We start from the raw sequence: 135,606 nt of genomic DNA, 5'->3' as shown, positions 1-135,606 counted from the left end.
GTCAACTTAATCCACCACTCTGGGAGGGGGTCAACTTAATCCACCACTCTGGGAGGGGGTCAACTTAATCCACCACTCTGGGAGGGGGTCAACTTAATCCACTCTGGGAGGGGGTCAATTTAATCCACCACTCTGGGAGGGGGTCAACTTAATCCACCACTCTGGGAGGGGGTCAACTTAATCCACCACTCTGGGAGGGGGTCAACTTAATCCACCACTCTGGGAGGGGGTCAACTTAATCCACCACTCTGGGAGGGGGTCAACTTAATCCACCACTCTGGGAGGGGGTCAACTTAATCCACCACTCTGGGAGGGGGTCAACTTAATCCACCACTCTGGGAGGGGGTCAACTTAATCCACCACTCTGGGAGGGGGTCAACTTAATCCACCACTCTGGGAGGGGGTCAACTTAATCCACCACTCTGGGAGGGGGTCAACTTAATCCACCACTCTGGGAGGGGGTCAATTTAATCCACCACTCTGGGAGGGGGTCAACTTAATCCACCACTCTGGGAGGGGGTCAACTTAATCCACCACTCTGGGAGGGGGTCAACTTAATCCACCACTCTGGGAGGGGGTCAACTTAATCCACCACTCTGGGAGGGGGTCAACTTAATCCACCACTCTGGGAGGGGGTCAACTTAATCCACCACTCTGGGAGGGGGTCAACTTAATCCACCACTCTGGGAGGGGGTCAACTTAATCCACTGAGTATTTCCTCCTGCTCTGTATATTATTTACTGCTTTCCTTTTTATGATGCGTTTCAAATGCACCCTATTCCCTATTTAGTGCACTACTTTTGACCAGAGCTTTATGGGCACTCATCAAAAGCAGCGCACTAAATAGGGAATAGCGTGCTCTTTGGTGTTCGGACTTTGTGTTTTATTTACTTGTACTGTTTTGTTGTGGTTTTATGTTTTACACTTAGCCTAGCATTTAGCCTTAGCCTAGCATTTAGCCTTAGCCTAGCATTTAGCCTTAGCCTAGCATTTAGCCTTAGCCTAGCATTTAGCCTTAGCCTAGTGTTTTTTTTATTAACGTTTACCTTTGTCTTATCTCAGTCAATGACATCTGTTGATAAAATGTGACTGTATTGTAAAACTGAAAACTCTCATTCAGAATATCTGGATGGAGAACATATCTGACAAAGCCAGTTACTGGCGGATTGACAATTCAATGCCCAATCTCTTCTCATAGCGCAGACCGACCAAACCAACCTTACCTTCAGCCATGTACAGTAGATCACCTGCTGGGCGTTGACAAAGGTGACGATTCAACATGTAGAATCGTCTGGAAAATGAAATGGCGGCCGTCGATCATTGTGGTGTGTTTCCTCTGATCATCCCCTATCACCAGTCATCGTGTCTTCAGATCTAAGTGGCACTAAAGTAGTATACTATATACCAACCCCTTTGGGTCCTGGTCTAAAGTAGTATACTATATACCAACCCCTATGGGTCCTGGTCTAAAGTAGTATACTATATACCAACCCCTATGGGCCCTGGTCTAAAGTAGTATACTATATACCAACCCCTATGGGCACTGGTCTAAAGTAGTATACTATATACCAACCCCTATGGGCCCTGGTCTAAAGTAGTATACTATATACCAACCCCTATGGGCCCTGGTCTATAGTAGTATACTATATACCAACCCCTATGGGCCCTGGTCTATAGTAGTATACTATATACCAACCCCTATGGGTCCTGTTCTATAGTATACTATATACCAACCCCTATGGGTCCTGTTCTATAGTATACTATATACCAACCCCTATGGGCCCTGGTCTAAAGTAGTATACTATATACCAACCCCTATGAGCCCTGGGGTACAGTAGTATACTATATATCAGGGGTGCACAGTTAGAATTCAGAGGTCCAGTGACTGTCCCCCCCCAAAGGTCCAAACCATTAAAATGTCTATCGTGCGCCATGATTTGGGGTCATATGTAGTTCTTCTATATGTATAGCTAATAAACAAAGTACTACATTACAATGACATTTCAACAATATTTATTGCACATTTTCAATGCAGACTCATTAAACATACATATGCAGCCGAATCATAAGTAAAAGTGGACCTGTCACAAATGTTCTCATTCCAAGCAGAACAAGACTGCATCGTCACAAATGTTCTCATTCCAAGCACAACAAGACTGCATCGTCACACAACAAGACTGCATCATCACACAACAAGACTGCATCGTCACAAATGTTCTCATTCCAAGCACAACAAGACTGCATCGTCACACAACAAGACTGCATCGTCACACAACAAGACTGCATCGTCACACAACAAGACTGCATCGTCACACAACAAGACTGCATCGTCACAAAACAAGACTGCATCGTCACAAAGAAAAATAACAAAAGTTGCCTGTTTCTGAAGAAAGTGCTTTGATTTTTGAAACAAATAAGAAACCACATTTAATGTTTATCTTTCCTACTCTCCCCCACTTCACTTCTCTATCTCTCTTCTTTAGTGAGAGAAAGGGGCTGTTTCTCACCCTGCCAGTCATTTGAACCTTGGCTGGAGTCAGTGTTATTCTCATACACATGTGTAGGTGCTCATTGGTGAGTGGAGAACGGTACTTATCTGTTAATGATGTTCATAGTGGAGATAGAAGACAAACATGGTCAAGGTGTGTACTGCTACTTTGATTAGACCAGGGAACACAGTCTCAGACACAGCTGTATGTGGAGACAAACATGGTCAAGGTGTGTACTGCTACTTTGATTAGACCAGGGAACACAGTCTCAGACACAGCCTGATCAGTCAGCTGGTTAGACCAGGAGAACACAGTCTGACACAGCCTGATAGGGTCATGATCAGTCAGCTGGTTAGACCAGGAGAACACAGTCTCAGACACAGCCTGATAGGGTCATGAACAGTCAGCTGGTTAGACCAGGGAACACAGTCTCAGACACAGCCTGATAGGGCCATGATCAGTCAGCTGGTTAGACCAGGAGAACACAGTCTCAGACACGTGAAGGTCTGTGTCACCTTTGAAAATCCTCTGACATCTGTGATGAAGTTTAGATTCTCAAATTAGAAGAAGGCGCTGCTGTCCAAGGCTGAAGCTGTCAAAGCGATTTTCTGACGTTTCCAATCAGCTCATCTATCAAGTCAACATGAGGAGAAACATCTCTCTCACCCTGAATCTGTTCCTTCTGGGACGTGTGCTCCGTCTCCTTGAACACTTCCAGTTTCCTCTGGAAGGAGTCGGACATCAAATCACAAGCTGAGTCGTTCTTGCCCTGTAGTTTCACGTTGAGCTCATTAAGGTGTGATGTGACGTCTACCAAAAAAGTAAAATTGAAGGTGTGATTTCGACCCCCCAAAAAATATCAATTTTGCTCTCGTCTTTCATTTCAATTGTTATAAAAAAAATTCTAAGTGAAAACTGTGTTCCCTTCTGACTCTTGAGCTGTACAAGGAAAGCTGTTAATTCCTTTCGAATGGACCAAAAGCGTTCCAACACCCTGCCTGTACTGAGCCACATCTCACGTTGTTGTACAGCAGTAGGCCATTTGCCTCAACTTCTTTCAGGAATTCTCTCAGCAGGACGATGTCGATGAGGACGCCCGGAGGAAGTGGATGAGTTTCATCATTGTATCACTTCAACATAGTCTTCTGACAGATTGGTGCACGGGACGGACTGATGAATGACGCAGTGGTAAGCTGTGAGATCAGGGACGTCCTCTTTCAGCCCGTGCCACAGATCCTCTCTCTCTCTTCATGTCCTGTCGAGGCAGTGAGGTGATAGAGACCACTTGTTTTAGGTCTATTCCCCTCTTTCTCGGCATATCCTTTATGGCTTTGTGTATAGGTCCTTTTCCTCTTGTATGTGTCTCGAGTTGTGTTACACCTAACAAGTCTAAACAGAATCCCTTCTTCTCTGTGGGGTCAAATCTAACACCAGAAGCTGGGCGTTATCACGCACATCAGTAGATTCATCAAAAGCATAATGCTATCTATGCATGGTGCACTCCGTAGAGCTTCATCAAACTTAGTATTTCACTCTTTCTTGCTGTTGTTGTACTTGACATTGGGATTTGCTTAATCTTTTCACACAGCTCGTATTTTTGTTTTACCAGTCAAGTACAGTTTCAGCAACAGCATTCATGCACTCCCACCGTCAGTAAAAATGGCTTTTGGCGTTGACCCAAAAATCCAAGCTATTTTTAATGAACATTCGTTTGCATGTTGCTAGGCAGTGAATACATGGGAGAGGACTCTGGTGGATCGATCATACTGGGCTTTGAGTTAGTTTATATTGCGTGTCCTCACCTCAGACTGCTGTGGATATGTTTGCTTAAAAGATCTGTGCTTTGTCTCGTAGTGGCGCTTCACGTTGGCACTTTTTATTAGAGCCATGGTCTCTGGACATATCAGGCAGAGTGGTTTGACACTCGCTGCTGGAAGGATAAATGCGTATTTGTCTACCCTACTCCTCTTTTAAAGCTCGCCATTCTTTTTGGGCACGCCATTCTATAATTTCTCCTCTCGCTTTAGCTTCTCTCGCTGTCTCTCTCTCTCTCCGACATCCATCTCCTAACATGCATTGTAAACATTCGCCTTGATTGGCTGATTTTCGTGAAATGATTTAAATACCGCACGTGATTGGACAACGCACAATAGTATGGGCCGCTGTCTGGGACCTTCCCAGCTGCTCTGAGCCAGTGTGAGTACATTGAAAAAGGGTTGCTTCATCAGTATTTAATTTAACGATTATTAATGAGAAATGTGTCGAGGTTCTACTACTGCCCAGTCTCTGTCCCCTTATGATGATGTCATTCTGAACTGCACTGTACAGCTGTCGCGTTATTAAATAACATATACTTTAACATACATGGCTTTGGCTATTACGAATGTGATCCTCTACACTTTGTCAATATCGAGGTTCTAACCAACAGGGGGATTGAGTGGCCTGTACAGTAGCTCCCTGGTGGTCTTCTCATTCACAGTGAGGCAGTGTGATTCTTCCACAGGGGGATTTAAATCTTACACGGCCCCTAGGAGATCCGGACTACTGCTGCTTTTCAGTCCCTGGTTTTATTAAAGGAAATAAATAAAAAGCTATTGACCTGGCTTGGAGGTCCTGATTATAATGTTATGTCAGTAGTGTTTAGCTGACTGACATCAGAGTATGTAGGATTAGAAGTTTCAGAGGACAGGAGACTGGCATGGGGACAGGAGACTGGCATGGGGACAGAGGACAGGAGTCTGACATGGGGACAGGAGTCTGACATGGGGACAGGAGACTGGCATGGGGACAGGAGACTGGCATGGGGACAGAGGACAGGAGACTGGCATGGGGACAGGAGACTGGCATGGGGACAGAGGACAGGAGACTGGCATGGGGAGAGGAGACTGGCATGGGGACAGAGGACAGGAGACTGGCATGGGGACAGAGGACAGGAGACTGGCATGGGGACAGAGGACAGGAGACTGGCATGGGGACAGGACAGGAGACTGGCATGGGGACAGAGGACAGGAGACTGACATGGGGACAGAGGACAGGAGACTGGCATGGGGAGAGGAGACTGGCATGGGGACAGAGGACAGGAGACTGGCATGGGGACAGAGGACAGGAGACTGGCATGGGGACAGAGGACAGGAGACTGACATGGGGACAGAGGACAGGAGACTGGCATGGGGACAGAGGACAGGAGACTGACATGGGGACAGAGGACAGGAGACTGGCATGGGGACAGGAGACTGGCATGGGGACAGGAGACTGGCATGGGGACAGAGGACAGGAGACTGGCATGGGGACAGGAGACTGGCATGGGGACAGAGGACAGGAGACTGGCATGGGGACAGAGGACAGGAGACTGGCATGGGGACAGAGGACAGGAGACTGGCATGGGGACAACTTGAACATCTTACACTAGTTTGGTGTATTAACATAAACAAGACAAGTGAAAGACAAACCACTTTAAAAAGGTATGCAGATGAGGTTGGAAACCCAAGAGTATATAAAACATGTTTTACCACACCCCAAAAAATACAACTATAAACTGAGTGTACAAAACATTAAGAACACCTGCTCTTTCCATGACAGACTGACCAGGTGAATCCAGGTGAAAGCTATGATCTCTTATTGACTTCACTTGTTAAATCCACAGTGGAGACAATTGAATGTTAATTTTTCGACCATAAAGTTGTCTTTACGTCTAACCGGCCACACAACCGCAGACCACGTGTATGGCGTCATGTGGGCGAGCGGTTTGCTGATGTCAACGTGGTGAACAGAGTGCCCCGTGGTGACAGTGGGGTTATGGTTTGGGCAGGCATAAGTTCCTGATAACAAACATAATTGCGTTTTATCTATGGCAATTTGATTGCACAAAAATACAATGACGAGGCCCTTTTAAAAAATCTTTTAAAATAATTACGATCTGTGACCAACAGATGCATATCTGTATTCCCAGTCATGTGAAATCCATAGATTAGGACCTAATGAATTGATTTAAATTGACTGAATTCCTCATATGAACTGTAACTCAGTAAAATCAATGAAATTATTGTGTTTCTATCTTTGTTCAGTATACATATGGGCAGTACCAAAACAACTGATAATAATGATTTTGTTACTGGGATGGTTGTATCCTCCCCCCATATACATAACATTCTATTGGTTGCAAGAATTTTGTATAATTTAAATATAATTCTTTTTTTTTTGAATCAGGTGTTTTGTGTTTCAGTTCTTCAACCATGTGGGGAAGCTGTCTTTTTTTATTTGTTATTCCTAAATGTTCAAAAGTTTGAGGTCACTTAGAAATGTTCCTTGTTTTTGAAAGAAAAGTCCATTTTTAAATTAACACCATATTGATCAGAAATACAGTGTAGACATGCTGTTACGGTTTTCTTCCGTCGAAGGAGAGTCAGACCATCGATACATGTTTAATGAAAGCGAAAACACGAACAATACAAAAACAACAAACGGAAATGTGAAAACCTATATAGCCTGTCTGGTGAAAAACAAAACACAGAGACAGGAACAATCACCCACAAACACACAGTGAAACGCAGGCTACCTAAGTATGGTTCCCAATCAGAGACAACGAGAATCACCTGACTCTGATTGAGAACCTCAGGCAGCCATAGACTATGCTAGACACCCCTACTCAGCCACAATCCCAATACCTACTAAAACCCCCAATACCACAACACAACACAAAATAACCCCATGTCACACCCTGGCCTGACCAAATAAATATATAAACACAAAATACTAAGACCAGGGCATGACACATTGTTAGTGTTGTAAATGACTATTGTAGCTGGAAACTGCAAAAAAAAATTATGGAATATCTACAAAGGCGTACAGAGGCCCATTATCAGCAACCATCACTCCTGTGTTCCAATGGCACGTTGTGTTAGCTAATCCAAGTTTATCATTTTAAAAGGCTAATTGATCATTAGAAAAACCTTTTGCAATTATGTTAGCACAGCTGAAAACTGTTGTTCTGATTAAAGAAGCAATAAAACTGGCCTTCGGGAGTGATGGTTGCTGACCCCTTGACTTTGAAGAAAATTGATGAAGAAAAAAAACAATTGAATCAATTTTTGATTTGTGGAATAAGTCGAGGGTCTGAATACTTTCTAAATGCTCTGTAAAAGGCCTGTTTATTAATCTGGTCTGGTTTGCCATTCCAGAATAAAGTGGAATATTTTTTTTGTAAATTTGTAAATACAAGTTATTAGGTGTAGTTACGGTCATTAGTCTATTTACTTAAAGAGTTCATCGGGGTGACTTTTCCACAATTAGACAGGTGTTGTCCTTTCCATGGTAGCAAGATCATCTGTTTTTGTTTAACTTTCTATTCAAATGTATTGTAGTGAGAATTTCTTTCAGGATGTGAGTACAGAGCATTTTATTGTTAAACTACACGGTAATGTAGAAGTTTTATTTGTTTTGCGGCCCAATACGTAGTAATATGTCACATATCATAAGTTAGTTATAACCCAGAGAGGGTTTTTTTTTTTTAAATGACCTACATCCTCTGAGGATGTGGAAGGATCCAGATTGCAGATTTCAAAGAAAACATGAATGATCAGCGTACAATGATACCTTTTTATTTTATGCTTTTAAATCCCCTGGATCCAAGTTGTGGGAAGCGTTCGAGTCAACACGGTTGTTAATGTTTACCCAGTGTAATAGGGAATATGCTGCCACTCTGATACTCAAGTTCACGTTATATTCCAAGTCTTTACAAGGACCAAACATTTTGAACATTTTTGATTTCTGAATAATATTATATTTGCCCATGGTTTCAATTCACTGACCAACGGTCTGTCTAACGAGGACCTCCTGTATGCTTCCTTGATGAATAGACTCGTTTGCTCTACGGTATAATGTTGACACTATATTCTGTTGCAGTAGCCTGCTGTACGTTGCTGTCTGGTATGGAGCTGATGAAGCATCGACTGTGAATGGATATCTGATCCAGAGGGTTTATATAACCGCAGTATCCTCTGACTGGCTGTCTAGCCGTCCGATCTATGAATGTGAATTTCTCCAGTCCCAACCCTCAGTTAGCCGTTTACTACAGCAAAGACCGCTAGGTTGTTTTCAAATCCCAGATTTTACTATTCACAATCTCCTTCCTCCCCATGGCAACGACACCTCACAGCCAGTCAGTCAGCGCCTCACAGCCAGTCAGTCAGTCAGTCAGCGCCTCAGTCAGTCAGTCAGTCAGCGCCTCAGTCAGTCAGTCAGTCAGCGCCTCAGTCAGTCAGTCAGCGCCTCAGTCAGTCAGTCAGCGCCTCAGTCAGTCAGTCAGCGCCTCAGTCAGTCAGTCAGCACCTCAGTCAGTCAGTCAGCGCCTCAGTCAGTCAGTCAGCGCTTCACAGCCAGTCAGTCAGTCAGCGCCTCACAGCCTGTCAGTCAGCGTCTCACAGCCAGTCAGTCAGCGTCTCACAGCCAGTCAGTCAGCACCTCACAGCCAGTCAGTCAGCGCCTCACAGCCAGTCAGTCAGTCAGCGCATCACAGCCAGTCAGTCAGTCAGCGTCTCATAGCCAGTCAGTCAGTCAGCGTCTCACAGCCAGTCAGTCAGCGTCTCACAGCCAGTCAGTTAGCGTCTCACAGCCAGTCAGTTAGCGTCTCACAGCCAGTCAGTCAGCACCTCACAGCCAGTCAGTCAGCACCTCACAGCCAGTCAGTCAGCACCTCACAGCCAGTCAGTCAGTCAGCACCTCACAGCCAGTCAGTCAGTCAGCACCTCACAGTCAGTCAGTCAGCGCCTCACAGCGTTAGTCGGTGTCTCACAACCAGTCAGTCAGTCAGTCAGCGTCTCACAACCAGTCAGTCAGTCAGCGCCTCACAGCCAGTCAGTCAGTCAGCGCCTCACAGCGTTAGTCAGTGTCTCACAACCAGTCAGTCCAAACAGGGTCAGTGGGTGTGTTCGAGGGGTAAGCCTAACGAATCCAACTGTAGTCCACAGTGAAGTCAGGGGAGGTGCATTTGCAACAGCCAAAAGACACTGGGGGTTTTCCCAACAGCAAGGCTCAAATCAACATGGCAGTGTCTATATAGCTGCTGTTGCTATAAACGGTTTTCTATACCCCTCCCCCATATCACACACTCACAAACTGAAAATGTAGCGTGTGTACAATGAATTGGTTAGAGAGAATCTCTAGCGACTTAAATTGTATCACCTGTAGCTTTGGAATCGATGAAAAGTCGCTTCCTGTTTCAGTCACTTCTTTGGCCACGTTTGCGTGGGTCAAACAAAAACACCCTATCGATTGGTTGATACATAGTTCCTCCCACAATGCAACAGAGGACGGCATGGTACAGTGGGTGAGAATCTACTGCAGAGAGACCTGAAGGAGACTTCATCAACACCTGCATGGCCTTTTGATCACTTTATTATTTTTGAAAGTTCATGCAATCGACAAGTAGTCGCAAGTCTGACAATTTCTATACCCATAATGCAACACTCTGTGAAAGGCGGTGACCAACGTTAGTCAAAGTCTTCAAAAAAGTAATCTCAAATGCGCCCAGTCAGCCACTGACTCCCGGCCAAGTGACTTTCTCTCCAGAGATCTGTGTGATGTCTTCATTCCATCTCTGTTGATCTAAGGTCTTGTTTCTGCTCCGATGAGCTCACACAACGCCTCTGCTCAACCGTGAACAGCCCAGCAGAAACACAAGTCATTCGTAACATGCCACGTTTGCCAGCCCAGCATACCCCAGCATACCTCATCATAACATAACATGTATGTATTCTCAGGTTATACTGGGTGTACAGGACAAAAGAAACCTGTCAAGGGCAGCACATGGAGAGAAATAGGAGAGGAGAGAGGGCCCCTGGTAGTGGAGTACAGGGGTGAGTAACTCTGTAGCCCCCTGGTAGAGGGGAGAGAGGAGTTAGTAACTCTGTAGCCCCCTGGTAGTGGAGTACAGGGGTGAGTAACTCTGTAGCCCCCTGGTAGAGGGGAGAGAGGAGTTAGTAACTCTGTAGCCCCCTGGTAGAGGGGAGAGAGGAGTTAGTAACTCTGTGGACCCCTGGTAGTGGAGTACAGGGGTGAGTAACTCTATGGCCCCCTGGTAGAGAAGGGGAGAGGGGAGTTAGTAACTCTGTGGCCCCCTGGTAGAGGAGGGGAGTTAGTAACTCTGTGGACCCCTGGTAGAGGAGGGGAGAGGAGTTAGTAACTCTGTGGCCCCCTGGTAGAGGGGAGAGGAGTTAGTAACTCTGTGGCCCCCTCGTAGAGGGGAGAGAAGAGTTAGTAACTCTGTGGACCCCTGGTCGAGGAGGGGAGTTAGTAACTCTGTGGCCCCCTGGTAGAGGAGGGTAGAGGGGAGTTAGTAACTCTGTGGCGCCCTGGTAGAGGGTAGAGAGGAGTTAGTAACTCTGTGGCCCCCTGGTGGGAGAGGGGAGTTAGTAACTCTGTGGCCCCCTGGTGGGAGAGGGGAGTTAGTAACTCTGTGGCCCCCTGGTGGGAGAGGGGAGTTAGTAACTCTGTGGCCCCCTGGTAGAGGGTAGAGGGGAGTTAGTAACTCTGTGGCCCCCTGGTAGAGGAGGGGAGTTAGTAACTCTGTGGACCCCTGGTCGAGGAGGGGAGTTAGTAACTCTGTGGCCCCCTGGTAGAGAAGGGGAGAGGGGAGTTAGTAACTCTGTGGCCCCCTGGTAGAGGAGGGGAGTTAGTAACTCTGTGGACCCCTGGTAGAGGAGGGGAGAGGAGTTAGTAACTCTGTGGCCCCCTGGTAGAGGGGAGAGGGGAGTTAGTAACTCTGTGGCCCCCTGGTAGAGGGGAGAGGGGAGTTAGTTACTCTGTGGCCCCCTGGTAGAGGAGGGGAGTTAGTAACTCTGTGGACCCCTGGTAGAGGAGGGGAGTTAGTAACTCTGTGGACCCCTGGTAGAGGAGGGGAGTTAGTAACTCTGTGGCCCCCTGGTAGAGGAGGGGAGTTAGTAACTCTGTGGCCCCCTGGTAGAGGGGAGAGAGGAGTTAGTTACTCTGTGGCCCCCTGGTAGAGGGGAGAGAGGAGTTAGTAACTCTGTAGCCCCCTGGTAGAGGGGAGAGGAGAGTTAGTAACTCTGTGGCCCCCTGGTCGAGGAGGGGAGTTAGTAACTCTGTGGCCCCCTAGTAGAGGAGGGGAGAGGAGAGTTAGTAACTCTGTGGCCCCCTGGTAGAGGAGGGGAGTTAGTAACTCTGTGGACCCCTGGTAGAAGAGGGGAGTTAGTAACTCTGTGGCCCCCTGGTAGAGGAGGGGAGTTAGTAACTCTGTGGCCCCCTGGTAGAGGGGAGAGAGGAGTTAGTTACTCTGTGGCCCCCTGGTAGAGGGGAGAGAGGAGTTAGTAACTCTGTAGCCCCCTGGTAGAGGGGAGAGGAGAGTTAGTAACTCTGTGGACCCCTGGTCGAGGAGGGGAGTTAGTAACTCTGTGGCCCCCTGGTCGCGGAGAGGAGTTAGTAACTCCGTGGCCCCCTGGTCGCGGAGGGGAGTTAGTAACTCTGTGGCCCCCTGGTCGCGGAGAGGAGTTAGTAACTCTGGCCCCAATACCCTGCCATCACAAGGAGATTAAATAGGATCTAGACCAAACTGACAGGCTGCAGTGTTGATGCTAAAGCAGAGAGCAACCGAACGTCAGTAACTTAGTCCAAAATGGCACCCTAATCCATATGTAGTGCACCAACTTTTGTCCAGAACTGGCCTCTGGTCAAAATCGCATCCTATTCCATATATAGTGCTCTACTTTTGGCAAGAGCTGTGCATTGGTTAGAAGTAGGGATTAGGGTGCCATTTGGGACAAAGTCAGACACGCAGATACAGTGGGGAGAAAGATAAAATGCAAATTAATTACTTAAAAATCATACAATGTGATTTTCTGGATTTTTGTTTTAGATTCCGTCTCTCACAGTTGAAGTGTACCTATGATAAAAAATTACAGACCTCTACATGCTTTGTAAGTAGGAAACACTGCCGATTTTGCAGGTTATCAAATACTTGTTCTCCCCACTGTAGATAGCCAGACAGGCGAGGCTGAACATAGTCTACCTTCCTCCCTTGTCTCTGTGGTGTCTGGGACTGGAGGTGAACTGTCTTTGGGAGTGTTGTTGGTATGACGGACTGTTGTTGTGAACAAATTAGACAATAAAATGGAGGAGGACTGACGGACAGAATGGTCCTTTGTTGTGTATTCCAAGGCTCCAGGACATAGTCACGATATACTGTACACTTTCTTAAAAATACCCCCATGTTGAATGTTGTTGTGAGGTATGTGTCCGTACATATACAGAGCATTCGAAAAATGTTCAGACCCCTTCACTTTTTCCACATTTGTTTCGTTTCAGCCTAAATCTAAAATATATATATTTTTTTTCACTGATTAATCTACACACACAATACACCACAATGACAAAGCAAAAACAGGTTTTTAGAATTTATATAAAAAAAAATGAAATATCACATTTATCACAGCTATTTTCAGGTCTCTCCAGAGATGTTCAATTGGGTTCAAGTCCGGGCTCTGGTTGGCCACTCAAGGACATTCAGAGACTTGTCCCAAAGCCACTCCTGCATTTAGGGTCGTTGTCCTGTTGAAAGGTGAACCTTCACCACAGTCTGAGGTCTTAAGCACCTGGAGCAGGTTTTCATCAAGGATCTCTCTGTACTTTACTCCGCTCATCTTTCCCTCGATCCGGACTAGTCTCCAAGTCTCTGCCACTGAAAAACCCCACAGCATGATGCTGCCACCACCATGCTTCACCGTAGGGATGATGCCAGGTTTCCTCCAGAGGTGATGCTTGCCATTCAGGCCAAAAAGTTCAATCTTGGTTTCATCAACTCCAAGCGGGCAGTCATGTGCCTTTTACTGAGGAGTGGCTTCCGTCTGGCCACTCTATCATAAAGGCCTGATTGGTGGAGTGCTGCTAAGATGGTTGGCCTTCTGGAAGGTTCTCCCATCTCCACAGTGGAACTCTTCAGCTCTGTCAGGGTGACCATCGGGTTTCTTTGTCACCTCCTTGACCAAGGACCTTCTCCCCCCATTGCTCAGTTTGGCCGGGCGGCCAGCTCTTGGAAAAGTCTTGGTGGTTCCAAATGTCTTCCATTTAAGAATGAGCACCTGAGCTCAATTTCAAATCTCATAGCAAAGGGTCTGAATACTAAATATGTAAATAAGATATTTCTGTTTTTTACATGTTTCTAAAAACCTGTTTTCGCTTTGTCATTATGTGGTATTGTGTGTAGATTGATGATGATTTATTTAATTAATCAATTTGAGAGTAAGGCTGTATCGTAACAAAAGTCAAGGGGTCTGAATACTTTCCAAATGCACTGGTAAAGTACACCTGGTTGTGTGTGAGGTGATTGCACATCATTGAAATCATATCTGGTTGACTACCACTTAGAATAATGCTGGGATACTGCTCCCAATGGCAACCTATTCCCTATATAGGGCCCTGGTCTAAAGTAGTGCACTAGGTAGGGAATAGGGTGGTTATGGGCCCTGGTCTAAAGTAGTGCACTAGGTAGGGAATATGGTGGTTATGGGCCCTGATCTAAAGTAGTGCACTAGGTAGGGAATAGGGTGGTTATGGGCCCTGATCTAAAGTAGTGCACTAGGTAGGGAATAGGGTGGTTATGAGTCCTGGTCTAAAGTAAATCAAATAAAATGTTGATTTGATCAACAGTGCACAGATAGCTAGATAGAGTTGTTTGGTACTCATTAAGTTATACATGTAAAATTGGAACTGATTTGGTAAGTTAGATTCTGAGGAGCTTGTTACTAACTTGTTTCCTTCAAACTGACAGACAATATTATTTCAATGATTTCTGTCTAGATAAAAGTCCATGTTTGAAATATTCAAATGTCTCATAAGACCAACAGAATAAAATGACTGTTGAGTCATTCTTGGGGTAATATTTCAGTCGCTCTGATTTTTTATATTATATTCCACGTATTGGGTCACCAAAATGAAATGTGAAAATATTTTCTAGATAATTTGTAATGAATATATCATTCATTAAAGCTTTATTTAAACATATTTTTAACTGACACTAAGAATTGTGTGATGTCCCCAGGCGTTTCACAAATTCTTTACTTGGGAAATGAATATTCAAATGTGCCATTAATGCAAACATATTTATGTTATTTTGTTGAGTTATTTTTTTATCCAGTAAAATGCGTGATTATTGATTAAAAACACACAATTTAGCTCTGTCCCTCAGCCTACACTCAACCCCGACACTGCAACCAAACTCTGACAATAAAAATGGTCAGTCCACCCTTCTGTGCCATCATTAACAGGAAGTGACATCATTCAACCATTTTTAAACTGTATGGTACAGAAACAGGCATTCTTTTATATCAGATTATTTATTTATTTTTAAGTTACATTAAATAAAGATGGAAAACTAGTACTTATCAAAATTATACTTTCACCCGTCAAAATTATACTTTAACCCGTCAAAATTATACTTTAACCCGTCAAAATTATACTTTAACGCTTAACAATATACAATCTATTGATTTCATGCACACCATGTGTTCTCTTCACCACATGAGGAGCAGAGGACATTTTCAGCCAAAAAACTCAACCGTCACGTTTCATTGTAACATTGTTGTAAACTTGTGACGACGGAGTTGAGTTATTTTCTTTTATTTATGAATATTGTATCTAAACAAATAAATTATTCAATATATTACACATTATATATTGTTTATGTTCACTTATAAAACATGCTGTAATGTGTTCCATGTGAACAAAGAATATGTTTTAAGGTAGGTAGCTTAGTGGTAGGAGATTTGGGCAACGCTCTTCACTTCAGTTGTTCCTTTAAGTCGCTCTACATCCTAAATTACCCAAGGATTATAGTGTATACATTTATACAGTCTAATAATCTCAGATTTTACGTTATTCCATTGAAACATCTAGGGAATGATGGTGCCACAGCAGCAGCAGAAAGACAAAGTGTTGAGCATGTCAAAATGCTGATCCAGAATAAAGGGAACAATCCCTTGAGAGAGAGCGTGTCAGAGATGAGAGAGAGCGTGTCAGAGATGAGAGAGAGCGTGTCAGAGATGAGAGAGAGGGTGTCAGAGATGAGAGAGAGCGTGTCAGAGATGAGAGAGAGCGCGTCAGAGATGAGAGAGAGCGCGTCAGAGATGAGAGAGAGCGCGTCAGAGATGAGAGAGAGCGCGTCAGAGATGAGAGAGAGCGCGTCAGAGATGAGAGAGAGCGTGTCAGAGATGAGAGAGAGCGTGTCAGAGATGAGAGAGAGCGTGTCAGAGATGAGAGAGAGCGTGTCAGAGATGAGAGAGAGCGCGTCAGAGATGAGAGAGAGCGTGTCAGAGATGAGAGAGAGCGCGTCAGAGATGAGAGAGAGCGTGTCAGAGATGAGAGAGAGCGTGTCAGAGATGGGGAAATAAATATTGAGGCAGGGGAAAAAGAAAAAGATCTGTGATTTTAAGTGACAGAGACCAGTGTCAGAAAACAGTAGAACAAAATAATCAAGGAGAGGAAAGGAACACTGAGGAACCACTCCTCCACAACATGTCATGGAGATGACACCAAGCCTGATTAAAAAACGGTGCCCTCCACCATGAGAATACACCAGGTCATTACCCATACTCCTGCTGAGCTGATGTCTCGTGACGTCAGCTGCCTTTTGTTTCGACAAAGGACCCCAAAAAAAACTGTACAGGCTTTAACACAAAGCACTTCAGTTTCAGACAGGAATGTCCTGGCTGCTCCAGAACAGCCAATGAGAGAAATCCACAACCTGTGGACGAAATCCAGTGGGGAAATCCAGGTGTTCTTGGTCAGTGGTGTGTAGTGGAATAGGATGATGACCTCTATCCAGACCATCATCCTTCGGCACGGATGAAATGAGTGTACAAGTGAAATGTATGCATCGTGTTGGACCAAACCTTCTGGAGACGACAACCCCCAGGTATCCAGTTTGATGAAGTCCTTGAGATGACCCCCCCGACAGAGTGTGACATCCCGACCTACGTAGAGGTTGAGAGAGATGTGTGGGCCAGACTCTCAGGAAGAAAACCACTAATGAATAAATGAGCCTGGTGATCCTGAGAAAGAAGGGTCGTCATGGTGACACCAGTGATGTAGTTACAGCTGTTCTAGCATTCTAAATGCTCTTCCTACAGTGTGACGACACGTTGAACTCTTCTGATGAAACCCTGTTGAATGTTACTAATTAACCTAATGCCTGATGTGTTTTTATTTGTTTCGATATCTACTGCAGTTTGGTTAATAAAACCCAGATTATTCTAAATATATCTAATGTCCTTATAACATAGTTGCAGACAATGAAATGCAATGTTTTGGGGTAAATCTTGGAGGAATTGTGATAGTAAACTAGTTTATACGAAAGCCGATATGTTCTACGCCATTACAGTATTCGACCCTGTCACGTGACCCTGTCACATGACAATATTTGTTCAATAAAATGGCGGAAACTAATAAATATGAGTTTTATGTTTTCAGAGCTCAGTCTGAAATGTTAAGGACAATCCCAAAAGGATTAGATTCATGTTACAATGCTGAATTGAAAGCTTGTTTGTTTTATTTAAAATGATGAGCCCGATGACACACACAATATGTCTATTTCAGGGTTTTAATAAAATCAAAAATTTCTGAGATTTTATATTTCTAATAATTGTATTTATTTGGGCATTAGGTAAATGTTGATTTTATAACAAGTATCTTTCATAATCATATTCAGACAACTTCCATGGTGTCTGTGACGGGGTTGAAGGTAAATGCTGTCCATATCAGACAACTTCCATGTTGTCTGTGACGGGGTTGAAGGTAAATGCTGTCCATATCAGACAACTTCCATGGTGTCTGTGACGGGGTTGAAGGTAAATGCTGTCCATATCAGACAACTTCCATGGTGTCTGTGACGGGGTTGAAGGTAAATGCTGTCCATATCAGACAACTTCCATGGTGTCTGTGACGGGGTTGAAGGTAAATGCTGTCCATATCAGACAACTTCCATGGTGTCTGTGACGGGGTTGAAGGTAAATGCTGTCCATATCAGACAACTTCCATGTTGTCTGTGACGGGGTTGAAGGTAAATGCTGTCCATATCAGACAACTTCCATGTTGTCTGTGACGGGGTTGAAGGTAAATGCTGTCCATATCAGACAACTTCCATGTTGTCTGTGACGGGGTTGAAGGTAAATGCTGTCCATATCAGACAACTTCCATGGTGTCTGTGACGGGGTTGAAGGTAAATGCTGTCCATATCAGACAACTTCCATGGTGTCTGTGACGGGGTTGAAGGTAAATGCTGTCCATATCAGACAACTTCCATGGTGTCTGTGACGGGGTTGAAGGTAAATGCTGTCCATATCAGACAACTTCCATGGTGTCTGTGACGGGGTTGAAGGTAAATGCTGTCCATATCAGACAACTTCCATGGTGTCTGTGACGGGGTTGAAGGTAAATGCTGTCCATATCAGACAACTTCCATGGTGTCTGTGACGGGGTTGAAGGTAAATGCTGTCCATATCAGACAACTTCCATGGTGTCTGTGACGGGGTTGAAGGTAAATGCTGTCCATATCAGACAACTTCCATGTTGTCTGTGACGGGGTTGAAGGTAAATGCTGTCCATATCAGACAACTTCCATGGTGTCTGTGACGGGGTTGAAGGTAAATGCTGTCCATATCAGACAACTTCCATGTTGTCTGTGACGGGGTTGAAGGTAAATGCTGTCCATATCAGACAACTTCCATGTTGTCTGTGACGGGGTTGAAGGTAAATGCTGTCCATATCAGACAACTTCCATGTTGTCTGTGACGGGGTTGAAGGTAAATGCTGTCCATATCAGACAACTTCCATGGTGTCTGTGACGGGGTTGAAGGTAAATGCTGTCCATATCAGACAACTTCCATGGTGTCTGTGACGGGGTTGAAGGTAAATGCTGTCCATATCAGACAACTTCCATGGTGTCTGTGACGGGGTTGAAGGTAAATGCTGTCCATATCAGACAACTTCCATGGTGTCTGTGACGGGGTTGAAGGTAAATGCTGTCCATATCAGACAACTTCCATGGTGTCTGTGACGGGGTTGAAGGTAAATGCTGTCCATATCAGACAACTTCCATGGTGTCTGTGACGGGGTTGAAGGTAAATGCTGTCCATATCAGACAACTTCCATGTTGTCTGTGACGGGGTTGAAGGTAAATGCTGTCCATATCAGACAACTTCCATGGTGTCTGTGACGGGGTTGAAGGTAAATGCTGTCCATATCAGACAACTTCCATGGTGTCTGTGACGGGGTTGAAGGTAAATGCTGTCCATATCAGACAACTTCCATGGTGTCTGTGACGGGGTTGAAGGTAAATGCTGTCCATATCAGACAACTTCCATGTTGTCTGTGATGGGGTTGAAGGTAAATGCTGTCCATATCAGACAACTTCCATGGTGTCTGTGACGGGGTTGAAGGTAAATGCTGTCCATATCAGACAACTTCCATGGTGTCTGTGACGGGGTTGAAGGTAAATGCTGTCCATATCAGACAACTTCCATGTTGTCTGTGACGGGGTTGAAGGTAAATGCTGTCCATATCAGACAACTTCCATGTTGTCTGTGACGGGGTTGAAGGTAAATGCTGTCCATATCAGACAACTTCCATGGTGTCTGTGACGGGGTTGAAGGTAAATGCTGTCCATATCAGACAACTTCCATGGTGTCTGTGACGGGGTTGAAGGTAAATGCTGTCCATATCAGACAACTTCCATGGTGTCTGTGACGGGGTTGAAGGTAAATGCTGTCCATATCAGACAACTTCCATATTGTCTGTGATGGGGTTGAAGGTAAATGCTGTCCATATCAGACAACTTCCATGGTGTCTGTGACGGGGTTGAAGGTAAATGCTGTCCATATCAGACAACTTCCATGGTGTCTGTGACGGGGTTGAAGGTAAATGCTGTCCATATCAGACAACTTCCATGTTGTCTGTGATGGGGTTGAAGGTAAATGCTGTCCATATCAGACAACTTCCATGGTGTCTGTGATGGGGTTGAAGGTAAATGCTGTCCATATCAGACAACTTCCATGTTGTCTGTGACGGGGTTGAAGGTAAATGCTGTCCATATCAGACAACATCCATGGTGTCTGTGACGGGGTTGAAGGTAAATGCTGTCCATATCAGACAACTTCCATGGTGTCTGTGACGGGGTTGAAGGTAAATGCTGTCCATATCAGACAACTTCCATGGTGTCTGTGACGGGGTTGAAGGTAAATGCTGTCCATATCAGACAACTTCCATGGTGTCTGTGACGGGGTTGAAGGTAAATGCTGTCCATATCAGACAACTTCCATGGTGTCTGTGACGGGGTTGAAGGTAAATGCTGTCCATATCAGACAACTTCCATGGTGTCTGTGACGGGGTTGAAGGTAAATGCTGTCCATATCAGACAACTTCCATGGTGTCTGTGATGGGGTTGAAGGTAAATGCTGTCCATATCAGACAACTTCCATGTTGTCTGTGACGGGGTTGAAGGTAAATGCTGTCCATATCAGACAACTTCCATGGTGTCTGTGACGGGGTTGAAGGTAAATGCTGTCCATATCAGACAACTTCCATGGTGTCTGTGACGGGGTTGAAGGTAAATGCTGTCCATAGCAGACAACTTCCATGTTGTCTGTGACGGGGTTGAAGGTAAATGCTGTCCATATCAGACAACTTCCATGGTGTCTGTGACGGGGTTGAAGGTAAATGCTGTCCATATCAGACAACTTCCATGGTGTCTGTGACGGGGTTGAAGGTAAATGCTGTCCATATCAGACAACTTCCATGTTGTCTGTGACGGGGTTGAAGGTAAATGCTGTCCATATCAGACAACTTCCATGTTGTCTGTGACGGGGTTGAAGGTAAATGCTGTCCATATCAGACAACTTCCATGGTGTCTGTGACGGGGTTGAAGGTAAATGCTGTCCATATCAGACAACTTCCATGGTGTCTGTGACGGGGTTGAAGGTAAATGCTGTCCATATCAGACAACTTCCATGGTGTCTGTGACGGGGTTGAAGGTAAATGCTGTCCATATCAGACAACTTCCATATTGTCTGTGATGGGGTTGAAGGTAAATGCTGTCCATATCAGACAACTTCCATGGTGTCTGTGACGGGGTTGAAGGTAAATGCTGTCCATATCAGACAACTTCCATGGTGTCTGTGACGGGGTTGAAGGTAAATGCTGTCCATATCAGACAACTTCCATGTTGTCTGTGATGGGGTTGAAGGTAAATGCTGTCCATATCAGACAACTTCCATGGTGTCTGTGATGGGGTTGAAGGTAAATGCTGTCCATATCAGACAACTTCCATGTTGTCTGTGACGGGGTTGAAGGTAAATGCTGTCCATATCAGACAACTTCCATGGTGTCTGTGACGGGGTTGAAGGTAAATGCTGTCCATATCAGACAACTTCCATGGTGTCTGTGACGGGGTTGAAGGTAAATGCTGTCCATATCAGACAACTTCCATGGTGTCTGTGACGGGGTTGAAGGTAAATGCTGTCCATATCAGACAACTTCCATGGTGTCTGTGACGGGGTTGAAGGTAAATGCTGTCCATATCAGACAACTTCCATGGTGTCTGTGACGGGGTTGAAGGTAAATGCTGTCCATATCAGACAACTTCCATGGTGTCTGTGACGGGGTTGAAGGTAAATGCTGTCCATATCAGACAACTTCCATGGTGTCTGTGATGGGGTTGAAGGTAAATGCTGTCCATATCAGACAACTTCCATGTTGTCTGTGACGGGGTTGAAGGTAAATGCTGTCCATATCAGACAACTTCCATGGTGTCTGTGACGGGGTTGAAGGTAAATGCTGTCCATATCAGACAACTTCCATGGTGTCTGTGACGGGGTTGAAGGTAAATGCTGTCCATAGCAGACAACTTCCATGTTGTCTGTGACGGGGTTGAAGGTAAATGCTGTCCATATCAGACAACTTCCATGGTGTCTGTGACGGGGTTGAAGGTAAATGCTGTCCATATCAGACAACTTCCATGGTGTCTGTGACGGGGTTGAAGGTAAATGCTGTCCATATCAGACAAACATGGACAATGAAAAACGGGCTTTAAATCCTGAGGTGAGAAACCACATGTTTTCTTGAAGGTTTAATATGGTCTTAATTTTGTGGGGGGTTCAGAAAATGCATTTATTCTAGTAAAAAAAAAAAAAAAAAAGTTTATTTAAAAATATATATATTACCGCAGCTCAAGAATGACCCTGTGGGACTGATGTCATGTTAGTTATTCCCATTCCTTGGAGTTGAGCCCCCCCTTAACCTGATAGATAAAACAATATGCTGTGTGCCGACATTCCTTTTGATCAATGGCCTGTGATACTGGAGCATCGGGCCTGTTCTGTCTAGTCATCTACACCTCTGACTGAGTATCTCTTCTACTTTCTGAGTGTCTCTTCTACTTTCTGAGTGTCTCTTCTACTTTCTGAGTATCTCTTCTACTTTCTGAGTATCTCTTCTACCTTCTGAGTATCTCTTCTACTTTCTGAGTGTCTTTTCTACCTTCTGAGTATCTCTTCTACTTTCTGAGTATCTATTCTACCTTCTGAGTATCTCTTCTACCTTCTGAGTATCTCTTCTACTTTCTGAGTATCTCTTCTACCTTCTGAGTATCTCTTCTACCTTCTGAGTATCTCTTCTACCTTCTGAGTATCTCTGAGTATCTCTTCTACCTTCTGAGTATCTCTTCTACTTTCGGAGTATCTATTCTACCTTCTGAGTATCTCTTCTACCTTCTGAGTATCTCTTCTACTTTCTGAGTATCTCTTCTACCTTCTGAGTATCTCTTCTACCTTCTGAGTATCTCTTCTACCTTCTGAGTATCTCTGAGTATCTCTTCTACCTTCTGAGTATCTCTTCTACTTTCTGAGTGTCTTTTCTACCTTCTGAGTATCTCTTCTACTTTCGGAGTATCTATTCTACCTTCTGAGTTCTCTTCTACCTTCTGAGTATCTCTTCTACCTTCTGAGTATCTCTTCTACCTTCTGAGTATCTCTTCTACCTTCTGAGTATCTCTGAGTATCTCTTCTACCTTCTGAGTATCTCTTCTACCTTCTGAGTATCTCTTCTTCCTTCTGAGTATCTCTTCTACCTTCTGAGTATCTCTTCTACTTTCTGAGTATCTCTTCTACTTTCTGTGTGTCTCTTCTACTTTCTGAGTGTCTCTTCTACTTTGAGTATCTCTTCTACTTTCTGAGGATCTCTTCTACCTTCTGAGTATCTCTTCTACTTTCTGAGTGTCTTTTCTACCTTCTGAGTATCTCTTCTTCCTTCTGAGTATCTATTCTACCTTCTGAGTATCTCTTCTACCTTCTGAGTATCTCTGAGTATCTCTTCTACTTTCTGAGTATCTCTTCTACTTTCTGAGTATCTCTTCTACCTTATGAGTATCTCTTCTACCTTCTGAGTATCTCTTCTACCTTCTGAGTATCTCTTCTACCTTCTGAGTATCTCTTCTACCTTCTGAGTATCTCTTCTACCTTCTGAGTATCTCTGAGTATCTCTTCTACCTTCTGAGTATCTCTTCTACTTCGGAGTATCTATTCTACCTTCTGAGTATCTCTTCTACCTTCTGAGTATCTCTTCTACTTTCTGAGTATCTCTTCTACCTTCTGAGTATCTCTTCTACCTTCTGAGTATCTCTTCTACCTTCTGAGTATCTCTGAGTATCTCTTCTACCTTCTGAGTATCTCTTCTACTTTCTGAGTGTCTTTTCTACCTTCTGAGTATCTCTTCTACTTTCGGAGTATCTATTCTACCTTCTGAGTTCTCTTCTACCTTCTGAGTATCTCTTCTACCTTCTGAGTATCTCTTCTACCTTCTGAGTATCTCTTCTACCTTCTGAGTATCTCTTCTACTTTCGGAGTATCTATTCTACCTTCTGAGTATCTCTTCTACCTTCTGAGTATCTCTTCTACCTTCTGAGTATCTTTTCTACTTTCTGAGTGTCTCTTCTACTTTCTGAGTATCTCTTCTACTTTCTGAGTGTCTTTTCTACCTTCTGAGTATCTCTTCTTCCTTCTGAGTATCTCTTCTACCTTCTGAGTATCTATTCTACTTTCTGAGTATCTCTTCTACTTTCTGTGTGTCTCTTCTACTTTCTGAGTGTCTCTTCTACTTTGAGTATCTCTTCTACTTTCTGAGGATCTCTTCTACCTTCTGAGTATCTCTTCTACTTTCTGAGTGTCTTTTCTACCTTCTGAGTATCTCTTCTTCCTTCTGAGTATCTATTCTACCTTCTGAGTATCTCTTCTACCTTCTGAGTATCTCTGAGTATCTCTTCTACCTTATGAGTATCTCTTCTACTTTCTGAGTATCTCTTCTACTTTCTGAGTATCTCTTCTACCTTCTGAGTATCTCTTCTACCTTCTGAGTATCTCTTCTACCTTCTGAGTATCTCTTCTACCTTCTGAGTATCTCTTCTACCTTCTGAGTATCTCTTCTACCTTCTGAGTATCTCTGAGTATCTCTTCTACCTTCTGAGTATCTCTTCTACCTCCTGTGTATCTCTTCTACCTTCTGAGTATCTCTTCTACCTTCTGAGTATCTCTTCTACCTTCTGAGTATCTCTGAGTATCTCTTCTACCTTCTGAGTATCTCTTCTACCTTCTGAGTATCTCTTCTACCTCCTGAGTATCTCTTCTACCTTCTGAGTATCTCCTACCTTCTGAGTATCTCTTCTACTTTCTGAGTATCTCTTCTACCTTCTGAGTATCTCTGCTACCTTCTGAGTATCTCTGAGTATCTCTTCTACCTTCTGAGTATCTCTTCTACTTTCTGAGTATCTCTTCTACTTTCTGAGTATCTCTTCTACTTTCTGAGTATCTCTTCTACCTTCTGAGTATCTCTTCTACTTCTGAGTATCTCTTCTACTTTCTGAGTATCTCTTCTACCTTCTGAGTATCTCTTCTACCTTCTGAGTATCTCTTCTACCTTCTGAGTATCTCTTCTACCTTCTGAGTATCTCTTCTTCCTTCTGAGTATATCTTCTACCTCCTGAGTATCTCTTCTACCTTCTGAGTATCTCTTCTACTTGCTGAGTATCTCTTCTACTTTCTGAGTATCTCTTCTACTTTCTGAGTATCTCTTCTACCTTCTGAGTATCTCTTCTACCTTCTGAGTATCTCTTCTACCTTCTGAGTATCTCTGAGTATCTCTTCTACCTTCTGAGTATCTCTTCTACCTTCTGAGTATCTCTTCTACTTTCTGAGTATCTCTTCTACCTTCTGAGTATCTCTTCTACCTTCTGAGTATCTCTTCTACCTTCTGAGTATCTCTGAGTATCTCTTCTACCTTATGTGTGTCTCTTCTACTTTCTGAGTGTCTCTTCTACTTTGAGTATCTCTTCTACTTTCTGAGTATCTCTTCTACCTTCTGAGTATCTCTTCTACCTTCTGAGTATCTCTGAGTATCTCTTCTACCTTCTGAGTATCTCTTCTACTTTCTGAGTGTCTTTTCTACCTTCTGAGTATCTCTTCTACTTTCGGAGTATCTATTCTACCTTCTGAGTTCTCTTCTACCTTCTGAGTATCTCTTCTACCTTCTGAGTATCTCTTCTACCTTCTGAGTATCTCTTCTACCTTCTGAGTATCTCTTCTACCTTCTGAGTATCTCTGAGTATCTCTTCTACCTTCTGAGTATCTCTTCTACTTTCGGAGTATCTATTCTACCTTCTGAGTATCTCTTCTACCTTCTGAGTATCTCTTCTACCTTCTGAGTATCTTTTCTACTTTCTGAGTGTCTCTTCTACTTTCTGAGTATCTCTTCTACTTTCTGAGTGTCTTTTCTACCTTCTGAGTATCTCTTCTTCCTTCTGAGTATCTCTTCTACCTTCTGAGTATCTCTTCTACTTTCTGAGTATCTCTTCTACTTTCTGTGTGTCTCTTCTACTTTCTGAGTGTCTCTTCTACTTTGAGTATCTCTTCTACTTTCTGAGGATCTCTTCTACCTTCTGAGTATCTCTTCTACTTTCTGAGTGTCTTTTCTACCTTCTGAGTATCTCTTCTTCCTTCTGAGTATCTATTCTACCTTCTGAGTATCTCTTCTACCTTCTGAGTATCTCTGAGTATCTCTTCTACCGTATGAGTATCTCTTCTACTTTCTGAGTATCTCTTCTACTTTCTGAGTATCTCTTCTACCTTCTGAGTATCTCTTCTACCTTCTGAGTATCTCTTCTACCTTCTGAGTATCTCTTCTACCTTCTGAGTATCTCTTCTACCTTCTGAGTATCTCTTCTACCTTCTGAGTATCTCTTCTACCTTCTGAGTATCTCTGAGTATCTCTTCTACCTTCTGAGTATCTCTTCTACCTCCTGTGTATCTCTTCTACCTTCTGAGTATCTCTTCTACCTTCTGAGTATCTCTTCTACCTTCTGAGTATCTCTTCTACCTTCTGAGTATCTCTGAGTATCTCTTCCACCTTCTGAGTATCTCTTCTACCTTCTGAGTATCTCTTCTACCTTCTGAGTATCTCTTCTACCTCCTGAGTATCTCCTACCTTCTGAGTATCTCTTCTACTTTCTGAGTATCTCTTCTACCTTCTGAGTATCTCTGCTACCTTCTGAGTATCTCTGAGTATCTCTTCTACCTTCTGAGTATCTCTTCTACTTTCTGAGTATCTATTCTACTTTCTGAGTATCTCTTCTACCTTCTGAGTATCTCTTCTACTTTCTGAGTATCTCTTCTACTTTCTGAGTATCTCTTCTACCTTCTGAGTATCTCTTCTACCTTCTGAGTATCTCTTCTACCTTCTGAGTATCTCTTCTTCCTTCTGAGTATATCTTCTACCTCCTGAGTATCTCTTCTACCTTCTGAGTATCTCTTCTACTTGCTGAGTATCTCTTCTACTTTCTGAGTATCTCTTCTACTTTCTGAGTATCTCTTCTACCTTCTGAGTATCTCTTCTACCTTCTGAGTATCTCTTCTACCTTCTGAGTATCTCTGAGTATCTCTTCTACCTTCTGAGTATCTCTTCTACCTTCTGAGTATCTCTTCTACTTGAGTATCTCTTCTACTTTCTGAGTATCTCTTCTACCTTCTGAGTATCTCTTCTACCTTCTGAGTATCTCTGAGTATCTCTTCTACCTTATGTGTGTCTCTTCTACTTTCTGAGTGTCTCTTCTACTTTGAGTATCTCTTCTACTTTCTGAGTATCTCTTCTACCTTCTGAGTATCTCTTCTACTTTCTGAGTGTCTTTTCTACCTTCTGAGTATCTCTGAGTATCTCTTCTACCTTCTGAGTGTCCCTTCTACTTTCTGAGTATCTCTTCTACCTTCTGAGTATCTCTGAGTATCTCTTCTACCTTCTGTGTGTCTCTTCTACTTTCTGAGTATCTCTTCTACTTTCTGAGTATCTCTTCTACCTTCTGAGTATCTCTTCTACCTTCTGAGTATCTCTGAGTATCTCTTCTACCTTCTGAGTGTCTCTTCTACTTTCTGAGTATCTCTTCTACCTTCTGAGTATCTCTTCTACCTTCTGAGTATCTCTTCTACCTTCTGAGTATCTCTTCTACTTTCTGAGTATATCTTCTACCTTCTGAGTATCTCTGAGTATCTCTTCTACCTTCTGAGTATCTCTTCTACTTTCTGAGTATCTCTTCTACTTTATGAGTATCTTTTCTATCTTCTGAGTATCTCTTCTACCTTCTGAGTATCTTTTCTACCTTCTGAGTATCTCTTCTTCCTTCTGAGTATATCTTCTACCTCCTGAGTATCTCTTCTACCTTCTGAGTATCTCTTCTACTTTCTGAGTATCTCTTCTACTTTCTGAGTATCTCTTCTACCTTCTGAGTATCTCTTCTACCTTCTGAGTATCTCTTCTACCTTCTGAGTATCTCTGAGTATCTCTTCTACCTTCTGAGTATCTCTTCTACCTTCTGAGTATCTCTTCTACCTTCTGAGTATCTTTTCTACCTTCTGAGTATCTCTTCTACTTTCTGAGTATCTCTTCTACTTTCTGAGTATCTCTTCTACCTTCTGAGTATCTCTTCTACCTTCTGAGTATCTCTGAGTATCTCTTCTACCTTCTGTGTGTCTCTTCTACTTTCTGAGTGTCTCTTCTACTTTGAGTATCTCTTCTACTTTCTGAGTATCTCTTCTACCTTCTGAGTATCTCTTCTACTTCCTGAGTGTCTTTTCTACCTTCTGAGTATCTCTTCTTCCTTCTGAGTATCTATTCTACCTTCTGAGTATCTCTTCTACCTTCTGAGTATCTCTGAGTATCTCTTCTACCTTCTGAGTGTCTCTTCTACTTTCTGAGTATCTCTTCTACTTTCTGAGTATCTCTTCTACCTTCTGAGTATCTCTTCTACCTTCTGAGTATCTCTTCTACTTTCTGAGTATCACTTCTACCTTCTGAGTATGTCTTCTACCTTCTGAGTATCTCTTCTACCTTCTGAGTATCTCTTCTACCTTCTGAGTATCTCTGAGTATCTCTTCTACCTTCTGAGTATCTCTGAGTATCTATTCTACCTTCTGAGTATCTCTTCTACCTTCTGAGTATCTCTGAGTATCTCTTCTACCTTCTGAGTATCTCTTCTACCTCCTGTGTATCTCTTCTACCTTCTGAGTATCTCTTCTACCTTCTGAGTATCTCTTCTACCTTCTGAGTATCTCTTCTACCTTCTGAGTATCTCTTCTACCTTCTGAGTATCTCTTCTACCTCCTGAGTATCTCTTCTACCTTCTGAGTATCTCTTCTACCTTCTGAGTATCTCTTCTACTTTCTGAGTATCTCTTCTACCTTCTGAGTATCTCTTCTACCTTCTGAGTATCTCTGAGTATCTCTTCTACCTTCTGAGTATCTCTTCTACTTTCTGAGTATCTCTTCTACTTTCTGAGTATCTCTTCTACCTTCTGAGTATCTCTTCTACTTTCTGAGTATCTCTTCTACCTTCTGAGTATCTCTTCTACCTTCGGAGTATCTTTTCTACCTTCTGAGTATCTCTTCTTCCTTCTGAGTATATCTTCTACCTCCTGAGTATCTCTTCTACCTTCTGAGTATCTCTTCTACTTCTGAGTATCTCTTCTACTTTCTGAGTATCTCTTCTACTTTCTGAGTATCTCTTCTACCTTCTGAGTATCTCTTCTACCTTCTGAGTATCTCTGAGTATCTCTTCTACCTTCTGAGTATCTCTTCTACCTTCTGAGTATCTCTTCTACTTTCTGAGTATCTCTTCTACTTTCTGAGTATCTCTTCTACCTTCTGAGTATCTCTTCTACCTTCTGAGTATCTCTGAGTATCTCTTCTACCTTCTGAGTATCTCTTCTACTTTCTGAGTATCTCTTCTACTTTCTGAGTATCTCTTCTACCTTCTGAGTATCTCTTCTACTTTCTGAGTATCTCTTCTACCTTCTGAGTATCTCTTCTACCTTCTGAGTATCTCTTCTACCTTCTGAGTATCTCTGAGTATCTCTTCTACCTTCTGAGTATCTCTTCTACCTTCTGAGTATCTCTTCTACCTTCTGAGTATCTCTTCTACCTTCTGAGTATCTTTTCTACTTTCTGAGTATCTCTTCTACTTTCTGAGTATCTCTTCTACCTTCTGAGTATCTCTTCTACCTTCTGAGTATCTCTGAGTATCTCTTCTACTTTCTGAGTATCTCTTCTACTTTCTGAGTATCTCTTCTACTTTCTGAGTATCTCTTCTACCTTCTGAGTATCTCTTCTACCTTCTGAGTATCTCTGAGTATCTCTTCTACCTTCTGAGTATCTCTTCTACCTTCTGAGTATCTCTTCTACTTCCTGAGTATCTCTTCTACCTTCTGAGTATCCCTTCTACCTTCTGAGTATCTCTTCTACTTTCTGAGTATCTCTTCGACCTTCTGAGTATCTATTCTACCTTCTGAGTATCTCTGAGTATCTCTTCTACCTTCTGAGTATCTCTTCTACCTTCTGAGTATCTCTTCTACCTTCTGAGTATCTCTTCTACCTTCTGAGTATCTCTGAGTATCTCTTCTACCTTCTGAGTATCTCTTCTACCTTCTGAGTATCTCTTCTACCTTCTGAGTATCTCTGAGTATCTCTTCTACCTTCTGAGTATCTCTTCTACCTTCTGAGTATCTCTTCTACCTCCTGAGGAGCTCTTCTACCTTCTGAGTATCTCTTCTACCTTCTGAGTATCTCTTCTACCTTCTGAGTATCTCTTCTACTTTCTGAGTATCTCTTCTACCTTCTGAGTATCTCTTCTACCTTCTGAGTATCTCTTCTACTTTCTGAGTATCTCTTCTACCTTCTGAGTATCTCTTCTACCTTCTGAGTATCTCTTCTACCTTCTGAGTATCTCTTCTACCTTCTGAGTATCTCTGAGTATCTATTCTACCTTCTGAGTATCTCTTCTACCTCCTGAGTATCTCTTCTACCTTCTGAGTATCTCTTCTACCTTCTGAGTATCTCTTCTACCTTCTGAGTATCTCTTCTACTTTCTGAGTATCTCTTCTACCTTCTGAGTATCTCTTCTACCTTCTGAGTATCTCTTCTACCTTCTGAGTATCTCTTCTACCTTCTGAGTATCTCTGAGTATCTATTCTACCTTCTGAGTATCTCTTCTACCTTCTGAGTATCTCTCATACCTTCTGAGTATCTCTCATACCTTCTGAGTATCTCTTCTATCTTCTGTACCGCAGACCTGGCTACGGCTCGGTTAACCATTCACAAGAGTAACAACTAAGAGATAAACACCTACATGAAGCACAACACTGCTTACCATATTTTATTTATAGTCTATATCAGGGCTGTCAAACTCACTTTGCCACGGAGGCTGCATCTTTAACGAGGTCTGAAGGGCCGCACTGAGAATTGGTGATATTTCCTTGCCGTCAAAATGCAAAACATTTCCCCTATCTGTCGTTTTTGGAATTTTACGATACTCCCCGAATGTCTAGCTTTCATTTAGGTGACTATTAGCAAGCTGGACATACTTTGGATGTAGATCCATTATAATTTCTACATTGTTTTGATTTGGTTTCAGTCGTTTTAAAGTGTATTGAGTCCCCCCCCGCCCCCCGCCCCACACCCCACAATTTTTTATTTTTTATTTCAAACTTGTATAAAATACATTTAGTCAAACCACCCATGGGCTGTATGTTTGACACCCCTGGTCTATATATCACAGTACAATTTAAATATAACAGAAGGCATCACTACTTTTATTCATTGTCATTATTTAGTTACTATCCATGTTAAATAGACACACTTTTTTTGTAAGAAACAATATTAAGGCATTATTGTACATGTAACAGACATGTAGATTTCACTTCAGGAGGGGAAAAAGGTTACAGTCATTGAGCTGGAAGCAGAAGACAACGGCTAGTTACAAGGCTAGGGGATGGTGCTAAACGCACTGCACTGTTGACGATGCACCTTCTGAAGTCAATTTCCACAAAGTGTGCAGAGTGCATTCATGACGAACGCTGTGGATGAGTTTTTAAAGTCAAAATGAGCTTTTAAAGTCAAGCGCAGTGCGCGTTTGATTAAACCCCGGCCTAGGACCGGATCAGAATGTGGAATCCCGGGCCTAGGACCGGATCAGAATGTGGAATCCCGGGCCTAGGACCGGATCAGAATGTGGAATCCAGGGCCTAGGACCGGATCAGAATGTGGAATCCCGGGCCTAGGACCGGATCAGAATGTGGAACCCCGGCCTAGGACCGGATCAGAATGTGGAACCCCGGCCTAGGACCGGATCAGAATGTGGAACCCCGGCCTAGGACCGGATCAGAATGTGGAACCCCGGCCTAGGACCGGATCAGAATGTGGAACCCCGGGCCTAGGACCGGATCAGAATGTGGAACCCCGGCCTAGGACCGGATCAGAATGTGGAATCCCGGCCTAGGACCGGATCACAATGTGGAATCCCGGGCCTAGGACCGGATCAGAATGTGGAATCCCGGGCCTAGGACCGGATCAGAATGTGGAATCCCAGGCCTAGGACCGGATCAGAATGTGGAACCCCGGGCCTAGGACCGGATCAGAATGTGGAACCCCGGCCTAGGACCGGATCAGAATGTGGAACCCCGGCCTAGGACCGGATCAGAATGTGGAACCCCGGCCTAGGACCGGATCAGAATGTGGAACCCCGGCCTAGGACCGGATCAGAATGTGGAACCCCGGCCTAGGACCGGATCAGAATGTGGAACCCCGGCCTAGGACCGGATCAGAATGTGGAACCTCGGCCTAGGACCGGATCAGAATGTGGAACCCCGGCCTAGGACCGGATCAGAATGTGGAACCCCGGCCTAGGACCGGATCAGAATGTGGACCCACGGCCTAGAACCGGATCAGAATGTGGAATCCCGGGCCTAGGACCGGATCAGAATGTGGAACCCCGGCCTAGGACCGGATCAGAATGTGGAACCCCGGCCTAGGACCGGATCAGAATGTGGAACCCCGGCCTAGGACCGGATCAGAATGTGGAATCCCGGCCTAGGACCGGATCAGAATGTGGAATCCCGGGCCTAGGACCGGATCAGAATGTGGAACCCCGGCCTAGGACCGGATCAGAATGTGGAACCCCGGCCTAGGACCGGATCAGAATGTGGAACCCCGGCCTAGGACCGGATCAGAATGTGGAACCCCGGCCTAGGACCGGATCAGAATGTGGAATCCCGGGCCTAGGACCGGATCAGAATGTGGAACCCCGGCCTAGGACCGGATCAGAATGTGGAATCCCGGCCTAGGACCGGATCACAATGTGGAATCCCGGGCCTAGGACCGGATCAGAATGTGGAATCCCGGGCCTAGGACCGGATCAGAATGTGGAACCCCGGCCTAGGACCGGATCAGAATGTGGAACCCCGGCCTAGGACCGGATCAGAATGTGGAACCCCGGCCTAGGACCGGATCAGAATGTGGAACCCCGGCCTAGGACCGGATTAGAATGTTTTAAAAGTGCCATCATATCTAATAGTCAGGTTCAGTTTCAGGAAAAGCCTTGTTCAGGATGATGTTAAGAGGAGGATTTGTAGCTGCTTCATTGTTGGGGGGGATTTACATAATCTGATATGATTTCTGGAAACAATCCACATGCTCCTCCCACTGACATAGAAAACAAACTATATGCTCCTCCCACTGACATAGAAAACAATCCTGGTTTGTAGATTTCCAGTTTCAGAAGAAAATAAAATGTTAGGAAAGCTTCCGGAATATTGGCATCCTAATCTGGCACTACTAGCAGAGATGTGGCTAGCATCTCTCTCTCTCTCGATCTCTCTCTCTCTCTCTCGATCTCTCTCTCTTTCTCTCTCTCTCTCTCTCCTCTCTCTCAATCTATCTCTCTCTGTGTCTCTCTCTGTCTCTCTGTCTCTCTCTCTATCTCTCTCTCTCTCTCTCTCTCTCTCTCTCTCTCTCTCTCTCTCTCTCTCTGTCTCTCTGTCTCTGTCTCTCTCTCTCTCTCTCTCTCTCTCTCACTATCTCTCTCTGTGTCTCTCTCTGTCTCTATCTCTCTCTCTCTCTCTGTCTCTCTATGTCTCTATGTCTCTCTCTCTCTCTCTCTCTCTATCTGTCTCTATCTCTCTCTCTCCTCTCTCCTCTCTCTGTCTCTCTGTCTCTGTCTCTGTCTCTCTCTCTCTCTCTCTTGCTAGCTAGCAGAGATGTGGCTAGCATCTCTCTCTCTCTCTCTCTCTCTCTCTCCTGCTATCAGAGATGTGGCTAGCATCTCTCTCTCTCTCTCTCTCCTGCTATCAGAGATGTGGCTAGCATCTCTCTCCCTCTCTCTCTCTCTTGCTAGCTAGCAGAGGGAAAAGCGTCGAGAGTTTATGTTCATCTTGGTGACCCCTATGAGTCTCAGCGGGGTGGAGAGTCCGAACCCGGGGGTGACGGGGGAGTCAAAGAGCAGGTCGCTCAACTCATCTCTCTCCTCCAGCCCGTAGGTGGCATCGTTGAGCATGCGGCGGTGCTGGTGACACGTCTGCTCGATCTTCAGTTTGTTGATGTCGCTATGGAGACGCATCAGCTGATGGGCCAACTGCTGGTCCTGGAGAGGCATTTCATTCTGGAGGGAGGGGGGGAGGGGATAGAGATTTAGGGATAGATTCAAAACTGATCGTGGAAGATCTGCATTGTAATGCTAATGACATTTAACGTTCATTTCCGACTGAGCCGACAGATGCAAAGTTTACCGTGAATACGGTCTCTGTGAACGTAGAAACATTACCTTTAAAAGGTGTGATCGGATTGAATAGTTTGTTTCTAATGTTGACAGTAGATGTTAATGCCAGTGTGTTGGTAATATGGTCACCGCAACAGCCCTAGGTGTAGTCTGGCCTTAACAACAGGGGTGTAGTCTGGCCTTAACCACAGAGGGTGTAGTCTGGCCTTAACCACAGAGGGTGTAGTCTGGCCTTAACCACAGGGGTGTAGTCTGTCCTTAACAACAGGGGTGTAGTCTGGCCTTAACAACAGGGGTGTAGTCTGGCCTTAACAACAGGGGTGTAGTCTGGCCTTAACAACAGGGGTGTAGTCTGGCCTTAACAACAGAGGGTGTAGTCTGGCCTTAACCACAGAGGGTGTAGTCTGGCCTTAACCACAGAGGGTATAGTCTGGCCTTAACAACAGAGGGTGTAGTCTGGCCTTAACCACCAAGGGTAGAGGATTCTGGATTTCATGCTACTTATTACATCCTGATATTGATCTTGATATTGATCTTGGATATTCTACAATCAGGATTTCTTGAAAACCTTGGAATTTTGGGAAAGTGTGACTGGATTTTTAAACTCTCATTGACAAGAAGCCCCTCTCCCTAGCATTGACAGAAAGCCCCTCTCCCTAGCATTGACAGGAATCCCCTCTCCCTAGCATTGACAGGAACCCCCTCTCCCTAGCATTGACAGGAAGCCCCTCTCCCTAGCATTGACAGGAAGCCCCTCTCCCTAGCATTGACAGGAAGCCCCTCTCCCTAGCATTGACAGGAAGCCCCTCTCCCTAGCATTGACAGGAAGCCCCTCTTCCTAGCATTGACAGGAAGCCCCTCTCCCTAGCATTGACAGGAAGCCCCTCTCCCTAGCATTGACAGAAAGCCCCTCTCCCTAGCATTGACAGAAAGCCCCTCTCCCTAGCATTGACAGGAAGCCCCTCTCCCTAGCATTGACAGGAAGCCCCTCTCCCTAGCATTGACAGGAAGCCCCTCTCCCTAGCATTGACAGGAAGCCCCTCTCCCTAGCATTGACAGGAAGCCCCTCTCCCTAGCATTGACAGGAAGCCCCTCTCCCTAGCATTGACAGGAAGCCCCTCTCCCTAGCATTGACAGGAAGCCCCTCTCACTTGAATTCAGTTGTATTGGAGATACAGGACTGAACCAAGAAACAGTCACCAATACTTCTGTTGCTCTCACCAGTTCTTTCCTGAGCCACCCCACAGCCTCATCGATGTTCTTAAGTCTCCTCGGCACTCCAGAGGGCAGGCTGTGCTGCCAGGTCAAACCTGAGGTCAGGAGGCTCTCTCTGGGCTCCCCCGGTTGTCGTTTGGCCTTCTCCTGCTCCTCTTGTTGCTCTGCGTGGAGCTCCTGCTGTAGCTGTGGTTCAGCCAGACGTTTGGTGCTCTCACTGTCTGACCTGCTCTCACTCTGGGGCACTACCCGTTGCTCTTCTGGCTCCACTAAGTCCCTGGTGCTCTGCTGTGGTACAATCAGGGTTTTGGTGCTATGGGCCTCTAAACTGGCCTTCCACTCGAGGTAGGACAGCCTCTGTGTTTCCAGCCTCAGCTTCTGCGCCAGGGTCTTGAGGTTCATCATATGGTCTTCTGAAGCCGAACCCACCTTCTCCTCCTCCTCCACCTGGTCAATCAATCAAACAAATGTTTTTTTTCAGCCTGTTTTTAATTCAGAAAATGGTGCTTTACAGTAACCCGGCCTAGACCCCAAAGCAGAAGCACATGTCGGAGAAACTAGCCTCGCGAGCCACACTAATGTCGTATGAAGCTCGCCAGATCGGCGTGGTTCGCGAGGCTATTGGGGAAAAACTCCCTAGAAGATCAGTGTGGCTCGCGAGGCTAAGTAAAAACTCCCTAAAAGGAAGAAACCTAGAGAGAAACCAGGCACAGATGGGAGGCCCATTCTCTTTTGGCAGTATACCGGGTGTGGTCATGAGGGACAGATTGTTTCTCACCTGGTCTGTCTCCTCCACCTGATCCCAGGCACTATACACCTTGATCCTAGGGGTGGAGCCTGCTTCCATGACAACCCCGGGAATAAGAACCACACCTGGCTACCAGAATCAAACTAGTGGTAGTAGTCAAGAGAAGTTGGTCGCAGTATGATGTACTCTTCACCGGGGCCTCCGTCGCTCGGACTTGTGTTTTGAGCGGGTGGTTGTAGATCTTGTGAGAATAGATTAGAACAATTCTTTGTTCTACCTGTGTTCTAGATTGTTGTAGCTCTACACTGTAAAATGATGGTTATGGCCCTTTGTGTTGTGGTTTAATTCAATGTAATAGACCATTCTCTGTGGGTGTGAGAAGGAAGTTCTAGATCTTGCGTCACCATTCTGACTGGCTCTGATGGTTTCTTTATGAGGACAGCACAAAGACAGAGGTAATCCAGATTAGGATTTAAGTAACTTTGAAAAAAGCCTCCTTCATTTAGAGCTCCCTCTTCAAAGCTTCCTCTGTGTATCCTTGGTGTTTCCAGTCTGGGATGAGGATGAGGCGTCCTCTTGTGTCTACGAATCAAAGACACGAACAGAGAAAACAATGATGTCAAATATAATGTTTTTTTCCCCCCCACACTTGCTGAGTAAAGCAGATTGAAGCTTCTGAGCAAATCAGAAATGACTTGACTAAAATGATTCAGCTCAGCCTTAGGTCCCACTGTCTGTTGACGTGGGAGTTTTATACAGGCCTCTGTGTCCCAAATTGCGCCCTACTATTCCCTAGTCATACGTGGTGCACTGTGAAGGTAACAGGGAACTGTTTGGAATGCAGCCGTACAGTATACAGGTAACAGGGAACCGTTTGGAATACAGCCGTACAGTATATAGGTAACAGGGAACCGTTTGGAATGCAGCCGTACAGTATATAGGTAACAGGGAACCGTTTGGAATGCAGCCGTACAGTATACAGGTAACAGGGAACCGTTTGGAATGCAGCCGTACAGTATATAGGTAACAGGGAACCGTTTGGAATGCAGCCGTACAGGTAACAGGGAACCGTTTGGAATGCAGCCGTACAGGTAACAGGGAACCGTTTGGAATACAGCCGTACAGTATACAGGTAACAGGGAACCGTTTGGAATGCAGCCGTAAGGTATACAGGTAACAGGGAACCGTTTGGAATGCAGATATACAGTATATAGGTACTGTCTGACATGAAACATGCCCTTGGTTTCATTTCTATCAGGTCATTGATCACTGACCTGCCTATCACACATAATGTACATCTACATTCAAATCCATAGTAACTAAGACAGTTGTCATAATGGATAATATAATTTATTTTTTAGTTTTTTTATCCTCATGTTGTGTAGTAAATACTTCAGTTTATATTTTCGTAGTTTTTCCTGTGAAGCACATGGTGCTGTGTTCCATGTCTGAAATGTTCCTTATAAATAAAGTTTGATTTGATTAGAATGCAGGGGTTCTCAAACCTCTGTTCTCAAATGTTATAGCTCTGAACTAGCTCACTGGAGTCGTCTTTTCAATGGCTTCACAATGAATTCATTCATAATGAATTAACATCTTGAATTAATTCTGATTCATGTTGAATCCATTCTGATTCATGTTGAATCAATTCTGATTCATGTTGAATGAATTATGTTGAATCCATTCTGATTCATGTTGAATCCATTCTGATTCATGTTGAATCCATTCTGATTCATGTTGAATCCATTCTGATTCATGTTGAATCCATTCTGATTCATATTGAATCAGGTGTGTTTAGCTCTGGATCAAATCAAATCCTTTGAACAAGATGGAGGTCCCCGAGGAGAAGTTTAGAGAAACCACTGTTACAATAACCATCAAGCCAATGACAAACATTGTAGAATCAGTAACAAATGTTTTTGTTGTATAACAACCATGGAAATAGAACTAACTACCGATATGGTTTGGTTGGGAACCTCTTCATAGCTGTTGGTTGTTGCCATGCATTACAGAGAAATAAAGCACAACCTAGCAAGCCTTTCAAACCAATCAGAAACAAGTATTCAACAATGTGGTAGAAATGTCATCCTATGTCAGCACTCCTACTCTGAGACGGTTGATACATGCCCCAGACCTAATCTCTCCAACCTTAATTAATACATCCTATGTCAGCACTCCTACTCTGAGTTGGTTGATACATGCCCCAGACCTAATCTCTCTCCGACTCCAACCTTAATTAATACGCATCGACCAATGATCTTACAGAGATCAGCAGTCCTGCCAAACACACCTCTCCTCTCTCTTGTCTTACTACACTGAACAACATCATATAAAACGCAATATGTAACGATTTAAAAAATATTTTACTGAGTTACATTTCATATATGGATATTAGTCCATGTAAATAAATGCATTAGTCCCTAATACATTGATTTCACGTGATTTTTAGATCAGCAAACCAGTCAGTATCTGGTGTGACCACAATTTTCCTCATGCAGCGTGACAGCGGTCTCCTTCACATAGAGTTGATCAGGCTGGTGATTGTGGCCTGTGGAATGTTGTCCCACTCCTCTTCAATGGCTGTGAGAAGTTGCTGGATATTGGCGGGAACTGGAACACGCTGTCGTACATGTCGATCCAGAGCATCCCAAACATGCTCAATGGTTGACATGTCTGGTGAGTATGCAGGCCATGGAAGAATTGGGACATTTTCAGCTTCCAGGAATTGGGCCCGTGCATTATCATGCTAAAACATGAGGTGATGAAGGTAGATGAATGGCACAACAATGGGCCTCAGGATCTTGTCACAGTAACTCTGTGCATTAAAATTGCCATTGATAAAATGCAATTATGTTCGTTGTCCGTAGCTTATGCCTGCCCATACCATAACCCCACCGTCACCATGGGGCACTCTGTTCAGTGGGTGGTGATTCAGTCCAGTCCAGTAACATGACATTTAGTGTTTGGTGATTCAGTCCAGTTCAGTAATTTGGCATTTAGTGTTTGGTGGTTCAGTAACATGACATTTAGTGTTTGGTGGTTCAGTAACATGACATTTAGTGTTTGGTGGTTCAGTCCAGTTCAGTAACATGGCATTTAGTGTTTGGTGATTCAGTAACATGACATTTCGTGTTTGGTGATTCAGTAACATGACATTTAGTGTTTGGTGGTTCAGTCCAGTTCAGTAACATGGCATTTAGTGTTTGGTGATTCAGTAACATGACATTTCGTGTTTGGTGATTCAGCCCAGTAACATGACATTTAGTGTTTGGTGGTTCAGTTCAGTAACATGGCATTTAGTGTTTGGTGATTCAGTCCAGTTCAGTAATTTGGCATTTAGTGTTTGGTGGTTCAGTAACATGACATTTAGTGTTTGGTGGTTCAGTAACATGACATTTAGTGTTTGGTGGTTCAGTCCAGTTCAGTAACATGGCATTTAGTGTTTGGTGATTCAGTAACATGACATTTCGTGTTTGGTGATTCAGTAACATGACATTTAGTGTTTGGTGGTTCAGTCCAGTTCAGTAACATGGCATTTAGTGTTTGGTGATTCAGTAACATGACATTTCGTGTTTGGTGATTCAGCCCAGTAACATGACATTTAGTGTTTGGTGGTTCAGTTCAGTAACATGGCATTTAGTGTTTGGTGATTCAGTCCAGTTCAGTAACATGGCATTTAGTGTTTGGTGGTTCAGTCCAGTTCAGTAACATGACATTTAGTGTTTGGTGGTTCAGTAACATGACATTTAGTGTTTGGTGGTTCAGTTCAGTTCAGTAACATGACATTTAGTGTTTGGTGATTCAGTAACATGGCATTTAGTGTTTGGTGGTTCAGCCCAGTAACATGACATTTCGTGTTTGGTGATTCAGCCCAGTAACATGACATTTAGTGTTTGGTGGTTCAGTTCAGTAACATGGCATTTAGTGTTTGGTGATTCAGTCCAGTTCAGTAACATGGCATTTAGTGTTTGGTGATTCAGTTCAGTAACTTGGCATTTAGTGTTTGGTGGTTCAGTCCAGTCCAGTAACATTACATTTAGTGTTTGGTGATTCAGTTCAGTTCAGTAACATGACATTTAGTGTTTGGTGATTCAGTTCAGTAACTTGGCATTTAGTGTTTGGTGGTTCAGTCCAGTCCAGTAACATGACATTTAGTGTTTGGTGGTTCAGTTCAGTTCAGTAACATGACATTTAGTGTTTGGTGATTCAGTTCAGTTCAGTAACATGACATTTAGTGTTTGGTGATTCAGTCCAGTAACATGACATTTAGTGTTTGGTGATTCAGTTCAGATCTGACTCTTTTGTAGACAAAAAAAACGTTTTCTTAATTAGGATACTGCTGAACTGTTAATGTTCACTCTTGTAGTCATGACTACCTGCTGCATGGAATGTCTCGACTGAGACTGTTGTTCAGAAAACATGTGCTCTCTCTCTCTCTCTCTCTCTCTCTCTCTCTCTCACACACACACACACACACACACACACACACACACACACACAGAGAGAGATCACTATTGATCATACAGAAGGCTATAGAGATATTATATTGATCAACAAGGAACTGTGATAAAATAATGTGCGCTAAATAAATACGAAACAATGCGTGCACTATGCCCTCTATTTATTTGCATTAGGCTGTATCCTCTTTTGCAATAACATTGCAGTAAGATCGAAGCCCGTTCTGAATATGTAAACTGTATCTACAAAGCGTTTACCCGTCATTAGAGCTACCGTGAGAAAAGGCCAGACATTAGGCTACGCATATGCAGTCCGAGTTAATATTTCAACCGCGTCGAAATTCTCATGGCAGTTTCTGGCATTTCATTTTCCGGGGAGAAACCCTTTATAAAATGTTTTTAAGATGAACCCTACAGCACCGTGCTGCGTTACGCAGTAGTATATTATGACGTTTGAATGACTGAATGACTTCAGAGATTGAAGATGATACATTTATTGAAATGCGCAATGTGATATTCCAATTCATTGGATAAACCAATAATGTTACATGTTGCGCTTTTCTATCGCCGTATAGCTTTTTTACGGCTAAAATACATCATGCTCAAGTATTTTTCTCTTATGTAGGCCTGAATGTAATAGAATGTAAAGCAGTGTAGGAATCCCCTATTACCAAACTAAATCAGACGCATGCATGGCGCACATTTACCTGGATCGTTCTCGTAACCTATTGCGCGATCGGATTAAATCCAGTCCATCCCTGATTAAAGGCAATTCATTGAAGAGCGGTTTGCGTACACCCGCTATCAGTGATATAAGTAACTGTTATTTCAGTCCAAATTCAGCCCACTTGTTTAATGAATGTAGGGGATAGTGATGGGTCGTTCACGAGCGAACGGCTCTTTTTGAATTGAATCTTTTTGTTCAACGTCGGGAACCGAATCTCATCGGTGAAAGAGCCGTTCATTTGTCTCGCTTATTTTCATACTGTTACTGCTTTTTAAGCTCAAAACAACGTTTTTCTGCAGATAAATTACAAAATAATTATGTAAAGAGAGTGAATCCTCACTGTAGAAGCAACACATAATGGGAGAGCGTGTCAATCTGGTGCACGCTGATTTTTCAGTGCGTAAAAAAAATGTTTTGCTGGCCATCTGACATAATGGTAGTCTAACTTTTGGTCTTTATATTGGAGATTTGCAATTTTGTTATGGTTGGTCCATTTTTAAGCATTTTGAACATAGAACGGTTTGGGAGCCAAATGAGCCGGCTACTTTACGTGAACCGAGCCAATTGAGCCGACTCACCAAAAATACTCGGAATGCCCATCACTCGTTGGGGAGCATAGGGGCAAAAACAGTTGAGTCAGGAGACCGAGGTTGCCAGGAGACGCCTCGGGAATGCCAGTCAAGTCTCGGCCTGCTGGTCTCCCAAATGGCGCCATATTCCCTTTATAGTGCACTGCTTTTGACCAGGACCCATAGGACTAGGGCGCCATTGAGACCGTTAGCCCCGTGCTGCGATGGGCCAACGCGGAAGCAACTGTGACAGAGGCAAAAGATTTAGATTGTTTTGTTTGATTTAATTCAACAACAGAAACACTACTGTTTTTACAAAGGGGGACACATACAAATAGGGTGAAATAGACACTTTGAACAACTATGTCAACAAAACATTTAAGTTACAGAAATGTTTCCTTAAATAAAGGTACATTTTTTAAATATATATATATATATGTTATTATAGTATATGTTATTATATTTCAGTTATAATAGTATGTACGTTATTACAGTATATGTTATAATAGTTATGTTATTATAGTATATACGTTAATATAGTATTTATGTTATTATAGTATAAGTTACTATAGTATCTGTTATAATGGTATATAAGTTACTAAAGTATATGTTATTATGGTATATAAGTTACTATAGTATATACGTTATTATAGTATATAGGTTACTAAAGTATATACGTTACTATAGTATATAAGTTATTATAGTATTTATTATAGTATATAGGTTAATATAGTATTTATGTTATTATAGTATATACGTTATTATAGTATATATGTTATTATAGTATTTATGTTATTATAGTATAAGTTACTATAGTATATATGTTATTATAGTATATATGTTATTATAGTATATATGTTATTATAGTATTTATGTTATTATAGTATTTATGTTATTATAGTATTTATGTTATTATAGTATAAGTTACTATAGTATATATGTTATTATGGTATATAAGTTAATATAGTATATACGTTACTATAGTATATAAGTTCACATGATACCATCAACAAGACCGTTAGATGTACTGAGAGATAAAGGTGGAACAGCTCCTTCTGCTTCCTCTTCTGGCAGCTTTTGGAACTGTTTGGAGGCTTGGACCCAATGATAAAGCCATAAACTCATCATTACTAGGACCCTCCTTTGAACATGTGTATTGTGGCATAAATAGGTAGAGGGAAGTCTGATTAGATTGCACTCATATCCCAACAACAGCAAAAATGGGATAACTTTAATGAGGATATTGAGTCCTGACTATAGGCTACCCCCTTTTTGGTTAGGCTTGTGTATATGAAACTAATGTATTAAATATGTTATTTAGTGTCTGTATTTTTTAAATTGTATTTAACTAGGCAAGTCAGTTAAGAACAAATTCTTATTTATAATGACGGCCAAGGAACAGTGGGTTAACTGTCTTGTTCAGGGGCAGAACGACAGTTTTACCTTGTCAGCTCAGGGATTTGATCCACCAACGCTCTAACCACGAGGCTACCTGCTGCCCTGTTTTTATAGGGGACGGCTTAATCCAGGTAACAGTTCTGGTATTTTCAAAATATAAACAAGCTATTAACAGGTGTGCTTTGTTAAAAGATCATTTGTGGAATTTCTTTCCTTCTTTCCTTCTTAATGCGTTTGAGCCAATCCGCTGGGTTGTGACAAGGTAGGGGTGGTATACAGAAGATAGCCCTATTTGGTAAAAGACCAAGTCCGTATTATGACAAGAACAGCTCAAATAAGCAAAGATAAACAACAGTCCATTATTACTTTAAGACATGAAGGTCTGTCAATCTAGAAAATCTCAAGAACATTGACAGTTCCTTCAAGTGCAGTCGCAAAAACCATCAAGAGCTATGATGAGACTATCTTTCATCAGGACCACCACAGGAAAGGAAGACTCAGAGTTACCTCTGCTGCAGAGGATAAGTTCATTAGAGTTACCAGCCTCAGAAATTGCAGCCCAAATAAATGCTTCACAGTGTTCAAGTAACAGACACATCTTAACATCAACTGTTCAGAGGAGACTGAGTGAATCAGACCTTCATGGTCAAATTGCTGCAAAGAACCCAATACTAAAGGTCATCAATAATAAGAAGAGACTTGCTTGGGTCAAGAAACACAACGGATGGACATTAGACCGGTTGAAATCTGTCCTTTGGTCTGATGAGTCCAAATTTGAGATTTTTGGTTCCAACCGCTGTGTCTTTGTGAGACGCAGAGAAGGTGAACGGATGATCTACCTATCTGTGGTTCCCACCATGAAACATGGAGGAGGAGATGTGATGGTGCTTTGCTGGTGACACTGGGATTTGTTTAGAATTCAAGGCACACTGAACCAGCATGGCTACCACAGCATTCTGCTGCGATACGCCATCCCATCTGGTTTGCTCTTAGTTGGACAATCATTTGTTTTTGAAGAGGACAATGACCCAACACACCTCCTGGCTGTGTAAGGGCTACTTGAGCAAGATGGGAGTGATGCATCGGATTACCTGGCTTTCACAATCACCCGACCTCAACATAATTGAGTTGTTTGGGATGATTTGGACTGCAGATTGAAGGAAAAGCAGCCAACAGGTGCTCAGCATATGTGGGAACTCCATCAAGACTGTTGGAAAAGCATTCCTGGTTAAGCTGGTTGAGAGAATGCCAAGAGTGTGCAACGCTGTCATCAAGGCAAAGGGTGGTTACTGTGAAGAATCTCAAATATAAAATATATTTTGATTTGTTTAACACTTTTTTTGGTTACTACATGGTTCTATGTGTTATTTCATAGTTTTGATGTCTTCACTATTATTCTATAGTGTAGAATAGTACAAATAAATAAAAACCCTTGAATGAGTAGGTGTGTTCAAACTGTTGACTTTAATTGTATATGAATAACAGGATTTTGGAAATTCTCCTGCAACCCCATTTTTATCAGGTGACCCCACATGAGGTCACGAACCCTAGTTTGGGAACTGCAGGTCTAATTGAACAAATAAGGTTTTCTTTAATGGAACCTTCTCTAATGTTAAACATGTAAAGTGTGGTGTACCGCAGGGCAGCTCTCTTGGCCCTCTACTCTTTTCTATTTTTACCAATGACCTGCCACTGGCATTAAACAAAATATGTGTGTCTATTTATGCTCATGATTCAACCATACACGCGTCAGCAACCATAGCTAATGAAGTCACTGAAACCTGTAATAAACAGTTGCAATCCATTTAGAATTGGTGACCAGTAAGAAACTGGTCCTGAACATCTCTAAATCTAACAGCATTGTATTTGTTACAAATAATTTCCTAAGTTTTAGACTTCAGCTGAATCTGGTAATGAAGGATGTGGTGGTTGTGCAAGTTGAGGAGACTAAATTGGCATTACCTTAGATTGTAAACATATAGATTCAATGGTTGTATAAATGGTTAGAGGGCTGTCTGTGATAAAGAGATGCTTGGCTTTTTTGATACCACACTCCACAAAGCAAGTCCCGCAGGCTCTAGTTTTTTCTCATCTTGATTATTTTGTCATGGCTCATGTCAACACCATCATCCCATACACCCTGGACCCACTCCAATTCACACACTCCCCCAACAGATCCACAGATGACGCAATCTCTAATGCACTCCACGTTGGCCTTTTCCCACCTGGACAAAAGGAACACCTATGTGAGAATGCTGTTCATTAACTACAGCACAGTTCATGCCCTCCAAGTTCATCACAAAGCGAAGGAGCTCCCTCTGCAACTGGATCCTAGACTTCCTGACGAGTCGCCCCCAGGTAGTGAGGGTAATCAACGACACATCCGCCACACTGACCCTCAACAACCTTTACTCCCTGTTGACCCACGACTGCGTGGCCAAGCACAACTCCAACACCATCATTAAGTTTGCTGATGTGGTAGGCCTGATCACCGACAACGATGAGATGCAGTATGGTGCCAGTACAACAACCTCTCCCTCAACGTGAGCAAGACAAAGGAGATGATTGTGGACTACAGGAAATGGAAGGCAGAGAGCTTCAAGTTCCTTGGTGTTCACATCACTAAGGATCTATCATGGTCCACACACACCAACACAGTTGTGAAGAGGACACGACAACAGCTCTTTCGCCTCAGGAGGCTGACGGCCCTCAGATTCTCAGAAAGTGATACAGCTGCACCATCGAGAACCTCATGACTGACCTCACCACCGCCTGGTACGGCAACTGCTTGGCATCCAGCCACCCAAGTCATAGACTGTTCTCTCTGATACCGCAGGGCACGTGGCATACGACGCACCAAGTATAGAAACCCACATAACAGATTCTACCCCCAAGCCATAAGACTGCTAAATAGTTAAATAGTTAATCAAATAGCTACCCGGTCTTTCTGCATTAACCCTTTCTGCACTCTTTATACTCGTCACATACGCTGCTGCTACTTTTTCTATCTGTCATTTTATTCCTAGTCATATGTACATATCTACCTCAAACTACCTCGTACTGCTGCACATCGACTCAGTACTGACACCGTGTGTATAGCCAAGTTATTACCTCAGTACTGGTACCATGTGTACATAGCCAAGTTATTACCTCAGTACTGGTACCATGTGTACATAGCCTAGTTATTACCTCAGTACTGGTACCATGTGTACATAGCCAAGTTATTAACTCAGTACTGGTACCCCGTGTGTATAGCCTAGTTATTACCTCAGTACTGGTACCATGTGTACATAGCCTAGTTATTACCTCAGTACTGATACCATGTGTACATAGCCTAGTTATTGCCTCAGTACTGGTACCATGTGTAAATAGCCTAGTTAATACCTCAGTACTGGTACCATGTGTAAATAGCCTAGTTATTACCTCAGTACTGGTACCATGTGTACATAGCCATGTTATTACCTCAGTACTGGTACCATGTGTACATAGCCTAGTTATTACCTCAGTACTGGTACCATGTGTACATAGCCAAGTTATTACCTCAGTACTGGTACCCCGTGTGTATAGCCTAGTTATTACCTCAGTACTGGTACCATGTGTACATAGCCTAGTTATTACCTCAGTACTGGTACCATGTGTACATAGCCAAGTTATTACCTCAGTACTGGTACCATGTGTACATAGCCAAGTTATTACCTCAGTACTGGTACCCCGTGTGTATAGCCTAGTTATTACCTCAGTACTGGTACCATGTGTACATAGCCTAGTTATTACCTCAGTACTGGTACCATGTGTACATAGCCAAGTTATTACCTCAGTACTGGTACCATGTGTACATAGCCTAGTTATTACCTCAGTACTGGTCCCATGTGTACATAGCCTAGTTATTACCTCAGTACTGGTACCATGTGTACATAGCCTAGTTATTACCTCAGTACTGATACCCCGTGTGTATAGCCAAGTTATTACCTCAGTACTGATACCCTGTGTGTATAGCCAGGTTATTACCTCAGTACTGATACCCCATGTGTATAGCCAAGTTATTACCTCAGTACTGATACCCCGTGTGTATAGCCAAGTTATTACCTCAGTACTGATACCCCGTGTGTATAGCCAAGTTATTACCTCAGTACTGATACCCCGTGTGTATAGCCTAGTTATTACCTCAGTACTGATACCCCGTGTGTATAGCCAAGTTATTACCTCAGTACTGATACTCCGTGTCTATAGCCAAGTTATTACCTCAGTACTGGTACCATGTGTCTATAGCCAAGTTATTACCTCAGTACTGATACCCAGTGTCTATAGCCAAGTTATTACCTCAGTACTGGTACCATGTGTCTATAGCCAAGTTATTACCTCAGTACTGATACCCAGTGTCTATAGCCAAGTTATTACCTCAGTACTGGTACCATGTGTCTATAGCCAAGTTATTACCTCAGTACTGATACCCAGTGTCTATAGCCAAGTTATTACCTCAGTACTGGTACCATGTGTCTATAGCCAAGTTATTACCTCAGTACTGATACCCAGTGTCTATAGCCAAGTTATTACCTCAGTACTGGTACCATGTGTACATAGCCTAGTTATTACCTCAGTACTGGTACCATGTGTACATAGCCTAGTTATTACCTCAGTACTGGTACCATGTGTCTATAGCCAAGTTATTACCTCAGTACTGGTACCATGTGTACATAGCCTAGTTATTACCTCAGTACTGATACCATGTGTACATAGCCTAGTTATTACCTCAGTACTGATACCATGTGTATATAGCCTAGTTATTACCTCAGTACTGATACCATGTGTACATAGCCAAGTTATTACCTCAGTACTGATACCCAGTGTCTATAGCCAAGTTATTACCTCAGTACTGGTACCATGTGTACATAGCCTAGTTATTACCTCAGTACTGGTACCATGTGTCTATAGCCAAGTTATTACCTCAGTACTGGTACCATGTGTACATAGCCTAGTTATTACCTCAGTACTGATACCATGTGTACATAGCCTAGTTATTACCTCAGTACTGATACCATGTGTATATAGCCTAGTTATTACCTCAGTACTGATACCATGTGTACATAGCCAAGTTATTACCTCAGTACTGATACCCAGTGTCTATAGCCAAGTTATTACCTCAGTACTGGTACCATGTGTACATAGCCTAGTTATTACCTCAGTACTGGTACCATGTGTCTATAGCCAAGTTATTACCTCAGTACTGGTACCATGTGTACATAGCCTAGTTATTACCTCAGTACTGATACCATGTGTACATAGCCTAGTTATTACCTCAGTACTGATACCATGTGTATATAGCCTAGTTATTACCTCAGTACTGATACCATGTGTACATAGCCAAGTTATTACCTCAGTACTGATACCCAGTGTCTATAGCCAAGTTATTACCTCAGTACTGGTACCATGTGTACATAGCCTAGTTATTACCTCAGTACTGATACCATGTGTACATAGCCTAGTTATTACCTCAGTACTGGTACCATGTGTCTATAGCCAAGTTATTACCTCAGTACTGGTACCATGTGTACATAGCCTAGTTATTACCTCAGTACTGATACCATGTGTATATAGCCTAGTTATTACCTCAGTACTGATACCATGTGTACATAGCCTAGTTATTACCTCAGTACTGGTACCCAGTGTCTATAGCCAAGTTATTACCTCAGTACTGATACCATGTGTACATAGCCTAGTTATTACCTCAGTACTGATACCATGTGTACATAGCCTAGTTATTACCTCAGTACTGGTACCATGTGTACATAGCCTAGTTATTACCTCAGTACTGATACCCAGTGTCTATAGCCAAGTTATTACCTCAGTACTGATACCTAGTGTCTATAGCCAAGTTATTACCTCAGTACTGATACCTAGTGTCTATAGCCAAGTTATTACCTCAGTACTGGTACCATGTGTACATAGCCTAGTTATTACCTCAGTACTGATACCCAGTGTCTATAGCCAAGTTATTACCTCAGTACTGATACCTAGTGTCTATAGCCAAGTTATTACCTCAGTACTGATACCTAGTGTCTATAGCCAAGTTATTACCTCAGTACTGATACCCAGTGTCTATAGCCAAGTTATTACCTCAGTACTGATACCCAGTGTCTATAGCCAAGTTATTACCTCAGTACTGATACCCAGTGTCTATAGCCAAGTTATTACCTCAGTACTGGTACCATGTGTCTATAGCCAAGTTATTACCTCAGTACTGATACCCAGTGTCTATAGCCAAGTTATTACCTCAGTACTGATACCCCGTGTGTATAGCCAAGTTATTACCTCAGTACTGATACCCAGTGTGTATAGCCTAGTTATTACCTCAGTACTGATACCTAGTGTCTATAGCCAAGTTATTACCTCAGTACTGATACCCAGTGTCTATAGCCAAGTTATTACCTCAGTACTGATACCCAGTGTCTATAGCCAAGTTATCATTATTCATTGTGTATTTATTATTACTTGTTTTTATTTTCTATTATTTCTCTTTTCTTTCTCTCTGCGTTGTTGGGAAGGGCCCGTAAGTAAGCATTTCACTGTTAGTCTACACCTGTTGACAAATACAATTTGATTTGATAATTGGATTTGACTTATTATTGAGAATTGATGTGAATCACACTGCTGATCTATCATTTAACTATTATTATTGATAACTACATTGAAGCACACTTCCCGCTGGTGACCAGTGGACAGCCTGTGAAAAACGGTGCTCTTGCAACAGCTGCATAGTGCAGATCCCAGCCTATAGAATAACAGCTGTATAGTGTGGATCCCAGCCTATAGAATAACAGCTGCATAGTGTGGATCCCAGCCTATAGAATAACAGCTGCATTATGTGGATCCCAGCCTATAGAATAACAGCTGCATTATGAGGATCCCAGCCTATAGAATAACAGCTGCATTATGAGGATCCCAGCCTATAGAATAACAGCTGCATTATGAGGATCCCAGCCTATAGAATAACAGCTGCATTATGAGGATCCCAGCCTATAGAATAACAGCTGCATTATGTGGATCCCAGCCTATAGAATAACAGCTGCATTATGAGGATCCCAGCCTATAGAATAACAGCTGCATTATGTGGATCCCAGCCTATAGAATAACAGCTATATAGTGTGGATCCCAGCCTATAGAATAACAGCTGCATTATGAGGATCCCAGCCTATGGAATAACAGCTGCATAGTGTGGATCCCAGCCTATGGAATAACAGCTGCATAGTGTGGATCCCAGCCTATGGAATAACAGCTGCATAGTGTGGATCCCAGCCTATGGAATAACAGCTGTATAGTGTGGATCCCAGCCTATTGAATAACAGCTGCATAGTGTGGATCCCAGCCTATGGAATAACAGCTGCATAGTGTGGATCCCAGCCTATAGAATAACAGATGCATAGTGCAGATCCCAGCCTATAGAATAACAGATGCATAGTGCAGATCCCAGCCTATAGAATAACAGATGCATAGTGCAGATCCCAGCCTATGGAATAACAGCTGCATAGTGTGGATCCCAGCCTATGGAATAAAAGTTTGAGGGAGTCCCCTCCCTTCTCAACTCCTCCGTGGTGCTGTGCTCCACATATGAAAAACGATCTAATTTAAGAAGACCACGAGCGGGGCTTTTATTTCTCAATCTATTCTGTGCTAATTCACTTTCTTCCCCATAGGCTCAATCTCACGCTGTTGATAGACTTAAATAGCTGCAAATGATCAAGATACCAAAGTCAGTAGAGGCGAGGTCGGTACAGGGGCATCAAATGTGGATGTTAGCTAACAGGGTTAAGGTTAGGGGAAGGGTCATCTAACAGGGTTAAGGTTAGGGGAAGGGTTAGCTAACAGGGTTAAGGTTAGGGGAAGGGTTAGCTAACATGCTAAGTGGTTGCAAAGTTGCTAATTACTCTCTGGCTAGTTTAGTTTATTAGCATCCCCATTAGCTACTGCACACGCAGCAGCTACTCTTTCTGGGCCCAAATAAAACGTACAAATGCACAACAAAAGTTCCAGAATGTCTTTCAAGCCGAAGACGAGAGAATATGATTTGATATTGGTCCCATTTCTCCAAGTTTAGAATGATAAACTACTAGTTAAAATAGTAGTGGAGATCTATTCGAAGCGCTGCTCCAGATCACCACCAGGGGGAAGAAAGAGACTTGACTTAAACCGTGTCCGACTCCAAACCCTCACGACTGAATAGATAAGAGGATGTCATCAGCACACCGCTTAGATGCAGAAGGGAGCCCATGTGTAAATATCCCTTATCTTTCACCAATCACATTTATATCCAATAATGTAACACAATAATATTTGTATCGTGTTTTTTTTTATTGCAACACACGTTCTTGCAGTTGTACCATCTCACCACCAAGCTGCTTACCTATTGTAGATTCAGTCTTCCCAGCCTGGTGCAGGTCTACAATTTTGTTTCTGGTGTCCTTTGACAGCTCTTTGGTCTTGGCCATAGTGGAGTTTGGAGTGTGACTGTTTGAGGTTGTGGACAGGTGTCTTTTATACTGATAACAAGTTCAAACAGGTGCCATTAATACAGGTAACGAGTGGAGGACAGAGGAGCCTCTTAAAGAAGAAGTTACAGGTCTGTGAGAGCCAGAAATCTTGCTTGTTTGTAGGTGACCAAATACTTATTTTCCACCATAATTTGCAAATAAATTCATAAAATATCCTACAATGTGATTTTCTGGATTTTCTTTCTCATTTTGTCTGTCATAGTTGAAGTGTACCTATGATGAAAATTACAGGCTTCTCTCATCTTTTTAAGTGGGAGAACTTGCACAATTGATGGCTGACTAAATACTTTTTTGCCCCACTGTAGTTCGTCTGCCAAAGTCAAACTCCTTGTATGCTCATGTTAACTGACTGGAGTTGGGTTCTGATTCTGATTGTGGTCCCTGAAAAATGTACTGTCACAAAAGGGGTCCACGGACACAAACAGTTTGAGAACCTCCGTTATTGGGAATAGGGTGCCATTTTGGAACGCAGACCTGATGAACCCATCCACACACACACACACACACACACACACAGAGGAACGTTAACCCTTTACAGCAGTGGTCACCAACCTTATCTAAGTCAAGATCACTTTCTGAGTCCAAATGCAAGCCGAGATCTACCGCTCTGATTTTTTTGTATTAACATGACTTAAACAAATGTCTATGCAACATTAACCAATTAAAAACAGTTCTGTAGTAATGAGGTTTGTGCAGTAAGCTATAGGCCCAATACATTATCACCACACATTGGCTTTGCTTGAATTTACATGTCAATGCATTGTTGTGATGGACATGATTATATTTCAACATTTGAGGCTATACGATCACACCGGTAATAGATCCATTGTTGTGTTACTTCTGAAGCACAGCTGAGTGATCATACAGTACATTTAAATAATTAGCTTTTTTATTTTACTGGGCTGATGGTGCCTGCATCTGACGGTCTGTCTCAGCGGAGGGAGAGAGCAGCAGACTGAGGGTCAGTCTCAGCAGAGGGAGCTCTTCTCTGTATTCGTTGACAGTCTCTCTCTAGTCATGGTTTTAAACAGCAGCTCTTCTCTGTATTCGTTGACAGTCTCTCTCTAGTCATGGTTTTAAATTATTTGAAATCTCACAGTATCATCTTTGCTGTAGCTTTCTTTCACGCCTGCTACGTTACTACAGACTCATCGGAGCCATCTGATTGGCCAGCGGGAGCATAGTGCACTTGATTTCCTCAGCAGGCCCACCTGGAAGACAGAGATGGTACCGTCAGACCCGGCCACTGCCTGCACCACCAACAGCCCGAGACTGTTATTTGTTTCCACTAAAACAAATAGGAACACAAGGCGTTCGTATCGTTGGGTCTTTTATACAGAAATGTTTGGAGATCGACTAGAAATGCCTTGGAGATCGACTAGAAATGCCTTGGAGATCGACTAGAAATGCCTTGGAGATCGACTAGGAATGCCTTGGAGATCGACTAGGAATGCCTTGGAGATCGACTAGAAATGCCTTGGAGATCGACTAGAAATGCCTTGGAGATCGACTAGAAATGCCTTGGAGATCGACTAGAAATGCCTTGGAGATCGAATAGAAATGCCTTGGAGATCGTGATCGATTGGTGACCACTGCTTTAGAGGTTAAGACTGAGGGGGGGGGGGGGGGGTTCTACTAAGCTAACATATGCAATTGTTTTAAGTTGGTCATACCTATGTATAAAAAAATATATATATTAAAATGATGAAACATTACATTTGGCCTTACTGCTATTAGCCCAGAATTGACTATAAATATTGAAGCGCTTTGAATATCAGATTCACACATGGAACATCAGATAGTTCCCCCCCCCCCAACAAAAAAAACTCCAAAGGAAGATCTGAAGTGTCTGTCTTATACCAGAGATATAAGAAAGATCAGAAAACTATTTTATTTTTGACACATATTTAACCCCTTGGGTGTCCTAGAGCAACACAACATCCATAAATGTGTTCGTGAGAGACTCACCATCCCACAGAGGGGTCATATTAGCATGTAGCCTACAGATGTTTTTGTGAGAAGACGGATTTTCAGGATGTCTCCTGATCTGACAAACACCGCTATTAGCTCGGCCACCCAGATATATCTCTAGCATTAACAGACAGATGTTCTTTTATGGTGATTTTTGTATTATGCTAATTAGATTTCTGCAGGGCGGGCTAATTGACTCGTGAGGGTTAAGAGCAAATTAAAAGAGTCTATAAGTTTGAAACCTAACTGCCAAACAGGTCTGTACCCTTTGGCCCTTTCAGGGCTCCGACTTAGGTAGTCCCAAATGGCACCCTATTCCCTATATAGCGCACTACTTTGGCCAGAGCTCTATTCCCTATATAGTGCACTACTATAGACCAGAGCCCTATTCCCTATATAGTGCACTACTTTGGCCAGAGCCCTATTCCCTATATAGTGCATTACTATAGACCAGAGCCCTATTCCCTATATAGTGCACTACTATAGACAAGAGCCCTATTCCCTATATAGTGCACTACTTTGGCCAGAGCTCTATTCCCTATATAGTGCACTACTTTAGACCAGGTCCCTATTCCCTATATAGTGCACTACTTTAGACCAGAGCCCTATTCCCTATATAGTGCACTACTATAGACCAGAGCCCTATTCCCTATATAGTGCACTACTATAGACCAGAGCCCTATTCCCTATATAGTGCACTACTTTGGCCAGAGCCCTATTCCCTACATAGTGCACTACTTTGGCCAGAGCTCGATGGGCTGGTTAAAAGTAGTGCACTATATATGGAAAAAAGGTGCCATTTGATGCACACTAGCTGTACACTCAAGCTACACTACATGACCAAAAGTATGTGGACACCTGCTTGTCCAACATCTCATTCCAAAATCATGGGTATTAATATGAATTTGGTTCCTCCTTTGCTGCTATAACAGCCCCACTCTTCTGGGAAGGCTTTCCACTAGATGTTGGAACATTGCTGCTATAACAGCCTCCACTCTTCTGGGAAGGCTTTCCACTAGATGTTGGAACATTGCTGCCGGGACTTGCTTCCATTCGGGCACTGATGTTGGGCAATTAGGACTGACTCGAAGTCGGCATTCCAATTCATCCCAAAGGTGTTCGATGGGGTTGAGGTCAGGACTCTGTGCAGGCCAGTCAAGTTCTTCCACACCAATCTCGACAAACCATTTCTGTATAGATCTAGCTTTGTGCACGGGGGCACTGTCATGCTGAAACAGGAAAGGGCCTTCCCCAAACTGTTGCCACAACGTTGGAAGCACAGAATCATCTAGAATGTCATTGTATGTTGTAGCGTTAAGATTTCCCTTCACTGGAACTAAGAGGCCTAGCCCGAACCATGAAAAACAGCCTCAGACCATTATTCCTCCTCCACCAAACTTTACAGTTGTCTGTATGCATTGGGGCAGGTAGCGTTTTCCTGGCATCTGCTAAACCCAGATTCATCCGTCACACTGCCAGATGGTGAAGTGTGATTCATCACTCCAGAGAACACGTTTCCACTGTTCCAGAGTCCAATGGCGGCGAGCTTTACTCCAGCTGACGCTTGGCATTGCCCATAGTGATATTAGGCTTGTATGTGGCTGCTCAGCCATGGAAACCCATTTCCTAAAGGTCCCGACTAACAGTTATTGTGCTGACGTTGCTTCCAGAGGCAGTTTGGAACTGGACGATTTGTACGCGCTTCAGCACTCGGTGGACCCGTTCTGTGTACTTGTGTGGCCTACCACTTCACGGCTGAGCCGTTGTTGCTCCTAGACGTTTCCACATCACAATATCAGCACTTACAGTTGACATGGGGCAGCTCTAGCAGGGCAGAAATTTGACGAACTGACTTGTTGGAAAGGTGTCATCCTATGACGGAGCTCATCAGCAAGGCCGTTCTACTGACAATGTTTGTCTATGGAGATTGCATTGCTGTGTGCTCAATTTTATACATCTGTCAGCAACGGGTGTGGCTGAAACAGTGAAATCCACTAATTTGAAGGGGTGTCCACATACTTTTGTATATACAATGTATCTCTGATGCAACAATTCAATAACCAACGTTAATAAAGCTGTCAACATTACAGCTGCTTCCTCTGTGCTTCATTCAACGTTAAAGCGGTTTTCATTAGGGCACCATTTGAGGCGGAGCCTAAGTCTGTCTGAAAATGCTGCTGTTCTTCCCTGATTTTACAGACTCCCCTGAGCAACATTCACACATGGTATTGACACACACACTGAGAGACATTGATCTATCACATAAAACAGTCCATAACCAGGCTTAGTTTGATCTGATAGCAGAACAAATACGACTTAGTGCTTTTTAAAACCCTGTGAAAACCCAACCACCGGGTCCCACCCTTAGTATAGTGATTAACAGCCTCAACGGCCAATCCAAGTGTCACTTCCTCCTTCGTTGACTAATCAGACCGCGAGTTCCTACTCAAAAAAGTGATTTGATCAAAGTTTGAGTTCCTCGATGTCGTCGTCGAAGGAAGCAATGGCTCGTACGGCCGGCCTGCTCTCGGTCACGTGGAGCGAGGAAAGGAAGGGTCCAAGGGAACCTGTTGGGGCAGGGGCCTTGGGCTCAAAGGGGAAAAAGCCTTCTCTGCAGTTGCGGGGCCCGGTGAGGGTGGAAGTGGGAGGGTTAAAGAGGACGTCTGGGGGGCTGTCGGAGATCGGAGAGGGGCTGGATGGGGGGCCAAAGAGCTGCTGCAACAATGTAGACTTCCTCTCCTTTCCCGGGCCTGGTCCTCCTCTCTCCTCTCTCTCTGACCGCCCCAGCAGAGCGTCCAGAGCCGAGGGCGGCGGTGGGGTTGGGAAGCCTGTACCCCCTCGTGGGGCCGGCCGTCCAAAGGACGGGGCGTAGCTACCGAAAGCCAGGTCCTCGCTTGAGTCCTGAGCCCTCATCCCTCTCCTCCCAGTCCCCGCTCCTGGACCCAAACCGCTCTCTGCCCCGCCTCGCCCTGACTTGCCCCCCTCCCTGCTCCCCGCTCCCCCACGCAGACCGCCCATCTCCTCCGGCTCAGTGAAGCTGAAGATGGAAGGGTTCTGGTTCCGTGGGTCGGAGAGCCGTGGAGGAGAACGTGCAGTGGAACCTGAGCTAGACTCCAGGGGTTCTGGGTTAACCTCGTAGAACAGCCCAGCGTTCTGTGGTGGCTCGTTCTGCTTGTCAATTTCCCTCAGCTTTGCCAATAGTTGCTCCTTCCTGCGACGCTCTGCCTCCGCCACTTCCTGACTGGCTAGCGCCTCTTGGTTCCGCCTCGCAACCTCTTCCTGGACTTGGCCACGCCTCTTCCTGTTCTCTTCCTCCTTCTGAATCAGCCTCTTACTCTCCTCCTCCTCTTTCTCCCAGCCTGTGTAGAGAAATATGGTTCAGGATATGGCTATACGTGGTGCTGGTCAGAGTACGTTCAGGATATGTTTATGGTGGTGGTGCTGGTCAGAGTACGTTCAGGATATGGTTATGTGTGGTGGTGCTGGTCAGAGTACGTTCAGGATATGGCTATACGTGGTGGTGCTGGTCAGAATACGTTGAGGATATGGTTATGTGTGGTGGTGCTGGTCAGAGTACGTTCAGGATATGGTTATACGTGGTGGTGCTGGTCAGAGTACGTTGAGGATATGTTTATGGTGGTGGTGCTGGTCAGAGTACGTTCAGGATATGGTTATATGTGGTGGTGCTGGTCAGAATACGTTCAGGATATGGTTATGTGTGGTGGTGCTGGTCAGAGTACGTTCAGGATATGGTTATATGTGGTGGTGCTGGTCAGAGTACGTTCAGGATATGGTTATATGTGGTGGTGCTGGTCAGAGTACATTCAGGATATGGTTATACGTGGTGGTGCTGGTCAGAGTACGTTCAAGATATGGTTATATGTGGTGGTGCTGGTCAGAGTACGTTCAGGATATGGTTATATGTGGTGGTGCTGGTCAGAGTACATTCAGGATATGGTTATACGTGGTGGTGCTGGTCAGAATACGTTCAAGATATGGTTATATGTGGTGGTGCTGGTCAGAGTACGTTCAGGATATGGTTATATGTGGTGGTGCTGGTCAGAGTACATTCAGGATATGGTTATACGTGGTGGTGCTGGTCAGAGTACATTCAGGATATGGTTATACGTGGTGGTGCTGGTCAGAGTACGTTCAAGATATGGTTATATGTGGTGGTGCTGGTCAGAGTACGTTCAGGATATGGTTATGTGTGGTGGTGCTGGTCAGAGTACATTCAGGATATGGATATACGTGGTGGTGCTGGTCAGAGTACGTTCAGGATATGGTTATATGTGGTGGTGCTGGTCAGAGTACATTCAGGATATGGATATACGTGGTGGTGCTGGTCAGAGTACGTTCAGGATATGGTTATGTTGGTGCTGTGGTTGTAGTTCTCTCACCATCTCTCAGTCTCTTGGTCTTTTCCTCAAGTGTGTCCAACTCCAGGTCAATCCTCTGCTTCTCCCTCTCTCTCTCCTTCTGTACCCTCTCTCGCTCCCCTCTCTCCTTTCTCTCCTCAGTCTCCTTCAGCCTTCGCTCTGCTATGTCAACCTCCTGTCCAGAGAAGGAGAGAGAGCGAGACACAGGGAGGGGGGGAGAGAGGACATCCATACGGACATCTTGGTTATTCCATCAACAAGCTGTTCAAAACGAGTGGGAACGGTTACATTTTTTACCTTTTTAATTATAGGAGGTAGCAGCCTATCAGATTGGAGGCATGGCTTATTGGAGGAGTGGCTTATTGGAGGTGTGGCTTATTGGAGGCATGGCTTATTGGAGGAGTGGCTTATTGGAGGCATGGCTTATTGGAGGAGTGGCTTATTGGAGGCATGGCTTATTGGAGTAGTGGCTTATTGGAGGAGTGGCTTATTGGAGGCGTGGCTTATTGGAGGCATGGCTTATTGGAGGAGTGGCTTATTGGAGGCATGGCTTATTGGAGGAGTGGCTTATTGGAGGCATGGCTTATTGGAGGAGTGGCTTATTGGAGGCATGGCTTATTGGAGGAGTGGCTTATTGGAGGCGTGGCTTATTGGAGGAGTGGCTTATTGGAGGCATGGCTTATTGTAGGAGTGGCTTATTGGAGGCATGGCTTATTGGAGGAGTGGCTTATTGGAGGCATGGCTTATTGGAGGAGTGGCTTATTGGAGGCATGGCTTATTGGAGGAGTGGCTTATTGGAGGCGTGGCTTATTGGAGGAGTGGCTTATTGGAGGCATGGCTTATTGGAGGAGTGGCTTATTGGAGGCATGGCTTATTGGAGGAGTGGCTTATTGGAGGCATGGCTTATTGGAGGCGTGGCTTATTGGAGGCGTGGCTTTCAGATTGTTATTTATGGTCACCTGTTAGCGTAAATGTTTTTGTACACTGTAAATTAAAGTGTTCCTTGAACATGGATATTACATATTCTAATATAATATGAATAATATTAACATTGCTGATTACATACAGTAATAAAGTGTTAACTATTCCAACATCGGGATTTGCATAGGAACTCATATACCTCTGTTAGCATCATAGGCTCTTGAGGAACTCATTTACCTCTGTTAGCATCATAGGCTCTTGAGGAACTCATATACCTCTGTTAGCATCATAGGCTCTTGAGGAACTCATTTACCTCTGTTAGCATCATAGGCTCTTGAGGAACTCATATACCTCTGTTAGCATCATAGGCTCTTGAGGAACTCATATACCTCTGTTAGCATCATAGGCTCTTGAGGAACTCATATACCTCTGTTAGCATCATAGGCTCTTGAGGAACTCATATACCTCTGTTAGCATCATAGGCTCTTGAGGAACTCATATACCTCTGTTAGCATCATAGGCTCTTGAGGAACTCATATACCTCTGTTAGCATCATAGGCTCTTGAGGAACTCATATACCTCTGTTAGCATCATAGGCTCTTGAGGAACTCATATACCTCTGTTAGCATCATAGGCTCTTGAGGAACTCATTTTTTACATTAAACCTTTATTTAACTAAGCAAATCAGTTAAGAACAAATTCTTATTTACAATGACGGCCAACACCGGCCAAACCCGGACGATGTGCACCGCCCTACGGGACTCCCAGTCACGGCCGGATGTAATACAGCCTGGAATCGAGCCAGGGACCGTAGTGACGCCTCTTGAACTGAGATTCAGTGCCTTAGACCGCTGCGCCACTCGGGAGCCCCATACACCTCTGTTAGCATCATTGAAGCTACAAACCTGCCAGTGATTACCTTTAACATGTGATGACAATACAACAGAAGAGATGAACAGGAATGACATTTACTCCAACGGGTGGCCAAAAACAGATCATCTATTTTAATGCCACGCCCCTACTAAGCCACGCCTCCACTCCAGGGTTCCTCTAGGAACCCATTAAAGGTTTCTCCAAGAACTCCGCAACTAACGGAAGGTGCAAATATGAACAGGTGGAAATATGAACGGGTGTAAATCTGAACAGGTGGAAATATGAACAGGTGGAAATATGAACAGGTAGAAATATGAACAGGTGGAAATATGAACGGGTGGAAATATGAACAGGTGGAAATATGAACGGGTGTATATATAGGGAAACGGCTGCAATATATAGGGAAACGGGAACAATATATAGGGAAACGGGAACAATATATAGGGAAACGGGAACAATATATAGGGAAACGGGAACAATATATAGGGAAACGGGTACAATATATGGGGAAACGGGTGCAATATATAGGGAAACGGGTGCAATATATGGGGAAACGGGTGCAATATATGGGGAAACGGGAACAATATATAGGGAAACGGGAACAATATATAGGGAAACGGGAACAATATATAGGGAAACGGGTACAATATATGGGGAAACGGGTGCAATATATAGGGAAACGGGTGCAATATATGGGGAAACGGGAACAATATATAGGGAAACGGGAACAATATATAGGGAAACGGGTACAATATATGGGGAAACGGGTGCAATATATAGGGAAACGGGTGCAATATATGGGGAAACGGGAACAATATATAGGGAAACGGGTGCAATATATGGGGAAACGGGTACGATATATAGGGAAACGGGTACAATATATAGGGAAACGGGTGCAATATATAGGGAAACGGGTACAATATATGGGGAAACGGGTACAATATATGGGGAAACGGGTACAATATATGGGGAAACGGGTACAATATATGGGGAAACATGTGCAATATATAGGGAAACGGGTACAATATATGGGGAAACGGGTGCAATATATAGGGAAACTGGTACAATATATGGGGAAACGGGTGCAATATATAGGGAAACGGGTGCAATATATAGGGAAACGGCTGCAATATATAGAGAAAAGTAGTATACTACAGTGCTTTGCAAAAGTATTCAGACCCCTTGGATTAATTCACATTTATTGTGTTACAAAGTGGGATTAAAATAGATTTATTGTTTTTTTTTCAACAATCTACACAAAATACAAAGTGAAAGAAAAGTGGAAAAAAATATATATTTTTACAAATATTTATAAAAATCTAATAACTTAAGGGTTATAGTCATTGCATAACTATTCAGCTCCCCCAGTATTCAGCTCCCCCAGTATTCATCTCCCCGAGTATTCAGCTCCCCCAGTATTCAGCTCCCCCAGTATTCAGCTCCCCCAGTATTCAGCTCCCCGAGTATTCATCTCCCCTAGTATTCAGCTCCCCCAGTATTCAGCTCCCCCAGTATTCAACTCCCCCAGTATTCAGCTCCCCCGGTATTCATCTCCCCGAGTATTCAGCTCCCCCAGTATTCAGCTCCCCCAGTATTCAGCTCCCCCAGTATTCAGCTCCCCCAGTATTCAGCTCCCCCAGTATTCAGCTCCCCGAGTATTCAGCTCCCCCAGTATTCAGCTCCCCCAGTATTCAGCTCCCCCGGTATTCAGCTCCCCCGGTATTCAGCTCCCCCAGTATTCAGCTCCCCCAGTATTCAGCTCCCCCAGTATTCAGCTCCCCCAGTATTCAGCTCCCCCAGTATTCAGCTCCCCCAGTATTCAGCTCCCCCAGTATTCAGCTCCCCCAGTATTCAGCTCCCCGAGTATTCAGCTCCCCCAGTATTCATCTCCCCTAGTATTCAGCTCCCCCAGTATTCATCTCCCCTAGTATTCAGCTCCCCCAGTATTCAGCTCCCCCAGTATTCAGCTCCCCCAGTATTCAGCTCCCCCAGTATCTAGCTCCCCCAGTATTCAGCTCCCCCAGTATTCAGCTCCCCCAGTATTCAGCTCCCCCAGTATTCAGCTCCCCCAGTATTCACTGTCACTATATAACACAACATATACCAAGACCAGAGGGGGCACTGTCACTATATAACACAACATATACCAAGACCAGAGAGAGCACTGTCACTATATAACACAACATATACCAAGACCAGAGAGAGCACTGTCACTATATAACACAACATGTACCAAGACCAGAGAGAGCACTGTCACTATATAACACAACATATACCAAGACCAGAGAGCACTGTCACTATATAACACAACATATAGCAAGACCAGAGAGCACTGTCACTATATAACACAACATGTACCAAGACCAGAGAGAGCACTGTCACTATATAACACAACATATACCAAGACCAGAGAGCACTGTCACTATATAACACAACATGTACCAAGACCAGAGAGAGCACTGTCACTATATAACACAACATATACCAAGACCAGAGAGCACTGTCACTATATAACACAACATATAGCAAGACCAGAGAGCACTGTCACTATATAACACAACATGTACCAAGACCAGAGAGAGCACTGTCACTATATAACACAACATATACCAAGACCAGAGAGCACTGTCACTATATAACACAACATATACCAAGACCAGAGAGCACTGTCACTATATAACACAACATATACCAAGACCAGAGAGCACTGTCACTATATAACACAACATATAGCAAGACCAGAGAGCACTGTCACTATATAACACAACATGTACCAAGACCAGAGAGAGCACTGTCACTATATAACACAACATATACCAAGACCAGAGAGCACTGTCACTATATAACACAACATATACCAAGACCAGAGAGCACTGTCACTATATAACACAACATATACAACATCTCTGGGTCTGAATTAATAACTGCTATAGCCTACCACCATCTGAATGGTTATGGGTCTGAATTAATAACTGCTATAGTCTACCACCATCTGAATGGTTATGGTTCTGAATTAATAACTGCTATAGTCTACCACCATCTGAATGGTTATGCGTCTGAATTAATAACTGCTATAGTCTACCACCATCTGAATGGTTATGGGTCTGAATTAATAACTGCTATAGTCTACCACCATCTGAATGGTTATGGGTCTGAATTAATAACTGCTATAGCCTACCACCATCTGAATGGTTATGGGTCTGAATTAATAACTGCTATAGTCTACCACCATCTGAATGGTTATGGGTCTGAATTAATAACTGCTATAGTCTACCACCATCTGAATGGTTATGGTTCTGAATTAATAACTGCTATAGTCTACCACCATCTGAATGGTTATGGGTCTGAATTAATAACTGCTATAGCCTACCACCATCTGAATGGTTATGGGCCTGAATGGTTATGGGTCTGAATTAGTAACTGCTATAGTCTACCGCGATTGCGCATTCACTCTTCTTTCAAACTATTGACTGCTGTTTTTAACATTCACCAAACAATAGCTTGCTTCCCTCTTCGAATAGTCTAAAAGATTCTGCATTTTAACATTCACCAAACAATAGCTTTCTTCCCTCTTCGAATAGTCTAAAAGATTCTGCATTTTAACATTCACCAAACAATAGCTTGCTTCCCTCTTCGAATAGTCTAAAAGATTCTGCATTTTAACATTCACCGAACAATAGCTTGCTTCCCTCTTCGAATAGTCTAAAAGATTCTGCATTTTAACATTCACCAAACAATAGCTTGCTTCCCTCTTCGAATAGTCTAAAAGATTCTGCATTTTAACATTCACCAAACAATAGCTTGCTTCCCTCTTCGAATAGTCTAAAAGATTCTGCATTTTAACATTCAGCAAACAATAGCTTGCTTCCCTCTTCGAATAGTCTAAAAGATTCTGCATTTTAACATTCACCAAACAATAGCTTTCTTCCCTCTTCGAATAGTCTAAAAGATTCTGCATTTTAACATTCACCAAACAATAGCTTGCTTCCCTCTTCGAATAGTCTAAAAGATTCTGCATTTTAACATTCACCAAACAATAGCTTTCTTCCCTCTTCGAATAGTCTAAAAGATTCTGCATTTTAACATTCACCAAACAATAGCTTTCTTCCCTCTTCGAATAGTCTAAAAGATTCTGCATTTTAACATTCACCAAACAATAGCTTTCTTCCCTCTTCGAATAGTCTAAAAGATTCTGCATTTTAACATTCACCAAACAATAGCTTTCTTCCCTCTTCGAATAGTCTAAAAGATTCTGCATTTTAACATTCACCAAACAATAGCTTTCTTCCCTCTTCGAATAGTCTAAAAGATTCTGCATTTTAACATTCACCAAACAATAGCTTGCTTCCCTCTTCGAATAGTCTAAAAGATTCTGCATTTTAACATTCACCAAACAATAGCTTTCTTCCCTCTTCGAATAGTCTAAAAGATTCTGCATTTTAACATTCACCAAACAATAGCTTGCTTCCCTCTTCGAATAGTCTAAAAGATTCTGCATTTTAACATTCACCAAACAATAGCTTGCTTCCCTCTTCGAATAGTCTAAAAGATTCTGCATTTTAACATTCACCAAACAATAGCTTGCTTCCCTCTTCGAATAGTCTAAAAGATTCTGCATTTTAACATTCACCAAACAATAGCTTGCTTCCCTCTTCGAATAGTCTAAAAGATTCTGCATTTTAACATTCACCAAACAATAGCTTGCTTCCCTCTTCGAATAGTCTAAAAGATTCTGCATTTTAACATTCACCAAACAATAGCTTGCTTCCCTCTTCGAATAGTCTAAAAGATTCTGCATTTTAACATTCACCAAACAATAGCTTGCTTCCCTCTTCGAATAGTCTAAAAGATTCAGCATTTTAACATTCACCAAACAATAGCTTTCTTCCCTCTTCGAATAGTCTAAAAGATTCTGCATTTTAACATTCACCAAACAATAGCTTGCTTCCCTCTTCGAATAGTCTAAAAGATTCTGCATTTTAACATTCACCAAACAATAGCTTGCTTCCCTCTTCGAATAGTCTAAAAGATTCTGCATTTTAACATTCACCAAACAATAGCTTTCTTCCCTCTTCGAATAGTCTAAAAGATTCTGCATTTTAACATTCACCAAACAATAGCTTGCTTCCCTCTTCGAATAGTCTAAAAGATTCTGCATTTTAACATTCACCAAACAATAGCTTGCTTCCCTCTTCGAATAGTCTAAAAGATTCTGCATTTTAACATTCACCAAACAATAGCTTGCTTCCCTCTTCGAATAGTCTAAAAGATTCTGCATTTTAACATTCACCAAACAATAGCTTGCTTCCCTCTTCGAATAGTCTAAAAGATTCTGCATTTTAACATTCACCAAACAATAGCTTTCTTCCCTCTTCGAATAGTCTAAAAGATTCTGCATTTTAACATTCACCAAACAATAGCTTGCTTCCCTCTTCGAATAGTCTAAAAGATTCTGCATTTTAACATTCACCAAACAATAGCTTGCTTCCCTCTTCGAATAGTCTAAAAGATTCTGCATTTTAACATTCACCAAACAATAGCTTGCTTCCCTCTTCGAATAGTCTAAAAGATTCTGCATTTTAACATTCACCAAACAATAGCTTTCTTCCCTCTTCGAATAGTCTAAAAGATTCTGCATTTTAACATTCACCAAACAATAGCTTCTTCCCTCTTCGAATAGTCTAAAAGATTCTGCATTTTAACATTCACCAAACAATAGCTTTCTTCCCTCTTCGAATAGTCTAAAAGATTCTGCATTTTAACATTCTCCAAACAATAGCTTGCTTCCCTCTTCGAATAGTCTAAAAGATTCTGCATTTTAACATTCACCAAACAATAGCTTGCTTCCCTCTTCGAATAGTCTAAAAGATTCTGCATTTTAACATTCACCAAACAATAGCTTGCTTCCCTCTTCGAATAGTCTAAAAGATTCTGCATTTTAACATTCACCAAACAATAGCTTTCTTCCCTCTTCGAATAGTCTAAAAGATTCTGCATTTTAACATTCACCAAACAATAGCTTTCTTCCCTCTTCGAATAGTCTAAAAGATTCTGCATTTTAACATTCACCAAACAATAGCTTTCTTCCCTCTTCGAATAGTCTAAAGATTCTGCATTTTAACATTCACCAAACAATAGCTTTCTTCCCTCTTCGAATAGTCTAAAAGATTCTGCATTTTAACATTCACCAAACAATAGCTTGCTTCCCTCTTCGAATAGTCTAAAAGATTCAGCATTTTAACATTCACCAAACAATAGCTTTCTTCCCTCTTCGAATAGTCTAAAAGATTCTGCATTTTAACATTCACCAAACAATAGCTTGCTTCCCTCTTCGAATAGTCTAAAAGATTCTGCATTTTAACATTCACCAAACAATAGCTTTCTTCCCTCTTCGAATAGTCTAAAAGATTCTGCATTTTAACATTCACCAAACAATAGCTTTCTTCCCTCTTCGAATAGTCTAAAAGATTCTGCATTTTAACATTCACCAAACAATAGCTTTCTTCCCTCTTCGAATAGTCTAAAAGATTCTGCATTTTAACATTCACCAAACAATAGCTTGCTTCACTCTTCGAATAGTCTAAAAGATTCTGCATTTTAACATTCACCAAACAATAGCTTGCTTCCCTCTTCGAATAGTCTAAAAGATTCTGCATTTTAACATTCACCAAACAATAGCTTGCTTCCCTCTTCGAATAGTCTAAAAGATTCTGCATTTTAACATTCACCAAACAATAGCTTGCTTCCCTCTTCGAATAGTCTAATAGATTCTGCATTTTAACATTCACCAAACAATAGCTTGCTTCCCTCTTCGAATAGTCTAAAAGATTCTGCATTTTAACATTCACCAAACAATAGCTTGCTTCCCTCTTCGAATAGTCTAATAGATTCTGCATTTTAACATTCACCAAACAATAGCTTGCTTCCCTCTTCGAATAGTCTAAAAGATTCTGCATTTTAACATTCACCAAACAATAGCTTGCTTCCCTCTTCGAATAGTCTAAAAGATTCTGCATTTTAACATTCACCAAACAATAGCTTGCTTCCCTCTTCGAATAGTCTAAAAGATTCTGCATTTTAACATTCACCAAACAATAGCTTTCTTCCCTCTTCGAATAGTCTAAAAGATTCTGCATTTTAACATTCACCAAACAATAGCTTTCTTCCCTCTTCGAATAGTCTAAAAGATTCTGCATTTTAACATTCACCAAACAATAGCTTTCTTCCCTCTTCGAATAGTCTAAAAGATTCTGCATTTTAACATTCACCAAACAATAGCTTGCTTCCCTCTTCGAATAGTCTAAAAGATTCTGCATTTTAACATTCACCAAACAATAGCTTGCTTCCCTCTTCGAATAGTCTAAAAGATTCTGCATTTTAACATTCACCAAACAATAGCTTGCTTCCCTCTTCGAATAGTCTAAAAGATTCTGCATTTTAACATTCACCAAACAATAGCTTGCTTCCCTCTTCGAATAGTCTAAAAGATTCTGCATTTTAACATTCACCAAACAATAGCTTTCTTCCCTCTTCGAATAGTCTAAAAGATTCTGCATTTTAACATTCACCAAACAATAGCTTGCTTCCCTCTTCGAATAGTCTAAAAGATTCTGCATTTTAACATTCACCAAACAATAGCTTTCTTCCCTCTTCGAATAGTCTAAAAGATTCTGCATTTTAACATTCACCAAACAATAGCTTGCTTCCCTCTTCGAATAGTCTAAAAGATTCTGCATTTTAACATTCACCAAACAATAGCTTTCTTCCCTCTTCGAATAGTCTAAAAGATTCTGCATTTTAACATTCACCAAACAATAGCTTTCTTCCCTCTTCGAATAGTCTAAAAGATTCTGCATTTTAACATTCACCAAACAATAGCTTTCTTCCCTCTTCGAATAGTCTAAAAGATTCTGCATTTTAACATTCACCAAACAATAGCTTGCTTCCCTCTTCGAATAGTCTAAAAGATTCTGCATTTTAACATTCACCAAACAATAGCTTGCTTCCCTCTTCGAATAGTCTAAAAGATTCTGCATTTTAACATTCACCAAACAATAGCTTGCTTCCCTCTTCGAATAGTCTAAAAGATTCTGCATTTTAACATTCACCAAACAATAGCTTGCTTCCCTCTTCGAATAGTCTAAAAGATTCTGCATTTTAACATTCACCAAACAATAGCTTGCTTCCCTCTTCGAATAGTCTAAAAGATTCTGCATTTTAACATTCACCAAACAATAGCTTGCTTCCCTCTTCGAATAGTCTAAAAGATTCTGCATTTTAACATTCACCAAACAATAGCTTGCTTCCCTCTTCGAATAGTCTAAAAGATTCTGCATGGGGCCTCAGATCCTCATAAAGTTCTACAGCTGCATCATTGAGAGCATCTTGACTGGCTGCCTAAAAATGATCAAAAGACTCAAAAGACTCTAGCCACCCAAGACAAACTGTTCTCTCTGCTACCGTCTGGAACCAACAGGACCCTGAACAGCTTCTACCCCCAAGCCATAAGACTGATCAATAGTTCAATAGTTAATCAATAGCTACCCGGTCTTTCTGCATGAACCCTTTCTGCACTCTTTATACTCGTCACATACGCTGCTGCTACTGTTTACTATCTGTCATTTTATTCCTAGTCATATGTACATATCTACCTCAAAGCGTAAGTAAGCATGTCACTGTTAGTCTGTTGTTTACGCATGTTGTTTACATCTGTTGTTTACACATGTTGTTTACGCATGTTGTTTACGCATGTTGTTTACATCTGATGTTTACGCATGTTTTTTACGCATGTTGTTTACGCATGTTGTTTACATCTGTTGTTTACGCATGTTGTTTACGCATGTTTTTTACATATGTTGTTTACGCATGTTGTTTACATCTGTTGTTTACACATGTTGTTTACATCTGTTGTTTACGCATGTTGTTTACGCATTTTGTTTACGCATGTTGTTTACGCATGTTGTTTACATCTGTTGTTTACGCATGTTGTTTACATCTGTTGTTTACGCATGTTGTTTACGCATGTTGTTTACATCTGTTGTTTACGCATGTTGTTTACGCATGTTGTTTACGCATGTGACAAAATAACATTTGATTTGTATCTTTGATGTGTCTGAGTGGTTTAATAAATAATCCACAGCATCATTATTAACTTAACCTTAAAGAGATATTCAATGTCTATATGTGTCATTGTTACCCATCCACCAATCACTGCCCTTCTTTATGAGGCTTTCAAAGAGTTGAATCTGTGCTTGAAATTCAATAGTTGACCGAGGGACCTTACAGATGTGGTATGTATGAGGGACAGAGGAAGGGTTAGTCATTCACTACTAGACCGAGGGACCTTACAGATGTGGTATGTATGAGGGACAGAGGAAGGGTTAGTCATTCACTACTAGACAGAGGGACCTTACAGATGTGGTATGTATGAGGGACAGAGGAAGGGTTAGTCATTCACTACTAGACCGAGGGACCTTACAGATGTGGTATGTATGAGGGACAGAGGAAGGGTTAGTCATTCACTACTAGACCGAGGGACCTTACAGATGTGGTATGTATGAGGGACAGAGGAAGGAGTAGTCATTCACTACTAGACTGAGGGACCTTACAGATGTTGTATGGGGGACAGAGGAAGGGTTAGTCATTCACTACTAGACTGAGGGACCTTACAGATGTGGTATGTATGGGGGACAGAGGAAGGAGTAGTCATTCACTACTAGACTGAGGGACCTTACAGATGTTGTATGGGGGACAGAGGAAGGAGTAGTCATTCACTACTAGACTGAGGGACCTTACAGATGTTGTATGGGGGACAGAGGAAGGAGTAGTCATTCACTACTAGACTGAGGGACCTTACAGATGTTGTATGGGGGACAGAGGAAGGAGTAGTCATTCACTACTAGACTGAGGGACCTTACAGATGTTGTATGGGGGACAGAGGAAGGAGTAGTCATTCACTACTAGACTGAGGGACCTTACAGATGTTGTATGGGGGACAGAGGAAGGGTTAGTCATTCACTACTAGACTGAGGGACCTTACAGATGTTGTATGGGGGACAGAGGAAGGAGTAGGCATTCACTACTAGACTGAGGGACCTTACAGATGTTGTATGGGGGACAGAGGAAGGAGTAGTCATTCACTACTAGACTGAGGGACCTTACAGATGTTGTATGGGGGACAGAGGAAGGGTTAGTCATTCACTACTAGACTGAGGGACCTTACAGATGTGGTATGTATGAGGGACAGAGGAAGGAGTAGTCATTCACTACTAGACCGAGGGACCTTACAGATGTGGTATGTATGGGGGACAGAGGAAGGAGTAGTCATTAAAAATCATGCCAACCCCTGTTATTTCACACGCAGTATGACTATACTATAGTTATGAATTTTTTATTTATCCTAAAATATATGTACTCTTTCCCCCCAATTTGACAGAGTATTTTCTGTACATTGTTGACAAAAAAAAAAGACAATTAAATCGATTTTAATCCCACTTTGTAACACAATAACATGTGAAGAAATCCATGGGATCTGAATACTTTTGCAAGCCACTGTATGTAGGGAATAAGGTTCCAAAGTAGTGCACTACAGAGCAAATAGAGCACTATTTGTGACTCACCCTAGAGCTGTAAGGTGTACTAGAGACACCTGGCTTGAGTGACAGGTAGTCATCAGGGGCTTGGTCGTTGTAGTGATAGTTGCCCTCGGTGACGGCCGGGGGCGGTGACGGGAAGTCGAGACTCAAGTTCTCGTTCACTGTCTGTACTGCCTTAGAGCTGGACATACTGGGGCCTATACACACACACACACACACACACACACACACACACACACACACACACACACAGAGCAATAGGGTGCAACCAAACAAAACATTACATTTTATTACAATCTTTAAATTTTTTTATTACAATTTCTTCTCTCCAACTGTGGACTATTATTACCTTAAGGCTCCCCTACTGGTATATATATAAATTAAATAATATATATTTAGGCTCCCCTACTGGTATATATATATAAATTAAATAATATATATTTAGGCTCCCCTACTGGTATATATATAAATTAAATAATATATATTTAGGCTCCCCTACTGGTATATATATATAAATTAAATAATATATATTTAGGCTCCCCTACTGGTATATACAACATTACTTTCTCTAAATGACAAATGATTAAATACATTTACCTCAATAGTTTTCTAGGAGTGACTTCAACATTGTTTAGTTGAGCAGGACTAGTGGCACCCAGGGAAAGTGGTTTCTGAGAGAATAACAGGAGGGGAACCTTTAACCCTGGACTGCGTTTAACGCCAAGCGACCCTACCTTTCCTCTTTGTGGTGCTGTCTGTGTTCCTGGGCGATGGTTTCAACAAGCGGTTGGCATAGATGTTCCTAGTGTCCAGTTCCCTCTCCTTCTCCTACAAGGGTTAGAGTTAGCTTTTATAACGCAACGTAGAGTGTGTGTGTGTGTCTCTGTGTGTGATTGTATGTGTGTGTGTGTGTGTGTCTCCGTGTGTGTGTGTGTGTGTCTCCGTGTGTGATTGTGTGTGTCTCCGTGTGTGATTGTGTGTGTGTGTGTCTCCGTGTGTGTGTGTGTGTGTCTCCGTGTGTGTGTGTGTGTGTATGTGTGTGTTTGTCCGTGTGAGTGTGTGTGTTTGTCCGTGTGTGTGTTTGTCCGTGTGTGTGTGAGAGTGTGTGCGTGTGTGTGTGTCCGTGTGTGTGTGTGTGTGTCCGTGTGTGTGTGTCTGTGTCCGTGTGTGTGTGTTTGTGTCCGTGTGTATGTGTTTGTGTGTGTGTGTGTGTGCGTGCGTGTGTGTGTCCATGTGTGTGTGTGTACCTTGAGTTTGTTGCTGAGTCGTTCCACCTCCTCCTGCAGGTCTGAGACCTGGTCCTGGGTACTGATGGTCTTCCTCCTCTCTGTAGCTAGCTGTCTCTGGTAACTACTGATGCTCAGTTCCACTCTGCGCTCCAGATCCTAAACACACACACACACACTCTACGTTGCGTTATAGAAGCTAACTCTAACCCTTGTAGGAGAAGGAGAGGGAACTGGACACTAGGAACAATAACAACTATGTTTTAAGGGAGAAGTAGGCATTGGTCTGATATGATGGACAGAATGCTTTGTGGTGTTGAGATCCGTCCGGTCCCCTACCCCCTACTCCCTACCCCCTACTCCCTACCCCCTACTCCCTACCCCCTACCCCCTACTCCCTACTCCCTACCCCCTAATCCCTACCCCCTACCCCCTACTCCCTACCCCCTACTCCCTACCCCCTACTCCCTACCCCCTACTCCCTACCCCCTACTCCCTACCCCCTACTCCCTAATCCCTACTCCCTACTCCCTACCCCCTACTCCCTACCCCCTAATCCCTACCCCCTACTCCCTACTCCCTAGTCTTCCCGTCTCCTCTTGATGATGTAACAATGCTCCAACGTTGTCTGAACTCAACATTCCATTTTAATATTGCTGTATGTGACAGTTAAACGCTATATTTAAGTTTGTTTGTATATGTGGAGTCTATTTGTGTACTAGTTTTAATATATATGTGACAGGAAACTAAAAGTATGTTTAAATAATGTATTTTAACCATTCATGTTAAATGTACTGTATATTGTTCAGATTTGTTCTTTGATGTCACCATGTTCAGTCTGCAATAAAAAGTCTGCTGTTGTTACATCAGGAGTGGTGCCATTGGTTTTACCCTGCAGCCTAGACCAGATATTTATGGGAGAAGTTTTAAGGGAGAAGAAGACAGTGCTCCTCCTGCTCCTCCTTGCACAAAGGCGGAGGTAGAGGTCCTGCTGCTGGGTTGTTGCCCTCCTACGGCCTCCTCCACATCTCCTGATGTACTGGCTTGTCTCCTGGTAGCGCCTCCATGCTCTGGACACTACGCTGACAGACACAGCAAACCTTCTTGCCACAGCTCGCATTGATGTTCCATCCTGGATGAGCTGCACTACCTGAGCCACTTGTGTGGGTTGTAGACTCCGTCTCATGCTACCACTAGAGTGAAAGCACCGCCAGCATTCAAAAGTGACCAAAACATCAGCCAGGAAGCATAGGAACTGAGAAGTGGTCTGTGGTCACCACCTGCAGAACCACTCCTTTATTGGGGGTGTCTTGCTAATTGCCTATAATTTCCACCTGTTGTCTATTCCATTTGCACAACATCATGTGAAATGTATTGTCAATCAGTGTTGCTTCCTAAGTGGATAGTTTGATTTCACAGAAGTGTGATTGACTTGGAGTTACATTGTGTTGTTTAAGTGTTCCCTTAATTTTTTTCAGCAGTGTATATTTTACCTCTTGGTGATGTCATTCGGAAACATAATGTAAACTTTCACTGCTATGCAGATGACACACAGCTGTGCATTTCGATGAAACATGGTGAAGCCCCAAAATTGCCCTCCCTGGAAGCCTGTGTTTCAGACACAAGGAAGTGGATAGCTGCAAACTTTCTACTTTTAAACTCGGACAAAACAGAGATACTAGTTCTAGGTCCCAAGAAACAAAGATCTTTTGTTGCATTAAGAAGGAAATAAAATCCACAAATGAACTTTTAACAAGGCACACCTGTTAATTGAAATGTATTCCAGGTGACTACCTCATGACGCTGGTTGAGAGAATGCCACGAGTGTGCAAAGCTTTCATCAAGGTAAAGGGTGGCTACTTTGAAGAATCTCAAATATAAAATATATTTTGATTTGTTTAACACTTCTATGGTACATGATTCCATTTTGAGGTCTTCACTCTTTATTTTATTTTATTTTTTTACTTTATTCTACAATTTAGAAAATAGTGCAAATAAAAGAAAACCCCTTGAATGAGCTTTTGACTGGCACTGTATCAGAAATGCTACAAAGTAGCTGGTTGGTTCAAGTTGGTTCTTAGTGGACAGAAATTAGCATGTGAAACCGATAATTGATACATGTAATAAAACTCTTGCACCTACAAACTTAAGACAATCCGACATTTTTGTAAGTCCAATAGTCGCTTTATGGGACGCTACAGTCTCGTTGTAATCCGACATCTCGGATTTGAGTTAAGTAGGTGCAGGTGATACTCTGAAAACTAAAATGCTAACGACCCTCTTAAAAATCCGGTATGTGGAATTTTCATAGACATTGGTGTCATATTGGTTTATCGCCCCTACAATAATCGATGCCAAACAGCATGTTGAAACCAACCATCGCCCAGGAACAGAAACCACGCTACCAAGAGGATAGCTACTGCTCTGCCTGCCTGCCTGCGTGTGTGTGAGAACTAGTGTCCTGTACTTCACCTTAAGAGCTCTGTGATCTGTGTTTACCATGTGCAGGAGATGGTCTCTGTAGTGTGCTAGTAGCTACTGTACCTTGATCTTTAGCTGGTTCTCCTGGTCCTTGGCCCTCTCCTGCTCCAGTCTCCTGGTGAGCTCCTCCCTGGGACCTAACTCCTGCTGTTCTGCCAGACGCCTCAGACGACCCAGGGACGACTGGCTACGCTGCAGCTGCTCCTGGAGGGCGGGAGGGAGAGAGAGAGAGAGAGAGAGAGAGAGAGAGCGAGAGAGAGAGGGGCAGGGAGGGAGGCAGAGAGAGAGAGAGAGAGAGAGAGAGAGAGAGAGAGAGGGAGAGAGAGAGAGAGAGAGAGAGAGAGGGAGAGAGGGAGAGAGAGAGAGAGAGAGAGAGAGAGAGAGAGAGAGAGAGAGAGAGAGAGGGAGAGAGAGAGAGAGAGGGAGAGAGAGAGAGAGAGAGAGAGAGAGAGAGAGAGAGAGAGAGAGAGAGAGAGAGAGAGAGGGAGAGAGAGAGAGAGGGAGAGGGAGAGGGAGAGGGAGAGAGAGAGGGAGAGGGAGAGAGAGAGAGAGAGAGAGGGAGGGAGGGAGGGAGGGAGGGAGGGACAGTCAGATGGACAGACAGATGGACAGTCAGATGGACAGACAGATAGACACTTCTGGCCAGCTCACACTTAAACCTATTTGATTTGTTTTGTACTCTTCAACAAAAAGCAAACACTTTCTGCATTTAGATCTGGTCAGTATGAGTCCTCTGGCTTTCCGTACCTGTGTGTCTTTGAGTCGCCTCTCAGTGTCCCGCTCCCTCTCCTGTGTCCGCCGTAGACGTTCCCGCAGAGCTGTGGTCTCGTTGGCGTGGCGCGACAGCAGCTGGGCGATCTCACTCTCCGTGTCGTCGTATCGCTGCAGCGCCCTCTCCTGGCGGTGCTGGAGCTATAGGAATCACACACAGACAGGCCAATTGAAATAGATTGAGGAGTCTGTATTATTATGGCATCTGTGACATCACCATTGAGGCTATCTCCATTTTAAAGTAGTCCATTTTATTCTTCTTTTGCGTTTGAAAAAAAAGCATAAACCTTATATTGGTGATTGACCTAAACCAAATATTATGTGTCATTCATGTATTGTGGCCACTAACTGGTAGTGATATAGAGGAAATGTACAAATCATAGGCAACCCAATATGAACAACACAACCCTCTGATCATTGGCTGATCGCACCCAATCCGTAGAAAACCCTACCCAGTTCACTACTTTTAAATTGTGGAAGCCCTTGGCAATACCCATGCTAAAAGGGGTCAGGGTTAGTAGGTTTACCTGTCTGAGGGTCAGGGTTAGTAGGTGTACCTGTCTGAGGGTCAGGGTTAGGGGTCAGGGTTAGTAGGTTTACCTGTCTGAGGGTCAGGGTTAGGGGTCAGGGTTAGTTATCTACCTGTCTGAGGGTCAGGGTTAGTAGGTTTACCTGTCTGAGGGTCAGGGTTAGGGGTCAGGGTTAGTTAGCTACCTGTCTGAGGGTCAGGGTTAGGGGTCAGGGGTCAAGGTTAGGGGTCAGGGTTAGGGGTCAGGGTTAGTATGTTTACCTGTCTGAGAGTCAGGGTTAGTAGGTTTATCTGTCTGAGGGTCCGGGTTAGGGGTCAGGGTTAGTTAGCTACCTGTCTGAGGGTCAGGGTTAGGGGTCAGGGTTAGAGGTCAGGGTTAGAAGGTTTACCTGTCTGAGGGTCAGGGTTAGTTAGGTTACCTGTCTGAGGGTCAGGGTTAGGGGTCAGGGTTAGTAGGTTTACCTGTCTGAGGGTCAGGGTTAGTTAGCTACCTGTCTGAGGGTTAAGGTTAAGGGTAAGGGCTCAGGGTTAGGGGTCAGGGTTAGTAGGTTTACGTGTCTGAGAGTCAGGGTTAGTAGGTTTACCTGTCTGAGGGTCAAGGTTAGGGGTCAGGGTTAGTAGGTTAACCTGTCTGAGGGTCAGGGTTAGTAGGTTTACCTGTCTGAGGGTCAGGGTTAGGGGTCAGGGTTGGTTAGCTACCTGTCTGAGGGTCAGGGTTAGGTGTCAGGGTTAGAGGTCAGGGTTAGAAGGTTTACCTGTCTGAGGGTCAGGGTTAGTTAGGTTACCTGTCTGAGGGTCAGGGTTAGTAGGTTTACCTGTCTGAGGGTCAGGGTTAGTTAGCTACCTGTCTGAGGGTTAAGGTTAAGGGTAAGGGCTCAGGGTTAGGGGTCAGGGTTAGTAGGTTTACGTGTCTGAGAGTCAGGGTTAGTAGGTTTACCTGTCTGAGGGTCAGGGTTAGTAGGTTTACCTGTCTGAGGGTCAGGGTTAGGGGTCAGGGTTAGTTAGCTACCTGTCTGAGGGTCAGGGTTAGGGGTCAGGGTTAGAGGTCAGGGTTAGAGGTCAGGGTTAGTAGGTTTACCTGTCTGAGAGTCAGGGTTAGTTAGGTTACCTGTCTGAGGGTCAGGGTTAGGGGTCAGGGTTAGTAGGTTAACCTGTCTGAGGGTCAGGGTTAGTAGGTTTACCTGTCTGAGGGTCAGGGTTAGGGGTCAGGGTTAGTTAGCTACCTGTCTGAGGGTCAGGGTTAGGGGTCAGGGTTAGAGGTCAGGGTTAGAGGTCAGGGTTAGTAGGTTTACCTGTCTGAGAGTCAGGGTTAGTTAGGTTACCTGTCTGAGGGTCAGGGTTAGTTATCTACCTGTCTGAGGGTCAGGGTTAGTTAGGTTACCTGTCTGAGGGTCAGGGTTAGGGGTCAGGGTTAGTAGGTTTACCTGTCTGAGGGTCAGGGTTAGTTAGCTACCTGTCTGAGGGTTAAGGTTAAGGGTTAGGGCTCAGGGTTAGGGGTCAGGGTTAGTAGGTTTACGTGTCTGAGGGTCAGGGGTCAGGGTTAGTAGGTTTACCTGTCTGAGGGTCAGGGTTAGTTAGTTACCTGTCTGAGGGTCAGGGTTAGGGGTCAGGGTTAGGGGTCAGGGTTAGTAAGCTACCTGTCTGATGGTCAGGGTTAGGGGTCAGGGTTAGTAGGTTTACCTGTCTGAGGGTCAGGGTTAGGGGTCAGGGTTAGTAGGTTTACCTGTCTGAGGGTCAGGGTTAAGGGTCAGGGTTAGTTAGCTACCTGTCTGAGGGTCAGGGTTAGGGGTCAGGGTTAGGGGTCAGGGTTAGTAGGTTTACCTGTCTGAGGATGCGGTTCTCCTTAGTTATCTGGTCGGTGTGGAGCTGTAGCTCTGCCAGGGCGTTGCGTAACTCGTTGATCTTCAACAGGCGGGCCGACAGCATGCGCTTGGTCACCAGGTCAAGATCTTTAGGGGGTGCCGTGGTGTCCTTGATCAGGCTCTGGGACTCGGTCCGTACCCCCCAACGCTGAGCCCGCTGGGGCTGGGCACCCACGCGGGGAGGGCGAGACACACCCCGACGGACGCCTATGGAGGAGAAGCACACACACAGTACACACCTGGGACACACAACTAGGACATCTCTGTTACAACTACATAACAACTAGGACATCTCTGTTACAACTACATAACAACTAGGACATCTCTGTTACAACTACATAACAACTAGGACATCTCTGTTACAACTACATAACAACTAGGACATCTCTGTTACAACTACATAACAACTAGGACATCTCTGTGTTACAACTACATAACAACTAGGACATCTGTGTTACAACTACATAACAACTAGGACATCTCTGTTACAACTACATAACAACTAGGACATCTCTGTTACAACTACATAACAACTAGGACATCTCTATCTGTTACAACTACATAACAACTAGGACATCTCTATGTGTTACAACTACATAACAACTAGGACATCTCTGTTACAACTACATAACAACTAGGACATCTCTGTTACAACTACATAACAACTAGGACATCTCTGTTACAACTACATAACAACTAGGACATATCTGTTACAACTACATAACAACTAGGACATCTCTGTTACAACTACATAACAACTAGGACATCTCTGTTACAACTACATAACAACTAGGACATCTCTGTTACAACTACATAACAACTAGGACATCTCTGTTACAACTACATAACAACTAGGACATCTCTGTTACAACTACATAACAACTAGGACATCTCTGTTACAACTACATAACAACTAGGACATCTCTGTTACAACTACATAACAACTAGGACATCTCTGTTACAACTACATAACAACTAGGACATCTCTGTTACAACTACATAACAAGTTACACCTTAGAGTAGTACAGAGACCACATTTGAAGTGTGCTAGCAAGCTACACTGCTATCTTACTGGAGACATTGCGTGGGTGGGTGTGGGTGTACAGTACCTGTTTGGTGCGGGTACAGAGACCCTCTTGGTGTGGGTGGGTGTGGGTGTACAGTACCTGTTTTGTGTAGAGGACTGCTGGAGACATTGAGTGGGTGGGTGTGGGTGTACAGTACCTGTTTTGTGTAGAGGACTGCTGGAGACACTCTTGGTTTTGGTGGGTGTGGGTGTACAGTACCTGTTTTGTGTAGAGGACTGCTGGAGACATTGAGTGGGTGGGTGTGGGTGTACAGTACCTGTTTTGTGTAGAGGACTGCTGGAGACATTGAGTGGGTGGGTGTGGGTGTACAGTACCTGTTTTGTGTAGAGGACTGCTGGAGACATTGAGTGGGTGGGTGTGGGTGTACAGTACCTGTTTTGTGTAGAGGACTGCTGGAGACCCTCTTTGCGCGAGGTCCCTTTCTGCGAGGGCTGGGGGAGGGCGTACGGGAGTAGGGCGACAGCGTGTGTTCCGAGGGTGTTAGGTTCTCGTAGTCCTCAGAGTAGAAAGAGCTGCTCCTCCGATGCTCTCTGTCTGACATGCGGTCCCGGTCCGGATCCACTTCCTGTGTCCGTGTCTTAGCCTGGTCCCCAGCACAGCTGTCCCTCTCATCTCTTTCTCCGTCCCGACTCTTGTCCCGTTTCAGAGTTCGTACCGACGCCTCGGAACCTTTCCCAGCCGTGCTCCTGCTGCGGGACTGACGACTCTGACGCTCCGCATCTCGGTTGTCCTCGTAAGGGGGAGGCATGTTCTCTGTATCCATGTGGTCCCTCTGACAAGAGATTCTTCATGGATATGGATAAGATGGATACACAGAAGAAGTCATCCGATGATTCAGATTAGTCCTATTACACTGTATCACTGACTGTGTAGGCTCCCTACCAGTCAATAACATTGATATAACCTAGTGTACCTTTATTTAACTAGGCAAGTCAGTTAAGAACAAATTCTTATTTTCAATGACGGCCTAGGAACAGTGGGTTAACTACCTGTTCAGGGGCAGAACGACAGATTTGTACCTTGTCAGCTCGGGAGTTTGAACTTGCAACCTTCCGTTTACTAGTCCAACGCTCTAACCTGGGGAGGCAGGGTAGCCTATTTCACATTAATGCAATTCAGGAGGACAACATTTTTGGACAGGTCTGAGAAGCTTTCACATCTTACTTTAAAAAAAATGTATTTTACCTTTATTTAACTGGGTAAGTCAGTTAAGAACAAATTCTTATTTACAATGATGGCCTATCCCGGCCAAACCCGGAAGATGCTGGGCCAACTGTGCTCCGCCCTATGGACTCCTAATCAAGGCCGGTTGTGATACAGCCTGGATTCGAACCAGAGTGTCTGTAGTGACATCTCTAGCACTGAGATGCAGTGCCTTAGACCGCTGCGATGTTCAAATCAAATACAAGAATAGGAATAAAGTGACAAATTGTAAACAGTAGCAGTTGCGTGTGATGAGTCCAAAAAAGGTTAGCGCAAACAAACGTTTTGAGCAGAAAATTGTGTTTCTATTAGACAAATTCAGGTAGGTCCTGCCCCGTTTCGTTCTGTTTACACCCTGTTTGCTTCCGTTTGGTTCTTAAACAGTAAAGAGTAAACCGTAAACGCACAGATATTTCACTGGATGTATAAATATGAAGCATCCGGTTAGCGTTTCCGCTCACTACCAAATTTGGTAGTTAGAGGAAGCCCACTGGCGGGCAGTGGGAAAAGATGGAACAAGGTAGATTTTGTCCGATATTCTGCAAATCTTCTCATCAATTAAAACATTTGATCTCAATGCAGCTTTCTGTTACCAAAACTAAAATATGCTATGAACAGAACGGACTAAGTTTTGTAGACTTCACCCTTTTATCAAACTGTTTATAAAGGAGTGCAAAGCGAGTTAAGTTATTGCATTCGCGCACTTCAAAGAGCTATGCGTTCCCAGACGGAAATATGCAGATGTATACTAGACTGCGTCAATAATGATATCCCCAGCGGGTGTTTCGCTTTGCAAGCCAACTTCTTGCTTCTTCTGGCCACTATGACTCATTAGTTCCCATTGGAAACGATATACTGTGGTCTATCTTGGCTTAGTTATAAAAGCCTTTCCGTTGCAAAACGTAAACCCCCCCCCACATCACCAGGTTTAATCAACATTTATTTAAATCGATTTGCTATTTGGTTAGGCTCATTTTAAATTAAAAAGTTTGGAAAGAGGCATTATCAACCCACCTCGTTTAGATGAACCTTGGCGTCACGTCTCCGTGACTTCTCTCCTTTCGCGGAATGGTCTCTTGTCTGGTCAATTTGGTAGCTGACTAGTCTAGATAACTAGCTATTTGTCTTGCTAACCTAGCACCGCTCGTTAGCTCTGAATAGCTAGTTATATAGCTAACGACGTTAGCTAAATTAGCAGTCTAGCTCACAACAACAAAGCCTGTAACCCTAGTAACATTTAACCCTGCATTTATGCCAGAATATGTCCATGGCTCTTTAGCTATCTATTTAAGATATGGGTCATTTACTGCCCTCTAAATTTAGGGGGAAGATCTACTAAAAGCTAGCTAGGGGATAGGCACAGCTACATGGCAGACTCCACGCCTGGCCCCTTTAGGTCGGTCCGCTCTGGTCACTGTGACGCGGCGCCATGGCAACCCTCCGGTACCGCTTCACGGTGTAGTTCCATAGTTGCGCCAGAGAGAGACGCTGTGACCACTTGTTGCATGAACCCAGATAAGAGATTATCCAGATTATTTCATTCCAGGAACCGAAGGGATTCATTCATCCTGATATATTTGCATGTTAAAAAAAAAAGAGTGGATTTTGTAGCATTTATTGCAATGGTCATAAACTGTACACACATCCCAAAACGGAGAATAAATCGGAGAAAAAGGTGAATTATTGTGAGTGCAGCAGAACTCTTTTTGGGGTCTCAATGAGTTTACAGCAGAGGCAAAAACATCATGTCAAAGGATGTGACTTGAATTTGAATGTGACTTTTTTTTATTGTATGCGTCTGTTTTTATATTGTGGATTTGTTTTGTTCTTTTGTTTAGCAACCCATACAGTAGGTAGCGGCATGCACCTCAAATCAACGTTTATTTGTCACGTGCGCCGAATACAACAGGTGTAGTAGACCTTACAGTGAAATGCTTACTTACAGGCTCTAACCAACAGTGCAAAAAAGGTATTAGGTATTAGGTGAACAATCGGTAAGTACAGAAATAAAAACAAGAGTAAAAAGACCGTGAAAAATAGTAGTGCGAGGCTATATACAGTAGAGAGGCTATATACAGTAGAGAGGCTATATACAGTAGAGAGGCTATATACAGTAGAGGCTATATACAGTAGAGAGGAGATATACAGTAGAGAGGCTATATACAGTAGAGAGGCTATATATAGTAGTGAGACTATATACAGTAGAGAGACTATATACAGTAGAGAGACTATATACAGTAGAGGCTATATACAGTAGAGAGGAGATATACAGTAGAGAGGCTATATACAGTAGAGAGGCTATATACAGTAGAGAGGCTATATACAGTAGAGAGGCTATATATAGTAGTGAGACTATATACAGTAGAGAGACTATATACAGTAGAGAGACTATATACAGTAGAGGCTATATACAGTAGAGAGGAGATATACAGTAGTGAGGCTATATACAGTAGAGAGGCTATATACAGTAGAGAGGCTATATACAGTAGAGAGGCTATATACAGTAGTGAGGCTATATACAGTAGAGAGGCTATATACAGTAGAGAGGCTATATACAGTAGTGAGGCTATATACAGTAGAGAGGCTATATACAGTAGAGAGGCTATATATAGTAGTGAGGCTATATACAGTAGAGGGGCTATATACAGTAGAGAGGCTATATACAGTAGAGAGGCTATATACAGTAGAGGGGCTATATACAGTAGAGAGGCTATGTACAGTAAGGCTATATACAGTAGAGAGGCTACATACATTAGTGAGGCTATATTCAGTCGAGAGGCTATATACAGTAGAGAGGCTATATACAGTAGAGGGGCTATATACAGTAGAGAGGCTATATACAGTAGAGAGGCTATATACAGTAGAGAGGCTATATACAGTAGAGAGGCTATGTACAGTAAGGCTATATACAGTAGAGAGGCTACATACATTAGTGAGGCTATATTCAGTCGAGAGGCTTATATACAGACACCGGTTAGTCAGGCTTATTGAGGTAGTATGTACATGAAAGTATAGTTAAAGTGACTATGCATATATGATAAACATAGAGTAGCAGCAGCTTAAAATAGGGTTTGTGCAAATAGTCCGGGTAACCATTTGGTTACCTGTTCAGGAGTCTTATGTCTTGGGGGTAAAAACTGTTGAGAAGCCTTTTTGTCCTTGACTTGGCACTCCGGTACAGCGTGCCATGCTGCAGTAGAGAGAGGAGGATCTCTCTGTCCGAAGCACAGTTAGGTTTGGGTTGGTAACAGACTGATTGGTCGGCTGTTTGAGCCAGTAAAGGGTGCTTTGCTATTCTTGGGTAGAGGAATGTCTTATACTTCCCTCCTGAGGTCTTGAGACACTTTCCTTTGGGCTTAGATTGAAGAGACGGCAAATAGAAGTGGCAATATCATCCGCTGTCATTGTCGGTAATTTTGACCAATAAAATCCATTAAATACAGGCGTCTCTGTATATAGACTTTATTTTTATTTTTTTCTACTGTATTATTGACTGTATGTTTGTTTTACTCCATGTGTAACTCTGTGTTGTTTATGTGTGGAACTTCTTTGCTTTATCTTGGCCAGGTCGCAGTTGTAAATGAGAACTTGTTCTCAACTGGCCTACCTGGTTAAATAAAGGGTTATATATATAAATACCTGGTTAAATAAAGGGTTATATATATAAATACCTGGTTAAATAAAGGGTTATATATATAAATACCTGGTTAAATAAAGGGTTATGTATATAAATACCTGGTTAAATAAAGGGTTATATATATAAATACCTGGTTAAATAAAGGGTTAGGGTTATATATATAAATACCTGGTTAAATAAAGGGTTATATATATAAATACCTGGTTAAATAAAGGGTTAGGGTTATATATATAAATACCTGGTTAAATAAAGGGTTATATATATAAATACCTGGTTAAATAAAGGGTTATATATAAATACCTGGTTAAATAAAGGGTTATATATATAAATACCTGGTTAAATAAAGGGTTATATATATAAATACCTGGTTAAATAAAGGGTTATATATATAAATACCTGGTTAAATAAAGGGTTATATATATAAATACCTGGTTAAATAAAGGGTTATATATATAAATACCTGGTTAAATAAAGGTGAAATTAAAACAAATATTAATTTTAAAAATCCATCCAAGTTGTCAGACTTGGATTGTCATTGTTGATAGATTAAAAAAAATGTTTTTGCCTCTCCCACACTTCAAAATGACAATGCAATGTATTTCATCATTTGGTCAGTTATGCATGGACGTGTAGGTTCAGAATTTGTTGTTGTTGTTGTGTGTGTGTGTAATTATGATTCCTGCTGATCTGTATTATTATGTTAAGAGATTTGACTTACATGAGGACTACTACAAATAACATAATAACAATGATAAACAACACAATAACAAATATATGAAAACTTGTATTTTGCTAAACAAGACAATGGTTTTACATTCAGAAAGCCTTCACACCCCTTAACAAGACAATGGTTTTACATTCAGAAAGCCTTCACACCCCTTAACAAGACAATGGTTTTACATTCAGAAAGCCTTCACACCCCTTAACTTGTGAGATGTGTCCCTGGCTTACACACAATGGCCCATTTTAAAGTAGAATTATGTTTATTTTTTTAACATGTTTATACAAATCAATAAAAATGAAAAGCTGAAATGAGTCACGTATTCAATCCCATTGTTATGGCGAGCCTAAATAAATTCCGGAGTAAATATTTGCTTAACAAGTCTCAGAAGTTGCATGTACTCGCTCTGTGTGCAATGATAGTGTTTAAAAATGCAGACATTGAATATTCCTCGAGCATGGTGAAGTTATTAATTACACTTTGGATGGTGTATCAATACACCCAGTCACTACAAAGATAAAGGTGTCCTTCCTAACACAGTTGCCGGAGAGGAAGGAAACCACTCAGGGATTTCACCATGAGGCCAATGGTGACTTTAAAACAGTTACAGAGTTTAATGGCTGTTATAGGAGAAAACTGAGGATGGATCAACAACATTGTAGTTACTCCACAATACTAACCTAAATGACAGAGTGAAAGAAGGAAGCCTGTACAGAATACAAATATTCCAAAACACGCTTCCTGTTTGCAACAAGGCACTAAAGTAAAACTGCAAAACATTTGGCAAAGACATTCACTTTATGTCCTGAATACAAAGTGTTATGTTTGGAGCAAATTCAACACAACACATCACTGAGTACCACTCTTCATATTTTCAAGCATGGTGGTGGCTGCATCATGTTATGGGTATGCTTGTCATCAGCAAGGACTAGAGAGTTTTTTAGGATCAAAGAAACTAAGCAGAGCTAAGCACAGGCAAAATCCAAGAGGAAAACCTGGTTCAGTATACTTTCCAACCGACACTGGGAGATGAATTCACCTTTTCAGCAGGACAATAACCTAAAACACAAGGCCAAATCTACACTGTAGTTGCTTACCAAGACTACACTGAATATTCCTGAGTGGCCTAGTTACAGTTTTGACTTAAATTAGCTTGAAAATCTATGGCAAGACTTGGAAATGGCTGTCTAGAAAACTTGACTAGCATGAAGAATTTAAAACAGAATAGTGTGCAGATGTTGTATAATCCAGGTGAGCAAAGTTCTTAAGAGACATCCAGGGAGACTCAAAGCTCTTAGAGACATCCAGGGAGACTCAAAGCTCTTAGAGACATCCAGGGAGACTCAAAGCTCTTAGAGACATCCAGGGAGACTCAAAGCTCTTAGAGACATCCAGGGAGACTCAAAGCTCTTAGAGACATCCAGGAGACTCAAAGCTCTTAGAGACATCCAGGGAGACTCAGAGCTGTACTCACTGCCTAAGGTGATTCTAACATGTATTGACTCAGGGGTGTGAATACCTATGTAAATGAGATATTTCTGTATTTCATTTTCAATAAATTTGCAAACATTTTCAATCCATTTGAATTCAGGCTGTAACACAACACAATGGGGAATAAGTAATGGGGTGTGAATACTTTCTGAAGTGGAGGGGAGAGTCTTCTGGCAGGTGATCTTCCTCTGTCTGTTACAGCTTAAAGAAGGCCTCTGCTTTTCCAGTCTCCACCGCCTCATAAAACACAGAGAAGTCCTGCAGAGCGAGAGAGATGAGGGAGAGAGAGCAATGAGAGATGGGGGGAAGAGAGAGCAATGAGAGATGGGGGGGAAGAGAGAGCAATGAGAGATGGGGGGGAAGAGAGAGCAATGAGAGATGGGGGGGAAGAGAGGGCAGAGAGAGCAATGAGAGATGGGGGGGGAAGAGAGGGCAGAGAGAGCAATGAGAGATGGGGGGGGAAGAGAGGGCAGAGAGAGCAATGAGAGATGGGGGGGGAAGAGAGGGCCAGAGAGGAGCAATGAGAGATGGGGGGGAGAGAGGGCAGAGAGAGCAATGAGAGATGGGGGGGGAAGAGAGGGCAGCAGAGAGCAATGAGAGATGGGGGGGGAAGAGAGGGCAGAGGAGAGCAATGAGAGATGGGGGGGGAAAGAGAGGGCAGAGAGAGCAATGAGAGATGGGGGGGAAGAGAGGGCAGAGAGAGCAATGAGAATGGCATGGGGGAAGAGAGGGCGAGAGAGCAATGAGAGATGGGGGGGAAGAGAGGCAGAGAGAGCAATGAGAGATGGGGGGGAATAGAGGGCAGAGAGAGCAATGAGAGATGGGGGGCGAAGAGAGGGCAGAGAGAGCAATGAGAGATGGGGGGGGGAAGAGAGGGCCAGAGAGAGCAATGAGAGATGGGGGGGGAAGAGAGGGCCGAGAGAGCAATGAGAGATGGGGGGGGGAAGAGAGGGCAGAGAGAGCAATGAGAGATGGGGGGGAAGAGAGGGCAGAGAGAGCAATGAGAGATGGGGGGGGAAGAGAGGGCAGAGAGAGCAATGAGAGATGGGGGGGAAGAGAGGGCAGAGAGAGCAATGAGAGATGGGGGGGGAAGAGAGGGCAGAGAGAGCAATGAGAGATGGGGGGGAAGAGAGGGCAGAGAGAGCAATGAGAGATGGGGGGGGAAGAGAGGGCAGAGAGAGCAATGAGAGATGGGGGGGAAGAGAGGGCAGAGAGAGCAATGAGAGATGGGGGGGAAGAGAGGGCAGAGAGAGCAATGAGAGATGGGGGGGGAAGAGAGGGCAGAGAGAGCAATGAGAGATGGGGGGGAAGAGAGGGCAGAGAGAGCAATGAGAGATGGGGGGGAAGAGAGGGCAGAGAGAGCAATGAGAGATGGGGGGGAAGAGAGGGCAGAGAGAGTGATGAGAGATGGGGGGGAGAGGGCAGAGAGAGGGCAGAGAGAGTGATGAGAGATGGGGGGGAAGAGAGGGCAGAGAGAGTGATGAGAGATGGGGGGGGGGAGAGGGCAGAGAGAGTGATGAGAGATGGGGGGGAGAAGGCAGAGAGAGCAATGAGAGATGAGAGGGAGAGAGGGCAGAGAGAGTGATGAGAGGAGGGAGAGGAGAAAAACATCAATTGGATAGGGAGGGGGAGCGTGAGAGCTGTGTTTGTGGATGCAGTGTGTTTCACTGATTCTGAGTAATACTGATGCAAATAGATGGAAATGGGATTTGGACACATGAACAAACACAACGCTTTAAACACAATAACAGCATCACAGACAGACAGGACCAGCTACGATAAACCCCCAACAACAACATGGAACAGTATTGGCCTACAATCAGAGGTTCATTTCTTCTTGCGGGGGCTGCTGGTGTGTGAGGGTACGCCAGTGACCAGGAAGTCCACCCCAATAGGAAGGATGTTTGCCGTACCGTGGTTACATGAAGGTTTTCAAGTGGCCGTGCCACACCCTGCTGTGGTGGAATTCCAATGCTGCCTGAACGAGAATTACTGGTGTGTGTGTGTGTGTGTGTGTGTGTGTGTGTGTGTGTGTGTGTGTGTGTGTGTGTGTTGACTTAAAGCTGTGGGCGTTGTGCAGCCTGAGTAATGATTAGATTTTGGTCCACACCCAGGCTGTATTCCAAATGGCTCCTTATAACCAGAGTAGTCTAGTCAGTATCTCTAGTCAGTAGTCTGGTCAGTATCTCTAGTCAGTAGTCTAGTCAGTATCTCTGGTCAGTAGTCTGGTCAGTATCTCTGGTCAGTATCTCTAGTCAGTAGTCTAGTCAGTATCTCTGGTCAGTATCTCTGGTCAGTATCTCTAGTCAGTATCTCTAGTCAGTAGTCTAGTCAGTATCTCTAGTCAGTATCTCTAGTCAGTATCTCTAGTCAGTATCTCTAGTCAGTATCTCTAGTCAGTATCTCTAGTCAGTAGTCTGGTCAGTAGTCTGGTCAGTAGCTCTAGTCAGTAGTCTAGTCAGTAGTCTAGTCAGTATCTCTAGTCAGTAGTCTAGTCAGTATCTCTGGTCAGTAGTCTGGTCAGTAGTCTGGTCAGTAGTCTGGTCAGTGGCTCTAGTCAGTGGCTCTAGTCAGTGGCTCTAGTCAGTGGCTCTAGTCAGTATCTCTAGTCAGTATCTCTGGTCAGTAGTCTGGTCAGTAGTCTGGTCAGTAGTCTGGTCAGTAGTCTGGTCAGTGGCTCTAGTCAGGATCTCTAGTCAGGATCTCTAGTCAGGATCTCTAGTCAGGATGGATCTCTAGTCAGTGTCAGTAGTCTAGTCAGTAGTCTAGTCATTAGTCTAGTCAGTGTCAGTATCTCTAGTCAGTAGTCATTGTCAGTATCTCTAGTCAGCAGTCTAGTCAGTAGCTCTAGTCAGTAGCTCTAGTCAGTAGCTCTAGTCAGTAGCTCTAGTCAGTAGCTCTAGTCAGTAGCTCTAGTCAGTAGCTCTAGTCAGCAGTCTAGTCAGTAGTCTAGTCAGTAGTCTAGTCAGTAGTCTAGTCAGCAGTTCTAGTCAGCAGTTCTAGTCAGCAGTCCAGTCAGCAGTCCAGTCAGCAGTCCAGTCTGTAGCTCTAGTCAGTAGTTCTAGTCAGCAGTCTAGTCAGTAGTCTAGTCAGTAGCTCTAGTCAAACGTAGTGCACTACATAGGGAATAGGTTCAACCAGTCAGCCAGCAGGATGTCACACTGCAGGTTTAGGCTTTTGTACCAGTATGACACTTATACACCTGATTGAAATGGTTCAAGGTCAACACAGAAGACCCTGATGAGTTAATTACTTTGAAAATGGTGTTTCTGTATTCGGGTGGAACAAAATCTTGCACAACCAGTAGCTCTACAGAACCAGTAGCTCTACAGAACCAGTATCTCTCCTGAACCAGTAGCTCTACAGAACCAGTAGCTCTCCTGAACCAGTAGCTCTACAGGACCAGTAGCTCTACAGGACCAGTAGCTCTACAGAACCAGTAGCTCTACAGAACCAGTATCTCTACAGAACCAGTATCTCTACAGAACCAGTAGCTCTACAGGACCAGTATCTCTACAGGACCAGTAGCTCTACAGGACCAGTAGCTCTACAGAACCAGTAGCTCTACAGAACCAGTAGCTCTACAGGACCAGTAGCTCTACAGGACCAGTAGCTCTACAGGACCAGTAGCTCTACAGAACCAGTAGCTCTACAGAACCAGTAGCTCTACAGGACCAGAGAAGCTTGAACTGCTCCCCAAATGTGTACCTACTCCTTACTTGGTGCTATTGACCAGGGCCCACACATACACAATAGGCTCCCTGTAGTGGACTATATTGGAAACGGGGCCATTTAGAATTCAGCCTTGTGCTAGCGGTCTTCTAGACTCACCCCGCAGTAGACATCCTTGTTGAAGACCTGTGGTGGCAGAGCGGCGGGGTTTCCCGTCTTCTTCCTCATCTCCTCTTTGATCTCTGACCCCTGGGTGATGTCCACTGCCTGGTACTTGATCTTCTTAGAGTCCAGGAAGGAGAAGATCTGGCTCTGCTGTTGCTTTAGCTGACGGGATGGGAACAGTAGAAATAATATAGAACAGTGGTGATACTTATAATATTTTGTCATATGTATCATTTATTTATAACACTGTCTGCTTCCCAAATGACACCCTCATCCCTATAAAGCGCACTACTGTTGACCAGGACCCATAGGGGTGAATCAGAATCGCCTAGAGAAGGATATTGTAAAAAAAAAAAAAATCTATATTGTAGCGGTACAGAATAACTTAATATTACAATGATTACAGAGGTCGTAGTTTACCATATAACTTAATATTATAATGATTACAGAGGTCGTAGTTTACTATATAACTTAATATTATAATGATTACAGAGGTCGTAGTTTACTATATAACTTAATATTATAATGATTACAGAGGTCGTAGTTTACCATATAACTTAATATTAGAATGATTACAGAGGTCGTAGTTTACTATATAACTTAATATTAGAATGATTACAGAGGTCGTAGTTTACTATATAACTTAATATTATAATGATTACAGAGGTCGTAGTTTACTATATAACTTAATATTATAATGATTACAGAGGTCGTAGTTTACTATATAACTTAATATTATAATGATTACAGAGGTCGTAGTTTACTATATAACTTAATATTAGAATGATTACAGAGGTCGTAGTTTACTATATAACTTAATATTAGAATGATTACAGAGGTCGTAGTTTACTATATAACTTAATATTAGAATGATTACAGAGGTCGTAGTTTACTATATAACTTAATATTATAATGATTACAGAGGTCGTAGTTTACTATATGAGACAGTAAGCGCTCCACCACATTCATAGTGGAGCTCAGGGACGGTGTGACGGTATCTCAGATTACGAGTTCTGATCTAGGATCTGTCCATGTAATCTAATTCATTGCGTTGTGAAAAAGCACAACTGATTCTAAATCAGCACGCCTGATAGATAGCGTGACAGAGGCAGGCCGAGTCGGGAGTGGCGTGGTAGATGCAGCCAGGAAAACGTTTACATTTTAGTTATTTATCAGATTCTCTTGCCCAGAGTGGCTTCCTGTCATTCATCTTAAGCTAGCTAGGTAAGACAACCACAACTCATAGTCAGTACACAACTCTCGTCGATAAAGCAGCTAAGTCAGAGCTTGTAAGTCAGAGCTAGTAAGCCAGAGCTAGTAAGCCAGAGCTAATTAAGTCAGAGCTAAGTAAGTCAGAGCTGGTAAGCCAGAGCTGGTAAGTCAGAGCTAGTAAGCCAGAGCTAAGTAAGCCAGAACTAAGTAAACCAGAGCTAGTAAACCAGAGCTAGTAAACCAGAGCTAGTAAACCAGAGCTAGTAAACCAGAGCTAGTAAGCCAGAGCTGGTAAGCCAGAGCTGGTAAGTCAGAGCTGGTAAGTCAGAGCTGGTAAGTCAGAGCTAGTAAGCCAGAGCTAGTAAGTCAGAGCTAAGTAAGCCAGAGCTAGTAAACCAGAGCTAGTAAGTCAGAGCTAGTAAGCCAGAGCTAAGTAAGTCAGAGCTAAGTAAGCCAGAGCTGGTAAGCCAGAGCTAAGTAAGTCAGAGCTAAGTAAGCCAGAGCTAGTAAGCCAGAGCTAAGTAAGTCAGAGCTAGTAAGTCAGAGCTAGTAAACCAGAGATAAGTAAGCCAGAGCTAGTAAGTCAGAGCTAGTAAGTCAGAGATAAGTAAGCCAGAGCTAGTAAGCCAGAGCTAGTAAGTCAGAGATAAGTAAGCCAGAGCTAGTAAGCCAGAGCTAGTAAGTCAGAGCTAGAAAGTCAGAGCTAAGTAAGCCAGAGGTAGTAAGTCTGAGCTAGTAAGAGAAGTACAAGTGTTAGTCCAAGAAAGGTACAATTGATGTTCATTTCGACTTCTTCTTTATATCCCTCAGGTAAAGAGGTAGAGTGGTGAGGTGGATGCAGCCAGGTAAATTAAAGAGGCAGAGTGGTGAGGTGGATGCAGCCAGGTAAATGAATATGACAGGTGAGAACACATACCTCTCTGGATCCGCTGACGCTGCTGAAATACACCACGATAGACATGATGCCTGATGATATGTACTGCTACAAAATATGAATATAATATGATCCAGTTAAGTTTGTGATTCAGTGGAGAGTGTGTGTGGAGTGTAGACTGCTTCAAGGTGTTGCAGCAGACAAGGTGAACAGGTTTAAACATGGCTTACCTGTTGGCCACACCCCCTGGCTGCCGACCACTCCTGTTATGTCTATTCCTTGCTATTGTCACACACACACACACACACACACACATTACACAAACACAGACCCAAGCACACACACGCATCACACAGAGACAGACAGACAGACAGACAGACAGACGCATCACACACATAGACAGACACACATAGACAGACACATAGATAGACACACATAGACAGACACATAGATAGTCACACATAGACAGACACACACACACACACACACACATAGATAGACACACACGCATCACACACAGACACACACACACAAAGAGAGAGAGAGAGAGAGAGAGAGAGAGAGAGAGAGAGATGCCAGTGAGCACCTCAGAGAATGTTTTGTCTTAGGTCTGAAGAGATGCAGACGCTGTATACAGTAGATATATGTCTTAGGTCTGAAGAGATGCAGACGCTGTATACAGTAGATATATGTCTTAGGTCTGAAGAGATGCAGACGCTGTATACAGTAGATATATGTCTTAGGTCTGAAGAGATGCAGACGCTGTATACAGTAGATATATACAGCCTTCAGAAAAACCCTTTGGCTTTTGTCCACATTTTGTTGTTACAGCCTGAATTACATTGAGATGTTTTGTCACTACCCACAATACACCATGATGTCAAATGTGACATTATGTTTTTACAAATTTGTACAAATGAATTTCCAAATGAAAAGCTGAAATGTCTTGCGTCAATAAGTATTCAAGCACCATGTTATGGCAAACTTAAATAAGTTCAGGAGGAAATATTTTCTTAACAAGTCAAGTAATAAGTTGCATGGACTCACTCTGTGTGAAATAATAGTGTTTAACGTGATTTGTTTAATGAATACTTCATCTCTGTACCGAACATTCAACCACAAAGATAAGGGAGGTGTCACGCCCTGGCCATAGCGAGGCTTTTATTCTCTATTTTGGTTAGGCCAGGGTGTGACTAGGGTGGGTATTCTATGTTCTGGCCATAGCGAGGCTTTTATTCTCTATTTTGGTTAGGCCAGGGTGTGACTAGGGTGGGCATTCTATGTTCATTTTCTATGTTTTCCATTTATTTATCGTTTGGCCGGGTGTGGTTCTCAATCAGAGGCGGCTGTCTATCGTTGTCTCTGATTGAGAACCATATTTAGGTAGCTTTATCCCACTGGGTTTTTTTGGGTAGTTGTTTTCTGTTTTGTGTCTTTCTGCACTAGACAGAACTGTTTTGTTCATTCTGTTTGTTATTTTTGTTAATCAGTGTTCAGTTCCAATAATAAAGATGAACAAGTACCACACTGCACCTTGGTCCTCCACTCCTTCCAACAGCCGTTACAGGAGGTTTTCCAATGCCTCACAAAGAAGGGCACCCATTGGTAGATGAGTAAAAAAGCATGAGCCTGGTGAAGTTATTAATTACACTTCGGATGGTGTACCAATACACCCAGTCACTACAAAGATACAGGCGTCCTTCCTAACACAGTTGCCAGAGAGGAAGGAAACCACTCAGGGATTTCATCATGAGGCCAATGGTGACTTTAAAATAGTTACCGAGTTTAATGGCTGTGATAGGAGAAAACTGAGGATGGACCAACAACATTGTAGTTACTCCACAATACTAACCTAAATGACAGAGTGAAAAGAAGGAAGCCTGTACAGAACAAAAATATTCCAAAACATGCATCCTGTTTGCAACAAGGCACTAAAGTAAAACTGCTAAAGATTTGGCAAAGCAATTCATTTTTTTTGTACTTAATACAAAGTGTTATGTTTGGGGCAAATACAACACATTACTGAGTACCACTCTTCATATTTTTAAGCATAGTGGTGGTTGCATCATGTTATGGGTATGCTTGTAATCGTTAAGGACTGGGGAGTTTTTCAGGATACAACATAAACGGAATGGAGCTAAGCACAGGAAAAATCCTAGAGGAAAACCTGGTTCAGTCTGCTTTACACCAGACACTGGGAGATTAATTCACCTTTCAGCAGGACAATAACCTAAATCACAAGGCCAAATCTACACTGGAGTTGCTTACCAAGAACACAGTGAATGTTCCTGAGTTGCCGGGTTACAGTTTTGACCTAAATCTTCTTGTAAATCTATGGCAAGACCAGAACGTGGCTGTTTAGTAATGATCAACAACCAATTTGCCAGAGCTTGAAGAATTTAGAAAATAATAATGTGCAGATATTGTACAATCCAGATGTGGAAATCTCTTTATCGACGTACCCAGATAGACTCACAGCTCTTAGAGACGTACTAAGGAAGACACACAGCTCTTAGAGACGTACCCAGCTAGACTCACAGCTCTTAGAGACGTACTAAGGAAGACACACAGCTCTTAGAGACGTACCCAGATAGACTCACAGCTCTTAGAGACGTACCCAGGTAGACTCACAGCTCTTAGAGACGTACCCAGATAGACTCACAGCTCTTAGAGACGTACCCAGATAGACTCACAGCTCTTAGAGACGTACCCAGATAGACTCACAGCTCTTAGAGACGTACCCAGATAGACTCACAGCTCTTAGAGACGTACCCAGATAGACTCACAGCTCTTAGAGACGTACCCAGATAGACTCACAGCTCTTAGAGACGTACCCAGATAGACTCACAGCTCTTAGAGACGTACCCAGATAGACTCACAGCTCTTAGAGACGTACCCAGATAGACTCACAGCTCTTAGAGACGTACCCAGATAGACTCACAGCTCTTAGAGACGTACCCAGGTAGACTCACAGCTCTTAGAGACGTACCCAGATAGACTCACAGCTCTTAGAGACGTACCCAGATAGACTCACAGCTCTTAGAGACGTACCCAGATAGACTCACAGCTCTTAGAGACTTACCCAGGTAGACTCACAGCTCTTAGAGACGTACCCAGATAGACTCACAGCTCTTAGAGACGTACCCAGATAGACTCACAGCTCTTAGAAACGTACCCAGATAGACTCACAGCTCTTAGAGACGTACCCAGATAGACTCACAGCTCTTAGAGACGTACCCAGATAGACTCACAGCTCTTAGAGACGTACCCAGATAGACTCACAGCTCTTAGAGACGTACCCAGATAGACTCACAGCTCTTAGAGACGTACCCAGATAGACTCACAGCTCTTAGAGACTTACCCAGATAGACTCACAGCTCTTAGAGACGTACCCAGATAGACTCACAGCTCTTAGAGACGTACCCAGATAGACTCACAGCTCTTTGAGACGTACCCAGATAGACTCACAGCTCTTAGAGACGTACCCAGATAGACTCACAGCTCTTAGAGACATACCCAGATAGACTCACAGCTCTTAGAGACGTACCCAGATAGACTCACAGCTCTTAGAGACGTACCCAGATAGACTCACAGCTTTAATCGCTACCAAAGTTGATTCTAACATCTATTGACTCAGGGGTGTGAATACTTATGTAAACAAGATATTTCTGTAATTAATTTTCAATACATTTGCTAACATTTCTAAAAACATGTTTTCACTTTGTCATTATGGGGTATTGTAATGTCATTATGGGGTATTGTAATGTCATTATGGGGTATTGTAATGTCATTATGGGGTACTGTGATGTCATTATGGGGTATTGTAATGTCATTATGGGGTATTGTAATGTCATTATGGGGTATTGTGATGTCATTATGAGGTATTGTGATGTCATTATGGGGTATTGTAATGTCATTATGGGGTATTGTAATGTCATTATGGGGTATTGTGATGTCATTATGGGGTATTGTAATGTCATTATGGGGTATTGTAATGTCATTATGGGGTATTGTAATGTCATTATGGGGTATTGTAATGTTATTATGGGGTATTGTAATGTCATTATGGGGTATTGTAATGTTATTATGGGGTATTGTAATGTCATTATGGGGTATTGTGATGTCATTATGGGGTATTGTGATGTCATTATGGGGTATTGTAATGTTATTATGGGGTATTGTGATGTCATTATGGGGTATTGTGATGTCATTATGGGGTATTGTAATGTCATTATGGGGTATTGTAATGTCATTATGGGGTATTGTAATGTTATTATGGGGTATTGTAATGTCATTATGGGGTATTGTAATGTTATTATGGGGTATTGTAATGTCATTATGGGGTATTGTGATGTCATTATGGGGTATTGTGATGTCATTATGGGGTATTGTAATGTTATTATGGGGTATTGTGATGTCATTATGGGGTATTGTAATGTCATTATGGGGTATTGTAATGTCATTATGGGGTATTGTAATGTCATTATGGGGTATTGTAATGTTATTATGGGGTATTGTAATGTCATTATGGGGTATTGTAATGTTATTATGGGGTATTGTAATGTCATTATGGGGTATTGTGATGTCATTATGGGGTATTGTAATGTTATTATGGGGTATTGTAATGTTATTATGGGGTATTGTAATGTCATTATGGGGTATTGTGTCTAGATGTTTGAGAAAAAAACAAACCATTGAATCCATTTTTGAATTCAGGCTGTAACAACAAAATGTGGAATAAATCAAGGGGTATGAATACTTTCTGAAGGCCCTGTACATACTTACACTCAAAGTTCAGCATTCTGAAGAAACACGAGAATATGAATGTTACAATCATAGATTCTATGCAATAAAAACATTCTAATGAATCTTAGCATTGGCTATGCCTGGCGGACCTCGATTAAATTAAATACAAAACATTGGTCCACACATTTTAAATAATGGAGAGGGAAAAAAACGTTTTTTTTAAACTGTGTACTTTCAAATATGTTCAATGAATCGTATTGTAATGACCTCGATAGATCATAAGTAAGAGAATGTCCGCAACAAGGGATCGAGTAGTCAAACGTAACGGTTGATGAACCAGAACTCACACAGACTACTGTTTGTCCGTAGAAGAAAAAGAAACGCAAAAATGTAATTACCAACGTTTCGACAGCCAAACTGTCTTCATCAGGGTATTACTGTTTGTCCGTAGCCTACGCCAAATAAATATGTATTCAAACAACGAGATATTCCAGAAAGATAGTTCAAATTTAGGATTCCCTGAACATACAGTCGTGGCCAAAAGTTTTGAGAATGACACAAATATAAATTTTCATAAAGTCTGCTGCCTCAGTTTGTATGATGGCAATTTGCACTCCAGAATGTTATGAAGAGTGATCAGATGAATTGCAATTAATTGCGAAGTCCCTATTTGCCATACAAATGAACTGAAGTGAAGGAGAGGCTGAAAGCTGTGGCTAGCGCTAGTTGATTAACAACCAATCAAACTTTACTCAGTGTGGCGGCGGTTTCAACACGGCTGTGCTGTGACTGGGTCAGAGATGGTGGGAGCTGGGAGATGGAAGCTTTTTGGTGTTCTGTAAGGACATGGTGCAGAGAGATGGGAGCTTGTTGGTGTTGGACATGGTGCAGAGAGATGGGAGCTTGTTGGTGTTGGACATGGTGCAGAGAGATGGGAGCTTGTTGGTGTTGGACATGGTGCAGAGAGATGGGAGCTTGTTGGTGTTGGACATGGTGCAGAGAGATGGGAGCTTGTTGGTGTTGGACATGGTGCAGAGAGATGGGAGCTCGTTGGTGTTCTGTAAGGACATGGTGCAGAGAGATGGGAGCTTGTTGGTGTTGGACATGGTGCAGAGAGATGGGAGCTTGTTGGTGTTCTGTAAGGACATGGTACAGAGAGATGGGAGCTTTTTGGTGTTGGACATGGTACAGAGAGATGGGAGTGTGTTGGTGTTGGACATGGTGCAGATAGATGGGAGCTTGTTGGTGTTCTGTAAGGACATGGTGCAGAGAGATGGGAGCTTGTTGGTGTTCTGTAAGGACATGGTGCAGAGAGATGGGAAACAGTGGTTTAATGGGTGATAACAGGAGTGGTGTTGATTAGCTGGACTGATAACAGAAGTGCCTGTGAGTGTCAGCACTAAACCTGAGAGGAGGCATTTTAGTGAATGTTCAAAGATTACTTATATTTTAACCCTTATTTTACCAGGTAAGTTGACTGAGAACACGTTCTCATTTACAGCAACGACCTGGGGAATAGTTACAGGGGAGAGGAGGTAGGGGATGAATGAGCCAATCATAAACTGGGGATTATTAGGTGACCTTGATGGTTTGAGGGCCAGATTGGGATTTTAGCCAGGACACCAGGGTTAACACCCCTACTCTTACCATAAGTGCCATGGGCTCTTTAATGACCTCAGAGAGTCAGGACACCCGTTTAACGTCCCATCTGAAAGACTGCACCCTACACAGGGCAGTGTCCTGGGGCATTGAGGAAATAGTGCCTCCTACTGGCCCTCCAACACCACTTCCGGCAGCATCTGGTCTCCCATCCAGGGACTGACCAGGACCAACCCTGCTTAGCTTCAGAAGCCAGCCAGCAGCATCTGGTCTCCCATCCAGGGACTGACCAGGACCAACCCTGCTTAGCTTCAGAAGCCAACCAGCAGCATCTGGTCTCCCATCCAGGGACGGACCAAGACCAACCCTGCTTAGCTTCAGAAGCCAGCCAGCAGCATCTGGTCTCCCATCCAGGGACGGACCAAGACCAACCCTGCTTAGCTTCAGAAGCCAGCCAGCAGTGGGATGCAGGTAGATAGCATGTCTATTCTGTTCAAATAAAATAAAATGTTATTTGTTACACATGGTTAGCAGATGTTAATGTGAGTGTAGCGAAATGCTTGTGCTTCTAGTTCAGACCGTGCAGTAATAACCAACGAGTAATCTAACAATTTCACAACTACCTCATACACACAAGAGTAAAGGAATGAATTTAGAATATGTACATAAAGACATATGAATGAGCAATTTGCCGAACAGCATTGGCATGATGCAGTAGAAGATATAGAGTACAGTATATTCATATGAGATGAGTAATGTAGGGTATGTAAACATGATATATAGTGGCATTGTTTAAAGTGACTAGTGATACATTTATTACATACATTCTTATTATTAAAGTGGCTGGAGGTGAGTCAGTGTGTTGGCAGCAGCCACTCAATGTTAGTGGTGGCTGTTTAACAGTCTGATGGCCTTGAGACAGAGAGTTGAGTCAGTGTGTTGGCAGCAGCCACTCAATGTTAGTGATGGCTGTTTAACAGTCTGATGGCCTTGAGACAGAGAGTTGAGTCAGTGTGTTGGCAGCAGCCGCTCAATGTTAGTGATGGCTGTTAAACAGTCTGATGGCCTTGAGACAGAGAGTTGAGTCAGTGTGTTGGCAGCAGCCGCTCAATGTTAGTGATGGCTGTTAAACAGTCTGATGGCCTTGAGACAGAGAGTTGAGTCAGTGTGTTGGCAGCAGCCGCTCAATGTTAGTGATGGCTGTTAAACAGTCTGATGGCCTTGAGACAGAGAGTTGAGTCAGTGTGTTGGCAGCAGCCGCTCAATGTTAGTGATGGCTGTTAAACAGTCTGATGGCCTTGAGACAGAGAGTTGAGTCAGTGTGTTGGCAGCAGCCACTCAATGTTAGTGGTGGCTGTTTAACAGTCTGATGGCCTTGAGACAGAGAGTTGAGTCAGTGTGTTGGCAGCAGCCACTCAATGTTAGTGATGGCTGGTTAACAGTCTGATGGCCTTGAGACAGAGAGTTGAGTCAGTATGTTGGCAGCAGCCACTCAATGTTAGTGGTGGCTGTTTAACAGTCTGATGGCCTTGAGACAGAGAGTTGAGTCAGTATGTTGGCAGCAGCCACTCAATGTTAGTGATGACTGTTTAACAGTCTGATGGCCTTGAGACAGAGAGTTGAGTCAGTATGTTGGCAGCAGCCACTCAATGTTAGTGATGGCTGGTTAACAGTCTGATGGCCTTGAGACAGAGAGTTGAGACAGTATGTTGGCAGCAGCCACTCAATGTTAGTGGTGGCTGGTTAACAGTCTGATGGCCTTGAGACAGAGAGTTGAGACAGTATGTTGGCAGCAGCCACTCAATGTTAGTGATGGCTGTTTAACAGTCTGATGGCCTTGAGATAGAAGCTGTTTTTCAGTCTCTTGGGTCCCAGCTTTGATGCACCTGTACCGACCTCGCCTTCTGGATGATAGAAGGGGTGAACAGGCAGTGGCTCGGGTGGTTGTTGTCCTTGATGATCTTTATGACCTTCCTGTGACATCGGGTGGTGTAAGTGTCCTGGAGGTCAGGTAGTTTGCCCCCGGTGATGCGTTGTGCAGACCTCACTACCCTCTGGAGAGCCTTGCGGTTGTGGGCGGAGCAGTTGCCATACCAGGCGGTGATACAGTCCGACAGGATCTGTAAAAGAGTGTTTTTGGTGACAAGCCACATTTCTTCAGCCTCCTGAGGTTGAAGAGGCGCTGCTGCGCCTTCTTCACGATGCTGTCTGTGTGGGTGGACCAATTCAGTTTGTCCGTGATGTGTACGCCGAGGAACTTAAAACTTTCCACCTTCTCCACTACCGTCCCGTCGATGTGGATTGGGGGGCTGCTCCCTCTGCTGTTTCATGATCACAATCATCTCCTTTGTTTTGTTCAGGGTATTGCTAAATAAAGTAACCAAAGGATATATGAGTTATTATGTGAGGGCTTATGTACCTAGACTTTTAAGATGTTATCAGAGGTTTGGGCATGTGGCAACAGCATTTAAAGAGAGAAAGAGGTGTGCCAGGTGTGGAGGGGAGCATGAGTAAGGGAAGTGTGGACAAAGTGCTGCAGCTGTGGGGGGGGGGGGGGGGTGCCCATAGTGTGGCATGTAGTGGGTGTGAGGGTGGCCCAGTGAGGGTGGCCCAGGAGAGAAGGGTGTCTCATGCTGAGGCAGTGAGGGTGGCCCAGTGAGGGTGGCCCAGGAGAGAAGGGTGTCTCATGCTGAGGCAGTGAGGGTGGCCCAGTGAGGGTGGCCCAGGTTCAAGGGAGAGATGGGTAAGAGGTTCTAGACTGGGGATTACAGGGCAGCTGCGATATGATATAAAGTGCCTTCGGAAAGTATTCAGACCCCTTGAATTTTTCCACATTTTGTTTCATTACAGCCTTATTCTAAAATGTATTAAATTGTTTTTGCCCCTCATAAATCTACACACAATTTTTATTTAACAAGGCAAGTCTGTTAAGAATACATTTTTATTTATAATGATGGCCTAGGAAAGGTGGGTTAACTGTCTTAATCAGGGGCAGAACAACAGATTTTTACCAGCTCAGAGGATTCGGTCTAGCAACCTTTCGGTTACTGTCCCAATGCTCTAACCAGTAGGCTACCTGCCTAAGACCGAAATATCACATTTACATAAGTATTCAGACCCTTTGTCCAGTACTTTGTTGAAGCACCTTTGGCAGTGATTACAGCCTCGAGTCTTCTTGGGTATGATGGTACAAGCTTGGCACACCTGTATCTGGGGAGTTTCTCCAATTCTTCATTCTTCTGCAGATCCTCTCAAGCTCTGTCAGGTTGGATGGGGAGCGTCGCTGCACAGCTATTTTCAGGTCTCTCCAGAGATGTTCGATTGGGTTCAAGTCCAGGCTCTGGCTGGGCCACTCAAGGACATTCAGAGACTTGTCCCGAAGCCACTTATATAGACAGGTGTGTGCCTTTCCAAATCATGTCCAATCAATTGAATTTACCACAGGTGGACTCCAGTCAAGGTGTAGAAACACCTCAAGGATGATCAGTGGAAACAGGATGAACCTGAGTTCAATTTCAAGTCTCATAGCAAAGGGTCTGAATACTGATGTAAATAAGTAAATAAATAAATAAGGGATTTCCGTTTTTATTTGCAATACATTTATTTGGATTTAACCTTAATTTAACTTATATTATTGAACTTATATTTACTTATTTAAATAAGTTATTTCAGTTTTATTTTATTTTATACATTTGCAAACATTTCTAAAAACCTGTTTTCCCTTTGTCATTATGGGGTATTGTGTGTAGATTAATGAGGGATATATTTATTTTTTTATCCGTTTTAGAATAAGGCTGTAATTTAACAAAATGTGGAAAAAAAGTCAAGGGCTCTGAATACTTTCCGAAGGCCCTGTACATACCGTAGACGAGAAGGCCCTGTACATACCCTAGACGAGAAGGCCCTGTACATACCGTAGACGAGAAGACCCTGTACATACCCTAGACGAGAAGGCCCTGTACATACCCTAGACGAGAAGACCCTGTACATACCCTAGACGAGAAGGCCCTGTACATACCGTAGACGAGAAGACCCTGTACATACCCTAGACGAGAAGGCCCTGTGCATACCCTAGACGAGAAGACCCTGTACATACCCTAGACGAGAAGGCCCTGTACATACCCTAGACGAGAAGGCCCTGTACATACCCTAGACGAGAAGGCCCTGTACATACCGTAGACGAGAAGACCCTGTACATACCCTAGACGAGAAGGCCCTGTACATACCGTAGACGAGAAGACCCTGTACATACCCTAGACGAGAAGGCCCTGTACATACCGTACACGAGAAGGCCCTGTACATACCGTAGACGAGAAGACCCTGTACATACCGTAGACGAGAAGACCCTGTACATACCGTAGACGAGAAGACCCTGTACATACCGTAGACGAGAAGACCCTGTACATACCATAGACGAGAAGGCCCTGTACATACCGTAGACGAGAAGACCCTGTACATACCGTAGACGAGAAGACCCTGTACATACCCTAGACGAGAAGACCCTGTACATACCCTAGACGAGAAGACCCTGTACATACCGTAGACGAGAGAACGATGGTGACGTCCATAGAAGGAGCTATCAATAGCACTGCTAAAGTAGCGTCTAAAACACAGATGATTCGGCTGCTAGTGAAAGCAGCTGGGACACATCTGAGTATGACAGGGTTGCCATGGGAAGAGGTTGGAGAGGACCTCACTCAACCGAGGCAGGAAACATGGCTCAAACCGACTGGGGAGTTTATCATACGGGGATATGTAGTGGTTCGTAGGGACAGAGATGCAGGGGGAGGGGGGTGCCACCTTCATAAAACAAAGACTTATGTTTTTTACAAGATGCTAGGCAGAGGTATTGAACAGGACTATGTGGGTTGATAGCGGTAGTGAACTGCTATTATCCCTGTCGGATATTGGACCTGGAAGTGCTGGAGATGGTGGAGGGCCAGGATAGAAGTAAGGTAACGTGGTGTGGCGATTTTAATGCCCGTTGTGGGAAAATCTGATAGAGATGAAAGATCTGGCGTGCCTGAATGATGGCCGCAGGAACGCCATACTGTTGGTCTTGCACTGGGTGGAGGAAGTCAAGCCTGACAGAGTAGTTATTTGCTCTGATTCATGCGCCAGTGTTGATGAGTCTCCAGTCCTATAGGTCACGTAGCAGACAAGACCGGCTGACTGAGGTGCTAAAACCACATGCAGGATTAGACAGATGGATTACAGATAACAGTTAAATGTGTTCCCTGGTCCACACAGTGTCACTGTTAAATGTGTTCCCTGGTCAACACAGTGTCACTGTTAAATGTGTCCCCTGATCCACACAGTGTCACTGTTAAATGTGTTCCCTGGTCCACACAGTGTCACTGTTAAATGTGTTCCCTGATCCACACAGCCACTGTTAAATGTGTTCCCTGATCCACACAGTGTCACTGTTAAATGTGTTCCCTGATCCACACAGTGTCACTGTTAAATGTGTCCCCTGATCCACACAGTGTCACTGTTAAATGTGTCCCCTGATCAACACAGTGTCACTGTTAAATGTGTTCCCTGGTCAACACAGTGTCACTGTTAAATGTGTTCCCTGATCCACACAGTGTCACTGTTAAATGTGTCCCCTGATCAACACAGTGTCACTGTTAAATGTGTCCCCTGATCAACACAGTGTCACTGTTAAATGTGTTCTCTGATCAACACAGTGTCACTGTTAAATGTGTCCCCTGATCCACACAGTGTCACTGTTAAATGTATCCCCTGATCCACACAGTGTCACTGTTAAATGTGTCCCCTGATCCACACAGTGTCACTGTTAAATGTGTCCCCTGAGTCACACAGTGTCACTGTTAAATGTGTCCCCTGATCAACACAGTGTCACTGTTAAATGTGTCCCCTGGTCAACACAGTGTCACTGTTAAATGTGTCCCCTGATCCACACAGTGTCACTGTTAAATGTATCCCCTGATCCACACAGTGTCACTGTTAAATGTGTTCCTGAAAAGTCACCATCCACATGAAGCCTTCAGGTAAAACAACAACAACAACGACAACAACAACATCATGATTATTTGACCTGTGTGCAATCAAAAGAAAATGGTACGCTTGCCAACTTGGTTAGTTATGGGATAAAATGAAAACTTTTCAACAAATCAACAGATCCCCCCCCCCCCACCCCCTCAGCTCGAGAAATACACTTTCCATCAGTACTGAGTTAAATGAACCAAAACAAAATGTTTTGGACTGAACGCTTGCTGTCATCACCACTGTCCGTTTAAATATAGTGTGAAATTAACGCTCCTATAACAAGGTTTGTAGCTTAATCGTGAGTGACGTCACCCGCCCTGGGATTTAATGGTCCTGGGACGGCCTGACGGAAGGGATATTTAGTTTAGTTTTCTGACCCCCCCCCCCCCCCCCCCCTTTAATGACACGCCGTTGAGTGTAGCCGGGGACAGAGACTTACTACAAACACAGGTTTGACCGACTACTGTGTTGGTCTGTTGTACTTCAAACCATGTGTAGGCAGGTCACTTAGGATTCAAACCTTCTCAAACAGACTAATTCATACACTTCAGAGGGACAATGAGCTTTACAGTGTCCTGCTATTCAAATAACGTACATACACTGAGTGTACAAAACATTAAGAACATCTTCCTCATATTGAGTTGCATCCCCTTTTTACCCTCAGAACAGCCTCAGTTCATCAGGTCATGGACTCTACGAGGTGTTGAAAGCGTTCCACAAGGATGCTGGCCCATGTTGACTCTAATGCTTCCCCCAGTTGTGTCTAGTTGGCTGAATGTCCTTTGGGTGGTGGACCATTCTTGATACACACAGGAAACTGTTGAACGTGGAAAAACCCAGCAGCTTTGCAGTTCTTGACACAACCATTCTACTACCATATCCCGTTCAAAGGCACTTAAATATTGTTGTCTTGCCCATTCACCCTCTGACAATCCTTGTCTCAATTGTCTCAAGGCTTTAAAAACCCTTCTTTAACCCGTCTCCTCCCCTTCATCTACACTGATTGAAGTGGATTTAACAAGTGACATCAATAAGGGATCATAGCTTTCACCCGGATTCACAGTCTATGTCATGCGAAGGGCAGTTTTGTAAACTAGGTATATTGATATACTGTAAATCACATAAAGAAAGGGTTATCCCTTAACGGTGTTATGGTGACGCAGCGCCACCTTGTGGCAATTTATTTTAACATTAAGGTCTACACATAAAGGGTTAGATCAATGTATAAATGCCTACAATCATCAACAAAGACAATTCTTCAAATAGTGGAGGTGGGCAGGGCACAATATAACAGTGTTCTTTGAAAACAGTCAAACAAACAATGTATTTATGAAGCCCTTCGTACATCAGCTGATGTCTCAAAGTGCTGTACAGAAACCCAGCCTAAAACGCCAAACAGCAAGCAATGTAGGTGTAGAAGCATGGTGGCTAGGAAAAACTCCATAGAAAGGCTGGAACCTAGGAAGAAACCTAGAGAGGAACCAGGCTCTGAGGGCCAATATGTTCCAAAATTCATAGATGACTAGCAGGGTCAAATAATAATAATCACAGTGGTTGTAGAGGGTGCAACAGGTCAGCACCTCGGGAGTAAATGTCAGTTGGCTTTTCATAGCCGATCATTCAGAGTATCTCTACCACTCCTGCTGTCTCTAGAGAGTTGAAAACAGCAGGTCTGGGACAGGTAGCACGTCCAGTGAACAGGTCAGGGTTCCTCAGGCAGAACAGTTGAAACTGGAGCAGCAGCACGACTAGGTGGACTGGGAACAGCCAGGAGTCAACAGGCCAGGTAGTCCTGAGGCATGGTCCTAGGGCTCAGGTCCTCCGGGAGGGGAGGGTGAGGGAGAGAGAGAATTAGAGGGAGCATACTTAAATTCACACAGGACACTGGATAAGACAGGAGAAGTACTCCAGATATAACAAACTGACCCCAGCCCCCCGACACATAAACTACTGCAGCATAAATACTGGAGGCTGAGACAGGAGGGGTCGAGAGACACTTTGGCCCCATCCGAGGACACCCCCGGACAGGGCCAAACAGGAAGGATATAACCCCACCCACTTTGCCAAAGCACTGCCCCACACCACTAGAGGGATATCTTCAACCACCAATTTACCATCCTGTCTGACGATATCCCCAGACATCTGTGCACCATAAGTCTACCGCTGGCCTGGTGAGCAAATCAAATGCACTATAAGTCTACCGCTGGCCTATCAGATTGCTCAGATGACTTAATCTGTAGTAACGTAGCAGGCATGAAAGAAAGCTACAGCAAAGATGATACTGTGAGATTTCAAATCATTTAAAACCATGACTAGAGAGAGACTGTCAACGAATACAGAGAAGAGCTGCTGTTTAAAACCATGACTAGAGAGAGACTGTCAACGAATACAGAGAAGAGCTGCTGTTTAAAACCATGACTAGAGAGAGACTGTCAACGAATACAGAGAAGAGCTGCTGTTTAAAACCATGACTAGAGAGAGACTGTCAACGAATACAGAGAAGAGCTGCTGTTTAAAACCATGACTAGAGAGAGACTGTCAACGAATACAGAGAGGAGCTGCTGTTTAAAACCATGACTAGAGAGAGACTGTCAACGAATACAGAGAAGAGCTGCTGTTTAAAACCATGACTAGAGAGAGACTGTCAACGAATACAGAGAAGAGCTGCTGTTTAAAACCATGACTAGAGAGAGACTGTCAACGAATACAGCATAGAGCTGCTGTTTAAAACCATGACTAGAGAGAGACTGTCAACGAATACAGAGAAGAGCTGCTGTTTTTATGAGTGAGTTCATGTTTAAGGTCTTACTCAGCACTGTCAACACTTTGTATTCAACACTTTTATCAGCCATTAAATGCGCGTTCTTCCTATTTCCACTCAGCGCTACAACAAGCACTGCAGCTGTAATGAATGAGGAGGAAAGTGGATCTACAGGCGTTGTTGTTATTATTAGTGGGTTGGGTCTCTTTTAATATCAAGGAATATTTCACTTTCTCTGTTCATAGGAGTAACAACATGAATTTGTGTACGAGGCAGAACTAGTGCGACTCGAGTTTTGTCATCAGCTGGAAGATGGTGGCCCTTTTGGGTCAGTGTCAGTGGAGGAATGGGAGAGAGGAGGGACGTTGAGAGATGGACCCTCAGTCTGCTGCTCTCTCCCTCTGCTGAGACTGACCCTCAGTCTGCTGCTCTCTCCCTCTCTCCCTCCGCTGAGACAGACCGTCAGATGCAGGCACCATCGTCCCAGTAAAATAAAAATATAAAGCAAATTATTTAAAATGTATGCTCACTCAGCTGTGCTTCACTAGTAGTACAACAACAGATCTATTACCAGTGAGATCGTATAGCCTACCTCAAATGTTTCATTATAATTTTCAATTATGGTCCAAACAACAATGCATTGGCAGGGTATTTCAAGCAAAGCCAATATGCATTATAATGTATTAGGTAATGTATTGGGCCTGCAGTTTATTCCACAAACCTCATTGGCTTATGTTTTTTAAGCAATGTAAAAAATTAACAAATGGAGCTGTAGATCTCGGTGTTTTGACTCAAAGTGATCTTGACTTAGAAAAGGTTGATGACAACAGTTTTCCCTCTTAATTATATCTGTGGCAATTGTGATCGAATCAATGCAATATTAGCCACTTTCAATGCAACATACCGAAACAAAATGAACTATGCAAGAGATTTTGTTGTAGGCAGAACACATCAGAGTAGGATTCAATTGCATTGACACCCACTACTCATCCTGTACTCTACACAGACCAGTGAATAGGCCATTGCCATATATGTGCCATTTACTTTGAACTGGACTGTGTTTACAGCATGAGCGGTCATGAGTAGATGCGCTTGTTTTGAGATTTTGACATTCCCAGAAGTTTACATACACTCAAATAGTATTTGGTAGCATTGCCTTTAAATTGTTTATCTTGAGTCAAATGTTTTGGGTAGCCTTCCACAAGCTTCCCACAATGAGTTGGGTGAATTTTGGCCCATTCCTCCTGACAGAGCTGGTGTAACTGAGTCAGGTTTGTAGGCCTCCTTGCTCGCACACTCTTTTTCAGTTTTGCTCACAAATTTTCTATAAGATTGAGGTCAGGGATTTGTGATGCCCACTCCAATACCTTGACTTTGTTGTCCTTACACCCACTCCAATTTGTATAGCGCCCAAACAGATCCACAGATCATGCCATCTCAATCGCACTCCACACTGCCCTTTCCCACCTGGACAAAAGGAACACTGTGGTTGGATTCACAAGAAGTTCATCTTTAAACCTATGTAAAATATATTTAGTTTTCTGAATTTTTATAATAAGTATTTCTGTATTTGAATTTAGTGCTCTGCAATCTCACTGGATGCCAGGTGGGACGCTAGAGAGGTTAACAATACATTTGTAGAGTGGTTGAAAAACTAGTTTTAATGACTCCAACCTAAGTGTCCGACTTCCAACTGTATGTTGTTCATTGACTACAGCTCTTCAGCGTTCAACAACATTGTGCCCATGAAGCTCATCAAGCTAAGGACTTCAGACGGGCCTGGACATGCACTGGCTTGAGTAGGGGGACCGTGTGTAGCCGATGTGAAATGGCTAGCTAGTTAGCGGTGGTGCGCGCTAGTGGTGTTTCAATCGGTGACGTCACTTGCTCTGAGACCTTGAAGTAGTGGTTCCCCTTGCTCTGCAAGGGCCGCGGCTTTTGTGAAGCGATGGGTAACGGTGCTTCGAGGGTGACTGTTGATGTGTGCAGAGCGTCCCTGGTTCGCACCCAGGTCAGGGCGAGGGGACGGACGTAAAGTCTATACTGTTACACGTGCGCTGCAGGATTTTAATCCATGACGGTGACGGCGTAGTGTGTTACTAATGGTTTTCTTTGAGACTGTGGTCCCAGCTCTCTTCAGGTCATTGACCAGGTCCTGCCGTGTAGTTCTGGGCTGATCCCTCACCTTCCTCATGATCATTGATGCCCCACGAGGTGAGATCTTGCATGGAGCCCCAGACTGAGGGTGATTGACTGTCATCTTGAACTTCTTCCATTTTTCTTCCATTTTCTAATAATTGCGCCAACAGTTGTTGCCTTCTCACCAAGCTGCTTGCCTATTGTCCTGTAGCCCATCCCAGCCTTGTGTAGGTCTACAATTTTATCCCTGATGTCCTTACACAGCTCTCTAGTCTTGGCCATTGTGGAGAGGTGGGAGTCTGTTTGATTGAGTGTGTGGACAGGTGTCTTTTATACAGGTAACGAGTTCAAACAGGTGCAGTTAATACAGGTAATGAAAAAACTAACAGGTTTGTGAGAGCCGGAATTCTTACTGGTTGGTAGGTGATCAAATACTTATGTTATGCAATAAAATGCAAATTAATTACTTGAAAATCATACAATGTGATTTTCTAGATTTTTGTTTTAGATTCCGTCTCTCACGGTTGAAGTGTACCTATGATAAAAATTACAGACCTCTACATGCTTTGTAAGTAGGAAAACCTGCAAAATCGGCAGTGTATCAAATACATGTTCTCCCCACTGTATGTTTCAGTAAAATTGGATATTTAGCATTTGTAGCATTGGTTATCAACTGTGCTGCAGAAAATTGAGGTTGTGGTGGCAAAATTGAGGTTGTGGTGGCAGCTGCTAAAGGTTAAATAAATTTTAAAAAGCTGCAGAGGTATTTGGTTGTGAGACTCAGAAGAGTTACAGGGTGCGTTAAGTGGTGGTGTCCCATCCTTTCAGGCTGTTGGCCTGAGTTTTTACTAAATAGGTTGTTTATTATTATTATAAAAAGTAAAACATTTGAGTGTAGTGTTAGACGGTAGGGTATTTGTTTATTTATAGATTTTTTTTCAAGCAAAGTATAAGGGAGTTGTAGTCCAGTCTAGTAGGTGGCGGTAATGCACCATTTATTGGATGCCAACCACCATTAAACCTCATCGAAGAAGACACAATTAACCAAAAAAGACCCGCTTCTGGTCACCTTAATGTAATCCAACGTTCCCACTGCCTTTTTCATAGTCCTCGATATTACAAATATATTTCCCAAATGAATATCGTTGTTCGAACACTCTACTACACCGTATTGTAACTCTTCATTGACGACTTATTAGACAGGCAGAATAATGGCCACCTACTTCTCGGGTCCTTCTGCCCTTAAATGAATGTCGCCGACTAAATGACGTTCTCTTTACCCGCTGTCACAGAGGAGTTAGGGTGGGTTTCTTGATCTCGCCCAAAAAAATCTGTCGGATTGATCAAGCATCCTTTGTTTAAAATTCCCCACAGTCACCCTGTCATCATGGATAATAACTTTTCTATCATGTTTGGTCAATATTGCAGAATTTTAGGTCCCCCATCCATCGCTAATCGACAATGGCCGAGGAAGGGTAAGCGTGACTGTTCTACTCCCGCTTTGCGCTGAACCAGGGCTTACTAACTCAATTGCACGTTTCAAAGTTGCATAGTTTGCAAAGTGGGGACGTGTTAAATATATCCATGCCTCTAAGTGCACTTCCAGAACTATTGATAACAGTAATATGGAATAGCCTTACCAGAGATACCCCCCAGTTAACGTTAGCAAGCTAAGCATGTGTTTAGTCCGTTGGTTGTAACTAAGTTACCAATCGAGCTATTTCTGTGAACATAGTGAGTTGATAGTATAATGGTTAATTTCCGGTGCACGTGTGATGATTTACTTTCTTTAGTCGGATACCCCTTCACTCTAAATTATGAGTGAGATCCCCTGTCTGACACGCCGGGAAAACATTCAACCAGCTCACTTGTCGTAATGGGCTAGTTGTAGCTAATGTAACTCGTCTCCTCTCCTTCCTTCTCCCATCTCCTCTCCTATCATTGTCTCCTCTCCTGCCCTCCTCTTCTCCCGTCTCCTCTTCTTGTCCCCCAGCATCGCTGCTGGAGGTGTGATGGATGTCAACACCGCTCTCCCCGAGGTGCTCAAGACCGCCCTCATCCATGATGGCCTGGCTCGTGGTATCCGCGAGGCTGCCAAGGCGCTGGACAAGTGAGTGAATACTTCTGGTCCTCTTGTGTCCTAAATGGTTCCCTATTTAGTGCACTACTCAAGGCCCAGCACCTGGTCAAAAGAAGTGCACTATGTAGGAAATAGGGCATCATTTGGTATGTAGACTGAATTTCTGGTCCTTTTCACCCTCTCTGTTTTTATGCGCTAGTTCCATTACATTACACAAGTGTTTGGATGAAGGAGTCTTCTGTCAGACCAGTTTGTTAAAAGCCCTGATGTGGTGTCTTAACTTTAACACCCATTGCTTGCGCTATTGTTTTGGAAGCTTAAAGACTTATATCAGCTAGAATTAATAAAGGTTATATATATATATATATATATATAATTTTTTTACCCGGTTAGTGTTCACTCACGACTATATGATTACGGAAGGCAAAGGGACCGCCTATGCTAATTAGCTATCTATCAAATTGTATTTGTCACATACACATGGTTACATGAAGTAATATCTTAACAAGTAATCTAACAATATCACAACAACTACCTTATACACACGTGTAAATCATCGGCTCAACTGTTAAAAGTGCTCAACAATGTACAGCATTTTGCATTAAATGACTTTGATGGACATGAAAGTAGAAGGCTTTATGTTTCGCAGTTTGAGAATCGATTTGAAGTGTAGATGTTTCGAGTTTGTTTGCGAGAGCCAGTCAACCTCTGAAGATAACACAGGGTCCTTGGACTTAAGGGAATTAACAGTAGGCTCCTTAAGAGTACATCTTGGTCTGGTGAAGGACGGCTGACGGTTTTTGGTTTTCTTCTACTGAATCCTGTGAGAACTGCCATCGTTACCCAAAAATCTGAGACACTTCTGACACCCGGATGGCACACTATTCCCTAAGTAGTGCACTTCCTGGTGGCCAGAGGTGGGCGTGGCACCGTATAGGAACAGGAATGCCAGTTAGGCTGCATTCACAAAGGCTTACTAGATAACCGTGTTAGTTATATTTCTGATGTGATGGTAAATTACTGACTGTTAATTGCTGTTGCTCCCCTCTTTTAACCCCTCCCTCCAGGCGCCAGGCCCACCTCTGCGTCCTTGCAGCCAACTGTGACGAGCCCATGTACGTCAAGCTGGTGGAAGCCCTCTGTGCCGAGCATCAGATTAACCTCATAAAGGTATGGAGCGGATGGGAGGGGGGGGAACATGGGAGGGGCGGAGGGGGACATGGGAGGGGCAGAGGGTGTTGAGGGGGAGACATGGCTAAATAAGGAAGTGTAGTATGAGAGTGGTGTTTAGTAAATGTAGTAGTAGTTACTTTAGCTGAGTGTAAGTGTTTCTGTGTCACATATTGTGGCTTCCCCTACTGAGGCCTGTGGACAGTAGCCCAATGTTTTTATCAATGTAGCATATAGACAACTATTCATAGAGAAATGTATCTTTATTCAAGCTGCCTGCTATCGACCCGCCCTTCATCCACACAATATTCAATGGCCTTAAGCCCACCTGCCCTGCGTGTATATCGCTGCCCTATTCCCTATGTGGTACTACTGCACCAGAGCCTCCTGAGCCTGATCAATCTGATTGTGTTCGTTATGTTATTGGTAATTGGGTGTAGACTAACAGTGGAAAACTTGGTGTCTAGAGGGTGGCACCGATGTAGAGCTTTTTGAGGATTTGAGGCCCGCGTCTTTCCAGCCTCCTGAAGGGGAACGGGCCTTAGCGATGGAACTCTAATCAAAATGTAGTTGTCACCGAACAGGTGTAGTAGACCTTAATAAAGTGAAATGCTTACAGGCTCTAACCAACAATGCCGTTTAAAAGGAATGACTAAGAAATAAAAGTAGCACGTAGTTAGAACAGCAGTAAAATAACAAGAGTGAGACTATATACAGAGTACCTGTACAGAGTCTATGTGGAGGCTATATACAGGGTGTTACGGTACAGAGTCAGTGTGCACATTAAAAACCACTCAGTTTACTAGTGTTTTTAATGATGCAACGGCCAACGATGTACTATGCATTAACTGAAATGCCACGCGGCGAGACCGGTCTTTGGCGCCTGTGTCGGTACTGACGGCACCTGAGCTTTACTCGGATCAACGCACCATTTAAAATAGTTTCCTTCGGCTGCACATATTGACACGGCTGGTTTCTGGTACTTACACGACAACGCAGTAAATCACGGATCTGACACGTCATGAGACCAATTAGACAGTAGTAAAATAGAACTCATTGATTTGACATCAAACGTATTTAATCTGATTGTAATAGGCCTGTAGCCTACTGTTTATATTTTAATGCATTTCGGTTTTCAGTTGAATCGTCTTTTTATTATTATTTTATTTATTATTATTATTATTTTATTTATTATTATTATTATTATATATTTATTATGTTTACAGAGACATTGGCAACTTTTATTTGTAGTCAACTTTATTCTGGAGTTAAATTACAATGTTAATAGTGAGGGTTTTGGGTAACGGCTCTGAGATTTAACGAAGGTTCTAACTATCTTAAATTGGCATTAAGATCATTTTGGGGAACCGAGCCCTGGTTAATATTAGTGCTCTGTGTAGGGAATAGGCAGCCATCTGGGTCACTCTGTAAACAGTGGGGACTGCAGCCATGTTATCACTGCCCTATGGAGATACTAGGTGGTAGTACAGCTTGTGTATTAAAACTCTTTCCCCCCCCCGTCTCTGACCACCAGGTTGATGACAACAAGAAGCTGGGCGAGTGGGTTGGTCTGTGCAAGATCGACCGGGAGGGAAAACCCCGTAAGGTGGTGGGCTGCAGCTGTGTTGTGATCAAGGTATAAACCCACTGCTCTGTTCTGGAAACACCCTGGAGGGAAAGCTGCAGGGTTGGTGTGAATCCACTGTGACGTCATAAACAGGCTAGTGAGGAGTTGGACTGCTCCTTGTGATGTCATAAACAGGCTAGTGAGGAGTTGGACTGCCCCTTGTGATGTCATAAACAGGCTAGTGAGGAGTTGGCCTGCTCCTTGTGACATCATAAACAGGCTAGTGGGGAGTTGGGCTGCTCCTTGTGATGTCATAAACAGGCTAGTGAGGAGTTGGCCTGCTCCTTGTGACATCATAAACAGGCTAGTGGGGAGTTGGCCTGCTCCTTGTGACATCATAAACAGGCTAGTGGGGAGTTGGGCTGCTCCTTGTGATGTCATAAACAGGCTAGTGGGGAGTTGGACTGCTCCTTGTGACATCATAAACAGGCTAGTGGGGAGTTGGCCTGCTCCTTGTGACATCATAAACAGGCTAGTGAGGAGTTGGCCTGCTCCTTGTGACATCATAAACAGGCTAGTGGGGAGTTATTAAGGTAATGTGAAAAGTTCTAGACCTACAGTCAGTGTCCAGATTTCAGTTTCCATTTAACCCATCTAAACAGCAGGCTACAGTTCCCTTGACGTGCCACAAGGCCTATTTTGAAATCCCATCTTGTGACTGTTGCATTTGTATAGCGCCTCACAATCACCACACAACACAGCCGGCACTCACAATCACCACACAACACAGCCGGCACTGCTGCCTCACAATCACCACACAACACAGCCGGCACTGCTGCCTCACAATCACCACACAACACAGCAGGCAGTTAATCCCTAACGTTTAGGTTTATGCACCTAAACTAGATCTCCTAAAATAATGAGACCTCAATGTAGCCTATAGATATAATTTTAAAATGTATGGATTTTTAGAAGATATTGTTTCTCTTTATTCAACCCACCTGCCCTTCAGCCACACAATATTAAACCTGTGTGGACTGCGGGTTGTGAGGAGTCGACCCGGGCGTCAGTAGTGGGCCAGGCGAGTGCAGCTGCTGTGCTGTCAGTGCCATGCAGCTGCTTGTCCTATACAGCTGGTCAGAGTGTCTGCCAGGGTACGAGCTCCTACACCTCGCTGTGGTGTCTGGGGTCCCAATTAATGGCTACATGTACCTTTTTTTATTAGACTGAATCAACCTTTAACATTCTGACCACAGTGTCCAACTCGACCGATATCATACTGACCACAGTGTCCAACTCGACCGATATCATACTGACCACAGTGTCCAACTCGACCGATATCACTCTGACCACAGTGTCCAACTCGACCGATATCATACTGACCACAGTGTACCACTCTACCGATATCACTCTGACCACAGTGTCCAACTCTACCCATATCATTCTGACCACAGTGTCCAACTCTACCGATATCATTCTGACCACAGTGTCCAACTCTACCGATATCACTCTGACCACAGTGTCCAACTCGACCGATATCATTCTGACCACAGTGTCCAACTCTACCGATATCATTCTGACCACAGTGTCCAACTCTACCGATATCATTCTGACCACAGTGTCCAACTCTACCGATATCACTCTGACCACAGTGTCCAACTCTACCGATATCATTCTGACCACAGTGTCCAACTCTACCGATATCATTCTGACCACAGTGTCCAACTCGACCGATATCATTCTGACCACAGTGTCCAACTCGACCGATATCATTCTGACCACAGTGTCCAACTCGACCGATATCATTCTGACCACAGTGTCCAACTCGACCGATATCACTCTGACCACAGTGTACCACTCTACCGATATCATTCTGACCACAGTGTCCAACTCGACCGATATCACTCTGACCACAGTGTCCAACTCTACCGATATCACTCTGACCACAGTGTCCAACTCGACCGATATCACTCTGACCACAGTGTCCAACTCGACCGATATCATTCTGACCACAGTGTCCAACTCTACCGATATCACTCTGACCACAGTGTCCAACTCTACCGATATCACTCTGACCACAGTGTACCACTCTACCGATATCACTCTGACCACAGTGTACCACTCTACCGATATCACTCTGACCACAGTGTCCAACTCTACCGATATCACTCTGACCACAGTGTCCAACTCGACCGATATCATTCTGACCACAGTGTCCAACTCTACCGATATCACTCTGACCACAGTGTACAACTCTACCGATATCACTCTGACCACAGTGTACAACTCTACCCATATCATGCTGACTGGGTTGAAGGGCAGGAACGTGGTAAATGAAATTTGCCCGGATTTACTGCCCAAAACCACTCCCCTTTTCCTGGGATAGATAACTGAAAACCCAGTAAACTATTAATATGAACAGCGTGGTGTGAAATGGAACTGTTAAATGATATGTAGTGTCTAAATCTGGTCTTCTCTACGGCCTGATGAATCATCAACGCTCAGGTTGGGGACAGACAGCTCATCAACGCTCAGGTTGGGGACAGACCGCACATCTCCGTGTGGAGACAGACCGCACATCTCCGTGTGGAGACAGACCGCACATCTCCGTGTGGAGACAGACCGCACATCTCCGTGTGGAGACGGGCCGCACATCTCCGTGTGGAGACGGGCCGCACATCTCCGTATGGGGACGGGCCGCGCATCTCCGTATGGGGACGGACCGCGCATCTCCGTATGGAGTGCAGTTCACAATGGAACATTTTGTCATTCATTTTGAAATTAATTCAATCCCAATATTGACCACAATGTATGTACATAAATCTATTCCAAATTGGACCATTACTCCCTGTGTAGTGCACTGCTTTATAGTATTAAGTTCACTATATAAGGTGTCATTTGGGACACTTTTCAGTTTGTTCTGTTTTCTTCCCCCCCCCCATGCTGTCTAACACTGTCTCATCCCCTCTACAGGACTATGGCAAGGAGTCTCAGGCTAAGGACGTGATTGAGGAATACTTCAAGGCCAAGAAATGAGGTGTCATTTTCAATAAAAGCTGAAATTAAGTTTCTGTCTGGAGAGTTAATTATTAAGTGCGACCTGGGAGAGATACAGAGCTTTATTTAAAGGTACAGTCTGCTACAACCACTTGAGTGACTACGCTGAAAACGTTTCAGACTCTTCTGTTAAAACAACCAGAGCCTACGTACACGTTATAGAGATTCTAATCTTAATTGGCACATTTCAAACGGTCCTTTTTGTGAGGTACAGACAGGAATTAGTTCTGTACAATGGTGGGGTCGATAAACGTAATCTTTAGGTTGGGAACATTTTGTCTTCCTAATAGATTACAACGGCGATTGGATTACACTAATGTTACTGCGTGGTTGTGGCAGGTTTAACTCGTTAGTTAGTCTACGGTGTTACTTTAGCAAATATGGTGACAACGATATAGGCTGTGTAGCGGTTGTGCCTGGGAAAGGGTTCCTGGTCACCTACCGCTGATGTGTTGCGCATCGACGTCCACAAACGACTGGAAGAAGTGAAAGGAGACGCGAGAAGGAATACGCACGTGGCTGCTATGAAAGTGAACTGTGTTTACATGTGATCAGGGGTGTATTCATTCCACCGATTCTGTTAAATGTTTCTTATGGGGAGCACGATGGGAATGAACACACCTGGATTTGTTTGTTAACTTAGTTTTGCAACTGTTGGACGGATGATTACACCCTAGTTTTGCAACTGTTGGACGGATGATTACACCCTGGTTTTGCAACTGTTGGACGGATGATTACACCCTAGTTTTGCAACTGTTGGACGGATGATTACACCCTAGTTTTGCAACTGTTGGACGGATGATTACACCCTAGTTTTGCAACTGTTGGACGGATGATTACACCCTAGTTTTGCAACTGTTGGACGGATGATTACACCCTAGTTTTGCAACTGTTGGACGGATGATTACACCCTAGTTTTGCAACTGTTGGACGGATGATTACACCCTAGTTTTGCAACTGTTGGACGGATGATTACACCCTGGTTTTGCAACTGTTGGACGGATGATTACACCCTGGTTTTGCAACTGTTGGACGGATGATTACACCCTAGTTTTGCAACTGTTGGACGGATGATTACACCCTAGTTTTGCAACTGTTGGACGGATGATTACACCCTAGTTTTGCAACTGTTGGACGGATGATTACACCCTAGTTTTGCAACTGTTGGACGGATGATTACACCCTAGTTTTGCAACTGTTGGACGGATGATTACACCCTATATCAGCCAGAGTGTACAAGGTGTTATTGAATGTCACTTTCTGCCCATGTGTCACTGCCATCTCAAATTTCTCTCCCTGTGTTTACCTACGCAGGAAACATTCATTCATAGGCTATAGATTTTAGCAACCTCATACTGCTGTTATAGTAATAAGGCTTTGCTCATGGGGGGAAAACCAAGAAAATCGTCCATCTTAACCGCCACTGATCTCTGGTATGTCTGAAGAAAGGAATCTAACACTTTTACGTTTGAATTCATGTGCAGTGCCTTAAGTATTCATACCACCTTGACTTGTTCCACATTTTTGTTACAGCCTGAATTCAAAATGGATTAAATAGATATGTAGATGTTCTCTGACCTAACACCCCATATTGACAGTTGAAAGCGATGTTTAAAAAAAAAAATGAATTGCAGAAATATCTCATTTTATATAAGTATTCACACCCTTGAATCAATACTTTGTACAAGGCTTTCTGGGTAAATCTCTTAAGTGCTTTCCACACCTGGATTACCCTGATTCGTTTCAGAAGTTCTTCCCAGGTCAGGTTAAATTGATAATTGCGAACCTTTTCAGGTCTTACCAGTTATTCAGCCGTCGTCCATTTTATATGCAGATGATGGTCTTCAACACAGCTGTGGCCCCAACTTGGATTTTGTGTTAAAACACTTTACCACAAAGCTTTCTTAGTCTCCCACAAGTGTTCTCTGCCCTTTAACATTGTTCTGAACACCTCCAAAACAAATGTCATGTGGTTTGGTAAGAATGCCCCTCTCCTCACAGGTGTGATTACTGCCTCTGAGGGTTTAGAGGTTGAGGTTGTCACCTCATACCAGTACTTGGGAGTATGGCTAGACGGTACACTGTCCTTCTCTCAGCACATATCAAAGCTGCAGGCTAAAGTTAAATCTAGACTGGGTTTCCTCTATCGTAATCGTTCCTCTTTCACCATAGCTGCCAAACTAACCCTGATTCAGATGACCATCCTAGCCATGAGGTAATGCAAACGCACATTTGGACAAGCCAGCTTCATTTTGGATTAAGGTGCTGTGGACTGATGAAACAAAGAGTGAGTTATTTGGTCATAAGGGACGTTATGCATGGCGGCAAAAGAACACAGCGTTCCAAGAAAAACACTTGCTACCCCCATTGTACTGTGGGTAGCATCATTCTGTGGGGCTGTGGCCAGTGCCGGTACTGGGAATCTTGTTGAGGGTCGCATGGATTCCACTCAATATCAGCAGATTCTTGGGAATAATGTTGAAGAAGCAGTCATAAAGTTGAAGTTACGCCGGGGCTGGATATTTCAATGACAACGACCCAAAACACTGCTCAAAATCTACCCGGGCATTTATGCAGAGGAACAAGTACAATGTTCTGGAAAGGCCATCCCAGTCCCCAGACCTGAATATCATTGAGAATCTGTGGGATGATTTGAAGCGGGCTGTCCATGCTCGGCAACCATCAAACCTAACTGAATGTTTTGTAAGGAGGAATGGTCCAAAATACCTTCATCCAGAATCCAGACACTCATTAGAGGCTATGGGAAGCGTCTAGAGGCTGTTATTTTAGCAAAAGGAGGCTCTACTAAATATTGATGTGATTTTTCAAATGGGGTGCCCAAATTTATGCACCTGTCTAATTTAGTTTTGATGCATATTGCACATTTTCTGTTAATCCAATAAACCTCATTTCACTACTGAAATATTACTGTGTCCATCAGTTATTTGATAGATCAAAATGAAATTGCTGATCCAAACACCCAATTATTTATAAATGGAAATTGTCAGGGGTGCCCAAACTTTTTCATACGACTGTAAAGATGAGTCCTCTATTTCTGTGGCTGTGCCTGGCCCAGCGACATGTGACTTCCGTGAATCTGATTGGTCAAGCACTCCGATGTGAAAGACAGACAAATTGTACACATGGGAGAGGCTCATGGCAGCTGCCTGTCTCCATGGGCAACGCACCCGCCTTTCTCCATATGCAACCTACCGCCTTTCTCCATATGCAACCTACCGCCTGTCTCCATAGGCAACCTACCGCCTGTCTCCATAGGCAACCTACCGCCTGTCTCCAGAGGCAACCTACCGCCTGTCTCCATAGGCAACCTACCGCCTGTCTCCAGAGGCAACCTACCGCCTGTCTCCATGGGCAACGCACCCGCCTTTCTCCATAGGCAACCTACCGCCTGTCTCCATAGGCAACCTACCACCTGTCTCCATAGGCAACCTACCGCCTGTCTCCATAGGCAACCTACCGCCTGTCTCCAGGCAACCTACCGCCTGTCTCCATAGGCAACCTACCGCCTGTCTCCATAGGCAAACTACCGCCTGTCTCCATAGGCAACCTACCGCCTTTCTCCAGAGGCAACCTACCGCCTGTCTCCAAGGGCAACCTACCGCCTGTCTCCATAGGCAAACTACCGCCTGTCTCCATAGGCAACCTACCGCCTGTCTCCAGAGGCAACCTACCGCCTGTCTCCATAGGCAACCTACCGCCTGTCTCCATAGGCAAACTACCGCCTGTCTCCATAGGCAACCTACCGCCTTTCTCCAGAGGCAACCTACCGCCTGTCTCCAAGGGCAACCTACCGCCTGTCTCCAAAGGCAAACTTCTGCCTGTCTCCATAGGCAACCTACCGCCTGTCTCCATAGGCAACCTACCGCCTGTCTCCATAGGCAACCTAGCGCCTGTCTCCATAGGCAACCTACCGCCTGTCTCCATAGACAACCTACTGCCTTTCTCCAGAGGCAACCTACTGCCTGTCTCCAGAGGCAACCTAGCGCCTGTCTCCATAGGCAACCTACCGCCTGTCTCCATAGACAACCTACTGCCTTTCTCCAGAGGCAACCTACCGCCTGTCTCCAGAGGCAACCTAGCGCCTGTCTCCATAGGCAACCTACCGCCTGTCTCCATAGACAACCTACTGCCTTTCTCCAGAGGCAACCTACCGCCTGTCTCCATAGGCAACCTACCGCCTGTCTCCAAAGGCAAACTTCTGCCTGTCTCCATAGGCAACCTACTGCCTTTCTCCAGAGGCAACCTACCGCCTGTCTCCAGAGGCAACCTAGCGCCTGTCTCCATAGGCAACCTACCGCCTGTCTCCATAGACAACCTACTGCCTTTCTCCAGAGGCAACCTACCGCCTGTCTCCATAGGCAACCTACTGCCTTTCTCCAGAGGCAACCTACCGCCTGTCTCCATAGGCAACCTAGCGCCTGTCTCCAGAGGCAACCTACCGCCTGTCTCCATAGGCAACCTACCTCCTGTCTCCATAGGCAACCTACCGCCTGTCTCCATAGACAACCTACAGCCTTTCTCCAGAGGCAACCTACTGCCTTTCTCCAGAGGCAACCTACCGCCTGTCTCCATAGGCAACCTACCGCCTGTCTCCATAGACAACCTACTGCCTTTCTCCAGAGGCAACCTACCGCCTGTCTCCATAGACAACCTACTGCCTTTCTCCAGAGGCAACCTACCGCCTGTCTCCAGAGGCAACCTACCCGGAGAGCAGAGCCTAAACTGGGAGAGATTGTAACTCTGGCAACTCTACCTACCAGTCAGGTTAGCACATGTTTCTCTAATTCACCCCCACCCACCCCACTCTCTCTCCTCTGTGAAGTGAATACTGACAACAGTCAAATGTCTGATAGGAGGTGATGCTCTAGCGCTCTCTTTTGGTTGAATAGTGAATTAAAGGTGTGATCACGTTCCCGGTTCATATTCACCCTACTGTCTACCAGCAGGGGGCGCTCTTAGGTAGAGCACTGCTTCATAGCGATGGCGAGGCCCCATCCAGAAACCAGCCTTTCCCCATGGCCCACACACTACATCTGAGAGGATCTGAGGATTGATCTGAATCAGAAGGGAATGTAGTCTAATTGGGGCCATCTGCTATTAGTATATCCAGTTTTAGATTTTTAAATGAATGATTCTTGAAGAATATAGTTTATAAATGAGTGTTTTACTCCATTGTTTACAAACAAGGTAATTATAAACAAACACTGTATAACTTCAGAACATGGTTAAAAGTATAATTTCGATTTCATGGATGGTCAGTCCTTGTTACATTTATCCAGCCCCATCCCGCCGCTGTTTAGCTTTTTAAAAATGTGACGTTTGCTAATTGAAATGATGAATTTCTACTGAAGTAGGCCACTACAGAATAGATAAAAATATGGGATGATTCTTTGTCTCTCTCCCAAATATTCTCAAACAAGTTCTCACAAAAGAGAGAGAAAATGGGAGAAGGAGGGGAGGAGAGGAACGAGGGTAGGCCTACGAGCGACCGACCATACACGCGCCGAACATCTCTAATTAAATTAGATTATTATTTTTCCCCCATCCCGATTGGGCAGCGCTCCAACAACTATTAGCCAGAGCAGCCTGCTCAGCGCAATCCCCCTCTCCTCCCTATACCCCACTCCTTCCAACTCTCTCTCAGGCGGCCAGTTTGATTTTCTTTCCGGTGGGGTGACGGTGAGAGGGGAGGGCAGGGGAGAGGGTGTGCCACAGCGCTGCTGATGTATTGGGTCGGAAGGATGCTTTCATGGGGCTCGGTGCCAAATGGCCACATAATGAAAGTTTGCTAGATCGAATCCCTGAGCTGGTAAAAATATGTTGTTCTGCCCCTGAACAAGACAGTTAACCCACTGTTCCTAGGCCGTCATTGTAAATAAGAATTTGTTCTTAACGGATTTGCCCAGTTAAATAAAGGTACAAAAAAAAAATGAGAGTGAGAGGGGGAAGTAATTGGTGTATTTACGGATGTACTGTAATTTAACCCCACAGAATACAGTACCTTACCATATCTTTGGAGCCCAAAACCTGTTGACCACTACTGGGTGCATGGTGTTGTTGTTTCTGGCTCATTAACATATTTTGAGGAGTGCCTTGTAAAAGGCTATATTTGTTGCACACGTGTGTGAGAATGCTGTACCAATTGAACTCCTATGTGATTACAGTGCCACATTAATGTAAAATGTATAGGGGACAGATTGGAGTGGCAGCCATGTTTTTTTTGGGGGGGGGGGGGGGTCTGTTCTGCCAGTTTGGAAGCCTTTGTTAAGGCCTCTAGAAATGGACGTGATATAAAACACCATCTATTCATTAATATGCTGTCATGTGTAAACACTTTAGCTAGCAGCCACCTGCTTTCACCAATCTCTTGTAATTACAGTAAAATACTGTGAAATACAAACCTCTCCCATCAAAGAATTTCGTTCATTCAGTCACCCACTCATTAATTATGATTACAGTAACGTTTACTTTTTTTCAAGTGTAATACAGTATATTTTAATTTTAATATTTTATATTTTAATGGTGTTGTACTGTGTGTCATTACACAGGACTTGTTTTGATACTGTAGTTAGATTACAGATGATTTAGTAAACAGTTAGCCTATGTTTACTAATCTACTTTCAGAACGGTGAGAAAATACCCACAATGGAATGTATCCAATAACACTTTATACTCTTTTAAATAATATGATACATGGCCTAACTAAATTGAAACAAATAAATGAAAACATTTACGGAAATACATATTTTTCTGGTACATACAGGAGTATGAATATTTGACTTCCTAATTCTGTGTTTAGTAGCGTCTTCCATACAGACTATAACGTGATATAGGCTACCGTCTTCCGTACAGACTATAACGTGATATAGGCTACATGTCTCTTCTTGATTTTTTGTTTTGTTACAGGGACATTTAACACGGAAAACGAAATTATTTTTAATGGATAAAAGCACCAACGAACACTGTTTCTATTCTAGTATGTAAGACCAACGAACACTGTTTCTATTCTAGTATGTAAGACCAACGAACACTGTTTCTATTCTAGTATGTAAGACCAACGAACACTGTTTCTATTCTAGTATGTAAGACCAACGAACACTGTTTCTATTCTAGTATGTAAGACCAACGAACACTGTTTCTATTCTAGTATGTAAGACCAACGAACACTGTTTCTATTCTAGTATGTAAGACCAACGAACACTGTTTCTATTCTAGTATGTAAGACCATGCGCCTATTTATAAAACGGATAAGATAAATGATGACTTTATTCCCCGTCTCTGTGATCAGTACAGTCAATTAATTGATGTAGCCTACGTCTCCTCTCCTTAGTCTAAAGTCAGTCCCAGCGGGGCTGTGTGAGGGTCATCCCGCCAGTGGATCGTTACAATAACACAGCTATAATGGATGGATGGAGGCGCTTGTTATTACACCACGGTCCGCTCTCCACTCCTCTGCTGTGCTCTCCACAACACAGGCAGGAATTCTCTGATGGACAACGAGTTCGCAGCTCAGGACAGTGTGTGTGTGTGTGTGTGTGTGTGTGTTTCACAGTGACTTGGACTTTCCCGGCCCGGGTATGGCTTGCTTCTCTCCCTTCCTCCAAAGAGCCAAAGCCAGCTGCATAAATATATGTCTGCCGTGTGTAAACAGTGCGGTCATAACCCGCGTGAATTAAACAAGGCGTCTGGAGCGGGATTAAGCGCTGTGCGCACATTTACCACTTTCAAGACCGCTGTTAAACAATGAACTTCAAACCGACATACCTCTCTGCTAAGGCCATTCATTAACGTAAAAACGAAGATTTGATTTATTCCTTATTATCCCTTATTTCGTTACCAAATGATCATTTATTCGAATTGATAGCAGTTTGTTGATCTAATGTCAAGCATATCGAGAAAGTATCAATTGTTTACTTTTGGAGATAAAAAACCCGGAATAGGTTCCTTCTAGCCGCGCACGTTTCTATATTCTCTCCTCTGCTCTTTGTTGCTCCTTCCTTTTGAGAGAAAGGTCGAGATAACTTCGGGTTAGTTTGATTCAGAGGGAGAAAACCCTATAGCCAACAATAACAACATGTATCCTGTAGAATGTTGTATTCTTAGTAGTCTAACACACATTGAATGAGAGAATTTATACGATAAAATGAATACATTTTATTTAGTCCTAAATACAATCAGGCGATTACAATAACGGACACATTTTCATGTGCGCTTCCAAATCGGTGACTGACAACTTCACCTGTAAAAAAACAAGTTATATATATACACACACACTTGTATGACAACATTTTTATACAATGCATTTTAAAAGTATAAAACCGAATACAAAAATTTAGCACAACCTGTCCTCGAACCAGCAAAGACAACATGTAAACAATTTAAATAGGCGTATAAAATCCGTTTCTCTGTAGGGTGAACCCGCAAGAGAGTGCGCACTCTCCCGGTTATTCCCACTCAATATTTGGTTTAGGAGATATGACATGCACGTCTGGTCCACCTGGAAAAGTCCGTTCCCGGTAACGAAAACGTTAATGAACATGTCATGTCCATCCGTTCCATCACGAGGCAGTTGTTCCACACAACCGGGTGGTGTTGAGCATCTCTTTCAAATCGTTCTCGGGTTTACCGGCGACCATGAAGGGCCACGTCTGGAGAGAGAGGGGATCAGGAATAGAACAACACTATTAGGTTAACAAAACATATTTACTAAAACACTTTTATAACATCAGTAATATTACAGTAAGGTTCAGTATATATAAATATATATATGGATAAGGAGTTTTAATCTGATGTGTGTAAAGGCTAAATACTGGGGCTACCACTCTTTAATAGACGACTGTCAAGCAGCATAATGTTTCTAAACATCATTATCGTACTTGAATATTTAAATAAAACGGAGAGCTTATATTACAATACCTCTTTACATAGCCTGAACGTCCTGCAAAATGGGAATAAGCTAAACTGAATAGGCCACATTTAAATAGGCTTAAACTGAATAGGCTAAACTGAATAGGCTAAACTGAATAGGCTAAACTGCATAGGCTAAACTGAATAGGCTAAACTGGATAGGCTAAACTGGATAGGCTAAACTGCATAGGCTAAACTGAATAGGCTAAACTGAATAGGCTAAACTGCATAGGCTAAACTGGATAGGCTAAACTGGATAGGCCAGGCGCTAAATAACATGGAGCTCTCCAAAATATACCAGTTGTTTCTGTTTGGATAGGCCCTGTTGTGAAATGATACTGTTGAATGTTTTTGTTGTTGTCAATTATTGTGTGAATTATATTGTCCAGACAATATTGAGTAAACAATCGAATGGTATGTAGTCTTTTGGACCATCAATAAGCCTAAACCTATTAAAATAGCCCCATCCAAACCTCTCCAATCAACCTTAAAGTGACCGTCAGAAACACTTCACCTCATGTCACGTGTTTTGATTCATGACGAGAACTTGGATCTCTTTTAATTGTAGGCTTATCAAGGTAGGTAAAGGGTTTTCTTTCATTCTAAGGCTCCGGGTTTTCCCCAATAGCCACTGTGCTACATTTGCCCATGCTTTGCTTGCTCTTTGGAGTAGGCCGGGTATCAGTAAAGCACTTTGTGACAACTGCTGATGGAAAAAGGACTTCTTGAAAAAAAACGTCTTTGTAAAATGTATTTGAAATGCTGAAGTGTGTTTCTCACCAGGTTGACGGGGTGCTTATAACCGTTCTCGTATTTGTCGTTGGCAAGGATCTGCCGTAGATGGGCGATGTAGCTCGAGGCAAGGCGCAGCGTGTCCAGTTTGGAGAGCTTGGTGTCCGGTGGGACCCACGGTAATGTCATCTTCAACCGGGAGAACGCTTTTGACAGCACGCGCATCCTCGCTCGCTCTCGTGCGTTGGCTGCGTTCCTCTGCACAGGTTTGCCGCACCCCTCGTGGGCCACACTGTTCGGCGCCTTCTTCCTACTGTACGCTGTTTTCCGTTTCTTTCCCGCTGCAGCTTTATCGTTGGCCGAGCCGCCCTCGCAGTTCGAGCTCTCCTCTGTGCTCTCGTTCGACGTACCAGAGTCTTTACCGGAAGAGCCGAACTTCAGGATGCCGTCCAGGACCTCGTCGTCGAAGTCGCTAAGCGACCCGGTGGACATCTTCGGTTGTCGGTTGGGGCGCGTGGCCTCAGCAGAGTGTGGCACGGGACGGACTAAGACTGCCGGAGACTGGGGTGAGCGAGCTCCCCGTTGTGTGTCCTCCTCCTCCTCCTCCTCAAGACCCAACAGGCTGCTCATGAACCGGAGCGGCAGAGGATGTGAAGGAAACGATAAGCAGTCCTACCATTTATCTCTGTGGGCAGGGGCGTGACCGCGAGGGAAGGGGAGCCAAGGGGAGGGATGAACATTTCTACACGTCTCTAACTCCAACATTGTGGACGCTATCGTGAAATAACTGGGTCTGTTTTAAAAAACATTTATTTTATGCCAGCTATTCATAAGCAGCCGATAGAAAGAGGCAAAACATAACTTTTGGATCATTTAAAAACAAAGGACAATCTGCATGGGTATAACCAGGGGAGCCGCCAGGGATTTTGGGCCCCTTGAAAAGATATCTCATTGGGCCCCACCATCAAAGGCCACACCAACCCTGCGCAATTGCTGTAACCACACACCTCTCGAACCCAATCGACCCATTCAAATGTTTATTAAATAACTCTCTACCTGTAACCACACACCTCCAGAACCCAATCGACCCATTCAAAGGCTTAAATAACTCTCTACCTGTAACCACACACCTCCAGAACCAATCGACCCATTCAAAGGTTTAAATAACTCTACCTTTGCAGGCTTGCAACTCTCTTGTAGTCCCAATATTTACTGTAGGATTTTTCCTGCCAGTGAGCTGTGATAATATAACGCTGTGCAGACATGCATGCAACATTCTGCATACAGTGGAATTCAGTATTTGATGCCAGACTTCTATAGGAAATGAAGGCCATATTTTACTGTCTAAATGTCATTTTAATGGTAAAAATCTTCAATGGGAAATTATCTTATCATGAATAAATATCGTAAAATAAATCTAACTTAAATATACATTATAACCTCTTCAATTAAAATAAATGAACATTATAATCTATAGAATGATATAACAAACAAGATAATGAAATCAGAAGCAGATTTCTGAACTAAGTATACATACCAACGAGACAATAAGCAGCTGTGAAAGTGGAAATGGAAAACAAAATGGAAATGAAAAGGCCCGAAGGTGGCTCTAGAGGAAAGGTCAAGAGGTCAAATTAGTAGGTTTCTTCCACTTGGGGTCTTGATTGTGAACAACAGGTTTTATGGTCAATCCAGCCATTACTTGGAGATATATCTTGTTCTCAGTCTTGTTCTCAGTCTTGTTCTCAGTCGTTCTGTCTTGTTCTCAGTCTGTTCCCAGTCTTGTTCTCAGTCTTGTTCTCAGTCTTGTTCTCAGCCTGTTCTCAGTCTTGGTCTCAGTCTTGTTCTCAGTCTTGTTCTCAGTCTTGTTCTCAGTCTTGTTCTCAGCCTGTTCTCAGTCTTGTTCTCAGTCTTGTTCTCAGTCTTGTTCTCAGTCTTGTTCTCAGTCTTGTTCTCAGTCTTGTTCTCAGTCTTGTTCTCAGCCTGTTCTCAGTCTTGTTCTCAGTCTTGTTCTCAGTCTTGTTCTCAGTCTTGTTCTCAGTCTGTTCTCAGTCTTGTTCTCAGTCTGTTCTGAGTTTTGTTCTCAGTCTGTTCTCAGTCTTGTTCTCAGTCTTGTTCTCAGTCTTGTTCTCAGTCTGTTCTCAGTCTGTTCTCAGTCTTGTTCTCAGTCTGTTCTCAGTCTTGTTCTCAGTCTTGTTCTCAGTCCTGTTCTCAGTCTTGTTCTCAGTCTGTTCTCAGTCTTGTTCTCAGTCTTGTTCTCAGTCTTGTTCTCAGTCCTGTTCTCAGTCTTGTTCTCAGTCTGTTCTCAGTCTTGTTCTCAGTCTTGTTCTCAGTCTGTTCTCAGTCCTGTTCTCAGTCCTGTTCTCAGTCTTGTTCTCAGTCTTGTTCTCAGTCTGTTCTCAGTCTGTTCTCAGTCTTGTTCTCAGTCCTGTTCTCAGTCTTGTTCTCAGTCTGTTCTCAGTCTTGTTCTCAGTCTGTTCTCAGTCCTGTTCTCATTCCTGTTCTCAGTCTTGTTCTCAGTCTTGTTCTCAGTCTGTTCTCAGTCTGTTCTCAGTCTTGTTCTCAATCTGTTCTCAGTCTTGTTCTCAGTCTTGTTCTCAGTCTGTTCTGAGTTTTGTTCTCAGTCTGTTCTCAGTCTTGTTCTCAGTCTTGTTCTCAGTCTGTTCTCAGTCGTTCTCAGTCTTGTTCTCAGTCGTTCTGTCTTGTTCTCAGTCTGTTCCCAGTCTTGTTCTCAGTCTTGTTCTCAGTCTTGTTCTCAGCCTGTTCTCAGTCTTGTTCTCAGTCTTGTTCTCAGTCTGTTCTCAGTCTTGTTCTCAGTCTTGTTCTCAGTCTTGTTCTCAGTCTTGTTCTCAGCCTGTTCTCAGTCTTGTTCTCAGTCTTGTTCTCAGTCTTGTTCTCAGTCTTGTTCTCAGTCTTGTTCTCAGCCTGTTCTCAGTCTGTTCTCAGCCTGTTCTTAGTCTTGTTCTCAGTCTTGTTCTCAGTCTTGTTCTCAGTCTTGTTCTCAGTCTGTTCTCAGCCTGTTCTCAGTCTTGTTCTCAGTCTTGTTCTCAGTCTTGTTCTCAGTCCTGTTCTCAGTCCTGTTCTCAGTCTTGTTCTCAGTCTTGTTCTCAGTCTGTTCTCAGTCTTGTTCTCAGTCTTGTTCCCAGTCTTGTTCTCAGTCTTGTTCTCAGCCTGTTCTCAGTCTTGTTCTCAGTCTTGTTCTCAGTCTGTTCTCAGTCTGTTCTCAGTCTTGTTCTCAGTCTTGTTCTCAGTCTTGTTCTCAGTCTAGTTCTCAGCCTGTTCTCAGTCTTGTTCTCAGTCTTGTTCTCAGTCTGTTCTCAGTCTTGTTCTCAGTCTGTTCTCAGTCTTGTTCTCAGTCTGTTCTCAGTCTTGTTCTCAGCCTGTGGGCATCATGTGTGTAGTGATCCAATATCCATAGCCATGCCATTTAACAGATATCACTGGCCCTCGCTCAGCCTACTCACCAAGAGCCCAGCGCCGAGCCTTCTTGCTAGCAAAGTCACTGATCAAGTCTTTGAAGTCCAGCTTTCTCGTTAACTGACTTTCAATGAACAGCATGACAAGACTGCAAAGCCTGTCCTGGGACATAGTGGACCTGAAATAGTTGTTTATCAGTTTTAGCTTACTGAAAGCTCTCTCGCCACCAGCAACAGTCACAGGCAAAATAAATGTAAAGTAATGCACACTTCTCCAAGTATGCTTTACCTCTCCAAGTATACTTTACCTCTCCAAGTATGCTTTACCTCTCCAAGAATGCTTTACCTCTCCAAGTATGCTTTACCTCTCCAAGTATGCTTTACCTCTCCAAGTATGCTTTACCTCTCCAAGTATGCTTTACCTCTCCAAGTATGCTTTACCTCTCCAAGTATACTTTACCTCTCCAAGAATGCTGTTCCTCTCCAAGTATGCTGTTCCTCTCCAAGAATGCTGTTCCTCTCCAAGAATGCTGTTCCTCTCCAAGAATGCTGTTCCTCTCCAAGTATGCTTTACCTCTCCAAGTATGCTTTACCTCTCCAAGTATGCTTTACCTCTCCAAGTATGCTTTACCTCTCCAAGTATGCTTTACCTCTCCAAGTATACTTTACCTCTCCACGAATGCTTTGCAGCTGCATCTTACAAATTACATTCAGGAGACCAAGAGGGGACAGGTTAGGAGGGAAAGTGACAGCATATACAGTGTTCAGGAGACCAAGAGGGGACAGGTTAGGAGGGAAAGTGACAGCATATACAGTGTGCAGGAGACCAAGAGGGGACAGGTTAGGAGGGAAAGTGACAGCATATACAGTGTTCAGGAGACCAAGAGGGGACAGGTTAGGAGGGAAAGTGACAGCATATACAGTGTTCAGGAGACCAAGAGGGGACAGGTTAGGAGGGAAAGTGACAGCATATACAGTGTGCAGGAGACCAAGAGGGGACAGGTTAGGAGGGAAAGTGACAGCATATACAGTGTGCAGGAGACCAAGAGGGGGCAGGTTAGGAGGGAAAGTGACAGCATATACAGTGTTCAGGAGACCAAGAGGGGACAGGTTAGGAGGGAAAGTGACAGCATATACAGTGTTCAGGAGACCAAGAGGGGACAGGTTAGGAGGGAAAGTGACAGCATATACAGTGTGCAGGAGACCAAGAGGGGACAGGTTAGGAGGGAAAGTGACAGCATATACAGTGTGCAGGAGACCAAGAGGGGGCAGGTTAGGAGGGAAAGTGACAGCATATACAGTGTTCAGGAGACCAAGAGGGGACAGGTTAGGAGGGAAAGTGACAGCATATACAGTGTGCAGGAGACCAAGAGGGGACAGGTTAGGAGGGAAAGTGACAGCATATACAGTGTTCAGGAGACCAAGAAGGGACAGGTTAGGAGGGAAAGTGACAGCATATACAGTGTTCAGGAGACCAAGAGGGGGCAGGTTAGGAGGGAAAGTGACAGCATATACAGTGTTCAGGAGACCAAGAGGGGACAGGTTAGGAGGGAAAGTGACAGCATATACAGTGTGCAGGAGACCAAGAGGGGGCAGGTTAGGAGGGAAAGTGACAGCATATACAGTGTGCAGGAGACCAAGAGGGGACAGGTTAGGAGGGAAAGTGACAGCATATACAGTGTTCAGGAGACCAAGAGGGGACAGGTTAGGAGGGAAAGTGACAGCATATACAGTGTGCAGGAGACCAAGAGGGGGCAGGTTAGGAGGGAAAGTGACAGCATATACAGTGTGCAGGAGACCAAGAGGGGACAGGTTAGGAGGGAAAGTGACAGCATATACAGTGTGCAGGAGACCAAGAGGGGGCAGGTTAGGAGGGAAAGTGACAGCATATACAGTGTTCAGGAGACCAAGAGGGGGCAGGTTAGGAGGGAAAGTGACAGCATATACAGTGTGCAGGAGACCAAGAGGGGGCAGGTTAGGAGGGAAAGTGACAGCATATACAGTGTTCAGGAGACCAAGAGGGGACAGGTTAGGAGGGAAAGTGACAGCATATACAGTGTGCAGGAGACCAAGAGGGGGCAGGTTAGGAGGGAAAGTGACAGCATATACAGTGTGCAGGAGACCAAGAAGGGACAGGTTAGGAGGGAAAGTGACAGCATATACAGTGTGCAGGAGACCAAGAAGGGACAGGTTAGGAGGGAAAGTGACAGCATATACAGTGTTCAGGAGACCAAGAGGGGGCAGGTTAGGAGGGGAGAGAGTCAGCATATACAGTGTGCAGGAGACCAAGAGGGGACAGGTTAGGAGGGGAAGTGTCAGCATATACAGTGTTCAGGAGACCAAGAGGGGACAAGTTAGGAGGGGAAGGGTCAGTATATACAGTGTTCAGGTCACTTATGATGTCGTCCATAGCAGTAAAACACTGTGTTCTGGAACCTGGTGTCCAGGTCACTTATGATGTCATCCATAGCAGTAAAAACACTGTGTTCTGGAACCTAGTGTCCAGGTCACTTATGATGTAATCCATAGCAGTAAAACACTGTGTTCTGGAACCTAGTGTCCAGGTCACTTATGATGTCATCCATAGCAGTAAAACACTGTGTTCTGGAACCTAGTGTCCAGGTCACTTATGATGTCATCCATAGCAGTAAAACACTGTGTTCTGGAACCTAGTGTCCAGGTCACTTATGATGTAATCCATAGCAATAAAAACACTGTGTTCTGGAACCTGGTGTCCAGGTCACTTATGATGTCGTCCATAGCAGTAAAAAACACTGTGTTCTGGAACACCGTTGCTGCACTGTCCTGAGCCGTCTCCTCTTCAGAGGTCTCATCATGGAATATCTTCCTTTTCCTCTGGCGGCTGTGTTCCTTGATAAATTGAGGTGCAACAGCCATTTGCATTGCAATCAGTGTTGCCTCAGACAGGAGAGACTCCCATCCATCTCTAAGAGCCGGAATCTCTTCCTTTAAGGCTAGGTTGATGATAGGTACCATTTTTCTTCAATATTAAATGATTAACCTAATGTTCTAATAATTTTTTAGGGCCTCTGTCAGTCACAGGTCCTTAAAATCGTCCTACCCCCCCCCATATGGTGCCCCTGGGTATAGCCTGGGCCTAGCCTGGGCCTATACAGCACAACCACAAAAGCCAACACGAGAACCAATAAACGAAAATGTATAAACACTTCCCCTGTATCTCTCTATTGTCAGATCTTATCAATGATTAGATTAGGCATAAATAAAAGCATACACTTCCCAGAATGATATGACTGAACATTATGTTTATTATGTTTAATATGAAATATTTAGGATTGAACCTGAATGAACTATGTGCTACTTTTAATATAAATACAGTATTAATTTTTTTTTACTTAAGAAAATATGTTAAACATTTTGTTAGTAAAATAAATGTCCACTACAATATGGAGAAATTGAAAATGAATAAAGTACATTTCAAATGGATTCGATGCGTGTCACATCAGCGAAGGCCTGTCTCCTTGATTGGCTTATTTCCCGTTTGCATTAAAATAGGAAAAGTGGACATTTCGATAACTTCGAAATTGAATTCAAAGTTTAATAGTCAAATATAGATTATATTTTTTATAATTATTATAATTATTATTACTAGGTTATAGTAAATTCCCCAGAACGTACATGCTTTGTAGTCTACTACAGGTGTTGTTGCCTAGCTATAACTACATGCTGTGTAGTCTACTACAGGTGTTGTTGCCTAGCTATAACTACATGCTGTGTAGTCTACTACAGGTGTTGTTGCCTAGCTATAACTACATGCTGTGTAGTCTACTACAGGTGTTGTTGCCTAGCTATAACTACATGCTGTGTAGTCTACTACAGGTGTTGTTGCCTAGCTATAACTACATGCTGTGTAGTCTACTACAGGTGTTGTTGCCTAGCTATAACTACATGCTGTGTAGTCTACTACAGGTGTTGTTGCCTAGCTATAACTACATGCTGTGTAGTCTACTACAGGTGTTGTTGCCTAGCTATAACTACATGCTGTGTAGTCTACTACAGGTGTTGTTGCCTAGCTATAACTACACTTCCGGCGCCGACAGAGATGGCCGCCTCGCTTCGCGTTCCTAGGAAACTATGCAGTTTTTTGTTTTTTTACGTGTTATTTCTTACACTAGTACCCCAGGTCATCTTAGGTTTCATCACATACAGCCGAGAAGAACTACTGAATATAAGATCAGCGCCAACTCACCACCAGTACGACCAAGAATATGTTTTTCGCGATGCGGATCCTGTGTTCTGCCTTACAACCAGCGCCACGGGATGGTTCCCATGCAGCGACCCAAAAAAACGACTCAGAAAAAGAGGGAAACGAAGCGGTCTTCTGGTCAGACTCCGGAGACGGGCACATCGTGCACCACTCCCTAGCATTCTTCTTGCCAATGTCCAGTCTCTTGACAACAAGGTTGATGAAATCCGAGCAAGGGTAGCATTCCAGAGGGACATCAGAGACTGTAACGTTCTCTGTTTCACGGAAACGTGGCTCACTGGAGAGACGCAATCCGAAGCGGTGCAGCCAGCGGGTTTCTCCACGCATCGCGCGGACAGAAACGAACATCTTTCTGGTAAGAAGAGGGGCGGGGGCGTATGCCTTATGGCCAACGTGACATGGTGTGATGAAAGAAACATACAGGAACTCAAATCCTTCTGTTCACCTGATTTAGAATTCCTCACAATCAAATGTAGACCGCATTATCTACCAAGAGAATTCTCTTCGATTATAATCACAGCCGTATATATCCCCCCCCAAGCAGACACATCGATGGCTCTGAACGAACTTTATTTAACTCTCTGCAAACTGGAAACGATTTATCCGGAGGCTGCATTCATTGTAGCTGGGGATTTTAACAAGGCTAATCTGAAAACAAGACTCCCTAAATTTTATCAGCATATCGATTGCGCAACCAGGGGTGGAAAGACCCTGGATCATTGTTACTCTAACTTCCGCGACGCATATAAGGCCCTGCCCCGCCCCCCTTTCGGAAAAGCTGACCACGACTCCATTTTGTTGATCCCTGCCTACAGACAGAAACTAAAACAAGAAGCTCCCACGCTGAGGTCTGTCCAACGCTGGTCCGACCAAGCTGACTCCACACTCCAAGACTGCTTCCATCACGTGGACTGGGAGATGTTTCGTATTGCGTCAGCCAACAACATTGACGAATACGCTGATTCGGTGTGCGAGTTCATTAGAACGTGCGTTGAAGATGTCGTTCCCATAGCAACGATTAAAACATTCCCCAACCAGAAACCGTGGATTGATGGCAGCATTCGTGTGGAACTGAAGGCGTGAACCACTGCTTTTAATCAGGGCAAGGTGTCTGGTAAAATGACTGAATACAAACAGCGCAGCTATTCCCTCCGCAAGGCTATCAAACAAGCTAAGCGCCAGTACAGAGACAAAGTAGAATCTCAATTCAACGGCTCAGACACAAGAGGCATGTGGCAGGGTCTACAGTCAATCACGGACTACAGGAAGAAACCCAGCCCAGTCACGGACCAGGATGTCTTGCTCCCAGGCAGACTAAACAACTTTTTTGCCCGCTTTGAGGACAATATAGTGCCACTGACACGGCCTGCAACGAAAACATGCGGTCTCTCCTTCACTGCAGCCGAAGTGAGTAAGACATTTAAACGTGTTAACCCTCGCAAGGCTGCAGGCCCAGACGGCATCCCCAGCCGCGCCCTCAGAGCATGCGCAGACCAGCTGGCCGGTGTGTTTACGGACATATTCAACCAATCCCTATACCAGTCTGCTGTTCCCACATGCTTCAAGAGGGCCACCATTGTTCCTGTTCCCAAGAAAGCTAAGGTAACTGAGCTAAACGACTACCGCCCCGTAGCACTCACATCCGTCATCATGAAGTGCTTTGAGAGAATAGTCAAGGACCATATCACCTCCACCCTACCTGACACCCTTGACCCACTCCAATTTCTCCTGTACTCCCTGTTCACCCACGACTGCGTGGCCACGCACGCCTCCAACTCAATCATCAAGTTTGCGGACGACACAACAGTGGTAGGCTTGATTACCAACAACGACGAGACGGCCTACAGGGAGGAGGTGAGGGCCCTCGGAGTGTGGTGTCAGGAAAATAACCTCACACTCAACGTCAACAAAACTAAGGAGATGATTGTGGACTTCAGGAAACAGCAGAGGGAACACCCCCCCATCCACATCGATGGAACAGTAGTGGAGAGGGTAGCAAGTTTTAAGTTCCTCGGCATACACATCACAGACAAACTGAATTGGTCCACTCACACAGACAGCATCGTGAGGAAGGCGCAGCAGCGCCTCTTCAACCTCAGGAGGCTGAAGAAATTCGGCTTGTAACCAAAAGCACTCACAAACTTCTACAGATGCACAATCGAGAGCATCCTGGCGGGCTGTATCACCGCCTGGTAT

General features: G+C 43.7%; 5 protein-coding genes and 1 non-coding gene across 7 annotated transcripts; 2 read left to right on the top strand and 4 right to left on the bottom strand.

Annotated features, from left to right (window-relative positions):
• Positions 1–30,216: 30,216 nt before the first annotated feature.
• Positions 30,217–40,956, bottom strand: fam167ab (family with sequence similarity 167 member Ab). Its single transcript, XM_020475217.2, has 4 exons — positions 40,754–40,956; positions 35,620–36,171; positions 34,848–35,288; positions 30,217–33,509 (listed from the first exon to the last, which is right to left on the bottom strand). Exons 2-4 carry the CDS (start codon positions 35,686–35,688, stop codon positions 33,246–33,248), a joined length of 774 nt encoding a protein of 257 aa, XP_020330806.1. The 5' UTR covers positions 35,689–36,171; positions 40,754–40,956; the 3' UTR covers positions 30,217–33,245.
• A 12,987-nt stretch (positions 40,957–53,943) lies between these two features.
• On the bottom strand, positions 53,944–80,581 carry lca5 (lebercilin LCA5). Of its 2 annotated transcripts, XM_031836740.1 has the most exons (10): positions 80,200–80,581; positions 78,355–78,767; positions 76,854–77,101; positions 74,480–74,644; positions 73,796–73,936; positions 71,273–71,410; positions 70,760–70,853; positions 70,050–70,222; positions 57,658–57,811; positions 53,944–56,616 (listed from the first exon to the last, which is right to left on the bottom strand). In XM_031836740.1, the coding sequence occupies exons 2-10, from the start codon at positions 78,743–78,745 to the stop codon at positions 55,721–55,723; spliced, it is 2,400 nt and encodes a 799-aa protein (XP_031692600.1). In that variant the 5' UTR covers positions 78,746–78,767; positions 80,200–80,581; the 3' UTR covers positions 53,944–55,720. The 2 variants fall into 2 exon arrangements, with proteins under 2 accessions (XP_031692600.1, XP_031692601.1); XM_031836741.1 differs by lacking the exons at positions 78,355–78,767; positions 80,200–80,581 and adding an exon at positions 78,061–78,341.
• A 3,005-nt stretch (positions 80,582–83,586) lies between these two features.
• LOC109883172 (SH3 domain-binding glutamic acid-rich-like protein 3) lies at positions 83,587–91,202 on the bottom strand. The gene is made up of 3 exons (XM_031836739.1): positions 91,000–91,202; positions 88,866–89,033; positions 83,587–85,292 (listed from the first exon to the last, which is right to left on the bottom strand). Exons 1-3 carry the CDS (start codon positions 91,042–91,044, stop codon positions 85,230–85,232), a joined length of 276 nt encoding a protein of 91 aa, XP_031692599.1. The 5' UTR covers positions 91,045–91,202; the 3' UTR covers positions 83,587–85,229.
• Positions 91,203–109,432: 18,230 nt separating this feature from the next.
• LOC109883171 (40S ribosomal protein S12) lies at positions 109,433–116,097 on the top strand. The gene is made up of 6 exons (XM_020475213.2): positions 109,433–109,516; positions 109,643–109,689; positions 110,208–110,324; positions 111,362–111,464; positions 112,999–113,100; positions 116,005–116,097. Exons 2-6 carry the CDS (start codon positions 109,676–109,678, stop codon positions 116,065–116,067), a joined length of 399 nt encoding a protein of 132 aa, XP_020330802.1. The 5' UTR covers positions 109,433–109,516; positions 109,643–109,675; the 3' UTR covers positions 116,068–116,097.
• On the top strand, positions 109,981–110,058 carry LOC116376611 (small nucleolar RNA SNORD101). Its single transcript, XR_004212056.1, has one exon. It is a non-coding gene; the product is annotated as a small nucleolar RNA SNORD101 (small nucleolar RNA).
• Positions 116,098–124,239: 8,142 nt separating the features above from the next.
• Positions 124,240–126,414, bottom strand: LOC109883174 (transcription factor 21). Its single transcript, XM_020475216.2, has 2 exons — positions 125,797–126,414; positions 124,240–124,757 (listed from the first exon to the last, which is right to left on the bottom strand). Exons 1-2 carry the CDS (start codon positions 126,376–126,378, stop codon positions 124,668–124,670), a joined length of 672 nt encoding a protein of 223 aa, XP_020330805.1. The 5' UTR covers positions 126,379–126,414; the 3' UTR covers positions 124,240–124,667.
• Positions 126,415–135,606: the final 9,192 nt, after the last annotated feature.

This window comes from Oncorhynchus kisutch, linkage group LG12 (assembly GCF_002021735.2).
Source record: "Oncorhynchus kisutch isolate 150728-3 linkage group LG12, Okis_V2, whole genome shotgun sequence".
In the NCBI taxonomy this organism is placed as follows: Eukaryota; Metazoa; Chordata; class Actinopteri; order Salmoniformes; family Salmonidae; genus Oncorhynchus; species Oncorhynchus kisutch.
The sequence above is the reverse complement of the archived record's forward strand: the minus strand, read 5'-3'. Positions and strand labels throughout refer to the sequence as shown.

Excerpts from the sequence above, each read along its gene's own strand:
- fam167ab (XM_020475217.2), bottom strand. The coding sequence starts at position 35,688 with ATGGAAGCAGGCTCCACCCCTAGGATCAAGGTGTATAGTGCCTGGGAT. Across the intron at positions 35,289-35,619 it reads AGGTGGAGGAGACAGACCAG|GTGGAGGAGGAGGAGAAGGT; the intron begins GTGAGAAACAAT and ends TTGATTGACCAG. Across the intron at positions 33,510-34,847 it reads GGTGGCTCAGGAAAGAACTG|AATGAAATGCCTCTCCAGGA; the intron begins GTGAGAGCAACA and ends CCCTCCCTCCAG.
- LOC109883174 (XM_020475216.2), bottom strand. The coding sequence starts at position 126,378 with ATGAGCAGCCTGTTGGGTCTTGAGGAGGAGGAGGAGGAGGACACACAA. Across the intron at positions 124,758-125,796 it reads ATAAGCACCCCGTCAACCTG|ACGTGGCCCTTCATGGTCGC; the intron begins GTGAGAAACACA and ends CTCTCTCTCCAG.
- LOC109883172 (XM_031836739.1), bottom strand. The coding sequence starts at position 91,044 with ATGTCTATCGTGGTGTATTTCAGCAGCGTCAGCGGATCCAGAGAG. Across the intron at positions 89,034-90,999 it reads GCGTCAGCGGATCCAGAGAG|CTAAAGCAACAGCAGAGCCA; the intron begins GTATGTGTTCTC and ends CCATCCCGTCAG. Across the intron at positions 85,293-88,865 it reads ACAAGGATGTCTACTGCGGG|GACTTCTCTGTGTTTTATGA; the intron begins GTGAGTCTAGAA and ends CTCGCTCTGCAG.
- lca5 (XM_031836740.1), bottom strand. The coding sequence starts at position 78,745 with ATGGATACAGAGAACATGCCTCCCCCTTACGAGGACAACCGAGATGCG. Across the intron at positions 77,102-78,354 it reads CAGTCCTCTACACAAAACAG|GCGTCCGTCGGGGTGTGTCT; the intron begins GTACTGTACACC and ends TCTCCTCCATAG. Across the intron at positions 71,411-73,795 it reads AGAACCAGCTAAAGATCAAG|GATCTGGAGCGCAGAGTGGA; the intron begins GTACAGTAGCTA and ends GTGTGTGTTTAG.
- LOC109883171 (XM_020475213.2), top strand. Across the intron at positions 111,465-112,998 it reads ATCAGATTAACCTCATAAAG|GTTGATGACAACAAGAAGCT; the intron begins GTATGGAGCGGA and ends TCTGACCACCAG. Across the intron at positions 113,101-116,004 it reads GCAGCTGTGTTGTGATCAAG|GACTATGGCAAGGAGTCTCA; the intron begins GTATAAACCCAC and ends TCCCCTCTACAG.